Here is a 141,742-nt window from a genome sequence, read left to right as displayed (position 1 = left end):
CAATTTTTTGTTATACAAGCAATATGTGAATACATTTTCCTTGATTAAAAACAAAAATGAAACCATTGCAGTTCAGGCTCAAATTCCCTTTGACCGGTCCCCCACATCCGGACCCCTTTTCCTGAACAAAGGGGGACCACTGTGATCAGCCTGGCCATGTATTTACATAATATATCCTCAGAAAATCTAGCGTACTATCCTGTGGGCTTGGGTTTTGCTGTTAATTTTTACATAAATTATAACTACAAATATTCTGCAACTAAATTCACTTTTAAAAAAAAAAGATTTTATCTGTCTGAGTCGGTACATATAGATCCACAACAATCTTTTTAAATCCTACATAATATTCTGAGTATGGACACATAATGGTATACTTAGCTATTTCCCTATGGATAGACATTCAGGTTGTCTCTCTTTTTCTTCCATGACAAACATTGTGTCCCTCTCATAGGCTTGAGCTTTCTGTCATAGTCCTGCCTGATCCTATGTTCCCACCCCTTGTGGGCAAGAGAGTTTATCATTTACACTGTTTTCAGGATACACAACTAGCAAAAGTGACCTTAAGAGCATTTTCCTACCAATTTGTTGTAATTCTTTTCAAAATCCTGGGTCCCACTAAGATGATTTCTTTCTTCTTCTCTTTTTTTTAATATAACTTATTGTTGATTTAGCTGACATACAGTGTATATACAGTGTGCTCTTGGCTTTGGGAGTAGATTCCCATGACTCATCGCTTACAGACAACACCCAGTGTTCATCCAAACAGGCGCCCTCTTCGATGTCCATCACCCATCTTCCCCTCCCCCCGCCTCCCCCATCAACCCTCAGTTTGTTCTCTGTAATTGAGTCTTCTATGGTTTGCCTCCTTCTCTGTTTGACTGTTGTTTTCCCCTTCCCTTCCCCCATGGTCCTCCGTTAAGTTTCTCAGATTCCACATATGAGTAAAAACATGTATCTGTCTTTCTCTGACCGACATATTTCACTTAGCGTAATACCCCCCCCCCATTCCATCCACGTTGTTGCAAATGGCAAGATTTCATTCTTTCTCATTGCCAAGTGGTATTCCAATTGTATATATAAACCACACCACTAAGATGATTTCTATATCCACTTGGGGGCAAATTACTGTTCTGGGAAAGAGAGCTGTGGTCAAGGAGGCAGAAGGAGACACAAGAGAGAGCAAAGAGAGGAGCAAGTGAACAGGGAGGAATAAGAAAAAGAAGTAAAAGAACCTGCATATTACAGCCCTCTCTGCAACAGGGAAAACCCGGAACTGTCTGGCAGAAGGGAAACAGTTAAGTGAAACTTGGCACATCTATTCTATGGAATATCATGCAGCCATTGAAATGATAATTACGAAGACCATGTAGGAGCACGGAAAATGCCTCTGATATGAAGTTAAAAAGTAGACTACAAAATTAAAACGGCCTCATGATTACAACCCTGCAACATGATGGGCGCATAGAAAGACGGGAAGGGAATCTAGACAAGCGAACACAGCCGGCTTTGTTGTGGCAGCAGAATTGGGGGTGCACTATTGTGTCATCACCTACTTCCATTACCATTGCCATAATGTTGTTTTGGGTAATAGATGACTGAGGCTACATAGCAATTGGAAGAAGGCAGGGAAGGAAAATGAATAAAAGAAAAGAAGAAGAGAGGGAGGGAGGAGGTCATGGATGAAGAGCTGAGGAAGGGAGGTTGGAGTAAAAGCTTGTGTTCTGGGGGTTAGACCATCTTTAGCCATCATGTTGGCCCCAGGGTTGACTCAGGCTGCTCCTCCAGGGTCTTCGGTCTGAAAACACTTTGCACCGTACACAGAAGATGTACACCCCCGCTCCTGTTGCCCTCCAGAATTTTTTAAAGCCTACCAAGGAGTTAGGGATACCACGTTCAGGATTTTAAGGGACTCGGTCTAGCGGGTAGGGAGATGTGAGGACATAGCTACGTAAGCAATGACAGATCATCAACCAATGCTCAACCAGAGGTCTCATCCTATGAAGCTGGAGGCTATAGGGTCCCAGAAGGCTTCACGAGCTGGGTCTCAAAGAGAGGCAGGAGATTGGCAGGTAGAGAAAAGGGGGTGGCATCTATCCTACGTAGAAGGCACACGTGCAAAGGCACTGGGACCTAAACACATACACACAGCGCACATACACCACCATGTAGCATGGCTAAACAGAGGGCTCAGGAAGAACAGACGTGTGTGATGAGGTCTTGAATTTATCCGAGAGCAAAGAGAAGCACTGAGGCGTCTGATCAGAGCAGTACCGCACTCTAAGTTGTGCCTTGGACAGATGACCCTTGAGACAATGAGGAGGGTGGGTGGGAGTAAGCCAAAGTGGAGAAAAGGAACATCATTTATGAGGCTATTTTAAGAGTTCTGGTGGGAAGGAACAGGACCCTAAACTGGAGCAGTTAATGGGATGGAGGCAGAGGGACTAACTCAAGAAATTCTTATGTAGAAATGATAGAACATTATTCTTTCATGCAGCGAACATCTTTGAGGGTCTGCTATGGCACTGAGCATTCAGAGACAGAAGACAGTCTCTGTCCTAAGAGGGGATGATGGACAGGGAGACAGATGGTTCGAGATAGCTGTGAAAAGTGCCACAGTAGGGATAAGCCGGTGAGGGGGGACCGGAGAGGGGGTCAGGGGCAGATGGGATGTGGGAAGGCAGGGAGGTGCTTCTAGGTCCCTGCCTCAGATGTTATATGGACAGTGGAGCCCATTGACTGGGTCAGGGAGTTCAGGACAAAGGCGTGTCTGCGGGCAGATGACGATCGTGACCTGGGCCTCTCACTCTCACTTTGCTCCTACCCCACTGAGAAGAGCCAAATGTGGCTTAGGCTGTCTGTTGCCATCCCAGTTGAATGAATCACATGGAAAGCACCTAGAATAGTTCCTGGCACAGAGTAAGTGCCCAACAAATGCTAACTTAAAGGAAACAAGTAAAACGTGCAGAAACTTAAAGCAAGATTCACACTTAACAGGCTGCCTTTCTCTCCATGAGACCAGGGGACAGACTCGTAGCCCTGTGGCCCAGAAAGGCAGTCCACCAGAGACTTTTGGCCAAACCAGACCTCAACCTCCCAAGAAGAGGTTGTTAAAAAGAGAGTGTGGCTAGGGGCGCCTGGGTGGCTCAGTCGGTTAAGCGTCCGACTCTTGATTCCGACTCAGGTCATGATCTCATGGTCATGATCTCATGGTTGTGAGATCGAGTTCCCCATGGGGCTCTGCACTGAGCACGGAGCCCGCTTGGGATTCTCTCTCTCCTTATCTCTCTGCCCCTCCTCTCTCTCTCCCTCTCTCCCTCTCTCTCTCTCAAAATAAATAAACTTAAAAAGAGAGAGAGAGAGTGGCTAGAAACACGCAAAAACAGAGTTCACTGCTGGTCTGGCTCCTGCAAAGAAAAGCAAAGATGGGGGCAGAAGGGTCTCAGCAGTTTAGTCCCATTGAAAGGAGTTTGAACGGCATCCATCATTTTACGACTACGGACCATGCACTTTGCAAATCACATTCATTGCCTGATACCATGGAGTAAGTCCCCGAAATTGTGAATTTTCTTTCTTCCTGGGCTTTCGTTCGAAGTTTGGAAGAAGATGAAGCAGGGTGTGGAGACACTGTTTATGTTGATGCTGTTGGGTGATGACATCATGGAAACGTGTCGGAAAGATTTACTGAACTGCTTTCCCACCACGTGGAATTAAAAGGCTTTGAAGGACCCAACTCATCAGACCTCAGGCGGCTCGCGTCTTACTGATGTGACAAGACTTGTAAACACTCTCGTCTTGAATGTAAAACACTGCTGATGCATTGGACGGAGGAAATGCTCATGTTGAACTTAAGCTGGGCCCATAGACACAGTGACTGACCACTGGAATCTGCTCTTGTTTCTTATTGCTTGACTACTCTGAGCACAATGAAGTCACTGGTGGTAAAGAAAGGCAGTGCTATCTCATGGGCATGAAATCACCTTTTAGGAGAAATTCTCAGGTTTTGACAAGTAGGAATTTCGCTTTAAGTTTCTGTATCTTTTACCTTGTTAAAGTTAACATCTGCTGAGTGTTTATACGTTCCAGGCACTATCCTTGGCCTCACAATAAATCTGTGGAGGAGTTTCTTCTCATCGCACAATAACAAAAAGGAGACACAGACAGGTTAAGAAGCAAACTTTTAAGTGGGAGACCTTGGACTCTGACCCCGGCAGTCTGATGTCAGTGCTCTTGGCCGCTTTTTATAAACTTGAGGATGGATCCAAATCATGGAGCCTCAGCCCTGTCAATGGGGCTTCGTCTCCACGGAACTTTCACGATGAAACTGAATTACACTCACCAAGTGGATTCACTTTTCCTAGAATTTCAGATCACACTGGATAACGCACCTGTTGTGTGGTCTCACTCGGGCAGTGTTTGGGTCCACTTCTTTCTTTTCATAAAACAACGGGGACAAACACTGCGAACTGTCACTGGTGATGTATATCTGGAGCCTGTGTCGACACGTGCCTGACCGAAGGACGCGCCACTGCTCCCTTTGTTAAACACCTGTCCTCTGGGACCTCACCGATATCCTCAAACCCACATCTAGCTCCGGCCCTTAGGAGTGTGTTTCTGTAGAAACTGTGTTAATTCGATTTGTACTGCGCTTGTGTTGCTGTTAAAGACCCGTGCATTTGATCGGCTAGCTTCACTATTATTAATTTTCAAAAGTGGTGGGCTTCAGGTTCTAAAGTATACCAGAGGAATTTACCGACTGATCCTGTCACTAAAGACAACCAAAACTACTGGGCAAAACAATGTTAAACACCTCTCTGTACGCTTTGGCTGCATCTACTGTGAGAATGAAGGCCATTCTCAGCAATCGGACTGTTGACGTTCCAGAAAACATCGACATCACTCGGAAGGGACGTGCCGTTACTGTGAGAGGCCCCAGAGGAACCCTGCAAAGGGGCTTCAATCACATCACTGCAAAACTCAGTCTCTTCGGAAGGAAAATGAAGAGGCTCCGAGCTGACAAATGGAGGGGAAATGGAAAAGAACCACTACCGTTCACAATATCTGTCGTCACGTACAGAGCATGATGAAGGGCATTACGCTGGGTTTCCGTTACAAAACGGGGTCTGGGAATGCTCACTTTCCCATCAACGTCATTGTTCAGGACAATGGTTCCCTTGTCGAAATCCGAAATTTTGTGGGTGAAAAATACATCCGCAGGGTTCAGATGAGGCCAAGCGTCGCTTATTCAGTATCTCAACCCCAGGAGGATGAGTTAACTCTTGAAGGAAATGACATTGAACTTGTATCAAACTAGCCGCTTTGATTCGGCAAGCCACAACAGTTAAAAAACAAGGATATCAGAAAATCTGGGGAGGGTATCTACATTTCTGAAAACGGAGCGGCTCAGCAGGCTGATGGATAAGATCTAAGTTGTCCAGCGACAGAAAGAGCAAGATGCCAAATGATTTTTCAGACTTATCTGTGAAATTTTAAAGATGGAATAAAAGCTGTATGGATTTGGGGATTTTCCTTAAGCCAAAACACACACACACACACACACACACACACACACACACAAATACCTCTTAAAAAAAATTTTTTTTTAATATTTAGTCGTTTTGGAGAGAGAAAGAGCGCACACATAAGGGGCAGATAGAGGGAGACAGAGGATCTGAAGCGGGCTCTGTGCTGACAGCAGAGAACCCCACGCGGGGCTCAAACTCAAGAACCACTAGACCACAACTTGAGCTGAAGTCGGACGCTTAGCCAACTGAGCCACCCAGGCACCCCAAAAACCCTCTTTTAAAATGCATCAGTCTGACTGGAAAAGAACGAAAGGTGAATTTGGAAGCCTAAAGTTGTGAAGGCAGGAGCCCAGAGAGAAGCCTCCCACTGACGTCAGCATTTACAAAAGCTTCCATTTTCACAAACCTCGCAAGGCATGGGAGGGCTGGTCAAAGGTGAGGAGTCCAACAGGAGCCTGCACCCCCCAGCATAAACTTGTAAGCCTAGAGCCCGTAGTAAATGAAAAACAGTCCTGGAGAAAAACACCTTCGACCCCAGGCATCGGAGAATCTCCACAGGCATGGCTCTAAGAAAACATGAGCTTAGTAAAAACGAATCACAAAACACAAAGAGACGGGATACCATAAGTGAGGTCCCACAAGGAAAAAAAGAGAGAGAGCATAGTGGCTCACCGCCCAGAGCAATTTTGCCCTGCAGGCATAATGGTTGTCATACTTGGAAAGAGAAAAATGTGGGCTACTGGAATCTAGTGTGTAGAGCCCAGGGAAGCTGTTGAACATCCTACAATGCACAGGACAGCTTCCCACAATATGGATTCGTGTCTCGCCCATAATGTCAACAGTGTCAAGGTCGAGAAGCCCTGAGATAGCAGAACCAAATCTGCAAAGCTTCTGCTGGGGAATTATCAGAAATAGTATAGGCGATAAGTAAAGGTGCAAACTTAAAGAAATATAAAAGAAGGAATTTGACATATGAGTAAAGAGCAAGGCAGTGTATTATCAAGCAGATGGGAAGAAGAACCAGAAAAAAATTCTAAAAATGAATTAAATAAGACAACTGGAATTAAAAATTAGTGGAAGAACGATTTTAGAAAACAGCTTTGAATTATCTAGCAAAATTGAAGGTATACATAGTCTGTGACCCAACAATTTCACTCCTAGTATATAACCTGGAGAAACTCACGCACATGTGCTCCCATATACATGTAAAATAATAAATACATACACAAATGCATATACGATATTCAGACCAGCATGGTTGAAAGTAGTTAGTTCCTCCTCAAAAAGGGGGAAGAACTAACCCAACAAGATAGAATGAAATATCCAACAAAAAAAGAATGAAAATGTATAATATACTCATACAACAGACTACCTCACAGCAGTGAAAGTAAGTGAACCACAGGTACAAACTTGGATTAACTTTCGAACAGCATGTTGAATGAAAGAAGCCTCCAAATATGTACAGATTATTAAGTTAAAAGAAAACATGGGGCGCCTGGGTGGCTCAGTCGGTTAAGCGTCCGACTTCACCCGGGTCACGATCTCGCGGTCCGTGAGTTCCAGCCCCGCGTCGGGCTCTGGGCTGATGGCTCAGAGCCTGGAGTCTGTTTCCGACTCTGTGTCTCCCTCTCTCTCTGCCCCTCCCCCGTTCATGCTCTGTCTCTCTCTGTCCCAAAAATAAATAAAGGTTGAAAAAAAAACAAAAAAAGAAAACAAACAAAAACGGACAGAGCGGATAAAACTATGAAGAGAAGCAGAGACTTTAATTACGTTGAAGTCAGGGTGGTGGTTACCTCTGGTGGAAGAAGAGGTTAGAGAGCAAGAGAGGACACACAAGGGGCTTCGGGACTATTGACAATGTTCTATTTGTAGGGTGATTACTTGGAATTTGTTTTATAATTAATTGTTAAGATGTGCATTTATTTTTTTCACACTTTTCTGAACCGTGTTGCCTTTTCCCAATTAAAAAAAATGTTTCTAGGGGCGCCTGGGTGGCTCAGTCGGTTGGGTGTCCGACTTCGGCTCAGGTCATGATCTCACGGTTTGTGAGTTTGAGCCCCGCGTCGGGCTCTGTGCTGACAGCTCAGAGCCTAGAGCCTGCTTTGGATTCTGTCTCCTTCTCTCTCTGCCCCTCCCCACTTGAGCTCTGTGTCTCTGTCTCTCAAAAATAAAATAAATGTAAAAAAAAAAAGTTTCTAAAATGAAGTGGGTAGGTTTAACAGCAAATAGGACAAAGCTGAAGTGAGAATTATCGTACTGGAAGACAAATCTGAAAAAATTATTCGGAACAGTTAATATAACAGTTAAAATAACACTTAAAATAACTGTTATTTTATAACAGTTAAAATAACTCGGAACAGCAGTTCGGAGACACAAAGAGATGAAAAGTATGACAGAAAAATTAAATTGGAATTCTGGAAGACATGAGAGAAAGAAGGTGCAGAGTAATATTTGAAGAGTTAGTGGCTGAAATTTTCTTGGAACCGAAGACTGAAAACTCTCCACTAACTGGGGAAGACCACCTAATCACAAACAGTATAAATAAAAAATAATCCACACCTACCTACACCACAGCACAGTGAAATTTTCAGAATGTCTTAATTTTTTTAATTCAAAAGAATGAAAATATATTAAAAGCAGTCAGAGAGAAAAGATATATCACCTTCAAGTAAAGGACAATTAGACTGCTTTTTTTCATCAATAGTGAAAGCCAGAGGACAGCAGACTTATATTTGTAATGTACAAAAAAAAAAAAACCCTGTCATCCTAGAATTATTATTCTTAGTGAAAGTATCATCCATGAAAGAAAGACACATAAAAATATGTAATAATTAATGGATTAAAGAGTAAATTATAACGGAAATTAGAAATAGTTAGAAAAGCTTAAAAACAAAAGCACTACATGTCAAATTTGTTAAATATAACTAAAGTGGTACTTTAGAGGGAAATCATAATCTTAAATGTTTCTGTCAGAAAATAAAAAGATTGCAAATTAATGTGTTAACCATTCAATTTCAGAAATTTAATAAAGAATAATAGATTAAGCTCAAAGAAAGAGGGAACAAGAAAATAAAGATGAGAACCAGAATTAATAAAATAGAAAATAGAATCCGTAATGCCCAAAGTTAGGGTTTTTTTTGAAAAGCCCAATAAAATTGATAAATTCTCTGCCAAGACTGATCATCCTACGGCACGAATAATCAAGTAGGAAAGGGAAGATACAATATACAAAAAAAATCAAGGAAAAAGGGGACAAAATTACATGGGCCACAAGGATTTTGAAAAGATAGTAAGATGATATTAAGAAAAATTTTATGTGCAAAATTTTGGAACTTTAGATGACATGGGAAAATTCCTAGGAAAATATAATTTACCAAAACTAACTCAAGGAAAACCATCTGAATAGTCTTTTACCCAATGAGGAAATCGAGTCAGGAGTTCTACAAAAATTCAAGAAATAAATAATTCCAGTCTTACAAAAACTCTTCTAGAAGTATCGAAAGGAGAAAACTCCCCACCTAATTTTACAAACGTAGCATGACTTTGATACCAAAACTGGATCAAAAAAAAGGTACAAGAACATCATTTTATAGGCCGTTTATTCCCATGAATACACATGCAAACTCTAAACCAAAATATTAGCAAACCACATATAACAACATATGGAAATATACTACATCTTGACCAACGGTTTGTTCTAGGAATGAAAGCTGCTCTCTCATTTTGTTTAAGAAAATCAATTAATGTAATTCACCACATTAACAGATTAAAGGAGATAGATCATCTCCCTTGCTACAAAAAAAAAAAGGAAAAAAAAGAAAAAAAAAAACCCAACCATTCGATTAAATATCTGTACCTGATAAAAAAAACTTTAGCAAACTAGAAGCAGAAGGAAATTGATAAAAGATAGCCTTTAAAAACTCCCAGGAAACACTATACATAATGGTGAATCTTTGAAAGAGTCCCTACAAGTTCAGGAACAAGAAGAGAGTATACACTATCATTCCCATTGACCTGGAACTTCTAAGCAAGACACAGAAGGTGGGAAAGGAGAAAAGGAAGGCAGGAAAAAAGTTACAAGAATTGATAAGAGTCAAAATTGTTATTTTTCATAGATGATAAGATTATCTGTGTGACAAACCCTAAAGAATCCACAGATAATTAGAATAAATGGAAGCATTTTGCAGGGTGACTGGCCAAAAAAATCAATATACAGAAATCAATTTCACTTCATTTTATTTCCATGAACCAGCAAAAACAGAGAATATAACTTTTAAAACCATAGCCATACACAATAAGATCAAAATATAAAGTAACTAGGAATATATCTAACACAAGATTGCAAGATTTTTATGAAGACATATTTAAAACTTTATTGGAAGACATTAAAGGGGAATTATTATTTCATGTAACAAACAGTTGTGCATAACCCATTACATGTCAAGTGGTTCTAATGCTTTATAATTATTAACCTACTAACTCCTATAATCAAATCAAAGAAAGACTTTATTATTATAATCATCCCATTTCTAGGCAAGGACACTAGAAACTATCACAGGGTCACAAAGCTACTGATTTTCAATGCAGGAGGCAAATCACATCACTAATGTGACCCGTGTAGAAGCCAAGGCCTGGGCTGCCCCATTTATTAAGCACCTTCTATTATTCTGGTCATTGCTCTAGAAACTAAGATACAGTGAAAAACAAGACAGATGTGGTCCCCACTTTCATTGAGTTTTTAGTCTAGGGAGGATTTTTGCTTCTACCTATAAAAACATAATTGGCATCAAATTATCCCACACACTGAGAACTTTAAAAGCTAGATAAAAGTGTTTGAAGGCACAAAGCCATGGCAGCCAAGACTTGAAGGACCAAGATCCAAAGAAAAGGGAAATGTACTCAGCTAATCCCAACATTGTAAAGACAATTTTTCATCAAGTAATTTGCCTAAATTGTGCACATGTAAGGCAATGCTTCAAGAAACCAGGTAGAAATTTTGGCAATGCTATGGTTCAGGAAAGACAAATTAGAGTTCAGGCTTTCAATTTAGCCAGTGGAAGAACTATATCCTAGAAGTAAGGGTCACATGGAAACAGACAAGTCTCAATTGAATCAAGTTAATTTGATCATAATCTATCTGCCTGCCAGAAGAAAATTAAATCCTTATCTGGAGGAAGTTAACATAATCTAGAGCTTCTACAATTTATCAGAAACGATATCTAACAATCAATCAAAAATTGTCAACACAAAAGATTGAAAGCCAAGAGGGAAAAATGAAAAGACCCTTATCCCCAAGAAGAAGAAAATCCAGACCCATAGGTGATTCAGATTTTTTATTTACCAGACACAGACTTTAAAATAACTATGATTAACGTATTCAAGAAAATACATTAAAGGATGGTATATTTCAGCAGAGGGCTACAATCTCAAAATGGAGGGCCCAGGACTGAAAAATACAATAACATAATTAACAACAAATAATTCATTTGATGGGTCTAACAGCAGATTAGAGTATTGATGAACTGGAAAATGAATCAATAGAAAAATTCAGATTAAAATTAAAATGACTCTCCCAAAAAGGTGGAAAACATGTTAGACACATAGCATACAGTTAAAATCCCAACATATGTGTAATTGGTGTGACGGGAGAAAAGAAAGATAAGACAGATGCAGTATTTGAAGATCCTTCAAATATAAGCATTCTAAATCCTATAATATCCCAAACTCATAGAGGAGGTGGGGAGGGGGGTGTTGAAATAGGTGAAGGGGATTAAGAATATACTTATTGTGATGAGCACTAATACACAGAATTGCTGAATCACTGTATTGTACACATAAAACCAATATAACACTATATGTTAATTATACTTGAATACACACACACACACACACACACACACACACACACACACAGAGGGAAAAAAGAAATGAAGAAACACAACAAAAGGGCAAAAACAACAACAGAAATGAAGCCATAGATTCAAGAATGTCCATACCCTACCCCAGAAAAAAAAAAAAACCCTATAATTACATCGTAGTAAAACTGGAGAGAACAAAAACAAAGAGAAAATGTTAAAAGTAGGTGCGCTAAAAAGATACAGTGTTGCAAAGAACAACTATAATACAACAAGCAAACTTTTCAACAGAAACAATGAAAGCAGAAGACAATGGAATAACATCTTTACAGTGCTAAAAACACATAACTTCAGATTTAGAGTTTATAAACAGCAAAAATAACCTTGGAGTGACATCGGCAAGATGGCGGAGTAGGGAACAGCAGGCTTTGTTCTCCCACAAAAAACAACAGACTTCTATCCACAAACAAAACTAGCCCTGGGAGGGCTTAGTCGTCCAATTAAGAATCTATAGCAATGCCACAGAGCAAAAATCGAGAAAAACCACAAAGAGATTGCTAGGGATGTTGACTTAGCTGAGCTGTCTGGAGATGGCTAGGAATAAAGGGTGGGAGCTGTCAGTATCAGCCCCATGGCAGTGCCATCAGGGTCCTTGATGGCCTGCTCCATGGGGACACCAGCAGCTTTTGCCAGCAGGGTAACCAACAGCCTCACACCACATACAAAACTCAGTTCAGATACAGAGACCTAAATGTGAACATTCAAACAAAACAATGTCTGGAAGAAAACAGAAAAAAAGTATCTTCATGACCTTGCGATAGGCAAAGATTTCCTAAACAGGAACAAAAATCCCTAACTCTAAAGGAAAGTAAGTGAAAAGACATCTTAAGAGAGTGAAAAGGAAACCAGAGAGGGAGAAGATATCTGTAATACTTCTCTCTGACAAAGGACTACTATCAAGAATATGAGGGGGGCGCCTGGGTGGTTCAGTCAGTGAAGCCTCTGACTTCGGTTCAGGTCATGATCTTAACGGTTCGTGAGTTCAAGCCCCATGTCCAGCTCTGTGCTGACAGCACAGAGCCTGCTTGGGATTCTCTGTCTGCCCCTCCCCCCCTCAAAATAAATAAACTTTAAAAATATAAACATGAGGAAGTCCTACAATCAATAAGAAAATGATAAAGAATCTAATAGAAAAATGGGCAAAGTACTTGAACAGGAAATTCACAAATGAAGAAATATGAATGGCCAATAAATATATGGAAAAAAAATGCTCAACTTTATTAGTCATCAGGGATACGCAAATTTTCACCACAGGAGATGCCATTCTGTTCCCTCCAGATAAACAAACAAAATTTTTAAGTTTGACAATATCACTATTAGCGGAAGTGCAAATTGATGTAGTCGCCTTGGAAAGCAGGATTTATGTTATCTAATGAAGATGTATATACTCTGTGAGGCAACAATTCTACTTCTACGTATACACCCTAGGGCAAGTCTTCCCTGCAGAAGAAGAATATTCGTGGCAGCCTAGCATCCAATACTCCCAAACTGGAATGACGGATACTTTTCATCAGCAATAGAATTGGGAAGTAATTCACACAATGAATTCTGCACTATAATTAAAAAACAATGAACGGCAACACGTGCAACACAGATGAAAGAAGCTAGTCACACGAGAAGATGTGTGTGTGCTTTGCTTCCACTGAGAAAATATTCAAAAATATATGAAATCAAACAGTATGTCATTTCGGAGTAGAAATGTGATAAAACCGTAAAGAGAAGCAAGGGAATCATGAGCACAGAATTAATGATGAAGGTTAACTCGGATCAAGGAGGGAATGGGTAAGATTAGGGAGGCATTCAAAGGCAATGTTGCCATGTTCTGTTCCTTAAAATAGATAGCAGGACCATGAGTGTTTGTTGAATTTTTATTGTTATACACACATTATAACTTACAAATGTTACTTCTTATTTAGTGATTTTTTAATGTTTATTTTTGAGGGAGAGAGAGAGAGCAGGGAGGGGCAGAGAGAGAGGGGTGGAGAGAATCCCAAGCAGGATCAAAGGCTAACAGTGCAGAGCTCGATACAGGGCTCAACCACACAAACTGTGCGATCATGACCAGAGCTGAAATCAAGAGTCAGACACTTAACCAACTGAGCCACGCAGGGCCCCTATTTAGTTAAATTTGATACGGCATTTAGAACTTTATGTATTTCACATACATATGGATTTCTGGTCAATTGGCTTGTGATGGAAAAAACATGGCTGCCCCTATACTAGGTTTCACCTAAGAAGCAGACCACAGTCATTTTCATTGTCTCCATGAAGGCCCTGTTGGAATGCTCTTCCTGAGAAGAGGGAATGTCCTGACCAATATGTTTATATAGCGTATCAGTCAGCTTGGGCTGCCATAATAAAATACCACAGGTAGGGTGGCTTAAACACTGTTCTGGAGGCTGGAAGACTAAGACCAGGGTGTCAGCACCGTCAGGTTCTGGTGAGGGCCCTCTTCCTGGCTTCCTTCCACTTCTTGCTCTGCTCACATGGCCTTTCCTCAGTGAATACACTTGGAGAGAGAGTAAGCTTTCTGGTGTCTCTTCTGAAAAGGGCACTTCCCTTTTAAGTGGGGATCCCACTGTGGGGGCCCCACCCTCATGACCTCATCCAATCCTAATTGCTTCCCAAAGATTCCATCTCCAAATGCCATCTCCCTGGGAGTTGGGGCTTCAACATCTGCATTTGCGGGGGAAATAAACATTCAGTCCATAGCATGTAGCCACCCAGATGAGCTAGTTATTATAATTAGCTAATATATTATTTTAACTAGCTAATTATTGCAGGTTGAGAGGGGCACGCAGGACTTATACGTGTTTTTAGTGAGTAGGAACGAGAAGAAAGGAAGGGACCAAGGATTCTCACCTCATCCCCCCCCAGCAAGGTTAAGGGTTTGCTTAGCTCTGGGGACTCAGAGAGCCACTGCTTCTGAGCCCCTTTGCTGTGGGTGGTGCCTGCCTCATAGTCCCCTCAGGTTTTCTGGGCACATTCCATCCGCCTTACAGCCGCTAGCCCTCCCCAACGGAGGGAGAACAGTGCTTCTGGGCAATTTCTTTAAACGGGCATTTCCTTCCAAAAGAACTGTTCCCCAGAGATTTCCTCGACATCTGCAATGATGGAGAGTCCACACAGAGGCTTGGGAAGAGCTTTACATTCTAAATTGGACAAAATAAAAATCCTGCCAGAAACAGAAGAAGATGGGGAAGGATGGAGACAAGGATCTAGGAAGCTTCTGCTTGTGGTCTCGGTATTGGGGTTTCATAGAACAGATGGCCAGGGGTTATTTATAACTTGCAACAGGCAGAGCTGAGATCCGTGAAATGCCAGGGGCTTGGCTGACAATGGATGGGGCCAGGGTAGGGACTGAAACTGCTAGAATGCTAGCTGCGTGTGCGTATGTGTGTGTGTGCATGTGTGTGTCTGTGCACATGCATGTGTGTGCATGCGCACGCGCGTGTGTGTGTGTGTATGTATGTGTGTGGTGGGGGATGGGGATACATCATGGAAAGGTTATGGAACCCAAGCCCCATCCTATGGGCTAGGTGGGAAATCCCCCAGAGAACCACTGCTTTCAAGAATAATAATAGTCCCACTAATAATAATAAATAGTAACTAACACATTGTTAGCTGGTGTGGTGCCAGGCATTAAGCTAAATGTATTATTATGCCCATTCTCCAAATGAGAAAACTGAGGCTTAGTGAGGATAAGTAACCGACCTAGGGCCTCATAACTCTAAGTGATGAAGCCCTCTGCCTGGCTCCCTGCCTTATATGGAAAGGAGGAAAGATCAAGGATCTAGACATCTTCCACTGTCACATCAGCCCTTAGCCACCTCAAGAGGCAAGATCACAAGGGGTAGAAATCCGGACCAGGAAATTTGAGGTGGTTAGAAGGGGACATGACCTGTCAGAGCCAGGGGAGGTACAGACGGAGGCTCTGGACAATGTGTGTGTATATGTGTGTGTACACGTGTGTGTGTGTGCATCCAGGTGATCACTCAGCTGAAGGCAATGTGATTATACATAGAAGACATTACATGTATATTAAATGAATATTTCCTGGCTCTCGAAGACAAGGCAGGCAGGCTGCTGAAGTCCAATATGGTTTACTCCAGTCTGCCATCTGTCACCTTAAGCAAGTCACTTCCTTCTCTCTACTTCTCAGTTTCTCCTCTTTAAAATGAGGCAGTTGGTCTAAGATTCTTTCCAGCTCTGATCATCTATGCATCTATGGCTTCACTGGAGTTAGCAGGTGGGGGGGAGGGGGAGGGTTGAGGTTGTCAGGGTCGGAAGTCAAGCTCTTGGCTACCAACCTCCCCAGCCAAGAACCAAGCCTTGGCAAGGACGGCCAGCAAGAGCAAAGCAAAAGAACACAAGTCAGGAGGCTTGTCTCTGTTGGCTCCATGTGGCAGGGAACAAGGCCATGATCATGCCAACACCCACTCCCAGGGCTATAGGCACTGGTGCCAGGCGTGCCCGCCAACGAGTGGATGGAATGTTCCTAAATTCACGCCTCTAGGAGCGAGGCTGTCTGCCTCAGAATCAGCAAACCACCAGACGGCTTGATGCAGCTCACCATTCCTGCAACAGCCCTTTTGAAGGTCAAGGTGTCCGGCCTCCTGTCTCAATTCGTTTACAATTCCGTTCCCCTCTGAATGACATCTTGACTCATCCCAGTGGGTACCACCAGCATCCAAAGGATCAGGAATTCACCCCAGGTCACAGAGCATGACATGGAGGCTATGATGTTCAGGTCAGCCCAGAGAAAGAAAAATGGCCTGAACACTCATTCTGTGCCATAGCAGGGACTTGCTTTGATGACATGGGCTCCATTGTTTAGCTCAGCTAATCAGCAAGTATGTAATGAACAGCTACGTGTGCACTTGCTGAATACCTACTATATACCCACTGTAAGGAAGAGTTGTTCACCAAGGTTTTCCAAGGCTTGAGTCTGAGGTAGTAGACATTAATGGAGGAGACCATCCACCAACTTTGGAGTTGGCCAGGCTAGGTTCTAATCCTGCCTCCACCTTCTATTAGTACTATTAACGAATTTCTTAACCATTCTTAACAAATTTCAGACTCCTGGTCTGAAAACTGAGGGAATACCTACTTCATAGCATTATCGTAGGGACCAAAGAGTTCATGTGTATAAAGCATTTATCACAGTGCCTGACAAACAGGAAAGTCCTAAATGGTGATGTAGTTGTTGATGATGACCTAGTAAGGATAGTCACGTTGTCCCCCTTGAGTCAATCCTACTTTGGACCCAGATGACTTCCCCTGACCAGCCAACGCCTACCAGGTGGCACTAGATGGAGAATGCAGCTGCCTCTGGGTTCAGGAATCCAAGAAAACACTGCCCCTCGCCCCTGGACCAGGAAGTACAAGAGCCTCACTAGCCAACAAAGGAAACAGTCTCTTTTGATAATCTGGTCACAGTCAAGAAATATGAAGAGCAGGCAACTGGAGACTTAGGAAGCCAGACACAGAGTTGGGAAAGCAGCCTTATTGAAAGACAGGGGTGGGGAGTCTAGCCCAGTCTGGGAAGAGCAGGTGCCTGAGTTCCTGTCCCAGTCTGGCCCTCTGACCCGTGTCCCAAGGCCTCCACTTCCCCATCTATGAATCATCTATAGACCAAGGGGAGCCGTGGCCAGCAATCTGAAGTCAGGGCTATGTCTCCGCTGTGGAGGGAGGACATGCAGCATGTGAGTTAGCCAATGTCTGGCTACAGGAACTCCATCAATGGTCTGAGAGGGTGCAAGGCCGGCACTTGAGGAATAAAAACAGCCTGCTGAGGAAAAGTCCCTGGGCCTGGGAACCAAGCCCACGCAACCCCACCCCTACCACCCGGAAGCCATCTGCTTTCAGCTGCAGAAAAGCAAACAGGTCCTGCCTTGGGCTGGCCCAAGCCCCCAAGGAGAGGGGAATGCAGACAGGCAATATGGCCCAGGGAAAACGCTCCAGGCACCAGGGCCAGAGGGCAGAACGCAGTGTTCCCACAGCCCGCAATTCAGGGAATGCAACAGATGGATCTGCCCCAACTCCAGGGAAACATTTGGTTCCTTGTCTCACACCGACTCGCTGGAGAGGATGGTGAGGAGGGCCTGGTGATAGACAAACAAAAAAAGAAGGTCGGGAAGGTCAGGGAAGCCAAGCCAGGAAGCTAAGCACAAACTTCCTAAGACCCTTCCAGAGGCTTTGAGCACGGGGTAACAAAATGCCAAAGCTGGAAGGGACCTTCCAGAACACTGAATCCATCCCTTTGTTTTACAGATCAGGAAACTGAGGCCCCCAGAGAAGTCAGCATAGCACAGTGGAAAGAAACTGCGGAGAGAGACAGGAACGAATTATTTAAAGACGGCGTGGTTTGATCCAGGTTCCTTAACACCTCTGAGCCTCAGAGAAGTTTCCCCTTTGTACAACAGGGATTCTGTCGCTACTCCATATACTTGGGAGAAATGAGTGGGGTAATGCACATAGGCCATTTAGCACTGTGGCCAGCACAGAGTAGAGACGCAGTAAATGTTGGCTTCCATTTTGCAAGGTCACATAGGAATCGACAGCAGAGCTAGGACTAGAATACAAATGTCCTGACTCTCCACTCGATGAGTTACACCACATTCCTCATCCCAGCTAAAGGAAAGAGTCAAAGACAAGATATGCCTATAATGTGCTATTAGGGTGGGGTAGGGTGGGGGTGAAGTGATGTTGGAAGGGATTTTCTCATGGCCAAAGCATGGGAATGTATTACCAAGGGTTCCATTTTGGGAGCTTATTTAAGTGTGTGCCTGGGACGGATTAAAGGCTGGGAGTGAACTAAATGTCATCTCAATGACCTGTTCAGCCCGCAGATGCTAGAATTCGACTTACCCAGAGCATGGCTGGTTGCACCCCTCCCTAACTCCCCGCCTCCAAAAGAAAAGAAACAAATATGCATTCACTCATTCATTCATTCATTCAACATCTATTGAGTATATGTCATGCCCAGAGTAACAGGTTTTCTAATTAGCATTTTGTTATGAGAAAACAGTTTCCAAGATATCAAATGAATAAAAGGTCACGCAATTAGCAAGCAGCAGAGTTAGGACTCAATGCCATTTCTGTCTGCTCTTTGCCCCATGCCATCCACATCTCCGGTCTTCCGATGAGGAGAAAAGAATTAAGATCGTGCCAAGGCCTGATAACCTCAGTGGTGGACATGGACAGAAAGAAGGTCTTGGGACAACTTCTGGCTGGCCCCTTCCTGAGGACAGAAGTAGCCCTTGGAGGCTGCTCTGTGACCTCAATCCTGGAGCTGCTCAGCATTCTCTGGGGGCCCCCCCTGGGTAGGAATCTCTCTCTAGGACTCCACAGCTCCCTCAACAGGGCCCCTCCCTGCAACATCCTCACCACCTGGGAGCTCTCCTGGGTCTGCCATATTCACATCTCTGTCCTGAGTACCGAGGGGCAAGCAAAGAAAGAAATTCAGAGCCTGAGGACAAAGACACAGTCCCTGTCTGATGGAGAGACATACTCTTGTGTCCTCAAGGAGCCCCCCACTCATTAGGGAAGATGCAGCCCTCTCCCCAGAGAACTCCCAGGATGACAGAGCAAAAGAAAAAAAACACTACTGCTGCTTCCAGGAAGCTCCCAGTCTGATGGGGGAGACATGGACAGAAGGCAGGTTCAACAGTGATAACGGAGCTAAAGTTTATTGAATATATACTAAGTGCCAAGCACTTTATAAATATGAACTCATTTAATCTATACAACAACCCTATGAGACAGGTCTTATTTTTATCCTTATTAAAAGATTTAAAAAGTAGAGGCACAGAAAGGTCAAGCCACTTACATAAGATCACCAAGCTAAAAAGTGACAATGCCAGAATTAAAACCCAGGTAGTCTGGCTCAGGGGTCTCTCAAGTAAAAGACCAAGAAAAAGCAAGCAGTCCAGTTGCCGTGGATTCCAGGTAACTGATGATAGTGGATCTGGTCTGAGAAGGCTGCCTGAGGAGCATAGTGTCTCAGGTCTTGCTTGGAACTGAGGACCCGGGGATAAGGTTCCAGAAAGCCCTGGAGCAGAGAGAGCAGGCCTACTGAGATCTGGGTGGGAGCAGTAGATGTAGAACCCCTGGAGGAGGAAGACCAGGAGCACTTGTGAAGAGTTTAGATGAAGCACCTGCAAAAGGCCAGTGAGCCTGCCATGGAGGGAGCTGGCTGGGACAGAGGAGCCCCAAAGCAGAGAGGAATTTGCTTGGGGAAGAGCACAAGGAAATATCTGATGTGAAACTTTCCATGGGAAGGTTCTTCAGCACCAAGCCTGGGGGTGAGACTGGGGATGGGGAGTTGGAGAGGAGGCAAGCAGCTTGTCAATGGCTCAGCCATACGCTCCCCCCGACCCCCAGGCCCAACAGGGCTCCCCAGCACAGCTCTCTTTAGTGCACCCATCTCAAATACTCTAACTAGTTGATTATTGACTAACATACTAATCATGAGTTGGGCTTTGGCATGAGACGGCTCTGTTTGTGGTCCTAGCTTTACAGTTTACCAACTGCCTACCCTCTCTGGGCTCTGGATGCTCATCTGCAAAATGCTGATGATAGTAATTACCTTACGGGGATTGTTGTGAGGGTTAAATGAGTTACAGTTATCTAGCACTTAGAACAGATCTTGGCAGAAAGGACTCAATAAGTAATGATCCATGGGTCATTTAAAAGTTTAATTGCCAATTACTTGGGGATTTTCTAGAAGTCTCTGTTATTGGTTTCCAGTTTGATTCCATGGTGGTCAGGGCACATGCTCTTTCTGGAATAAGTATTTTTAAATCTATTGAGACTTTTTTAGTAGCTCAGCATATGATCTACCTTGGTCAGTGTCCCATGTGCCACCTATTGTTGGGTGGAAAACCCTACAAACATCAGCTGGCAAACTGATGGAATGAGTCGTCTTCTGTTTCTTCATTGATTTTACCTACTTATTCTGTGAATTACCAAGAGAGGATTTGTGAAATCTCTAACTAAAATCTTGGATGTATTGGGGCGCCTGGGCGGCTCAGTCAGTTGGGCGTCCGGCTTCGGCTCAGGTCATGATCTTACAGTTTGTGGGTTCAAGCCGCTCATCAGGCTCTGTGCTGACAGCTCAGAGCCTGGAGCCTGCTTCGAATTCTGTGTCTCCCTCTCTCTCTGCTCTTCCCCTGCTCATGTTCTGTCTCTCTCTCTCTCTCTCTCCCCTTCAAAATTAATAAAAACATTACAATCTTGGATTTATCTGTTTCTCCTGAAGTTTTGTCATTTTTGCTTCATCTATTTTGAAGGTCTATTATTAGGCACATAGACATTCAAAAATGAACATGTCTTATTGATGAATTGACCCCTTTATCATGATGTAGTATCTCTCTTTATCCCTAGTAATATTCCTTGTTCTGAAATTTGTTTTCTGATACTAAGATAGCCACTCCACATTTTTTTTAAGATTTTTTTATTTTTTAAGTAATCTCTACACCCAACATGGGGCTCAAACTCACAATCCCAAGATCGAGAGTCACATGCTCCACCAACTCAGCCAGCCAGGATCCCTCAAATTTCCTATGATTAGTGTCTGCATGGTACGTATGTTTCCATCATTTTACTCTCAACCTGTGTCTTTATGTGTCAAGTTAATTTCTTGCAGACAGCCTATAGTTGGATATTGCTGTTTATTCAGTCATACTATTTACATTTAATGCAGTGATACAGTTGGGAGTAAATCTACCATCTCATAAATTGTCTTCAATTTGTCCCATCTGCTCTTCGTTCCTCTTTGTCTCTTTTCCCGTCTTCTTTTAGATTAACCGAGTATTTTTTACCATTCCAATTTATCTCTAGCATTCGCTTATTAGCTTCATTTTAGTTTTTAGCAGCTCCTCTAGCGGTAACAATAGGCATCTTTAACCTTTCAGTCTCCTCTCAAATAATATTATGCTATTTCACATATAATGCAGAAACCTTATAACAGTATATTTCCCACCTCCCCTCCTCTGTACTGTTGTTCTCATAACTCTATTTTTATATTATATACCCTACAACACATTGTTACTATTTTTGCCTTAAATAGGCAACTATCTTTTAAATAAAATTTTAAATGGGGGAGGGGGGCATTTGGAATCCTTTTTATATTGCCCACATGTTCAGCACTTCTGATACTCTTCATTCCTTTATGCAGATTCAAGTTTCCATCTTGTATTGTTTTCCTTCTGCCTAAAGAACTTCCTTTCACATTTATTATAGTGACTATCTCCTGGTGATAAACTCTGCTAGCTATTCCCTGTCTGAAAAAGTCTTTACTTCACCTTCATTCTTGAAAGGTATTTTTGCTGGATATAGAAATCTTGGTTTATAGTTTTTCTTTCAGCACTTTAAAGATGTTGTTCTATTGTCTTCTGGTCTTCATAGTATCTGATGATAAATCAGTACTTTTTTTTTTTTTTTTTAACTTGGTTCCCCTATATATAGCATGCCACTTTTTCTCTGGCTGCTTTTAAATTTTTCTCTTTACCACTGGTTTTTGGAAATTGGATTATGATATGCCTTGGTGTGGTTTTTTTGTGTTTATTCTTGGGGGGGTTATTAAGTGATTTATATTTATGAGTTTATAGTTTTCATCAAATTTGGAAATCTCTTTTTTTTTTTTTTTTTGAGAGAGAAACAGAGTACACAGGGGGAGGGGCAGAGAGAGAAGGAGACAGAATCCAAAGCAGGCTCCAGGCTCTGAGCTGTCAGCACAGAGCCCGATGTGGGGCTCAAACTCACAAATCATGAGATCATGACCTGAGCCAAAGTCGGACGCTTAACCAACTGAGCCCACCCAGGCGCCCCTGGAAATCTCTTTTTAAGTAGGCTCCACACCTAGCCCAATGCAGGGCTTGAACTCACAGCTATGAGATCAAGACCTGTGCTGAGATCAAGAGTCGGGTGCTTAACCAACTGAGCCACCCAGGTGCCCCAAATTTGGAGATGTCTAGCCATTATTTCTTCCAACATTTTTCTGCCCCTTCCTGGGACTTCAATTACATATATGTTAGTCCACTTGATGTTCTCCCACAGGTCAGTGAAATGTGGTTCACGTTATTTTCTCTGTGTTTCATTCTGGATATTTTTATTGCTTTGTATTCAGATTCAGTGAACTTTTTTCTGCAGTGTCTAATCTGTTATTGATATGCAATGGACTGAATGTTTGTATTCCCACCAAAATTCATATATTGAAGTCCTTGCGCCCAGTGTGGTGGTATTTGGAGATGGGGCTTTGGGGAGGCAATTAAGTCATGAGGGTGAGAGGCTGGTCTGATGAGATTAGGAGCCCTTATAAAAAGAGCTTGACATCTCTCTCTCTCTGTACACAATCACTGAAGAAAGGCCACGTGAACACACAGAAAGAAGGCAGCCATTTCCAAGCCAAGAAGAGAGCTCTCACCAGAACCCAACTGTGCTGGTCGGTACCCTGACCTCAGACTTGCAGCCTTCAGAATTGTGAGAAAATAAATGTCTGCTGTTTAAGCCCTCCTATCTATGGTATTTTGTCATGGCAACAAAGCAGACTAATATATAATCCCATCCAGTGGAACCATAATCCTTTTTTATATCTTCTAATTCTCTCTTCATTATGTTCATGTTTTTCTTTAAATCCTTAAACATATTGAGCATATCTATGATAGCTCTTTTAATGGCCCTGCCTGCTAATTCTATCTTCCCTATCATTCCTGAATCTATTTCAATTGACTGATTTCTGTTTGTGGGTCACACTGAAATAAAACCTTCAGAGAAGACAAGAGTAATGGGATCAATAGGACGGGGAGAGTTCCCAAGTCCCCACAGTCAACAGGTGGCAAAACAACTTGCTGTTGGCAGGGAAGACATTATTCATGGCCCCCATCTTAAAAGATAGAAAAACGAACCCTAGGGCAGGGAAGAGACTTGCCTCAAACCACACAGCTTGGGACTTGGCAGAAGAGATCCTATCCCCCACACCCAGCCACCTGACTTTTCTATCCCAGAAGACTCCCTTTCTATCAGTCTAGAGCCTGGGCCACTCCTGCGGGAACCTAGGAAAAGCTGGATGTCTCTGAGTTCCAGAGAGGGGAATTCAGGGAGGGTCTTCTAGCACATTCTGGGAAGGGGTGGCTGTTGGGAGAGGTATTGGGGAGGAGAAGACAGAGCCAGAAGAAAAGCAAAGGCATCTCCACCCAGGCAGCAGCTGCTCCCAAATATGTCACAACTTGTCAAAGAGGCAGAAATAGAAGCTGTCTATGGAGTGGAAGGGGGTGGGGCAGCTTCTGAACCCACAGTGAGGGCAGAAGCTTCTGAATCCACAGGGAAGACAGAATGGGGTGGGGTTAGAAAGGAAGGGGACCGGGTGGGGGGCTAAGTCCGGGGGCGAGTATGACAAATACATGCCAGGCGGTTCTAGGTGGGCCGAAATGAGTCCCGAGAACCATCTGGTTGCACTTCAGTGAGACTGAGTATGGGAGCAGAAGTGGAGATGGGAAAAGGACAAAACATCCAAAGAAACCTGCCCTCTCTGATCCTACAGGTCCATTCTTTAGGGCCAGGCCCGCTTCAAACGAGTCTCCAAACAGTCCGACTCTGACCCTATGAGCACTTCCTCCAGACCCACGTGCCGAGTCAGAAAAAGAATGTTACCTCTCAAAGGGCTACTTGGATCATTCATATCAGCATCTTGATTTGCAAACAGGGAAAATGAGACCCAGAGAGGAGAAACAACACCAACGTGCCCCGACTCCTTATCCGGGGTTCCTTCTTCCACAGGCCCTTCGTTTCCTCACAGTATTTGTCTTAATCCAGAGCCAAGGCCCAGCTCACACAGGAACACGGAATACGCATAAGAAATCCTCAGCCGTATTTCCAAAGGCGCCCAGGTTCACACTGGCACGCACTCTGCTGAAATCTGGTCTGGTTATTTTTAAACCTAGCTCTGTGCTTTGTGTCCACCAATCACCTCTCCATGACCCCCACTCCCTGGGGACCCATTCCCTTCCGCCTCCAGGCCCACACCTTCCCCCACCCCAAGGCCAGAGATTCTTGATGAATGAGCCTGGCTCTGAGCTCCAGATTCCAGGCAGGGACGGATTTCCCAGTGGTTATCTGATGCTCAGTCCTCAATGGAAACAATGTGTGGCCTCCGGAGGCCTAGCGCCCCCCCCCACACCCCTCACCCCTCAGCTGGGGCTCCCATCTGCCTCGAGACCTCTCCTTTTGTCTCAAACCCTCAGGCTTCCTTCGGTCTCTCCAGCCTAGTGCCTCTCACCCGTCTCTCCTATCTTCTGTTCATCTCTCCACATCTCCCTGACTCTCCATTCGAAGCCTAAAGCAGCTCCGGTCCCTTCACTGCCTCCTACCGGGAAAGCAGGTACTCACTTGAAGCATGTTCCTCACCTGTCAGGCTCAGGGAGGGAGACGAGGCACTGGGATTCAGCCCCAAGGCCTAAGATCAGGCCCCCTTCACACTTCTGACACTAGTGCTCTGTGCACCCTTGGCAAGTCACATCCCCACCTCTGGGCCTCAGTTTCCCAGTGTGTAGAAGGAAGAAGGTGGACTAACTAATCCTTAGGTTACCTCCCAGCTCTGATATTCTATGATTCTGTGATCGGTTCTCACCCTGCTTGCAAGGCTACTGCTCCCCCAATAATCAAGCTGATTTGGATGCCACGTTCATGCATCTAGGTCCTTGAAATGTACACACATTTCTGCCACCCAAGCCCTACCTAGTTCCCATCCATAACACCCAGAGACCCAGGCTACGAAAACAAAAGCGGGGGGGGGGGGGGGGGGCTTGTACGGAGAAGCCAGAGGCTCCTGCCCTTCCAGACCCTTCTCCTTCTTGCTCCTCTACTTCCAGAATCGAGGCTCCAGAATGGGAAACTTGCTTTGATGTTGGCCAAACAACATGGCAGCCCAGGTCAGCCCACCTGCGAGGTCAGCAGGGACTGGAAGAGGCTAGGAGCCAGAGAGTAAGGCTGAGTATGTAGAGCAGGGTGGGGAGGAAGGGCCCGCAAGGCAGGTGAAGGGGATTTCTGGGCATTTTGAAATCCAACCACTACCATGCAAATGAGATCAGCCCAGCAGGCAAACAGACAGAATCGAGTTGAGACAGACAGGGTGGGGACACAAACAGCTTGGCCCTGGAGCCCCCACCAGGGATAAGGGCTTCCTCCGGAGGGAGCAGGGGACGGCTAGAGGAGGCTACAGTCGGGGCAGGGGGCCCTGAGTGCCCAAGCCAGCAGGGATGGGGATTAGGGCCCGACGCCCTGCTGTCAGGTTAGAGCTGATGGATCACCGCTGGTGGTGGAGCACAAAGGCTGTTCTGTGCTTGGCACCAATGTGTTCCCATCCATCAGAGGGCAGCCTGCATGGGGTGGGTGAGTGTGCAGGGGAGGAAGGCCAAGCCCCTAGATGCGGCTGTTCCACAGCTCGGCTAGGAAAGAGGAGCAGGGTGGATAGAGGGCCAACCCCCCATCAGGGTTTTGAGGCCAGAGATACCCGGGCCACCCTATCTTCTCGGGCCTGGGAGGGTCTGTGCCCCACAGCTGGGCCCTGACGTGGTCCTCGGCACTTACTTGGGCAGACGTACGCAAGCACAGCTACAGACAGGGATGCACTGAGACCCGGACGCACAAGATCACTCTAGCCCTGCAGCCCCACCCTCACATTTGGTTAGAAGCAAACGTTACACACACAAAGCCACACTCCCATCAGTCCCACAGGTGCTCCCATAGGCTCCTATTCAGTGCCCTCACCCAGGTCCCGTCCCAGCCCCAGGGACTGACACAAGAGTGGGCTCCTAGGGAACTGGGTTCAGCCGATGAAGGGGGGAATTAATAAATTCGTTCTCTGGATTACAGGATAGTACTCCTTTACCACCTACCGCTTCCCACCTTGGTTAGGTAACTTTGTGCTCTCGTCTTACCCAGCTGTGACTATTTGCAGGCACAAAGACCACATCGTCTTCACATCAGTGACCCCAACACCCAGCGCGAGACGTGCAATACAGGTTTCTGGATCAAAAGAGTTGAGCGAATAAATATATAGGCACCTGGGGTGAGACCAGGTTTTCCCTCCCCCATTCCTGCTCTTCTGGTCCCCTGGAGGCAATAATGGCCAAGGCAATAGACTGAGAGAGAGAGGGGGGGGCCAGGAGTGGAGCACAGGACAAAGCAAGGAAAGGGACTAACATTTATTGGGTGTTGCCATGTACCGGGTGCCCTTTCATTAATACAACCATCATCCTCCTACCACACACACACACACACACACACATCCCTTGGCCAGCCGAAACATGCATCCTCTCTTGGTGGAATCCATCCTCCTGCCTGAGTGGATTGCTCAGGCCTCCAGCACCCCACTCCTGGGTCACTGCCATGGTTTTCTATGTGGTCTCTTTGCCTCAGCTTTCCAGTCCCTCCACGCTCAGCTGGGCCTCCTCTCATCTCTACATGCTCGTCCAGTCGCCCACTTACTGGACCCCGCGTGCCATACAAACCCTCCACCCAGTGCCCCCTTCCTCTCTTCTCATTTAATTCTCACCTGTTCCCCAAGACCCAGCACAAACCCTCCTCCTCCTCAAGCCTTCCACAGAGACCCAGACTTGGTGATTCTGACTTTCTATAAACTCCTGAAACACTCAGTTGATGAGCCCACTCACTGGCAATCGATCACGGCCCCTGTGTTTACTGCTGAATTAAAATAGCTCTCTCTCACATTATAATTTAACATTCACGTTTCAGTGTCCATGTTTGCCAACCAGATAGTAAGATCCTGGAAATCAGAACAAGCCCAGCTCTCCTGCTTCCATTTTTAGAGGACGCGAACACACTGTTTAGGGGCAAGGCAGATTGGATCCCAAAAGGACAAAATGATGCAATTTTTTGGTTTCCACGGTAACTTCAACATCCTTCTTTTCCCAAGGCTCATGGGACTGGAGTGTAAACTGAGGCCAGGTTTTTCTTTGCTTGGAAGGATGTGGGTTAGAAATAGCAATTCTTCCTCAACCCAGCTGGTCGGGGTCAAAACCAGGGTTTAGAACCCATAGCCCCCAGGCTGCCACACTGGGAAGGCCAAGAACCCAGTTAAGACCCCATCGCTTTCCTCAACATGTGTGGGGTTTTTTCTTGTCTAGCTACGACCCCTCCTCATCTCTGTTCCCTACCCCAGACAGACACCGGCATTTTCCCGGCTCCTCACCATAGGCCAAGAGCGACAGGACATCCAGGTCCGTCAAGCTCCAGTTGGATCTCACCTCCCCTGAGAAACCCTCTCTGAGTCCCAGCACCACACTTCCTCCTTTTACTGTCCTTGCCACTGATTGAAACTTATAACACCAATCTCAAATGTCAAGTGGAGGATGGATCAGACTTAGTCCACGGGTTCCTAGAGGGAAAATGGGGACCAAAGAATAAAAGAGGGAACCGATGGCAGTTCAAAACCCAGAAGGCCTCCCTGTGGCCAGAGCTGCACCTCAGTGGGACGGGTTGCCTTGTGAGGTCAGTAGCAGCTGGACAATGGCCACCTGTGAAGGGGACTGAGGCATCATGGGTTGGGTGGAACTAGACGACCACAGGGGTCTACGAATGGTAAGGTCCTCAAGGGCAGAGACCCTGCCTAGGGCTTCCCTGTGACCAACCCCTCAGCCCGAAGACTGAGCTTGTTCTCTGCTGGTCTCTCGGGCCTGCCCACAGCATTGGGAGCATTGGTCCTCTCAGGCCCCAAACTCTGCTGAGGGGTGACCATGGACTGAGAAGCTGGAAGGTTAAGTAGTCCCTCCTCCCCCTGACATTTGAGACCTACATGCTACGTGTAGAACTGATGGCTTAGACAGGAAGGTGCAGAACAACCGAGCCAGGTGGTCAAGGAGAAGGGAGAGTCAAAGTGAGTCTGGAGGGTTCTGCTTTCTCTCCCTCCCACTCCACCCACTCAGGAAAAGCTTGGGGTCCCAAGGGGGCAGGAAACAGAGTTGAAGAGGCAACACAGAAGGACAGATGGAGAGAGAGGGAAGAGACCGAGGGTTTAATAGATCTTGACCTTGCCACGGAGGGAAAGGTGTAGCCTATTAGTTCTAATTCTTGCTCTGCCCCGACCAACTGAGTTAAAAGGAAAACCTCTACTGACCCCTGCCAAAAAGACCAAAAAATTCCTCTCGCCTCAACTGCCCCCGTCACAGGAGACCTAAGCGACAGAAGATGTCAAGGCTGCTTTGAAAACCCAGAAGTTGAAGCCATTTGACCCTCCAGGTTTCAATCCTTCTTACCCCTGGACACTGAGCCCACACACATGCCCCAAATTTGAAGCAGTCTCATGCTTCTGACTGATGGAGCCTGGTTAAGGTGCTGTCAGGAAGCCAGGGGATGGATACTTGGATTTCTTAAGGCCTCTTCCAGCCTGAACCCTGCCTTTCCTTGTTCCCTCCCCTCAACACCCCCCCCCCCAACACACACACACACACACATCTTTGGGACTAGCAAGGAGACAGCAGGCAGGCCGCCCGGCTAGGAGTAATTGAAAGGAGCAGATGAGAGGAGAATGTGTGTCCTCCCCCACCTCCCCTGCCCCACGGGGGCTGCTGAGAAATGAAAACTAATCAAATTACACCGACGGCCTCCCTCCCCGGGCACAGGAGCCGGCCCAGGCTGGGGCAAGCGGGCTGGGTGGGGTGGGGGCTGGGGGGGAGAGGGAAGGGGAATCACATCTAATCCAGTGTAAACGTCTTGATGTGCAGCGACAGCTTAGGGGGGGGCTCAGGTTTCTGCGGCATTGGCTATATTTATCTCTGGTTCCATGCCAGCGGGGAGGGTTTAAATGGCACCCAGCAGTTGGCGTGAGGGGCTGCAGGAGCTTGGGGGCCAGTGGCAGGAACAAGTCTCTTCCGACCCCATGGAGCTATATGAGACATCCCCCCACTTCTACCAGGAACCCCACTTCTATGACGGGGAGAACTACCTGCCCGTCCACCTCCAGGCCTTCGAGCCGCCAGGCTACGAGCGGACTGAGCTCAGCCTGAGCCCTGAGGCCCGAGGGCCCCTCGAAGACAAGGGGCTGGGGACCCCCGAGCACTGCCTGGGCCAGTGCCTGCCGTGGGCCTGCAAGGTGTGTAAGAGGAAGTCGGTGTCCGTGGACCGGCGGCGTGCGGCCACACTGAGGGAGAAGCGCAGGCTCAAGAAGGTGAATGAGGCCTTTGAGGCTCTGAAGAGGAGCACCCTGCTCAACCCCAACCAGCGGCTGCCCAAGGTGGAGATCCTGCGCAGCGCCATCCAGTACATCGAGCGCCTACAGGCCCTGCTCAGCTCCCTCAACCAGGAAGAGCGTGACCTCCGGTACCGGGGCGGGGGCGGGCCCCAGCCAGGGGTAAGTGAGCGTCTCCCCCCCAGCCGCCCCGGGGGGAGGGGGCGCAGGAGGCCCCTGGACGGCTTCGGGACCCCGGTGTGGGGTTCGGTCAGAGGGTTGGAGCAGGTGGGGTCTTGGGGGCTGCGGCACCCCCTCCTTCCTCACAGCTGGGCGGTCAAGTTGACCTCCTGTGTCCCTCTGTCCTTTCAGGCCAAGCTAAAGGCCACAGGGAGAAGCAGAGGTGGAGGGGGGTGGCAGAGAACAGAAGGACGGGCGGATCCAAGAGCAAGTCCAGAGTCAGCCTGGGTGGGAGTGAGAATTAATCCCAGCGCCTAGGGATGGGGTCCAAAAGGCAAGGCCAAGCGTCGCTTTGCCCCACCACCCCATCTTGAGTGTGGCTGAGCAGAGGCAACACCTACCCAGGGTCTCTCAAGAACCCCAGCGGGCCTGCACCTGCTTCCTTCACCTTATCCTTCACCCTTATCGTAAGGTCAGGAAAACCAGGAACCCTTTTAAACCGGGTGTCCTGTGAGGACAGAATCGCCACCCAGAATGGAGGACAAGAAAGGCCCGGAAGTAGGGGCTCTGTGGCCAGGCAGGGAGCCGGGGCATGAAAGTTGCTGATGGGGAAGATCCTGAGGCCAGGGGTGCCCCAGGCTGGAGGGCTGCAGCCTGTGGCCCACCCTCCAGCCCCACAAGGAGAGCTTTTGCCCATTGGAACTGGACAGAGAGACACCATCAAGAATGGCTGTGCGCTGACCTTGGGCCTTCACCCCGTCTTGCAGGTGCCCAGTGAATGCAGCTCCCACAGCGCCTCCTGCAGTCCAGAGTGGGGCAGCACATTGGAGTTTGGTCCCAACACAGGGGGTAAGTGAGACCCGGACCCTCATAACCTTGGCTTGACCCCATCAGCCTGTCTCTAGGCCCAGTTGTCTCCTTTTACCTTGCTTCTTGCTCTAGTCCTCTTGCCTTTGGCTTCTCCAGGGAACTGCTGAACCCGGGGTTCCAAATGGTGGGCCGCGAGGCCCTGTGCCTCCCTGAGACCTTGACCAGCTAAGGAGTGGTCTAGGCCTCCTGCAGCTCCCCGACCAAAGCCTGGTGCCTGACCTTCTCCACGGAGAGGGGAATGTCCCTGCCCCAGGGGTCCCTGGGAATTGCCGAGTCAGTGCTGCAAAACTGGGCCAGCAAAGGACAGTTCCAGTCTCCCGGGATACACCGTCCTGGCTCTGTCTCAGAGTAGCTGCTTTCAAATCCGAACCCCACTAGGGGAGCTCAGAGAGAAGGCACACGCGTTCAGTGTTCACACACCCATGCACACGCGTGCACACACACACGCGCACACACACATAGGCTTGGCACTGGGAAAGGCATGGGCTAGCGGGTAGGATTCTTGAGTTTTGCGCACTCATCTGTCCTGGGAAACCTGTGCCACCCCCAAAGACCTTGTTCCCTGTCCTGGGTCTTGAAACCCCCTTCATCACACAGGTGACATCCTCCCCCCTTCTGCTTACAGATCACCTGCTCACGGCCGACCCCACGGACGCCCACAACCTGCACTCTCTCACCTCCATTGTGGACAGCATCACAGTGGAAGACGTCTCTGTGGCCTTCCCAGATGAAACCATGCCCAACTGAGATTGTCTGCCAGGCCGGGCGTCCATGAGAACCCCCACGCTGGCCACAGATGCCACCGCCCCCGCAGCAGGGGCTTCCTCAGCCAGGCTGTCCTGATGCCAGAGGGCCAGTGCTGGGGCTATCAAATGCCAGCCTATCCCCTTCCTCATCCATGTAAGGTTAACTCACCACCCAGAGAGGGAACGGATGCTCTCGTGTAGCTGACTCCTTACAGCAAGGAGCATGCCGTTTCCCGGGAAATAGAGCAGGGGACCAGAGTGCCCCTCGTGTATGCCCTGTCTCGGGGCAAACTCAGGAGCTCCCCTTTGTTCATAGTGCAGCCTCCAATTCCACCCCCTCAAAAGAAACGGTCTGAGAGACGATGACAGTGTCCTGACCAGGACAGGCTGTGTGCATCTTCTGTTCTTGTCTTTTCCTGATGCCAGGGGCTGGGCTGGGCCTGCCCTGAATCGAGGGAGAGGAAAGGGAGAGGAACAATCCTCTGTTCCCAAGTCCCTGGGGGGCCAAGCTTTTGCAGTGAATATCGGGAACCTTCCAGTGGTTTTATGTTTTGTGTTGTTTGTAAAGCCACCATCTGACCAAGGTCTCCTGTGCACAAGTGGCCAGGGGCAGGCAGGGAGGGGGGCAGGGGCTCTTGGGGGTGATTTCTTTTCTTAACTAAGCATTGTGTGGTTTTGCCATTGTTTTGTATTTTTTTTTTTTTTTGCTAACTTATTTGGATTTCTTTTTTAAAAAAACGAATAAAGACTGGGTGCTAGAAGAATGTCTGTGATGATGTGGAGGGAGGGGGTGCCCGCCGCTCCTGCCCCTCCCCCTCCAGTGGTGCAGACACACCTCAGGGGGCAGGCCTGCTAAGGATCGGAGCTGATGGGGCTCCAAAAGCAGCTGGGGCACTACCTTGCTGCTGGTCACCAGGTACTGGGAGCCCCACTCTTTTTACCATTCTGAAGGGAGCGGGGTGTGGTCCACAGGCTGGGTGAGAGCCAGATCCACAAACACCTTGTGGGACAAAGAGGACACCCTGGCAAACATTCTGTGTCACTCTTTCTTACTCACGGACACCGCAACGGTCTGTGTGCTCCATCTCAAACCCCAAGGGGTCCATCCCAACTAATGAGCATGCTCTGTGCCCAGCGCTCAGCCCACAGCCCGCAGGCAGGGTTGTAGGGTGGGAATTTGCAGGTTTTCCCCTCTCCCGGCTCCCTGCCTCTCCTCTGGTGCGAGCCCTGCAGGAAAGTGGGAGGGGATTAAATCAGCACGATTGGGGTCAGACACTGCCACTTCCTCGCAGGCAGGCCAACTAGCATGTCCCCTTACCAAACCCTTCCGTTCCTCCAGGCCAAAGAGGATTCTGGCCCATGCCCACAGCTCAGAGGATGACGGCAGTTCCGCTGGGGGTGAGGGGAGGGCCTCACCAACAATCACAGGAAGAGAAGCTGGGGTTTTCTTCATATGGGATGCTATCTTCCAACTGCCAGCTGAGGGGAGAAGGTGGGTGGAGAATAGAGAAGATTCTGGACAGAAATTACATAAGGACTAGCTGGGGAGATAGCAGGAGCTAGAATCTGAATGGCTCGTGAACATCTACTAAAATTTTGATTAATTCCAACTGCTTGAGGCTAAACTCGTCCGATGTATTGCAAATTATAAATTTCAGAATCATTACAGAAGTCTGGGGATTCACAGCGTGGTACACTGTAGCCCCCACCCAATTCTTCAGGGCCCTTGACAATGGACGTAACCCTGTTTTACCTACCAGGCTCTGTGACCCATCCTGCAGTGTACCCCTGGGTTCAGCTGGGCCATCTCCCCCACATCTGCCCCTCCTGACTTGCTCCTGAAGAGGGCGGTCAACTCTTGGCTCCCAGAGTTTCTCCAGAAACTCTGCCTAAGGAAGAGAAGAAGGAAACCTCAGAGCAGGCTCCCAGACCGAGGTGAGGGTGCAGAAGGGAGCAGCCCCCCACCCGGGGTGTATCTGTCCCAAACAACCAGTCAGGGCCGGGCCAACTGAGAGTCACAAACTGGCCTAATCTGCCCCACTGTGGGATTTTCTTCTTGAGTTGTGTCACTGTGTTTATAGTCGTACCACCTTGAAAGGGCCGGAGAGGAATACCGATGTCATTTCTAAGGCTCTTAGCTCCCCCTGACTCACCGCCCTTGGAGATGAGGAGAGCCACAAGCCTGATTGCCACACCTTGGTTCTCAAATTTACATTCACTCCCTTACGAACCACTGAACATGCTGAGCTACACATTCAAGGGGGATCTGCTCCCCTCGAGTTCATTTCCCCTGCCCCTGGCACCTCCCCAGCTCCCAAGTGGATACGATCCCACCACCTTCAGTTGACTTGCTTCTCACTGGGGGCTTGGGGGGGCCATGAAGAAGGGGGCTCATCTCTACAGAGCTGATAGGCTCTGGAGTGGTTGCACGTATTTGGTAAGTTTATTCTTTACCTATCATGTCAGTTGGAAACTGAGGTTCACGTTCACGACCTGGTAAGAATGAACAGTCCTCAGCAAAAGCCATCAGGGTTAATAGTTCCTGAAGGTTGTCAGGGGTGGTGGCCATTGTCTACTTAATCCTTAAGCCCTCCACCAGAGAAAGAGAAACGAGCTGCTGGAATCTCACAGGTGTGAATAGCAGACATGGCCAAATGGAAGCCAGCCTCACTCGTTATTTGCACAGAATGAGCAATTGTCATCAATGCACTGGGTCTTTCTTAAACTAAATGCTTAGCCTTCACAATTAAAGTACAGATAAGACTCCAATTCATGAATAATGAGTGGTAGTTCTTTAGGGAAATTAGCTTCAATCCGGTCTCCAGTGGAAGTACCTGCAATAAATCAAGCCAGGTTAATCAAATGTTACCTAACAATGGGCTTCAGGGAATGTGCTAGAACGAAAAGAAGAATTACTTGGAATCGGCATATCAGTTGTTGAGAGTGTAGATAGGAACTTCTTAGGGTGTTTAGATAATTAGTGTGACATTCAAGTACCATTTGTTGCTTCAAGTACTATTGGTGGCTTAGATCTCTAACTTCTCAAGGTAATCGATCTCGCAAAGTGGAAAACATTTTAAATGCTGCACCTGGAGGGGCGCCTGGGTGGCTCAGTCAGTTGGGCGGCCGACTATGGCTCAGGTCATGATCTCGCGGTCTGTGAGTTCCAGCCCCGCATCGGGCTCTATGCTGACAGCTCAGAGCCTGGAGCCTGCTTGGGATTCTGTGTCTCCCTCTCTCTCTGCCCCTTCCCTGCTTGGTCTCTCTCTCCCTCTCTCAAAAATAATGAACATTAAAAAAAAATTTAATGCTGCACCTGGAGAGGGAGGTGGGGGGGGGGGCAGACAATGGAGGGTGAAAGGAAAGGAGTCCCCTCAGTTCATGTTCTGTCATGGATAAAACCCTACCCCCAAGATGTCACCCCCCCCCACCCCCCTTGGACTTGTCTCACTGCCTGGCTTCTGGGCTCCAGGCTCGGGCAGATGTGCCTAAAGGTGTGCCGAAACTCAGGAAAGACTGAAGGTTCCAGGTGAGGCTGGGGTCTTGGCTAAGGACCTATAGTCCAGGCCCATATGGGAACCCCAAATCTCCACCCCACGGCAATCTGGGCTGTGCCTCACCTCTCAGCCACGGGCAACAACCAGACCCAGGCTCTGCTTAGAACATCCCTAGGGGAGGCATGTTCTTTCTGGGAAAGAAACCTAGAATCTTCTTTCCTACAAATGCTGACGGAAACATGATGTTGGGATCTCATCTCAAGCTCAGCAGGTCTACAACGAAACTCACATTTCCACATAAGCCTGATCCTTCCACATTCCCCATCCCAGTGGATGGCAACACTGGGAAACAGTTTCCCATCCCAAAAAATTTTTTCTGAGTTCCTTCGGATCTCATCCTGTAGCCAGCTGGCCACCAAGGCTGGTCGATTCTACCTTTGGTCATGGAGGGAGTGAGGGGGGACCCCAGAGGTGTGTAAACACAAGGCCAGCACCTTCCCTCACCTGTGTGCCCTCTCCGGGTCACAGGTGGCTTTGTCCGGGGCGCACCCTGTCACGGGTGCTGGTGGACTCTGCCTTCCTGTACCATCAGTGTTTGGGACGGCATTAGCCTTGGGAAGGATATGGCGTATTGTGCTGTCCTCAGGGTGTTCACAATTTAGGTGAGAAGAAACGCAGTCCAAAGACGAACATAAGCCAAGGACCACAGGAGGGTGGGTTCGGAAACTGAGCCACCCAGGCGCTCCAGCATGAGTGTGGGTTTGGGACAGGGAACTGGGGGAGGCTTAGCCAAGGGACAGAGGCTTGAGCTCACTTAAAAGAGAAGTAGAAAAAAAAAGTAAAAAAGAGAGAAGCAAGTAACATTTAGTAAGTGGTAAGCGCTCTTGGCAGACGGTCAGAACTTTTCACATACGTGTCGCAGTTAAGGACGGGGCCCCGCGCTAGCTTTGGGACCTACGTCTGTCTCTCACCAGCTTAGCCTTACAATTAACCACACTTAAGAAGTGTGGTTCTTAGCCTTACAATTTCCTGTTCTGCAAGATGGCGAAGATAACACCACACAGAGTTGTGAGGGCTAAGTGAGCTAATACATTGAGCATGCTTAGAACAGCATCTGGCACACAATAGTTCCCGGTAGTGTTGAGCTTTATTTAATACTCATCCTCATAAGAACCCTCTGAGATAAGGTCGGTTCATTTATTCTCTCGAGCGTGTCTATCGAGGGGATACGGAGATCAAGAAGACAGACCCGAGGGGCTCCCTCACAGCGCCGTGTGGGAAGAGACAAGGAGAGGCACCACACGGCACGGTGGCTTCCAGAGTGCCAGCGAGCAAAGGGTTGTCGCTTCTCCAATTCTGCCGGGGAGGGGCTGGTCCTGCCTTCCAGGTGATGCTCCAGGTGGGTCTGGAAGGTTCACGCTGCAAAGGCAAGAGGCGCTCTTGCTGCCTTCTGCTGATGGGGCTGGCGGACACAGGTTTCGGAGGTCGGCGGACTCAGACTGGTGAGAGGAGGGGCGGGAGCCTGGAGCCAAGTCGCAGGCAGCCTGTCACGCCATGTGGAGGGAGCAGGCCTCTGACCTACAGGCTGCGGGGGCTGCTGCAGTGATCCCGAGCAGGGGGCCTATAGCAGCGGCAGCCCTGGGGGCCGTGGGAAAGGCCACGAGGCAGTGGAGCATGACCAGGTGAGTAGAGAGGGAGAAGGAATAAATCAGGTCCAGCATCGGCGCTCCTCAACTCCCCTGGCACAGGCAACCTGCACATTAACCTCTAGCAACCCCATGGTTATGTAAGTAAACAGAAGGTTACTGACTGTATGTTTTTAAAACTCTGATGTTGACTTCCCAGAGGAGCACAGCCGTAGGACGGTGGAAGAAGCTGGACACGTCAGCTGAACGCTAAGTTAAAAAAAAGACCAGAGCCATGTGTAGGTTGTCTTAAAACCATCGGGTTGTTTATTGGTACGTACACAATCACACTCATACACCCCCGCACATCCACTCCTGACGCACTGGGCCAGTACAGTACTGAGAAGGGAACTGACAAGATACAGCAGGCTGGTGAGGGGGCTTCGGGTCACTGGTGACTCTCCAAATAAAAAATACGCGGACTGTGAGGCAAGGGATACACCAAGACAACAGCCTTCCATCACTGAATGGACAAGCTCTCCTGTCCATCACCTCCCTGCAATACCTCCCCAGATGCCCTGAAGAGACCCAGGTACATGGCCAACCATGACAGGGTCAAGTTGTAGAGGAGAAGATGGGGCTGAATCTCCCACTGAGCTAGTCCGTCAAAAGTCCCCTGACACAGTCAGATGGCTTTGCGATCCCCAACTCCACCAACCTTAGGAACCTGGGGTTTCTCCATAATCTTAACATCCATTACCCAAGGATAGGGGCTTTTTTTCTCCACCCAACTCATTTTCTGCTCAAGAACACGTCCAGCTCCATTTGCAGCAGCCTGACGGACAGGGAGGGCGAGGAACAACCAGGGAGAACAAGGACAGGTGGGGGGCCTTGCCCACACCTAGGGGAGCCCACCCAGCCCCGCCCCTGGCAGACCTCTGCTCTGCCGAAAAACAGAAGGCTCTGAGCCCTGGCCTCATCCCAGGCTCCATCACTCCTGCGGGCCAGGGTGCTCTGACCCACTATCCCACCTGTTAGCCGAGCCCCTGCTCAGAACCCAAGTCGATCAGGTTGCAAACCAGCTGCTCGGCCACCTGTAGGTGACGAACTGGCGCCTCTCCAGGAAACATGCTCCAGACACGTGTCCTCTCCTCTCACTTGGATGAAGCCCTGGGTTCCATCAACTCCCCGTGAACTTGGGCCCCAAACACGTCCAGGCATTTTGGCAGGACGAGGAAGTGGATTAAGACGGGTTTCTTGGGAATGACATTCCGACCAAACTAGGACCTGTATCCCCCAGCCCCGGTTGCCACCGTGCTGCGTGAGGGAAGCAATTAAAATGGTGGAAGCTGGGTGGGGCTCAGGAATTTCTGGAGGAGGCAGTCCCTGCCCACTGAGAGAGCCCTGAACAAGGACTGGCTGATTTAGGGGCAAGCAGGAGAGTGAAGACCTTCATCGACACTGGATTTCCTGGACCTGGAATATGCTCACTAAAGCGGAAGCTTTATTTTCTTCCTAAGAGATCAGGGGAAGAGAACCCCGGACTACCTTTTTCCCACATCTGATTTGAAGGTCAGTGTATCTTCAATCCACCCCACTGGGTATATTCTTAGGGGCTGGATTACTAAAGTGGGACAGAGGAGGACAGCAAGGGAGGGGATGCTGAGCAGAATAGACAGCTCATGGGTAGGTCTCTTCTGTCCCCAGAGCCAGGACCCCACACAACCCCCAGCCCTGCCCCAGCAGCAACTCCACCCTACCGCTGGGGTAGGAGGCGTTCCCACCACTCTTTGGACTTAAGGCTACTGCAGGCCATTGGCTCTCTGTCCAGCTGACCTGCCTGCACTTCTTACTGGGTATGAGGGCTGAGAGTTTCCCCACCCTTACCCTTGGCCCAAAGCTCAGAGGCCCATTTTTCTCAGATTCTTCCCCAACTCACATTTGGGATTCATCTTAAGCAAGAGCCTGGAATCACCACCTTAGCCTTCCTCCTCCCCAGCCTCACCATCTGAGGGAGAATGGGGCTTTCTGCAGCCCCTCCCAGCCCCCAAAGAAGTTCTGGAGGCAGGAGCTGCCATTGTGGAGATAAGGTGGGAAAAGGGGCTAGTGCTGGGGGGTGCCCAAACCAGATATCAGACAAGCAGGATGTGCACGGGGACCAGAAGGCCCAATAGCCTGAGCAAGGCAGAGTCCGAAGTGCCGTTTTCTTCGAAGGGCCATCCTCAGCCCTTGGCACGGCATCCTGGTATCTGGTGGAGGTCGCAGTCCAGAACAGGCTGGCTAGGCCCAGAAGAGGGAGGGTGAAGTCACAACCCCGCCTGGGCTACTGCTGTCCTGTCCCTTCTGCAGAATCCCAAGCATGGACAACCTCGAGTCCCAGCCACAGCCACAAGAGACTTACAAAGGACACACGGTGGGACTCAGAGTAGTGGGATGCCGAAGGGGGTGGACGAGTATATTCTGAGATCCAGGGCAACCGGAAAGTCACGACGAGACTAGGAGCCGTGAGAGGACCAGGGAACGAGCAGGAGAGGCCAGGGCCAGCTGAGCCTGTGAAACCCAGCGGGAGGACGCTGGCCCTGGGGGCCGTGGCTAGTCCCGGAAGGCGGAGAGCATGTGTCCATAGAGATAGTGGGAGCGAGCTGAAAGAGAGAGAGAGGGAAAGAAAGAGAGAAAGAGAGAGAGAAGGAGAGAGAGAGAGAGATAGAAAGAGAGATGCATTGCACGGTGAGCTGGGAGTCGTCCCTGGGGGTCTGGGCGCATGCATGCGCAGCGAGCTTGCAAGCGCCAAGCGCCCGGGCGGCGGCGGCGGCGGCGGCGGCGGCGGCGGCGGCGGCGGCAGCGGGCAGGGCAAGCCGGACGAGTGCGGGCCTGGCAGGTGTACAGCGCGCGAGCGGGGGCCGCCGGCGGCGGGGGCGGGGGGGGGGGTGTCCGGCCCGGGCCCGGCCCACTTACCCCGCGCCACGGGCACACCCCCGCGAGAGCCGGGGCGGGAGGGGGGTCAGCAGGAGTAGGTCCGAACCGTGGAGGGCTCCAGTCTCTGCGCCCCCGCCGTCCCGGCTGGGAGGAGTCGGCGGCCGCGGGAGAACACAGAGCGGCGGTTAGTGCGCGCGCTCCGGGGGCCCGCCCGCCCGCCGGCCCGGCGGCAGCGTTAGTGCAGCGGCGCCCGCAGGCCCCTCCGGCGGCCCGGCACTCACCCTCCGGCGTGATCTTCTTCGGCGGCGCGGGCGGCGGCTGCAGCGGCCCCAGCGTGGCCACGCGGAAGGCGGCCGGGAGCGTCTCGGCCGAGGCGCCGAGCAGGCCGCCGTGCGGGTCCCGCGGCCGGAAGCGCTTCCTCCAGGACGGCGCGCGCCGGAACACCTTGTCCTCGCCCTGCATGGGACACGCGGAGGCCCTCACTCCCTGCCCGCGGGAAGCGCGCTCGCGGCTGCTTCTAGGGGTGCCACTCCCGTCCCACTGGAAGGCGGGGTACGGAGGGGGGGGCAAGGTCACCTCCTCTCTCTGGCCCTGTTTTTCCGTCGGTAAAATGAATGGGGGCGAAGTAGAGGACTCCCAGGGGCCCCGGGGGATTCAGATTCCTTGTCGCCAGGTAGGGTGGGGTCCCCTCTTGTCAGACCTGGCACCATCCTGCAGTTGAACCGTTTCCCTGCCCAGCCCCGTCATCTCACACTGGGCTGGGGATGCCCACTGACCTTTCACGTTCTCCTAGCCTCGTCCCAGGGGCACCGAGCAGCCCCCACCCAACCCCTCCTGCCTTCCCTCTGGCTGCAGCCCAGGGTGTGCCGGAAACGCACCGGGCCAAGAGTCAGGAGACCGGACTACCATTTTACTAGTTATGTGTCCCTGGGCAAGTTAAGTGACCTCTCTGAGCTTCCATTTCTGTGTCCATAAAATAGGAAGAACATCATCTGCCCTCTTTTTCAGGCTGCCTATCCCTAATGGGATCAAGTGAGAGCATTCTGTGACAGCGATGGGTCAGGTGGATGGCAGATCAGAGGCAGGCTCCCCCAAAGGAAGTGGTGGGCCATCTGTCAGCGGAGTCTCCAGACTATCTCTGCCAAAGGGCACCCAGAGCCAAAACTCTACAGGATGCCCCTCTGCACAGGCCTCCCCATCCTCCCCGGAAGAGCTCACTTCCACCCTGCTTGGCAGCCATGTCTAATCTCCCCAGCACCACCCCCCCCCCCCCCACTCCACCCCGACCAAGCCAATCGGTGTTCTGAGAACGGGTATAGGCAGAGAGCTGCAGGAGGAACAAGAGACATTAACCCACCAGTTCTTGCCTCAACCCCTCCCGGCCCCAAGCCCCTTGTCGCTTGTGCTCTGAGGAGGCCAAACCCTATCACTTCTTGGCACAATGTACCTCTGTCCCAGTACCCACGCTGGTATCAGTTTTTCGTGTACTTATGGGATTACAGTAAAACCTTGGATTGAGAGTAACTTGTTCTGCGAGTGTTCTGCAGGATGAGCAAACGTTTGTAATAAATGTTCACTTGATAAACGAGCGATGTCTTGTGATCTAGTTCGTGACACTGAAGGTCACACGATCACAACCGAGCCAATGGTTCTTGAAATTTGCTTTGGTATACAAGTGCTTTGAATTACAAGCATGTTTCCAGAACAAATTCTGCCTCAAAACCAAGGTTTTACTGTATTTCATTAACCACCCCCCTCTCTCTCTCCTTCTTCCACTCCCCTCCCTCAACTCTCTCCCTCTCACTTTCAAATTCTGTCCTCCATGGGACAGACACCATCATCTTTTTAGTTCCAACCAATGTATCCCCAGCCCCAGAGTAGTGCTCAGGAACACTGTAGGCACTCAATAAATATTTGTTAAATGAATGGATGGCAGCTGGCTTCCTATGTAGGCATCCTATCCCTGAATTCATCAGGAACTTTCCTCATTATTTCTGTCTGGCCCATGATCCTACCCTTAATCTAGCCCAGGGTGGTTTCCCTTTCTCTCTCTCTTTCTCTCTCTCGATTTCTACCTTCAGCCAGCGCTAAGACTTGTTTCTGTATCACTTGTCCCCTAGAAGATGTTCTTCCTGTTCCTCTCCTCTTTTTCCTTAAGTCCTGCTCTCCATGTAGGGGGAGACTTGGATGCAGCCCTCCAGGGCCTTGAAGCTTGAGAGGGGAAACTGAGAACCAGAACTGACAGAGGAAACAAGAGACAGCTCAAGGTTGCTGATGCCGTGCTAGATGCCCAGACAGAAAGCAGTCTCCCTGGATCTCTGACCTCCCCTGTGCCCACCACCACCAAATCCCACCTCAAGCTTCATTCCTCATCAGTCAGAGGGGGATGATAACCTGCCCCACATGATGATTGTTAGCATAAAATGAGTTGTCTGTCACCAGTATACCCCTATGCCTGGGCCAATGCCTGGCCCAGAGGAGGCCTTCAGAGAATACTTTTATAAGGATTGAAGGAATACACAGCTTTCTAATTAGGAAGCACCGCGCTAAGATATACAGGAGTCATTTTTCTAAACAGCATCAAAGAAAGCTAAGATCCTCGGCGGGTGGGGAATAAAAGAAGGGTCCACATGGCAGGGGCCCTGGAAAAATTAAGATCTCTGAGGGTGGGGACAGCTGGTGGGGTCTGGCAATTTATCTCCTTGACAGGAATACACACACACGTACACACACATATGTGTACGTGTGTGTATGATTATATATATATGTGTGTGTGTGTGTGTGTGTGTGTGTGTATAAATAACACACTCCGTATTTCAAGGCACCTCCGTGAAGAACACACCCCTCCACAAATTCCGTGTATGTATGATTATATATATATGTGTGTGTGTGTGTGTGTGTGTGTGTGTGTGTGTATAAATAACACACTCCGTATTTCAAGGCACCTCCGTGAAGAACACACCCCTCCACAAATTCCGTGTATGCCTGAGCGTGTCCCATCTACCGAACCAGAGCTGTCATTCCACAAAGGTGGATTTTAGCCCTGGCCACCCCAACTAAGAAAGACTCACTGATAAGGAGGTGACACTAAGGGTGTCCCAAAAAAGGGGGTCCACTAGTCCAAACAGAGGCATTGGTCGGGGAAGGGATGTGTAGAAAGGGAAGCTACACAGACAACGGAGATCAGAAGAACTCGATTTGACTGAAGATGGAGAAGCTAAAAATAAATAATCTGGGCTCCTTTTTAACTTGTTTGGAGCCAGGGCAGCCAAGCCTCACCCGACAGGCAACAGCAGGGAAGGTTGGTGATCAAAAGTAAGTAGGGAAGAAGGCGGGAAGGGGGAAGGGGGAAGAAGAGAGGAGGGCCGAGGAGGGGGCTGCACCCTCAGGAAACAGGTAACCCTTTGGTAGGCATCTCCAGTGGGGGCATTAGAGCTCAGGACATGCAGGTCTTCCTGGACACAGTCCAGCCTGAACGCAAGGGAAAGGCTTGACAAAACCCAGGGGGAAAGGCTGTGTTTTCATCGAACATGGGGGCCAAGAAAAGAGAACCTTAACTTTACATGAAGGTAACTCAAGAGTAAAACTGGAGAGGAAGCAGTGATGATATACGTCTGAGCCAGTGTGTCAAACTGCCCTGTGGAACAAGCGAGCAAGCCTGTCGTTTAAGGACCTCAGCATAACGCCTGCCTCCAAACAACCACACTATGACAGAATGGGAATCCTAATAAGCAGGCTGGAATCATGCTCTGCCAATAGCACTCAGAGATGGTATCTGAGAAATGGAAGAAAAAGGTATGATCCCAAGGAGATGGCCTTTGGGGGAACCTCTGATCCTGTGTGGTTAGGACAGCGGCAGGGCACAGAGTGGGAAGATGCTAGAAGTATAACCTATAGGAGCCTTTAGTTTTTGTACAAGGAGTTTCCTGGAGACTTCTCCAGGCCTACTGCTAGGCCTCGCTCTTTTGCCCCCCTCCCCCAATTCCCTGACATCATCGCCATCCCCTCTGGCTCTTCTCCCTTAGACCACCCCACCAATTATCGGCCCAAGGAAAGCACAACTCATGAACTCCAACCCAACCAACCAACAATGGCCAAATCCCAAAGGCCCCTGATTCACAGCCAAGTACTCACATCATCCAGTTTCCGGTCTGTGCCCAAGGCCAACAGGTTGTTGAACTCTCTTTCCATCACCTGGCGAGCCTGGAGTCCACAGGGTGAAAGAGGAAGAGGTGGGAGGGGTATAGTCAATGACTTCTATGTCATCTTGCTTCTGTTTCATAGGGGCCCATAGACAGAGATAGGGCTTTCAGTGCATTTAACCCGTGAGCCCTGATGCTGTTTCAAGCAAACTTCAGGGTCCTCTCGGAAGTGAAACTGTACACCTTAGGATTCTTTCATATGGAGCACATTAGAAAACTGTAATTTTGTACAAAGTAGGACCACAGAACAGGTGGATCACAGGGTTCCCTTAAGTGGGGTGGGGGGGAACCCCATATTGTGTCTGTAAAGGAAAATCAGGCCTTACCACCTTTCTGAAGGGATAAATGAGCATGTAGACCATGGATAACAAGGATTTAATTTAGATTAAAGAAACGTATTTCATAAGGCTCCACATCAAAACTTTAAATTAGGACGACGGCTGAGTCACAGATCTCCACGGCCCTTGGGCTGACGGTGCATACAGGCCTTGACTAAGCCTCCCAGGAGCCTAACTCAGCAGGAGATTTGGGAAACGCCAGAAACAACAAAGTTTTCAGAACTGCCACCAGATATTTTTAACCATCGTTGAGGAAGAATTCCGTGTCGGGTCAGCCCCCACTTCCTCTCATAGCTGAGCTAAATGGAAGAGTCGGGAAAACCAGAAAGGTTAGCACGCACCAGAGATGTCTCCGGCCGCTCTTTACAAATGCATTGCGAGCCACAAAACCCGGACACATTTAGAGACAGGAGACAAACAAACGATAGAGAAGAACAAGCCCATTTCCGGGTGAGAAATGCTAACCACGGAGGTTCATAAGGACTGTCTCTGTCAGTATTGAGAAGGTAATATTCTCATAAGTGACAGCAAAGAAGAAGCCTAATACACTTCCAAGTATCCAGACGACACTGCTCCTCTGGGTAGGGAAAGGGACGATGACACTTACAAACTTCAGAAACCTGTCCCAGAGCTGTGAGAGCAGGTGAGAACGCACATGAGGTTGGAGGTGGGCACGTACAGAAGAACTGCGTAGGGGGGTAGGGGAATCCCAGCTCTTCTTAGAGAACAGGGATCTGTCCTCTCCGTTCTGACCGGTCGGGGGTGGGGGGGGAGGGGGGAGAGGGGGTCACTGCCGAGAGCCTATGGGACACACTGGCCCTGTGTGCTGCCAACATCCCCAAGAGGCCAACACGCCACCCGGCATTACGAGACCACACAGCCCCACCCTCGCACGAGCCAAAACGCATCTGCTCCCGGAATAGCTTGTGCGACTCCAGTGGCTGAATTTCAAGAGGCCTGACAGCTGCAACCAGTCCAGACAGGGGCAGCTAAAACGATCAGGGCACGGAGGCGAGTCTATATGAGGAAAGCCTAAAAGAATTAAGATCACTCCGTCTGGAGAGACAAAGGCCTGAGCCCCGAGGCAACACAATCAGAGTTTATGAAATCACAAAAGGTGAGCACGGGCCAAATACACATAGCCTCACCAAACCTAGTAAATGAGGATGAGGCCGTTCCCTTCCCCAGGGGGAGCCTGACTGGGGCACAATTTGGGACAAATAAAATCAGGAAGTACTAAACACAACAGGTAGTACTTCTGGAGTCCTTTACCCACAGGAAGCTAGAAAGGCCAAACATATAAATAGGTCCAAGAGAGTTTAGATATCGTCTTGGATGAGAGCTCCATAACAATTGTGAAATGTAATTTAAGGAGATGTCTCATCATTTGAGCTGCTGACAGGGAGACAACGGCCTGGTGCAGAGAGGCTCTGGGCTGTGTTATTTGGTATATTTAGCTTTCTCAAGCCTGGGAGCCCAAGGCAGATCTCTGGGGTAGGAGACAAAGGAGATGGGGGGTTTTCTGATCCCTTCAGGCCCCCAGGCCTTTTCTCCTCTAAGAAGAGTCAGGTCAGAAAAGCAGAGTGAGGAAAAACAAATCGTCACTGGGTGTTGTACGTGAGCGATCAATCAACGGGAATCTAACCCCAAAACCAAGAGCATACCGTATATACACTGTATGTTCGCCAACTTGACGATAAATTATATGAAAAATAAATAAATAATTAAGTAAACAAACAGTTTAATTAATTAGTTAATTAATTAAATAAAAAACAGAGTGTCAAACGCAAAGATGGGGTTGGGAGAGGATTAACACCGTGTTCTGGGCCTGGGCTAGATGTGCCCTGTATGTGAAGGAAGTTTGCTCCCTAGGTGGCCTGGTTATGCACAGGGACCACTTGGAGGTGTGAGGACGTTGTGATCCCCTCTGAGACAGGCCCCAGAACAGTCCCCCAACAAATCTGTAAACCTGTGTGTGTGAGCAGGAGAGTGGGCGGAGGGGGAGCCTGAGATTAAGACTGACTGATGACAAGGATGCCCACCTGGGTGTTCTGTGTGGGAATCTGGAGGACCAGGGCCAGCGTGTTGTGGTCAAAGTTCTCATCCAGGGCCAGCAGGGCACCATGCACACCGCTCTCCTGTAGATTTCCTGCATAATCCCGGAGCCCAATGGACTGGACCCAGTGAACCACCTGGTCGTTGGTCCAGACCAGCACATCTGGAGGGCGGGGCAAGAAAACGGGTTAGGAAGAGACAGGTTTGGCCACACCCCCTCCAGGGACGGAAACCGGCTTCCCTGGACCCAGAGCTCCAGTCTACCCTGCTTTCTGTCTGTCCTCTTCTGTCTGTCCTCCCTGGCACCTGGGCTCCTAGAGAACCAGCACCACCTCCCTCCATCCCTGCCAGCCTGTAGGACTCAAGGGTCAGGCCAGCAGGCTCCTGACTTTCTCCCCAGAGCCCTTGGCCAGGCCATCCCCTACCCCCAGGCTGGAATGGTCCTCTTAGAATCTAAGACTTGTCTCTCTTTCCTGCCCAATGCCACCCAGATCAACACAGTCCGTGAGCATTTTCCCAGGCCAGTCCATAGCACTGTCCGAGGGGATTCACTGCATGTGTCCAGTCGGTGGCCATTGTCAGGGGGTAGGGTGGGGTTACAGGTGACCGGCCAGGGCTATTGCTTCTCCACCAGATGACAACGTCCTTTGGGCATGGACTAGGTCTCCCTCATCACCTGAGCTTCCCTCAGGTTTGGAGGCTCCCTAAGGTACAGAATGCCTCTTCTACCCCCACTCGCCCAGGGCAGGGGACAGGAGGCAGGCATCTGCTCCCCCAAGGCTGCTCCCATGCCTTTCAGAGGAGGCACGCTGAGCCTGCTAAGCTTACCCTTGATCTCATGCTGGCTTTCCTCCCGTCTTTTCTCCAGCTCCTTTCGGTCATAATTCAGCCTCTTCAGACACATGATGCCATACTGAAGACTGGTTCTGCAGGTACATAGCCCCCCCCTGAGCCAGAGCCTCAGGGGGGCCACATTCCTGCCACATCTGTCCTACATCCAGCACTGGCCCTAGCGTGTTCAGGCCCGTGTCTTCCAGCACAAAGAGCACCCCGGCCCACTCATGCTCCTCCTTTTCCCAGGGCTTGTGTGTGATCCAGCCCAAGACTACTTTCCCTCCTCTGCCTACCCTATGTCCTCCCTCTTGGCCAGGGTGTGGGCCTGATGGAAGGAAAGTTCTCTCAAAGAAGCAACATTCCCCGCCCCCTCCCGCTCCCACCCCAGGCACTGGAATGACCCTACAGATATCTGACCCATAAACATAGGACCCTACAGAAAGATCCCTACAAATATTTCTTTGTATCCCCATTTCGCTCAGAGTCCTTACAATGACCTACACGTGCTACATGACGTGCCCCTGTACAGTGACATCTCTGTCCTTCCTCAAACACAGCAGGCACGCTTGGCCTCTGTGCCTCAGGGCCTTTGCCCTGGCTGTTCCCTCTGCCTGGAACACTCTTGCCCCGATCTGCTGCGTGGCTCACCCTGTCTCCTGAAGTCTTTGCTCAAGTGTCATCCTCTCAATTCAACGGTCACCCTGTCCCCCTGATTTAAAACTGCACCACTACCATCACTACCCCCAGCCCGTATTCCCAACACCCGCCCCCCCTTATCCTGGTCTAACCTTGGTCTATTTTTTTTCCTAGCAGTTTTTATCTATTAACGTACTTTATATACAATACACGTACGGTTCTTTGTCTGTCCCTCCCAGTTAGCATGTAAACTCCACGAGGGCAACCCTGTTTTGTTCACTGATATTTCTCAAACCCCTAGAATAGCATCTGGCACTAAGTAAACACCACAAATGCTTAACGAATGGAATGAAATGGTTCACGGAAAGTACTAAAAGTACTTAAACAGTACCAGGTGCATAGTAAGCATTCAATAAATAATAACTAAACCAGACCAAGAACCATCGAGTCTGCACGTTAGAAGGGACCCTCCAGGCCACTGGTCCAAGCTCCTGTATCATGCAGGTGTCACCTGTGTACCATCCTTCTGCATAGTATGAACACCTGGGCCCAACACCTCTGACGACAGGGAAGTCACTACCTCCTGAGGCAGCTCCTTCCACCGTGGGCAGCTTCTATCATAAGGTCCCTCCTTAACTTGAACACTGCTTGTCATGCAGCCTCTCTGGGTTTTGTCGCCTATCAAACGGAGGAACAGACGTTCCCTCCAAACTCCATTTTGTGGCCATTGCTTTGTGAAATTAAACTATGCTGCTGGCTCCTTTCTTCTCTCCCCCTTCAGCTATACCCAGGCAGCCCTGGGGCCTCGAACAATCCCTCACAGCTCCGAAGACACCACTTCTAGGACTTCTTTTCTGGCCCAAGGCACTCAGTCATTGCTCAAGCCTGGGTCCACTGGAGGGGGCAGGAGCACACACACGTCCTAACTAGAAATGCCTTTTGTCGGGGCGCCTGGGTGGCGCAGTCGGTTAAGCGTCCGACTTCAGTCAGGTCACGATCTCGCGGTCCGTGAGTTCGAGCCCCGCGTCAGGCTCTGGGCTGATGGCTCGGAGCCTGGAGCCTGTTTCCGATTCTGTGTCTCCCTCTCTCTCTGCCCCTTCCCCGTTCATGCTCTGTCTCTCTCTGTCCCAAAAATAAATAAAAAAACGTTGAAAAAAAAATTTAAAAAAAAAAAAAAAAAAAAGAAATGCCTTTTGTCTCCTTCCAGTCCCACTTGCTATAATTTTCAGTCCAGTTCCGAGGACTTTCAAAGTTGTTTCACCGAAGAGCAAAAATCTAAAGTCAGATCAGCCTGGGTTTGAATGCCAGCTCTGCCACTCCCCGGCCTGGTGGCCCTCAGCACACGTGAGATGAGGTCACGCCTCTCCGGCCAGGCTGCCGTGAGCCTCACAGGTGATCGTGCGTGGAAGGGCTTAGCCCAGCCCCTGGAACGTCCAGGCACTCAGCAAAGGTACCACCACTGGGAGAACATTACTGATGCCGTGTGGGCCGGTTCTCCTCAGGACAGCCGCTCCTCTAGAAAAGCTGCTCACTAGGACACCATGCTTCCAGGGAAAAGCGCTCAGAGTTAGGTGTCAAGAAGGAAGGATATTGGCCCCATCCTGTATCCACCTGGCTGAGTGACCTGGTGATACTCCACCTCTATTGGGCTTGTTTTCCTCATTAAAAGGAGGGTTTTTAAATATCTTTTTCTCATCATAATAAGGATGATTCAAAATAATTTCTTAAAGATGTAAGAACACGCTTTATGGAAGGTTAAGTGGAATAAAAGCAGGTATACACAAAGTTGAAGTAAAGGGCGTGGAAATGCTTTAGGAACCCTTGAAGTACTCGAGATGTGGAGCTGAATCTGGAAGGATGAATGCAGGCCAAGGCTCTCCTGGGGCCTGGGCAGAGGGTCCCCAGGAGGACCTCCATAGTGCTGGGTGGGGCCGAGCAGACTGATCCTCCAGCAGCCCAGGGACATCCCAGCTGGCAGGCCAGTGGCCCTTCTGTCTGCAGCCCTGTCAGTCATTGACAAGAGGACAGGTGCAGCCAGGCCTGGCAGCCTCCCGGACCCACTGAGACAGAAGATTCCCTTTCAGCCCTGAGAAGGGGTGGGGGGATGGTGAGAGAGGTCACAGTAGAGAGTTCTAGCATCAAAGGCTCTGCAGCATGGTGGCAAGAAGGCTGGACTCAGTGTCAGGAGACATGCACTCAGCTGTCATGCCTGATGCTCCTTCCTGTGCCTCAGTTTCCTCACCCACAAAATAGGGAGGCTAACTAGATCCCTTATGCATTTAACCTTCCATGGTTTATGAGTCAGAGAGACCAAGGGACATCCAAGGAGCCCCATGAGAAGCTAGTAAAGCCACACGCCCCCAGCTCCAGCGTTCGTCCCATTACCCTCTCATTCGCCTGGGTTGGAACACCAGCTGAGCCACTTTCCAGCTGCGTGGCACTCAGAACATGTGAGATGGGGTCACACCTCTCCTGCGGGGTGGCATAGGCATTAATTAATGGTAAAAGACCAAGAACCTGGCTCAAACAGCGACCTGTGTGATTTGAAGCTAGACGTTAAAAGGACTCCCTAACTACCGTCGACCCCTGGAACATCAGCATCCACCTTGCTCCCCACCCCAAGTGCCTACTGGGGTCAAGCACGCATCACTATGCGATGAGTGAAGCAGGACCTGGAGACTACGCCTACCTGTCTCAGAAGGGCTGTCCCCATGCTGGAATGTGTCAACACATCTTCCAATTTTTTTTTTAAGAGAAGCCAGACATCCAGAATTTTGTGCAAAATCTCCCAGTGTTTGAATACTGGCAACTAAACTCATAATCTTTAAAATACCGTGTCAGCCAAACAAAACACATCTGTGGGCCAAATGCTGCCCACGGGCTGCCAGTTGGAGACCTCCACCGCAGACACTTTTGAACAGAAGACCTTGTCCGCGAGGAGGAGGAGAGAACTGGATGGCATCCTGTACAAAAGGGCGTGGGCTGAGCTGAGAAGCTCAGACCTGGGAGGCAGGCAGGACAAGGGCTCAGAAAGACCCTTCCTCTTAGACACCCAAGCTGGACACTGGTTTCGGCTGGAGCCTCCCCAGGGTAAACAGAGAGAACTCGGCAAGCCCGAAGAAATGAAATTCAGACCTCGGAGGGGAAATCTCCCCGAAAGTGAAGCGAAGGAAAAATGACTTTCTGTGTCTTAAGGGCGGGAGGTGAGAGGGCAGAACCCTCCCTCAAGCTGCAGGACGAGACAAGGACCCGGCTTTCGCAAGGGGGAGACCTGCAGGCGCCCGGACAGGCGGCTTGGAGGCACGTGCGTTGCGGGAGACAGACCCCCGGGGCCGGGGGAGACCCGTGCGGGGCTCCAGCCTTGCTCACCGGTGGAAGCTGTCCACCATCTTCAGGTGGACCCGCAGGTCCTTCTTGGTGAGGTGGTCCAGCATGCGAGCATCCACCAGGCACTCCATGAAGTAGCTGCGGTACTGGGGGAGCCCCAGGCTGGGGAGCCATTCGTTCCCAATCCACTCGTGGTTCATGTCCCCATAGGCCAGGGTCTGGGGGAACAAGGTAGAGGAGCTATAGGGGAGGAAGGCAGTGCTAGCGAACCGCAGCTGGCGTATCTGCTCGAGAGGAACGTCACTCCATCTTCCACAGCGGGTTATTTTCGCTAAGAAGCTGGACGTGGTAGGAGGTGGGGGGTTTAAATGGAACTTCGTAAGATCTCAGAATGATACGGTTCCCTTCGTGGATCACTTATCTACACTAATGAACAGAAGCAACTCTCCAGGCAGCAGATAATATGAAGTCCTTCCTGTCGACCCAGGAATGCATTTGCGGTATTGTGTGGCAGACCTGCCTTCCTGCTGCTCGGTCAGCCTCAAGCCCACTGCGCCCAGGGGACAGGCCAAGTTACAGAGGACCCGCAGAACAGCAAGAAAAGAGCCAATGTCACTTGGGAAACTGGCTCACGCATCTACAGGGGAGTTACGTACTGACTCGCGACGTCAAAAGCTACAGGCTGATGAATAGCGTCTGAACAGCCAGCCCTCAGTTCTCTGAGGTCTGATGTCCCCTCCAGGAATTCTCCAGAACCCCTGTTTCCCAAGCACCCTCCACGCCCCCGTGACCCTCCCCACCTGCTCTGGTTGTCACCTCCCGCCGACAGCAGGGACTTCCCTGACCACCTATCCTTAGAAAGACTGGGTGAACAGCAATCCTCCATCATGGTTTCCTAACCCTACTCGATTTTTTTTAGGCTGAAAAACTTATCTTTGAAAATGAAACCATTATACACACAAAAATAAATGTAGCAAACGTTCGCCGTTAAGCATAAATAAGTGAAGTTAACGTTGATGGACAACACCAACCGGTTGTGTCCACCTTACGCTCTCCTTCCCCGTCCTGTCCCCTGCCGCCCGTCTAGAGTTTTCTATCATTCCCTTGCTTGAAAAACATTTTTTACAGTCCTTATAATCAGCAATGCATATTTCTCTAACAAACGTATTATTAAGTTTGCTTGGTTTTGAGTTTTAGTATAAAATTCTATGACTCTTTGGGGACTTAGACCTTTCACTTGACGTTGTATTTCTAAAATTCATCCATCTCCCCTGCTGTTTTACTGGGTGAATGTACACGACGATCTGTCCAGGCCCTGGTTTCTGGCTTTCCCTGTGCTGTTTCACGGCCCGTGAATCCGTGTGACACGGTGCTCACTGATGGGTTTACGCGCTTAGGGTCTATCTCTCTCCTAGAATATAAGGTCTGTGGGGCTTAGTTTGTCCACTTCTGTATCCAGAGAGCTTAGAAAGGCCCCTGATACCTAGAGGCTGCTCAATAAATATTTGCCCACTGAGTGAATGAGTAAAAGGCCTTGGCCCAGCTCACGGCTGTGCCCTCTGAAAGCGATGGGGTGAGGAAAAGGGTTGGTACCAATCTCAGTCTCATGGTTCCTGGGAAGAGAGGGGAAGATGCAGGCATGCTGGGGGCCTCCAAGGCTCCCCACCTGCCATCCTGAGAAACCAGAAGCTAGAGGGCAATGAGGAGGGAGGGTGCTTTAGCGGCAGGAGAAAACCTGTCCAGGGCTTTTCATGCGAAGAGGGACATAAATAGACTGGGACTCAGGGCGTCCTGTCGGGCAGACAGCCTGTTGGGAAAAAATCTGTCCTCAACGAACTCCTGGGAGGTGGCTCTGGACAGGGAAGGGGGTCTTACCTGAGCCCAGCTGCCCTCCTCACTGTCCTAGCGGGAACGATGTGCAGCGTGTCAGGGGAAACAGGCAAAGTCAAGAAACCTGGAAGCGTCCACCCCAGGCCCCATCGAGAAGAGGGAGCAGACGCCCCAGTGGCTAGGAGGGTGACTAGGGAGAGCTTGTTGGGAGGACCAAGCGAGAACACAAGGCTGGCACATGTGCCTGTGTTTGCAGTGAGGGGGGAGCGAATGTGTGTGTGGCAAAAACACGTTTCCACACCTCCCCAGCTTGGCTCGCAGCCCCGCAAGGGGCCAGGCTCTCCCACTCCCCGTCCCTCCACCAAGGATCAGCACAAGGGAAAGGACTCCGGCTTCAGGCCCACAGCAGGGCAGACCGCTCCCATGGCCAGCTCTTCCCCACTGGCCTTGGAGACCCCCCCAGAGATGGATCCCCACACACACGCTAACTGTTCCCATTTCCCACCTCTTTCTCCCAACCCGCCACCCTGAGAACAGAACCCGACATACATCAGGGATACCAATCTCGTATTAGATAGACCGCAACCCCCTCTGACTCCCTAAACCTTCCCCTCATCCTCATGGGGGTCATCAGCCCTCAGCCCAGGCCCAGGGCCCAGGGCCAGACTCACTGTTTTAGTGGGTGTTGCCAGAGTTTCCATCTCTTCATGGGTGACCCAGACATTTCCGGAAGACTGCAGGCAGAGAGGAAACCTAGCTGGTCCCACGTGTGGGTCTCCGAAATCCCCCTGAGGCCGGGAACCCCAAGGGCAAGGACACACATCCCTTCCCCTGAGTCCTCCCACAGGCCCAGCCCCGAGCCCTGCATACTGTGTGGCTCAGAGCAACTCCCTCTATGACTGTATCCGCACTGCTCAACACAGTGTCTGGGACCAAGAAATGCTCAACGGATGTTTCCTGAAGGAATATGAATGAATGGGGCAGATCTGGAAAGCCGGCTGATGCCAATCGAAGAGACAGCTAGTATTAGCCTGAGGGTCCATGGAATAGTCTGTGTTCTTGTGGAGAGGTTGGAGGACCAGGAAAGAATTCACAAATGCCCTATCCCCTCTGCCTCCCTGAATCTGGCAACAACACAGAACCCCAGAAGCCCCGTCCTGGAAACTCTGCCCGGAGATGTGTGGTTGTTGGCACAGTAGGGCAGAGAACCAGGCTGCTGGGATCCTCCTGGAATCAACGTCAGCCCCTCCTGGAGACCAGGTGGAGCCCCGAGGGGACCGGAAGGGCCAGGAATCAAGTTACTAGCTTCCCAAAGACCAACGGGAAACTTTCCAAATACTACTCCAGGGCTGTCCAAAAACATCCTGGGTGAGGGAGAGGCCACTCACAGTCCTGGAGGTGGGCGGGGCGGAGGGACTGGTCAGCGACACCATCTCCTGGATGGCCAGCCGGAGCTTGAGCCGGTGCAGGGCGTTGCTGATGCCAATCTCCCGTTGGATCTCTGTGTCCGACAGGGCCGACATGATGGCACCGCTCTTGACGTTGGCCCGGCAGGCGGCCACGTACCAAGCAGGCATCCCCACCCAGAGCTGCAGATACGGGCACAGGGGGTAAATTCAGCTCCTTCCCCCAAGATCTGAGCCCTGCTGCCGCGAGCTTGACCATACCAAGGGGGTAGGGCCAGGCCTCCTCCGCGGACTCAAAAGAGCAAACACAGAGCAGAAGAACTTAGAAACGTGGAGATGACCATCCCCAAATGCCTCTCTTCCCCATTTTACAGATGGAAAATCTGAGGCCTGAGAATGTGAGATTTTCCCAACATCGTATGGGTGATTAGCCCCTGGGGACGGCCTATGGTAAGAGTCAAATTGCCTGTGGAAGCCTATGGCTCGGTGACCCTTAGCGCCCCTTGTCCAAACCCACCTACCTGCGAGGCAACAGCAGTTAAGTGGCATCAGTTCTGCCCTCCAAGGTAACTGGAAGGGAGCGGGGCTAAATTCTAGGTGTGGCACATGTGCACTTGGCAGGGGAGAGACGGGATGGGAAAATTCTAGGGACACCACCCCTCTACCTACAGAGGAATCCTTGTCCCACCCCACGTACCCTTCCCACCGGTCCTCTGAGTAGACTTCCTTTGCCCAGACTTACCTCCAGCCAGGAGACCACAGTAGGGCCATCCCACTGGGCAAAGGGCATTCCTTTCCTGCGGGCATCTTCAAGCAGCTGGTGTCTTGTGGGAAGAGGAACAACAGACTCACTAGTCTTTCCCTGTCTCTCAACCATGCTTACTCCTGAGACCATGGCTGTGCTGAGTGGGACTCCCACAACCCTACTCCCCGCCACTGGACTGTCATCCCTGCTCCATGCCTGAAGCAGTACGATGCCAAGACGTGGGGGGAGGAAGTCCCCTCCATCCCCACATGGCAAGGGGAGGCTCTTCCTTGTTTGCACAGGGCCTGACCCATAGGCATTGCGGTCCGCTCTGCGAGAGACCCACAGGGCCAGGGTCACTCTCCCGCTGCCCCCCCCTCCCCCCGCCCCCAGCCTCCTTCTCCGGGCATGTTGTCCTAAGAACCACCTCCCAGCCCCTGATGTGCCCGTGTGGACCAGGCCAACTCAGTTCAGAAAGGGCCTTGCCACGCTCTGGCTGTCTGGGCTCAATCCCATGACAGGCCAAGTGGGTGAAGGGTTGGGTGCCATCCTGGCAGAACCCGGCCTGTGGCTCTTACTTCTTCTTCAGCCGCCGGTCCTTCTCTGCCTGGGTCCCCAGCTTGGCAGGCACCATGGGCTCCTGCAGACCAAGCTCGGAGTCTGTCAGCATAACTGGAAGGGAAGATGTGGCATGTCAGCCAGTCCCCCTCCTTCTCCTCCCTTGGCCTGGGCCAGGATTGGGGAGCAGACCAGCAGATGTGTAACAACCTCAGTGTACAACAACCCCGGAGGCCCGACGGGACCATCCACTATTCCTGGAGCCTCTGCCCAATGTCCCTACCTCCAGGCAGCCCCACAGTGGCCATCAAATGGGTCACCCAGCCCAGACTGTCTGCCCTGGGAGCCTCAGCCCTGGAGGCGTTTTCCAGCCCAATGGACCAAAGTTGCCACACCCTTACACCAGCAAAATCCTAGACAGAACTTGTCCCTCCTCCAAACCGAGGTGCAAAGGAAACCCCGAGAGCCACCCATGAGGCGGGCTACGGGCTCAGAGGATTAGCCTCATCTAGTTGGGGCGGGGAAATGGGCACACTAAGAGATGTGCCTCTCGGCCTCTTTCTCAGGGGCACACTTGCACAAACCACAAAGGGGAACATTCCAGCTCTGTCTTCTTCTATAAGGATCTCCTGAACAGATGCCAAAACCCACAGAGTTCACGGCGGGGGCAACATCTTAGAATTCATGAAGTTCTGGTCACTCCATACAGCACAGATAGCAGTAGGTGTGGATAATCCAGAAAACGAGGTGAGATGCTGTCTTAGATGCCACGGGGGCGCGGGGAGCGTAGAAAACCATGAGACTTCGCACAGATCAGACTTTCTCGGCTCCCTCGCAGCCCCATCTGTGGTCAGCTCCACGATTCCCTGCACCCCTGTGGGCTGGGGGCAGGGTGCTCCATCCACCTCAATCCCCTCCCAGGGGACAGGTGCCCACCTTTCTTCCTCCTCCTCCTCCTCCTCCTCCTCACCCAGCTAGCTATGTTCTGATTCACACCATGTTCTGATTCACACCTTCCCTAAGGTGCAAGGTCTAATTATGCCTTTGGGTTCAAAGGTTCCTTTCTTCTAGTTGATCAGGTCCCCCTGCAGGCAATTGTCAATGCTCCCGTGGTCTTGGGGGAACTTCTCAAGACCCTTATGAGCTGGCCCCAGCCTAGGATCCAAAGCCATCTCCTCCACTCCTCCCACCCCCTTCTTCCCACTTTGAAAAGACTCCTTTGCAAACAAAGCTCTTGCACCCAGAAGCTGCCTTTCCCAGATCCCCGGTTCCCTCACATACAACTCTTCTTAGCTGGGCTAATTCCTACTCCGCCTTCAAGCTTCAGCCCAGCTGTTACCTAGCAGAGGAAGCCACTGCTGGCGTCCCTACCACTCCATGGCTGCGTTCTGAGTTCCAGAAGCACCCTAAGCATATCGCTATCATTACACTATTTTGGAATCATCTCTTTATTATTTCCTTTCCACTAGGCACTGAGCTCCTTGAAGGAATGGCCTCCTGCTCCAACACCCAACACTAAGCCTTGTATATAGCAGTTAATAAATGTCTGTTGAAAAAAATGATTGAAAAGATGACAGAAAGGAGAGGGGGCGGGAAGAAGCAAAGGAAGATAGCTGACATTTATCGTGTACCTACCATGTGCCAAGCATGTACGAGAACTTTTTATATTAGCACAGAGGTAGTAATGCTCTTTCCCAAGCGTTTACGCAAATATAAGGTCTACGAAGCCATAATGAGGCATTACGATACGTTGCGTCCGAGGGGCAGGTATACTAGAAATAAGTTCTAATCACGAACTGACTCTCCTAAAGAAAGAACCAAGAAATTCTTCCCGAAGGCCCTGAGAACACCCGAAAACCTCCAAACTGAAAGAAACCTCAGAGGGCCAATCTCTCGCTCCAGACAGGAATCCCTTCCACATGGCTCCAAATAAATACCTCCCTCCCTGCAGCCTGGAGCTTCTGTGGCAGGAGCTAGCACCTCCCGAGGCAGCCCGGGGCTCTCACGGAACAGATCTCACGGAAAACCGCTGCTCTCTGGAGCCGAAATCTGCCTGGCTGTGCCTTCCACCCACTGGCCCCCGGGAGGCAGGGGGAGAAGGCTGGATCTGAGTACACCCTCCTGCTCTGGCCCCCCTACTTGCACCCGTTCGCTAGGAAGTGGACAGAAACCATGGCCCGTGGCTCCATCTCGGCTCAGCTGGATTAGCCGGCCCTTCTCCTTCTTCCCGAACAGGCGGCCGATGGACGACTTGATGCCCTTGCGCTTGGCACCCTTGTGCAACGAGTCCTGGCTGCTGTTGCTGCTGCTGGGGTTGCTGCCCTGATCCTCCAAAGCACTACAGGATGACAGCCAGGAGCGGGTGGAATGAAAAGAAACATACTTTAATTATAGCAGGCGTCAGGGACGTTAGACCTCAGGAAGAACTTAACAGGAGGTTGGAGGTGGGGGGCGGGTATGATCAGAGCAGGTGACCAAAGGAGATGTGGGAGTGTCCTTCCGTGATGGCATTTCAAAGAGAAGTGAGATGTTCTCTTGAAACAGGGAGGACATGACCATGGCGGTAGAGAGACTCAAGGTGGGGCCCGTGCCACTTACCTTTTGCCTTCTTCCTGGCTCAGGGCTGGGTGGCCAAGCTTCTCTAGCCGCAGCGTCCTGGGTGAGGAAGGAGGAGAAGTCTCACATTTTATGGTGGCTTTATCCTCCCGGTTCTCTTCCCGAGACACTGGCGACTGAACAGACAGTGAAGCCGTCAGGGGATAGAGGGAGAGATCTGGGGCCTGCCTACCCAGCCCGGACAAGGCAGAGGAGCTTGGAGAAACGCAATGGGAAGGCCTGGGGCCTCTCTGAGCCCAGACTCAGACTCAGGGGCCCAGGGGAGAGAGGCCGAAAGGGAAGGGCCTGGGAGAATTAACCCGTTAGTACCTGGGTCCTCAGCCAGCACTCACCAGCAGCTTCCTCCTATGCTTTCTTAAGTCACTGGGCTGGAAGAGAGAGTGAAGGGTGAGCTCAGAATCACCCTCTGGATGCCTGAAAGTCAACCCCAAGGGGAACCTGGTGGTCTTAGGATGAGAAGATAGGATTCAGTGCCTCACACAGGCCTTGAGAGAATACGAGAGCAGAAAAAAAGCTGGCCTGATGAAATAAGTCAGGGCCACCTCTGGAGGAAAGGGAGAGGTATGGGCAGGGGGTGAGTTTCTTACGCATTCTGTGCTTATCCAAGAGAGAGGGCTCAGGAAGACATGACAGGCCCTTTCCAAACCCAGAAGGACATGTTGATGGCCTGACATGCCGGGGTCTGCACACATCATGGGAAGAAGATGCCAGCCCCAACTGAGAGGGAGGGAGCCCTCCCCTGCCTTAGCAGCTCCCCTCGGCCAGCCCCCACCGCAGAGCCCGGCCATGACAGGGCCACTCATCAACTGCCCCAAGACTCTCACCAGGGTCATGACCCCCATGCGGTCCAGGTCCTGGGCTGCACTGCGGGAGGTGAGCTTGGGTGTGGAGCGGCCGCTGAGCGGAGGGGACGCGCTGGCCAGGGACAGGGCGGTCAGAGAGGTGGGGATAGAACCGCGTTTGCGCAGCTGGGTCAGGTTTAGGGCCTCCATGCTGCCGCTGGTTACTCGAGTCTCAATCTCCTCGGCACGGAGCTCTGTGGACTCCTTCTCTTCCTGGATCATCCTGGGGAAACCAGACCCTGAGTTGGCCCCTCCGAGGCCCAGCAGGAGGCCGGTGGCGGCAGCACCCACGCTCACCACCCTGGGACCCCGGGCAGAAGGCCATGCCTGGGGTTGGGGAGCCACGCTGTGTCTGGCATGGCCTCGCCGACACAGCTGGCCCTGCCCACCGCATCTCAGAAACATCGCTCTCTCTCTCCCTCTCTCTGCGTCTCTCGTCAGCTGGCCTCACATAACAAAACTCCCCAGTCTACCAAAAGAAGTTGCGGGAAAAGGAGGCATGTAGTTAGTGGCATACGAGCCATCCTGGGAGGCAGAATTCTTGACCTACCACTAACTATGCGGGCAACCCTGAGTCAGGCTCTCCGGCCTCAGTTTCCCCATATCCCCAATGCCAGGAGGGGTCCGAGCCAGCAGTTCCCAAACCCAGGTCCTTCCCCAAACCCATTGTCCTTTAACTGACAATGACCCCGAAGGAGTTTTCCCTGTTCTACAGAAAAATGAGAAAGCTGATGACCATGGGAGGGGGGAGGGCCGGAGGAGGGGGAGCGCGTGCGCACTCTCACACACGCGCGCTGACGTAACATGCCTTCTGTCCTCCGGGAGCAGGGCTTGTCTTTATCCTGAGAGTGTCTTCTGACACTAGGGAATGTTAAAACGCCCTTTCTTTTGTACAATGGTTGTGATAGGAAACAGCAGCTACCATTCCCGATTGCCTTTGCAGAATAAAAGTTGGCGGCCCTGTGTGTGTGTGTGTGTGTGTGTGTGTGTGTGTGTGTGTGATGATGTTTTCCTTTTAACTGGTCTGTGAAATCCAAAAGTGTGGGAACCACGGAACCAGATGCCCCCGATAGCCCTCTAAAGCTCTGATGCACTCGGGCTCAGATTCTCCCTTGCCGTTGGTGATAAACATTAATAGCCCCCCTACAAAGGCAGGGTAAAGTACAGGGCTTGGTAACTTTCCCCGCCACTGGTTTCCGCTTGATGTCTTGTTAGGGATGGAAGACATGCTACAGTGCACTGAGTGTAGACCTGAGTTTGAATCCTGGTTCTGCCACTTACTCTGTGGCTTTGGGCAAATCACTTAACCTGTCTGGTTTCCGTTCCCTTGTCTGTAACATGGAAATAATGCTGCTTCCCCCGGAGGCTAGTGAGACTGACAGCAGCATTTATACAAAGCTCTCACCCTGAGGTGACCTCAGTAAGTGCGAGCTAGGCTCTTAGCGATGACTTTTAGCTGCAGGAACACAGCCTCCCAAGCCCTAGGAGGGGAAATGAAGTCTGAGAAGTCAGTCTGAGACCCCACCCCTCTCCGTCCAGTAGTGGGCCTGAGACCACCCCCCCCCACACACACACACACACAGAGAGTCCCTAGACCAAGCACTCGAAGGTGCAGCTGTTGGAGACAAGCAAATACATGAAGAATTTTTCCTGCAGTGCCCAAACCCAAAGGGGCCCCTGTCCTTCAAGGTACCTCCCAGACCCTCCACCCCCGCCCTAACCTGATCTCCTCGTTGATGGCATCCAGCTGCTCCTGGAGCATCATGGCCAGGGTCTGGGCGTCCGAGTGGCCGCTGGGAGAGACAACATCCACGGAGCCCACCAGACCCCCTGGCTCATCCTCATCCACGTCGGAGATCTCAGGGTCGCTGTCAAAGGCAGGGGTGGCTGTGGGCGCCAGCACCCCAGGCAGTGGAGAGGGCTCCCAGCCCTTAGCAAAGGAGGGGAGAAGGGTAGTAATAAGACACAACAGATGGGCTGAGGAGCAGGACCCTCCCCACCTGTACCAGCAGCACTGGCATCTCCGGGGAACTTGTTAGAAGTGCAAAATCTCGGGCCCCGGCCCCGGCCTTCATGATTCAGAGTCTGCATTTTAACCAGATTCCCAGGTGATTTATGTGCCTGTTAAAGTCTAAGACGTAATACTCCAATTCAAGGAGCCAGAGTGGCAGAGTGGTTAGGCACAGATTCCAGAGAGAGACTGCCTTGCTTTGAAACCTGCCGGGCAACTGTGGTAAAGCTGTGTCACCTCTCTGTGCCTCAGTTTCTTCGTCTGTACAACAGGGATAGTAGTAGAACCTACTTTGCAAGTAATTATGAGAACTGAGTGAGGAAATGCATGTGAGGCACTTAGCACGGTGTCTGAGACAAAGTAAGCACCGTACGTAGGCTATCCCTTTCTATTAACACAAACTCTCCACGAGTAACCAGACCCAGGCGACAAGAGAAACCAAGCAGTCCTGACTGCCTTGTGTCTCCCAGAGTTTCGGCACATCACGGGGCCCTGTAGTCAACCCTGGGAGGTGGTGGCTTCTCAGAAGTCACCTGCAAACCTCGTCGGTGGACAAAGGCGTGGAAGAAAGAAGAGCACAGAACTGAATGAGCCAGAAGAGCAGGGGAAGAAAAGGAAAGGGACCAGAGACAGAGAGGTGCCCTAACCCCATCCTCTGGGACCCAACCCCCCAAGGTTCCCTTAGGGTTCCTTTCTAGCTCCTGGGCACCTGCTGTGTTCTTAAAAACAGAAAGAGCAAAGGGTGAGGGGAGAGGGAATGAGAAGCCTTCGTTCAGGCTGCGATTCCATCAGACTAGGGCTTTCCTAAGGGCAGAGATGAACCTTCCCCTATCAGGCTAGGAGTTCCCCCCTTCTCTACATGTATGTTGTAGTGCCTCGGCGCATGTAGAGGGCCCGGGCTCAAGACAAAGCATGCTTAACCATTATGGGGTTAAGACAGAATCACATTGCCCCCCAAAAAAGAGGAAGTTGGTCCTTTTCTGCCCCTATCTTTCTTGTTCCCTCCTCCCGCCCCAGTTCCCCAGGCAGCCTCAGCATGAACTTGAAGGTGCTCCTCAGAAAACTTCAGGTGCCATCCCCAGGGCCAGTTAACCTGCCATCCCTCCCTCAACTCCCCCACAAACCACAGCTTTTGTTCCAGAAAGCTTGCCAATTCCGTCTCGCCCCTGCATCTCCCACCCCGACCACTAGAAACACACGCCTGCACGCCCAGGCACACGTGCACACACTTCAGTGGGGCCTCAGGGACTGGCTGGCCGCCCGCCAGCCCCTACCGCTTGCCCACCAGGAGGCCAGAGTGAGGGGGCACAGCTGTTGCAGCTGACAGTGGCCCCAACCCCGGCTGCAGCTGTTGTCCACACGGGGGGACGGGAGGGGGAGGATTTGCACCGCACGCCAGCCGTCTGTGAAACTGGAGCCAGGCACGCGGCTGAACTGACCCCAAGCTCCCTGGGGAGACCCCTCCACACTCACCCCTCCACCCCTCACCTTGGCAGACTCCTCCCGCAGTGCCGAGTAGCGGCGATGCAGACCTGAGGGCGCGTGGGTGGCTGTGCTCAGGGAGAACCGCACGTCCGCTGCACTGCCCATATGCGACCTTGAGTGTTCAGGGGGAGAAAAGGCCAGCCCTGAAGACTGAGTGCCCCGGCTCACACCCGCTAGGTCCAAAGGGTTAAAGGATCTTCAGTTTGGCGAAGAGAAGTCTTAGCAGGCATAGAGCTATTGTAAATGGTTTAAGGACTGCCATGTAAACAAGATTCGATTTATTCTCTGGTGCCCCAGGGATCAGAATGGTCCAGGGGAGAAAGTTCTGGGGAGGCAACTTTCCATTTAACATAAGAAGCATCTTGGGTGCACCTGGGTGGCTCAGTCAGTTAAGCGTCCGACTTAGGCTCAGGTCATGATCTCACAGTTTGTGAGTTCGAGCCCCACGTCGGGCTCTGTGCTGACAGCTCAGAGCCTGGAGCCTGCTTCGGATTCTGTGTCTCCCACTCTCTGTGCCCCTCCCTGGCTCACGCTCTGCCTCTCTCTCTCAAAAATAAATGAACATTCAAAAAAAATTTTTTAAAGAAAACATAAGAAGCACCTACGAATGGTAAAATTTGGCTTGGGATGCATCTGGTGGCTTTAGAAAAGATGTCTGTCTGTCTCTCTCTCTCAAAAATTAACATTTTTTAAAAAAATGTTTAAGGTGGAGTGGGGTGGGGCACCTGGGTGGCTCCGTTGGTTAAGCGTCTGACTTCAGCTCAGGTCACAATATCACAGTTTGTTCAAGCCCTGCATCGGGCTCTGTGCTATCAGTGCAGAGCCCTCTTGGGATCCTCTGTCTCCCTCTCTCTCTGCCCCTCCCCCGCTCATTCGCACACAGGCTATCTCTCAAACATAAATAAACATTAAACAAAAATTTAAAAAGCTGAGCTCTCCATCAACGAGTTAGTCAAGCAGCAGCTCTCGGGCCCTGACAAGAATGGTGTGGGAGAGCTCCCGGCATTGAGAGACTTTGGAAGGAAGGATCTCTAAAAGTCCTTTTAATCCTGAGGGCCTTTGCTTCTTCGCTTTCTCCTAAGCAACATTCCTTGGGTTTCCCCATAATCTGGAAGAGTCCCTAGCCAAAATTCAACCCAGGCATATTTCCTACCCCCAGGAAACTTCAGGACACCCTGATACCGTATCAGAGACATGGGCTAGAGATGCCCCCAAAGGTCTATTTCAACTCTGAGATGTTAGAATCCCAGTTATGATGCTCTGGAATGTCTGGAAGCCTCCCCTAGTGACACTTCTTCCCTATGTCTTCCCAATTTGGAAGCCTTGAGGGGGCCCAGGGCCAAGGGACAGGGCAAGCCTACAGCGGGTTGTACAAGGTAGCTGCAGGGAAAAGGGAGTTTCTGCTTATCTCCCTCTCCTCCCCTGCAGTTCAGTCCCAATTCCATGATGGGTCCTGTATTTCTACGGTCAAAGCCAAGAATTCCCAACCATTAAGGAAAGCAAGCAGTGGCAAATGGCTTGATATACTCTAAGTCATGTCTTATTTATTGGGGGGGGGGGAGGTCTCTTCTGAGAAACCTATGGGAAGGAAGAGGTCAGAGGAATCCCACCTACTATTTCCTGTTTCCACTCCCTGCTTCTCTCCATACTCCTCTCCTATACAACAATTTCTGATGAACTTGAAGATGGTACTTACATCTCCACTATTCCAGACAGCCACAGGCTTCTCTTCTTCAAATTCAACGTCCCTTTCCCTAACTCAAACCCTACCCCTCCACACATATAGATGCATGTACCCATTTCCTTCAGGGAAGCTGATCCCCATCTCCCTGATATGGCAAGAGCACGACCGAAGGGAACCTGTGAGACTCTCTTCTGTGACACTTTGGTTTGGAAAGAAAACAGCCAGGAGCCATGAACCTCAAGTGGCATCACTTACTAGTATCTTCAGTCTTCACCTTGCCTCTCTGGGCAGAGAAGTAGGGGCAGGATTGAGGTCTGAGTTCAATGTCAATGACTTCGCAAAATGTGGGGGGAAATCCAGTAGTTCCCTAAAACATGGACCTAATTCAAACACTAGGTAGAAAGCTCCACTCACCATCTCTTCAAATGTTTTTGGAAAAAGGGATATCACCAACCATGGACATGGCATCTCAACTTCCAACAGTAAGGAAGTCCTTAATGCCTCATTTCAGTCTCTCATGCTGCCTTTCTGCCCCCTGCCTGCTACCTGAACCTAGGCGGTCCTTAACTCTCAAACAACAATCCTCCAGAGCCCTAAAGATGGTGACTCAAAAGAACTAGAATGAACCAGACATTCGCCATGAGCAAGTCCTGTGGGACATGGGTGAGCATGTAACTCAGCAGACCCCTTGCAAGGGCATCATGCCCTCTGTCAAGGAAAACAGCATGGCCTGTGTCCCATGGCACTGGGGAAGGAGCATCCTGTCTTTACTTGCCTCTCAGCATCCCTCAGCTCAGAGGACAGGTGCTCCTTCTAAGCTGCCCAAGTGAGCTAGGTGACTTTGACCAAGTTCTTGGAGCCTCAGTGTCCCACCCTGGATAGGAGGAGGACCCCTGAGGTCCTGGGCGGTCTTTTGGTGGGAGGAAGTCTCCTTCCTCAGGGTCCATCCAGGACCCCATCCCAGCACGCCCAGCCTCCCGCGCTCCAGTACCTGGAGTGGATGCCATCCACAAACGGCCCCCCTCGACCCTTCAGCTGGTCCACCTCTTGGCGCAGCTTCTCAATCTCTTCAGACAGGCGGCCCTGTGCCAGGCAGACCCGGGGTGGGGGTGGGACCAGGGAGGGGCGGAGAGGGGAGAGAGGGACAGAGAGGACAGCAGAGTTGGGGAGAAGCAGACGAATGTACTGCAAAGTCCAAAGCCAGGGGCCCCCGGCCAGGCTCACAGATGACACCAAGAGAAGAGGTCCAACTGGAAAGGGAGCAGAAAGGTCGGCAGTGGGCAGGCAGAGGGGCAGGGCCGGAAGAGGGTCTGTCTTGGGTAAGGATTCTACCGGAATAGGCCTGCTGAGCCCTCACCGCCACACAAAGGCGTGGCAATGGAGGCTGGGCAGCAGAGGGGCGCCCGGTGCCCGCCCAGAGCTCACAGACATTGCTGAGGCAGGCACAGTGCCTAATCCTCCCAGAATCACCAGACTCCTGCCTTACCAGGTTTGAGGGCCCCACCAAATCTTTCCCTGGGCCCTGCCTCTCTGCTGCCCACCCTATGCCCTATGCTTATGGCCTCCGTTTCTTCTTTACATGTGGGTGGTGATGCACCCACCGTGACGGGCTCTAGCGAGGATCAGTGAAATAGTCTGTGCCCGGACTAGCGTGGTGCTGGGTGTCAGAGCAGCTGCATGAAACACAGGCGTGTTCCTCACCGCAAGCCCGGCCCTCCCAGACTGGCGGGGCTGGCCGGCAGCTGGGTACCTTGTGATGGTGCTGCTCCTCGATCTGCCGCTGGGAGCTCTCCAGCTCCTGGATCAGCGTGTTCTGGGGGAGAAGAGCTGCGAGCTAGGGACTCCGCCCCGCACCTTCCCCCTCCCCGCCCCACCTCCCCAGGCCAGCCCGCACCTCCCCCCCCCCCCCCCTTCCCGCTCCTCCTTTCCTCCTTTCTCCAGCCTCCCAGGGGTCCACATGCCCCGCCCCTAACCCTCTCACCTCCCGATTCTTCCCCTCGGGGCCCGCCCGGCTCCACCCACACCCACCCCTCGCCCCGCCCCGGCAGCCCCCCCCACCCGGTCCAGGGTCCCACCGCACCTTCTCCTCCAGGGCCGCCATTCGCTCCTTGAGGTGCAGCTGCAGTCGCTCATTGGACTCGCTGAGCAGCCGGTCCACGGTGTCTGACAGCCGCTTGTTGTGGTCCTCGTTCATCTTCTCCCGCTGGCGCACCTGCATAGCCAGCACACCTGGCACCAGGTCACCCCAGGCCCTTCCCGGGGAGCCATCCATTCCCCCCCAGTTCCAGCCCACTCACCTGACCACCTCCTCTGCCCCTCTATGGCTCTGTCCCTGGCCAGGCCCCTCCCAGCTCCCACCATCCTGGGAGGCTGCCCTGGGGACAGGGAGGGGGACCGAGAGCCCCGGCCCGGTGCCCTCACCCTTGCCAGCTCCTGGTTCTTCTCCTCCAGCTGCCCCTCCAGCTGCCGCAGGTGTTCCTCAATGTTGCCATGCCTTTCTTCAGCCTGGAAGCAGGGATGGGTCAGTGCAGCCTGCTGAGGCCCCCACATCCCCCAGTGCCAGGGTGCCCTTGGGGGATCAGGGCCTCAGTACCAACGAAGCCTAGCCCTCGACCTCTCACCTCGGAGCAGAACTGCCATCACCACTGCCTTTCTCCCCAAGTACTCTCTACCCTCTGCCAGGTGTTTTCCCCACCCCATTCTTCCTGCTCAGGGCCTGCCTTAAAACATCCCAGGGGCACCTGGGTGGCTCAGTCGGTTAAACGTCCGACTCTCGGTTTTGGCTCAGGTCATGATCTCATGGTTTGGGCCCCACATCAGGCTCTGCACTGACAGTGAGGAGCCTGCTTGGGATTCTCTCTCTCTCTCTCTCTCTCTCTCTCTCTCTCTCTCTCTCTCTCTTGCTCTCTCTCTCTGCCCCTCCCACATTCATATTCACTGTCTCACCCGCTCTCTCTCAAAATAAATAAATAAACTTAAAAATCCCAGAGCTGGCAGCCCAATGGACTGTAACTTCTCTCCAGGCTCCCAGAGAAAACTCCACAGGAAAACATGAGCTACCATAAATCTGTACGCCTCCGGGAAGATGCACCTGCACTTAAGAGTATGGACTCAAGCCAGACTGCCTGGGTCCGAATCCCGGCTCCCTCTCTTCTCAGCTGTGTGGCCTCGGGCAAGTCATTGAACCTCTATGTGCCTTAGCTTCCTCAACTGTAAAACACGGATAACAACAGCACCTGTGCCCATTGGACCACTGCAAGGACTAAATGAGATAATCCATGGCAAACACTTAGGACGCAATCAACACTCAGTAAACGCCAGCCATGGTTGTCATCTTTGTAATTAAACGAGCCAAAGTAGAGTGGTCTCCCTTCCACTCATGTGTCTCCAGAGATGGAGACCCCACTGTCTCTGCTGACTAGATATTCCAGACTATCACACATCTCACAGTCAGGAAATCCTTCCTTAAATCCACCCCCCCCCCTCCCCGCCGCCACTGAGTCATTTGAACATATTATTCAGTTCAGCCCATCCTTCCTGGCAGTTTTGGGAGATACTCAAGCTGACGGCTCAGCATCCCACATGTGACATCTTCTGCTGCACTTTAAACCCAGCACTTCATCCCTAGGAGCTAGAAAGGTCTTAGACACCACCAAGTCCAACCCCATCATCATGGAGATGATGGCATCATCAAAGAGGTAACGACACTGACACCTGATTGGGGAGGGGGTGACTTTTCTCAGGTCACGGAGCCAGTTGGTGGCAGAAGCAGACTTGGTCCTGGGTTTCCCCGAGGACAGCCAGGCTGCAGGTTCTCGCCGCAGCGCCCCCAAGCTGCCACCCTGCCACGCTGGCCAGCCTGTGTCCTCCCAGGCTCCGGGGGCCTGATGCTTACTTGATTTCCTTCTCTCAGTGGGCCGGAGGGAGGATAGCGAAGGTGATCCCAAGTGAGGCCACCCCTGAAGGCATCCAGCCTGCTGCAGACACCCCTAAATTCTCTTGATTAACCCACCCCATGCCTATGTCTGTGCATTTACCCAGCTCTTCCAGATCCTGTGATGTTCCAGCCTGCACGCCTCTTAAGAATGATTACTCCACAAAGTTTACTACCCATCAGGTACAACTCTATTGCCTTGTATTAATCCTAAAGCCGCCACCTTCAAGCAACCAGAGTTGGTCCCAGAATGCTTCAACTTGATAAACAGAGGTATACTCAGCGGCACCTGGGTGGCTGAGTCAGTTAAGCATCTGTCTTTGACTCAGGTCATAATCTCGTGGTTCGTGAGTTCAAGCCCCACATCGGGCTCTGTGTTGTCAGTACAGGGCCTGCTGCAGATCCTCTGTGCCCCCCTCTCTCTCTGCCCCTCCCCTGCTTGCACTCTCTTTCTGTCTCTCGCAAAATAAACAAATAAACTTTAAAAAAAAAAAGAAAGAAAAAAGAAAAATCATCGAGTATAAAATAAAATGTTAAAAAAAAAAAAAAAAAAAGCTCGGCCTAAACTCCCACCCTCCACCCCCTCTGATCCTATCTCCTCTCGGAACTCATCTTTCCAGAGATGAAAGTCCTAATTTTTCGACTCCAGCCCCACACAAAAAGAAATATTAACACAAGAGTGTAAGTGATAAACACTCTGCATCCACGCAGTCTCATCTACTTCTCCCAGGGCTTCTCCACCCCTTCTCAGGGGACTGTCCCCTCCCTGCGGGGTGATGAGGGCAGGGATTGGTCTTCCAACCGACAGACACGGACAGCGAAGTCATGCCGTGGGAAGCTGTCTCCTGGCTCCCGGTGCCGCGTGCCTCCCGCTGTCTCCACTCACTGCCTGGCTCCATAAGAGCTCCGGGAGCGGAAAGGGAAGCAGGGGCAGACCCCCGGGTCCCGGGCCCACTCGCCTTGGTGAGGGCCGCAATTCTCTGAGCCAGCTCGGCCTCCACCTCCGGCAGCGTCTCGGCCTTGCGCATGGTCTGCTGCAGCTTCTGTTCCGCCACCTCCAGCAGCTCCTGCAGGTGTCGGGCCTTCTCCTCACACTGGCACGGGGTGGGGTGGGGCGGGGCGGGGCGGGGGAGAGTTAAGAGGGGACACCGAAGCCTCCCGACCCTCTGCCCCAGCCTCAGGAGAGAGCAGGTGCCAGGCCAGAGAAGCAAAGGACAACCTTGGTTCTTGGCTGCCCAAGAGGCCTGGCTTCCCCTTTCCCAAGGTGACCGGCAGGACCCCCAAGGGCTCCTGGGCCACCAAGGGGAGGTTCCGGCATGACCACCAGGGCCTCCAGGGTCAAGTACGAGGCCTGCCCCCACCCCATCGGGAGGAGTTACCTGGCGGTGCAAGGACTCCTTATTGGCCAGCTCGTTCTCCAGTTTGTCGTTGAGGTCATGGATGGAGGTGGCCTCACGCTGAGCAGCCAGGTAGCGCTTCTCTAGTGTCGTGATTCTCTCCTCCATGTCCTCCTTCTGGGCCAGAGCCTGGGCAGGAGAGGAGGGGACAGGACGGAACGTCATCAGCTTCACCCCACCCCCATCCTGTCTGCACCTCCCCGCCAATACCTGGCTGGCTGTATCTTCCCCACATCGCCCTGCCAGTTTCTGACCTTGACCCATCCCTCCCGCCACTCCTCCCCACAGTGGAGACCACCCAGTATTTAGTCTTAAACCCCCCAGCCCCGGTCTGGCCCTCCCTCCACCCCCAGGGCATCCAAGCAGCTCCCCTCCCGGGTGCCGAATGCCCCCAGGCAACCAGATGGGGGGGGGGGCGGCGGGGGGGCCTTGCTCACCTCCCGGAGGTCCCGCTGGTGCTTGCTGCTCAGTTCCTCCGACTTGATGAGGTCCCGGCGGGCCGTGCCCAGGTCCTCCTCAAGCTCGGCCACGGTTGCTGTCAGGGTGACCAGTCGCTCCCGGGCCTGGCTCAACTCAAAGTTCTGCTTCTCCAGGAGCTCCTGCAGCTCCTCTACCCGGCCCGTGTCATCCTCCAGGGACAGTGAGCCACCAGTCAGTCCTCAGGGCCCAGGGTATCCCACTCCCCTGGCCCACCCCAGGGATAGCACAACCAGAGCAGACCACAGCTCTGCCTCCAATTTCAGTGCGCACCACCTCCTGCTGTCTCAGACTCTTGTAACCTAGGAAGGGGCCTGACTAGGGGAACAAAGGCTCAGAGAGAGAAGGGATCTCGCCTGACACCGACACACCAGGTAGACGGCACCTAGCGATTCAAGTGGACAACATTATTATGAGCCAGCAGCACGTTGGGCGCACACACACGCTCAAGATCTATAGATTTCATTGCAGGCAGGGTGGGGGAAAGAAGGAGACAGAGGTGGCAATATTGGAGAAAGTCCCAAATTTAATTCGAGCATTTGCTCTGCTGAACTAAAGCGGGGTAGGGCCCTCACCTCCCATCTGGCGGAAGACCTGCCCCTGCCACACAGTTTCCCATGACCCACCTTCCGCAGGCGCTTCGGTCCCAGCTCCACGGCCCCCTCCTCTTCTGCCGCTCCATCCCGCGCCCCTGCCCCCTGCTGCAGGGCAGATACCTGTAGGGCACAGCCCCCAGGGCAGTGAGTCAAAGAGGAGAGAACTTCCTGTATGTTCCAGACCCTTCGGAGTCCCCTGCCTCCCAGCCTCGCCTTGGCTAGCGGTCTCCAGCCTTGACGGTGGGAGAAATCCAGTGCAGAAGAGGTTGGGGCGGATCAGTAAACCTGCCGTGGCTTCCAGGAGCCGTCTGCAGGTGGCCGGTGGGCAGGCAGCTTACCTGCTGGTGGGCACCCGCCAGCTGCTCTTCCAAGGTGGTAACGCGCTCCAGGGCCGCTCGGAGCCGCTCCCGCACCTGCCCGCGGAAAGGGGAGATGAAGGAAGAGACAGGGACCCCACTGGACTCAGGCTGGAGGAGCCTGGGCTTGATCCACCAGCTTTGGGCATGAGGCAAAGCGAGGGACCTGCCAAGAGGCAAATTTCTGAGAAGGAACCTAAGAGGAGGACCTGGAGATCAGGCCGGTGGTAGTGGTGGGCGGGGCCAGTTATGAAGCGAGAAGGCTGTTTTCCCCAAGCACAGGATGCAGAAATCGCAGAGAAGGGTCTCACAGAGGCCCCAGGGAAGTGGGCCACGCGGTGGGCCAGGCTGGGTACCTTCTCATCCAGGGCCTTGTGGTGCTCAAACAGCGACTTGAGGGCCTTCAGCACCTCCACCTCACTGGAGACCCCCGAAGGTGACTGGGCCTGGCGCTTGACCACAGTCATCCGTAGCGACCGCTCATGGCGGGACACCAGGCACTCCAGATGTTCCAGAAGCAACTGGCAGGGAGCAGGGGAGGGCAAGAGGGAGGGCTGTGAGCATATGCCCCAGGGGCTATGAGCAGGGTCCACATGACCACCGAGTGGACAGGAGTACAGCCATGTGCACTGCTGTTAAAACACCGAAATACTTCATGTTGGTAAATACCTGCTGCCCCAGTAGAACACCTGCCCCGAGCCAGCTGGCCTGGCCTCTCTCCCAGGACCCCGACCTTCCTATGACCACCCCCATCTACAGGTGAAAAGCCTAGCACCGACGGCTGAATCATTTGATCCCAGAACACAAGACAAAAAGACGTTAGGAAGGGGCGGGGGGTATGCCTGGCCCTGGCCATGCCAGCTCCCTTGGTCAAGGGGTCCACACACACATACACACACCAGGTCACCCACTTACCCTTGTGTTATTCCGCTCTGCTTTCAGCTCTGATATCTCTTCCTCCCTTTCTAGAAGTTGCTCCCGACACATGCTCAGCTCCCGGGTTAAGGTGGCAAATTCCTGAAAACCCCCAAGGCCTCTGAGTGCTTGGGGATTTGCCCCCTAACCGGTGTCCTGCACACCCACATCAATGGTGGGATCATCTCACCCGTCCCTTACTTCCAGCACCTGCCCCCAGAAAAGTCCCCATCCATCTGTATCGCGGGGCTGTAAACCGCAGCCAGCATGTGCATCCCTAGAGGGGTCCACATCTCTGCGCCCTCCATGCATTCCAAGTATGTGTGAGGGTACCAGGGACCGAGGTGGAAACAAGAGTGAGAAAGTCACCGAATCTGCTTTGCAGCCCCCTGCCCCTCCAGCCAACAGTATAACCTGATTATATCCTTCCTATTTTGTATTTCTATTTCCCCAACAACCCGATGACATCATCCTTTAGAAACAGACGGAGGGGAGTCTCCCCTTATGGTAAGGTCCCAAGATATTAGTCAAGGAAGAGAGGGGGCTTTGAAGAGAGTACCCCGGGGAGCTCCCTCCCGCCCGCTCCCCAGGGCTTTGGAAGCTGCAGGTGGCTGGTGAAATAAGGATCCATGGACAGGGGAGCAAGACAGCCTGCAGACCTGCCCAGTCCGCCACTTGGCTTTAGCACACATCCTAGGGATCCCCACTCACTTACTCCAGGGCTGCATCCCGGGGCTTGATGGCAGGGCACTTGCACTGGCCTTACTGGGTAACCATGCTCAAAGTATCCCTTTGAGGGGCCCTGTTCCCACGCTGTCAGACCCACACACCGTGAGACACCTTTTCAACCCACCCATCTGGGTCAGGACAAGCACACAGGGGTGAGAAGCTGGCCTCACATTTCCAGGTCCATCATATCCTATTAAATTAGACATAGGGGTGCCTCGGTGGCTCGGTTGATTAAGCATCCGATTCTTGGCTTAGGCTCAGGTCATGATCTTCTGGTTCTTGAGTTCGAGCCCCGCATCAGGCTCCACTCTGATAGCACGGAGCCTGCTCGGGATTCTTTCTCTCTCCCTCTCTCTCTGCCCCTCCCTTGCTCATGCTCTCTCTCTCAAAAAATAAATAAATAAATACTAATAAAAACTAAAGTAGACATCACCTTATTCCAGAAAAGTTTTCAGAGAGGTGGTGCAAATTCTGTGGCTGCCCAGCGTCTGGGAGTGACTGAACGATAGCTGCAGCCCTGTCCTAACCTAAAGCTTCCTTCACACACCAAGGACTCATGACGGAAGGAAAAATTCCAAAGCAGTCCCCACTGATCACTTCAGATCAGGCAACAGGGGATAAGAAGGGCTGTGGGAAGGGCACAGAGACCCAGGGATGCCAGAGCTTGAGAAGTCTCAGACTTCTAACCCTGTTCCTGGATTAGGGCCCTTCTGTTAAGGCCATGGCCAAAGGTGGAAAGCCAGGCCTGGTGCCAGTGCTGGTCCACTCCTTAGTTTACACACACACACACACACACACACACACACACTTGTACCCAGAGGCAGGACTCGGCACGCCCCCAGCCCCCATGCCCTGACACCACCACCAGGGCTCTCTCCTCTCCCTTCCTGGGCTCCCCACCCCAGAACACCTGCCTCCTCCCCAACTCTAGCCCATCTGACACACTGCTGCCAGGATAATCTCCCAAAGCACGGCATTGTCTACAACGCTGAACATAAACTTCTTACCCTGGTTTTCAAGTTTCTTTCTCATGGTTTCTTTTCATATTACCCTAAGATCTGGTCAACCTGGGTCTCCTGCTACATCCAATCACCAGCAAACCATCCTAATTCCACACCTTTGCTCAATGGGCTCCCTCCCCATGGGAAGCCCGACCCTCTGTCACCACCTGATGAAATCACATGTAGCTTTCAAAGCCCGTCTCAATGGATATACCTTCTTGCAACCCTCCAGACTCCCCCGTGGAAGATTCTCTCCCTCCTCTGAAAACTGTCTGGAACGGTGGTTAAGAGCACCATCTTAGAAGCCCATGGTTTAACCACAAATACTGTGGGCACCTACCGTGTACCAGGTCCCTGGGTACATACACAAGAGACACATAATCCCTGCCCTCCTGAAGTTCCCAGTGTGCGGCTGGAATCAGATCTCAGCTCTGCCCCATTAGCTGTGTGACCCTGGACAAGTCATCTAGCCTGTTTGAACCTCCATCTCTATCTGTAAGACACAAGTAGAGGCCACCCTCATGTGTTGCTACAATGACCAAATGAGCCAACGCATGGAAAGCACTTAGCACAAGTCCACCAAAGGCGGCTACTTTTACCACCGTCTCAACAACCCTTTGGAGCCCCTCTTCTCTTCCCCTGCTTGGTCTTCCGGTCATTTGGGTTTTTTAATCCATCTCCTTTATAGCCTGTGGGCTCCAGGGCCAGGGACTGGCTCCTTCATTCTAGGGCTTGTTTGGGGCCTCATGCACAGTCAGCGAGGACCTCTCATGCCATTTCTTCACCAGGGCTCCATATCCCTCTTGATGAAGCATCACAAGACTCTGCCCCCCACCACTTCTGAGCTCCCAGTAGATTTCTGCAGCCCTCCTGGGTTCACCTCAGTTCTCCTCCCCACATGTGGGGAAAGAGCCTGGGGCTGAGTCGGGAGCCGTGTGGCTCCTCAGAGCTTCCTCCCCGGTCCCAGCAGCACCCTCACAGGCTGCGCAACTGACTAACCTCCTCGAGCTTCACCTCCATCGTTTGTAAAACAGAGACGATGGCGGTAACAGTACCAGCTTCATAGATATGAGCATTTAGTGGGGCAAACCGCACACACAGTGCTTAGTACACGGAAAACAGAAATGATGACCATCGTTGCTAGTGGTAGTGGTGTTGAATTAGGAGCATGAGACAGGTGTCAAGACCCCTGGCGTGTAGGTTCAGCTCTGCCTAGAATTTTCTATGTGATACCCGTTGTTTTTTCCATCTGTGCATTAAGAGGACTAGATGCTCTCTAAGGCTTCTCCATTTCCACCCTCTGTGATTCCCCACCCACCACCTCCGAGAATAGGGCACTGGTGAGGATCAGGCAAGGCGGAAGTGTCTTTCCAGTCTAGGGTGCCACCTGGTGGCCGCATGGGCTCACTGCAGTTGGCAGCTATGGCTGGGTTTTTCTCCCGCATCAAATTCCATCCATTTCTCCAGGTGAAGCCAATGCCAGGCTGAGGCGCTTGGGAGTGACAGGGAAAGGATTTATGTAGGGAGATGAAGGAAAGTTAAATGCTCTGTGAATTCCATTTGTCGATACGCAAACAGATGCAGATAAGCTGAGGGCCCAGAGTGTGCAGGGCTCAGCAGGGCTCAGCAGGGCCGGGTGGGGGGGTGGAGAGGGGGGCAGAATGTGGGGAGGTGCAGACAATCAGGCCTTACCTGGGGGAGGGCGGAGTTAAGGTGGCGCTGGAGCTGGTCCCGCTCATGCAGGGCATCTTGGAGCCGGCTCTGCGTGGCTGCCAAGGTCTCCTGACTCTCCCGAAGGGACTCCAGCAACTTCTCCCGCTCATCCAGCATGTTCACCATCAGCTGCTCAAAGTTGGCGTCAGCATCGGCGCCATGGGGGGGCCCCAGGGGGTCCCCCTCGTTGATTGTGGGCATCACCTCACACATGGTGGGGGTGGACAGGGCCTTCTCAGCGTCGGGGGACAGGGGAGGGGTTCACAGGGTTGGCACCTCCAGGGGGACCCGGTGCATGGGTCTCAGAGCAGGCAGCGCCAGGTGAGTGGGCAGGTGGGCAGGGGCTTCTCCCATGGCATCAGTCGCTCTTGCTCTGAAAGGGGCCTGGTGCCCGGAGTGCCCCTGTGGAATGGAGCCAGAGGGCCTGGCTTAACCTCTCAGGGCTGGGGCTGGGTGCCCTATGTCCCCAGACAAGCGGGCAGCAGCCGAGTGTGGCCATGACAGGCAGGGAGAGCAGGGCTGGAAGAGGGCCCTTCCTTAGGCTGAGTGCTGGAGCCTGGCAGAGTCCCAGCTGGGTCTAGCGACGCCCATCGTTTCTGGAGGGCAGTGGTCTGTGGGAGAAGAGGCTGTGGTGAGGACCAGCTGAGGAAAGAAGGGCATCCAGGGGAGGGGATGGCGGCGGGGTTGGGGGGTGGGGGGGAAACAGGACCTGGACCAGAACGTGGGGGAGGAGAAGGAGATGTCAGCGCACGCCCCTCCTCCAGGCTTACTCACTCCCTTGGATGGCGCCTTCCTTAGTTCTCCCAAGGAACGCACATGCCCGCTGCCGTAGCCTCTGCCTCCAGCTCTCCCCACCCCCCAGCTGTCAGAAGTGCAGCCGCAGTGGAGTGGTTCCCCACCCACGTGGCTCACTGGCCAAATATAGAAATGATTCAGTCAGTGGCAGGGGAGCAGCCAGCAGACTGCCCAGAGTCCTCCTGAGACCCAGGGGTGGGAAAGTGAAAGGGGGGTAAATAGGGTCTCTGCCCCCACCATAGCCTTCCCCCCTGCACTCAGGCCGAGGTAAGCACAGAAGGGGTTAAAGGGCTCTAAGCGGGTGTGAACCCACACAGGGTGCACTATTAGGGTCACAGGAGACAAGGCCAGGGTACCTCCTACCCTGACCACTGACCCAGTACGGTTCCCTGGAAAGGCACGGGCTGGGCACTGGGTGGCAGAGAGCCCTGACCTGCTCCATGCCCATCATTTGGAAAAGAGGCTCCAGGGGCGCCTGAGTGGCTCAGTCGGTTGAGCGGCCGACTTCAGCTCAGGTCATGATCTCGCGGTCCGTGAGTTCGAGCCCCGCGTCGGGCTCTGTGCTGACAGCTCAGAGCCTGGAGCCTGTTTCAGATTCTGTGTCTCCCTCTCTCTGACCCTCCCCCGTTCATGCTCTGTCTCTCTCTGTCTCAAAAATAAATAAACGTTACCCAAAAAAATTAAAAAAAAAAAAAAAAAAGGAAAAGAGGCTCCAGCTCAAGTCGCCCCTCCTCCTGAAACCTGGCAGAGAGCAGGCTTCCGTTCTGAAGTCGTGGCCCGCGACTTCCGTGTCGGAGCAGGAACTGAATGATGCAAAGGAACCCACGGTCAGGTGGGGGTAAAGGGTGTCAGTCTCCCGAGGCGTGCGGGCCCCTGCGCGTGGCCGGGAGTCTTCTCCCACCGTGTAAAGGCCCATCGCGGCCACTGCCAGCAGGCTGGTTTCCCTTCTGGGGAACGTGTGCCCAGCCTAGCCTTGAGAACACCCTGAGCCCGGCGCGAGGAAGCCCGGTGGTCAGAGCAAAGAATGGTGTACCAAGGAAGGCAGCGTGCAGCTGGGGATTCCTCTGCCTGCCATTGCCTTCCAACCCCCCTGCCCACTGCCAGGAGGCCACTACTTTAATCCGTTTCAGAAGAGCTCTTGCTGCATGAGAAACAGGATGTGAGGCAGTCAGCACGGCAATGGGCACACACAGGAGATGCTCTCTAAATGATGCTTTCCTTCCTTTCCCTCCTCTTACCATCTGGGGGACACAGGGACTGCGTCTTGTCCACCCCCCGCCCCCGGTGGCAGACTGGGCAACAGGCAGACTGGGACGATCAGGGGAAAGACAGGAGGTATGAGGACCCGATGCGAGGAAAGAAGTTGGACGTTGGGCAGCCCCCAGCCTGTGGCAGGGCTGAACCCAGCAGGGAAACCAGAGAAGGACCAAGCCTCTTCTACCTGAACCCTCCTATCATCCCCCGCTTGCCCCCCCCCCAAAGTACTCATGATCCAGGCAGAAATGGGAGCAGCAAGAGGGAGGCTGGGGAGGAATGTGGGCCTAGATCAGACACAAGCTAGAGCACCAGCTTGAGAACTCCTGAGCTCACCCCCACAGTCCTTCCCAGGGGGGGCCCAGGAGTTCAGGCAGGCATGTGGGTACACCCACATACACACACGCGTGCACGCACACATGCATACAAGCAGACGCGGAACCATGGGGACCTGGAACATACACGTGTGGCCACACACATGCTCCCAGACCCAAACTGGACACAGACTCTGATCCAGGGGATCCTTTCCCCAAGCTGGGAGCCACCGTGGAGGGCTGGGTCCCTAGCAGCTACAGAGGTCAAAAGTAGCACCCCGGTCTGCACCCTCCCAGCCCAACGTCCCTGCCCCACAGAGCAGATGGGAGTAGACAGGAGGGGCTGCTACCCCAGTCTTGCCAGAAGTGCCAACTCACTAATGCCAATAATAGCGATTCCTCCAATTCTCCCTCCCACTGTGCCCACGACCCTCACCCCGAATGCTCTAATCTGTGAGGCTGAAAGACCACAACCTCTCCAAACTCACCAGCTGCCAGGCCCTCGTCCCCTCCCACTCCCCCATCCCACTCCAAGAAGAAATGAGAGAGAAGTGAGGGTCCGGGTGGGGAAGAGCCTCCTTGTGACAGAACCTGTCCTCGGAAGAAGAGTGTAGTGCACTCAGGAGCTCAGGGTCCTGGGAACAGCCTCAGTCCAACAGATCCCCAGGCACCCTGCAGTGTAGTAAGACAGGAAGGAGCCCAGAGCCGGGACTCTGGACACCTCGGGTGCAGTTCTGCCACAGACCAGCCGGATGACCTTGGGCTTGTCGCCACCTACTGAGAGCTCTGCTGTAAGATGGAACCCACGACCCTTGCTCTGCCCACCTTCGAGGGATGAGATCACAGATAACACAGAGCTGGGAAAAGCAGAAAGCACCCCATGATTGCAGGGGCGTGTGAATTACCTTAGTAGAGGGCAAAGGCAGGCCTGTGGGAGGGCTTGTCCTAGCTCCTACGGAAAAGGGGCTGGGAGGTTCTCAGGAAGGAAGAACAGACCTCAGGCTGCCCGCCGGGATGTGCTGGCTATTTGGTCCAGCTTGGCCTCCCCCAGTCCTCCTGGTCTTTCTGGCAACTGAGAAGCTGGCTGCCCCCAGCCTTTCCCAGCCTCCCTCCCAACCAGGTGCCAGGTAACCACTCCACTTCCGCTAGTGAAATGGCATCACGTAGAGCAGGTTGAGGATGAGCCCAGAGGGCGATGCCAGGCAGATGCCCCGAGATGGCTGGCCAGGACCCCCCTACCCTGCCCCCACTTGTGCAGCACGGTGAACAATAGCCAGGAGCTCTAGGGCAACCGGGTCGGGACACCTGGCTCCTTCTGGCTCCAGGGCCGGCTTTAAATAGCGCAATTATCATCTCAGCCTAACAGAAGCCTTTTCAACTCCTGCACAATTTCTAAGTAACACTCACAGGTCCTGATTCAGAGGCGACAGCTACCAGCCCCCAAAGTGAGCATTTGAGGGGCTTTGCCAGTGAGGAGTACGGGCAGGCTGTGACACCGAGGAAGAGGGCTCCAGAGAGAGCAGGCAGTGTGAGTGCAAGTGTGTGAGTGTGTATGGAGGGGTCGGACCCACACCAGGTGTCTGGACTCATAAACACAGAAGAGGCAAATCTGAGGCCTCTCTGGCTTTCCAAGAGTCACACACACACCCCCCCCCCCCATCTCTTCCCAACAAACAGAAGGGCTGTGCACTTGACTTGGGTCTGATGCTCTGGCTGGACACACACACACACACACACACACACACACACACACACACGGGCTGGCTCCCTACTGCCCTACCAGATGGCAGGCCCCACCATGGCGAGGGAGCTCATCGAGGGCAAAGCTGGTGGCCCTGTAGAGGCCAAAGGGTTAGGGCAAAGCTGGCTGGAGCTGTGCCTAAATGTGAGTGGGCCACGAGCTTGGCCAAGAGGGGGCCTCAGGGTGAAGCCCCTCAGAGCAAGGAGGCAAAAGAGGAGGGCCGTGCTCCCTTCCTTCCCATGCTCCCACTCAACTGGAGGAAGGGGAGGGAGGTGGTCCTCTAGGAAAATAATACTGATTATGATAGCAGCTCTGACGTATTCGATACCAGGCACTGGGCTGTCGGTTAACATCTATTAACTTACTTCCATCCTCACAATTCCTCACGAGGAAGACCCAATTCTTCCAATTCTTCCCAGTGAGAACTGGGTCTCAGAGTCATGTAATGAAGTCTACGCATCTGGTAAGAGGAAGAACTAGGATTCGATCCCGGTCTGTCTGACTCCAAGGAGGAGGGGAAGGCAGTTGCGAAAGGGAAGACAGGCCATGACTCCTTTGCCATTTCTCGCCCTTGTCCAGGGACAAGGCAGCCTAGGGACATATCGCCTTGGCTTCCCCCACCCCCGTGCCCCCTGGGGAAGGCCTCTGCACAGCAGCCACCATGGTCACTTGCCCATTGGAAGTGACTCATTTCCAAGGCCTCATCCGCCACCCACCTGAAGCCCTCCCCCGACCCCAGATGCCCTAAGGACTCCAAACCGAGCTGTCAACAGTCCCCTGAGCCCCGCACCCCACACCACACTCCCGCAAGAACTACAGAAACAGCCCTCAGCTCCCCTCACCCTGCGGGGTTTTCAGATACAATCCTCTGAATGAAGTCCAGCTGCCCACCTCTCCTTCCCTCTAACCCAGAAGCTTCTCCTCCCTCCCCCCTCTCCCTGTTCAGCCCACCACCCCAAAAAGCCTCACCCTCACTCTTCCTCTCCCCCAAGAGCCCAGTGAGTCTCCTCCCCTGCTACTCCCTACCCTGGGGTCATGCTCCCAGACCCACCAGCTGGGTCAGCTGATGTCAGCTTCTAGCATCTCACCCAGCCTGCCTCAGTGGCCCCTTCCATGTCAGTCTAAGGCACTTCCGCTCACCCTTCCAAGCCCATCTCAAACACTGTTTCCTCCATGGAGCCCTTTCTGATTCTCCTACAGGTCAGACTGGCCCTTCGACGGGCCCGGCGCGGCCCTTTCTTTATACCTGTCTCTGTGACGCATCATCGCACCTGAATACTCTGGGGTGAGAACCATTTCCCACTTGTCTTTGGATGCTCCAGCCAGGGGCCTAACATACATGGAACTGAACAGATACGTGTGGCAGAGTCATTTCTGGGCAGACCATCGCTGACCAAGTTCAAAGAAGAGGAATTCCAAAAGAGTGAACACTGGCCCAAGGCCTGGGAGCAGGTTCCTTTCTCTTGCCCTCTGAAAAGTAAAGCTTCTTGAGAGCAAGACAGGCGCCCCTCCTCCCTTGCAAGACTCTGGAGCAGGCTGATGGGCCTGATTGCGGGCTCCCCCACTGACCACACATGCGACTCTGGAAAGAGACTTCATCTGTCTGAGCCTCAGTTCCTCATCTGTGAAGTGGGGAGGATAGCCAGGCCCTCCTCGGACAGCCGATATGTAGATCACCGGCGTTAATGCACCCAGAGTGCTGAGGTCATTGTCCAGCACATAGTCGGTGTTAACTCTTAGCACCCCAGGCCGCTAAAGCACCTCAAGGCAGGGCTCACTCTAAGCACAGTAAGAAAACTAAAAATCCATACCAGCCACAGGAAGCCATCCCCAGAGGAAAACCCTTAGAAAAGCTCTCCTGACAGTTTCTCACTGCTGGCTGGCTACACGTCCCTTCAAAAGCATCCAGTTCTCCGGGCCCCCGAAAAGACCGGCAGTGAGACTATCTCTCTGGGCTTCCAGTTTCCAAATCTGGAAAATGAAGGCCAGAACACAATACACTCTACTGATCTTATAGGTTGTCATGAGGGTCCAAGGAGATAAGAGACAGAAACTGTTACGAGGAATAAAAAACCCTACCCAAGTGTCAGTTAGCACCCACTGCCAGACCCAGGCACCCTCCTTCCTAATGCTGGGTGCACTCAGATAGACGCAGGGAGCGATGTCTCTATCCGGCAGGTTCCCCAAGCCTGTATCTGTGAAGCCCATCTCCCCAGCGGCTCCCCAGCAGCCAGGTATGGGCCACCTTCTTCCCAAGACATGGCCTATCGCTTAGGTGAACATACAACTTACCATCCAAACCAGGACCTTCTTTTTTTTTTTTTATTTTTATTTTTTAACATTTATTTATTTTTGAGAGAGAGAGAGGCAGAGAGACAGAGAATGAGTGAGAGGAGGGGCAGAGAGAGAAGGAGACAGAATCCGAAGCGGGCTCCAGGCTCTGAGCTGTCAGCACAGAGCCCAACGTGGGGCTCGAACCCATGAACTGCAATATCATGACCTGAGCTGAAGTCGGATGCTTAACCGACTGAGCCACCCAGGCGCCCCAAACCAGGACTTTCTTGAGAATGGATGGAGGCGCTGCTAACAATCACACCAGGACATGGGTGTGAACCAGGCTACCCTGGACATACCTGGCTACATGGTCACCCTCACTGTCACCACCCCAGGAAGACTAACGTCAAAGGCTAGTGGGGAAAGAAAGACTGTGAGTCTCCCCTTCTAAATACTTCCTCTTCTAAAATACCCAAAAGTATAGCCATCACAACTACCTCTTTAAATGAAGACAGGATTTAGAGACTATGAGAGAGTACCTTTAGGGGCAGCCCAGGAGGAAAAAGGGCACAGAGGTGGGGCACCCGAGTGGCTGTCAGTTAAGCGTCCAACCTCAGTTCAGGTCATGATCTGGCGGTTTGTGAGTTCAAGCCCCACATTGGGCTCTGTGCTGACAGCTCAGAGCCTGGAGCCTGCTTCGGATTCTGTCTCCTTCTCTCTCTGCCCCTCCCCACTTGTGCTCTGTCTCTCTGTCTCTCAAAAATAAAATAAATGTAAAAAAAAAATGTAAATGTAAAAAAAAAATGTTTCTAAAAGCGTGAGCAGGGAAGGGGCAGAGAGAGGGAGAAAAAGAATCCCAAGCAGGCTCTTCGCTGTTAGAGCAAAAGCCCCACATAGGGCTCGATCTCGTGAACCCTGAGATCATGACCTGAGCTGAAATCAAGAGTGAGGTCTGATGGAGCCACTCAGGCGCCCCCGAGCTCCCTTTTCTTAATTTAATCTCGTCAGCTCCAAATCTGTCACTGTGGCCGACCACCTGATTAAGGTTTCGTGTGCATAAGAGGGTTCCAAGTCTAAAAAGAGGTTAGAAAAACCCTGGGCTAAGCACTGTCTACAGGAGACCCCTGCCAAAATAAACACATGTTCCCTCAGAGAGTCAGCACGTCAATGGCACACAGCAGTAAAGCTGAGAAGGCTACCCAGGTGGCACTGGGGGCCCACCAACTCTTTCCCACATTCTGAATGTCTCACAGATCATATGCTTGCATAAAGCAAAACGTAAGGCTGGGCCACTGCACACAGCACATACGTGGCTTTGGCTGAACTTCCATCATCAGGTTCGGTAACCCGGGCCAAGTTCTGCTAAGCAGAGCCAGTGTTTAACACTCACAGATGTCCTTAAATAAGGTTTGCAGAAGAAGAAACAAAGTAGCAAGTGTGGCATATCTGGGGAATAAGAGATCTCTCAGAACTAGGGTCTCTGTAGGACACATAGGGTTCTTCTGGTGTTGAAAAAAAAAAAAATACTCAGAAGCCTCTGTATTGGTAGATCAGCCCATCAGATTAGGGAGCTGTCACACCGCAGAAAACAGAACTTCCCGGGGGGGGGGGGGGGGGGGGGGGGGGGGATCAGGGACACAAGATGGAAGTGCTGTCAGGCACCAGGGCACGAAAGGCCCAGAGCGCTCAGAACAGCATCCTAAAGTGCGCGTGTGTGCGCGGGCACAAAAGGGTGTGAGAGGTTATGAGACAGAGGACGTGTATGGGGACCCGTGTATCTGTGCAATGCTGTGTAACGGTCATGAGAACGTGTGCTGTGTATGTATGGCCATGAGAGAGTGCCCACGTGTAAGAGCACGGTCGTGAGGACAGGGTCCTCTCTGAGAGCACGTGCGTGAGACAGTGCATAGGTATGTGTAATGGTGAGACAGATTGTGCGTGGTCATACGCCAAGGGCTCATGACACACATGACTATGAGTCTGATCATCACAATGTGTTGTGAGTGTGTGTATAGTCATGGGAGTGAAGGTGTGTGTGGTTATATAAGCCCGGGCATCTGGGAGTCAAGAAATCACGTGTGCTCCTAAGAGCATGCGGGCGCCACGAGAGCCTATGCATGGCTGTGTGTGTCTGATCACGAAAGCATACATCGCTGGTCATGACAGACTGTCAGTGCACGAAGGGCACGCATGGCCTTGAACCCGTGTGAGAGGGAGAAGAGGGAGGGACGGGGATGACAGTGAAAGAATGACAACTCCATTTGTTCCAGGCACTCTGCCCCAAACAAAAGCCAAACATTTTGGGGGTGCTCCACAGTTAGTCTCGTGTGAGCGGAGTTCAAGGAACTGGGTCCAGCCCACCCTTCTATACTGCCACCCATCAGAGCTGCCCTGCAGGTCTCCCAGGCCCAGGGCTCCAGGTGCATCAGAGATGGCGGTGGACACCCCCTGGATCTCCCAGAACATCGTTCGTCATAAAACAGCCCAGGCCGAGGTCCTAGCCTGGCCCCCACCCCCCAAGCCTTCCACTCTCAGCATCCTCCTCCAAGCCAAAGGAGAGTCCTCTTCTGTGGCATGTGCCAAGGACCCCTGCCATCCACTGCCCACCCTACCCTGTCCCTTACCTAGAACTGCACATTCCTACTTGGAAGGGTTCTCCGAGGTCACGTAGACCAACCTCCCACACAAGGTGGGAGTTCCTTCTACACACCCCTGACAGCTCAGTCTTCATTTGATGATCCTTCGGGAATGGGAGCTCACCGCTAAATGAGGTAGCCCTCGTTGTCCTAAGGAAACTTTTCCTTGCACCGAATGCAAACCTGTCTCCCCTCTGAAATGACAGTTATCCGTCTGAAGACAGTGGCCATGAAGTCACATCAGCCACATATTTTAGTTACGAGACTTCAACTCTATTGGCCAAGCAAAATATGCAATAAAAGCCTCTAATGCAAAGCAGCTACTTCATCTGACACTTAACCACAAAATTATACTGTACATACGCTCTTAAAAAATCACTGCACATATTATACAATTAATATACCATGAATACTATTAACATAATGTATTTGTTGATCTACAGTAACGCCACTGTTCAGCATTAGAGACCTAAACCCATACACCATGCCTCATGGGAGATCTGGGGATTTTCACTTTACCTACTGCCTATAGAATCTAATTCTCCCACTGAGATGTAAGACCACACTGTACGGGGTCCCCAGGGGCTTCTCTGCTCTAGTTAAATATTTCTAGTTGCAAGGCAGCCCTGCTTCTTTGAACCCAGGGAATCAGAAGACAGACCTCTTTGATTCAATCCAACAACTACATATTGAGCTGATTTCCATGAATCCAATACTGGATTCTAAGAGTTGTTATAGAGTCAAAAGGCGTGTGAGATATGCCGTCAACCCTCCAGAAGTTCACAGTCTACTTGAGAGGACACAGATAGAGTGGTTCCCCCCTGCCCCTTCGTCGATCCACAGTCTCATTTTCTGGGATCTCAGCTACCTGTGGTCAACCACAGAGGATCCTCCTTCTGATGTATCATCAGAAGGTCAACAGCAGCCTAAGGCGGCATCACAGTGCCTACGTCATTCATCTCGCTTCATCTCATCTTGTGGCCCTTTGTCATTTCACGTCGTCACAAGAACAAAGGCGAGTTCAGTAAGATGTTTAGGGAGAGAGACCACATTCACACGTAACTTTCATTACAGTCTGTTGTTACAATTGTTCTATTTTGTTATCAGTTATTGTTGCCGATCTCTCACTGTGCCTAACTTATAAACTATCATAGGTGTGTAGCATAAGAAAAAAAATACACCATACCTAGGATTTGGTACTATCCACGGTTTCAGGCATCCACGGAGGGTGCTGGAATGCCGCGGGTCCCCCTGCAACAAGGGGGACTACCGTATACAAGAAATGGCTCGAAAGCAACAGAGGGTAGCACATCACCAAACAACCCGTCTCTGACACAGCCTTGGGGTCAGCCCCGAGCACCACTTGGGAGTATGTCCAATTGAATTAACCAGTGGCAGTTTCTCCTCCAGCTCTCTCAGAATGAAGCAGCCCTAGCCAAGCCCTCTCAGCCCAACAGGCAAGAAGCTGTTCCGTGCTGGAGCTGGCCTCGCCTGGCGGAACAGAAGACACCTGACGGGAGAGGGGTCTGTAGGACCCAAGGCTCTCGGAGACCAGAGCAATGCACTGGGCAGCAATGTTTCCTGTGGGATTGGAAAGCCATTGCTAAGGAGAAGAGGGCAGTCCTCAAGCCCCGCCCAGCCCTGGAGTTTCACACCATCCAAGCTCAGGGCTCCTTCTCCCACGGCTACTTCCCCCCCACCGGCCCTGCCCCGTGGCATTCTGAGTTCCCACAGGCCCCTCCCTGCACAGCAAAGACTGAGGGTCCCCTAGAAGCTGCCCCTCTCAGATTTGGCCAGGCACCACGGTCCATCAGAGTACTTTTTACCCCACTAGCCATCCACAGTGCCACGCTCCTGTGAGCCAGCACCGTATGCCCTCCAGAGCTAATTATAGGTCAGTGAGCTAGCAGGCCAGAGGGGGGACAGATGGTGACTTCATGTGGCTGCAATACACACCACCCCTCCCTGTGACCTCCCCTCCATTCCTCCTGATTCCATACCTGGGACCTAGACTCTGAGGCAGCTTTTACTCTTGTGGTCCTCTCTGCTCCTTACCACCTCCTCTCCAGGACACACATGCCACGCACAACCCCATGCCAATCGGAAGCCACACCTTTGCTCCTACAGCAACCCATCCAAGGGCCTAAGGCCCCAGGGGAGAGTCCCCCCGGCATAAAAAGGCCTCAGCTAGTGTCTCCATATCCTAAAGCCCCCTTGGTCTCCGGCTCCCTGGCCCTACCGAGCCTTCACACTTGACTCCTCCTCCCCTCCCCAGCTCGCACCCTGCTAGCCTCATAGGCTCTGAAAGATCCACTGAAATCCCTGACAACTCTTGGCAACTCTAAGATTCCAGCAGTCAACTCAGAGAAGAGACCTAGGAGCCTGGTTGCCTGCCCTGCCCTGCCCCTCCAATCCCTCCTTATCACCCAACTGCCAGACCTCATATACTCCACGGTTCTGACATCATGACATGCTCATCCGCACATGCCCAGGTACCACTAAATGAGATTTCTCACACCCCGTTCCCCACACTCTTCTATCTTCCACAAGAGGGCATCTCCCACTGTGCCGAGTGTCTCGTGCATTCTTGGCCTCTAATAATCATTGTGCGATTCATCATCTCATTATTTTGAGATGCTATTTATCTCAGGCAGCCTCCTCGGGCCTCAGGACAAAGTCCTAGAAAATAGCCAAGAAAAATCGTTCAAACTGTCCCTTTTGCTAAGGCAGGTTCTCTTGGGACTACCTGTCCAGTTAATAGTGGTAGTGGGTGGATGGGTTGGAATCCAGTTCAGACAGCTGTTTGAAAGCATGTAGACAGGGCTCTGCTTTTTCCTAATCCAACAGCAGTGCAACAAAATGGGAGCGGGGGAGTTGTTAACAGTGTGTACCTTTCAGCTGCTCCATTGCTGTAAATTGCCTTCAAAAGACCCAGCACATAGCATCGTGCTTGGCACACAGTAGGTACCAAATAAATGTTTGCTGGGTGTTGAACAAAAGTACTAGGTATCAGTTCCAACAGCTCTGGAAAGACAGGGAAGTCCCTGAAACCTGGCTACTGGAGGGGCCTGTTCAGCTCCCACCAGGAGGGGATCTCCATGCTAACTAAGCAAAGCCTCCTCCTTAACCACTCGCTCACCACATAGAACAGCAGAATAGCAGCCCCAACAAACATATCCCTCTAAATGGATACTGCCAGCAGAACTCTCCTCAAAGGTGACATCAGCTCCTAGTGGCACCTTGTCCTGGATCCCTCCCTCCTTCTCAAAGAAAACCACCCACACCACATTTCCAAGTCCTCCAACCTGACCTCTCTCTTCTCACCCACCATCAAAACCTGCAGGATCTATACTGGAAAACACTCCTACTGCGTGGTTCAAAGTCAACTCCCCACTCCCATCCTCCCAGTTCAGGAATCTATTCCAGCCCTCTTTTCCGGTTGCGCCCACTCTCACCCCCACCCCCACCAGACCTCGGGTTGGCCGCTCCTTCCATCCCAGCCCCGGCACTGCGGAGATGGGGGCATTTCTGGCACAGCCTGAGACTGGCAGTTCAAGGAAATGAGAGCTAGCGATATTAAGAAGGGGTGTTAGGAGCAACGCGGGAAGGATTAAGACCCCCGGCAAGCTCGAAGACCTCAGTACCTCCTGTGCCCAAAGCAGCGGAGCCGGCCCAAGAGCTAAGAGGTGCTTTTTCTCTGACTCTCCTGGATGGGAAATGGGGGCGCAGTCCATCTAGCTCCCACCGGGAGACTTGCCAACTCAGCCCCCCTCCTCCGAGGATGGTGGAGATGAGGGAGAACTCCACGCCCTCCCGCAAACCGGGCATCGCCCCCCATTCTCACCCCCAAGGGCACAGGGCACTGCAAAAGCCGGCGAGAGGCGGCGGAGAGAGCAATATCTATGCCAGCCAGAGACGACACATCCGGAGTAAAACGGGGCTGTTTTCCAAGGCGCGCTAGACAGAGACCCCTCCCCAAACTGGAGGGGAGCTGGAGGTGGGAAGAAGAGGCATCCTTTTCCCAGCCCGGGTTCTGGGCGCTCACCTGCCTGCAGTCGTCGAGAGCCAGGCAGCTCAGCTCCGAGGCGGAAGGGAGCCGCCCCCGACTCGGGGGAGCCAGACACGTCCTAGGGAGCGGAGCGAGCGCGGAGGTAGCTGCAGCCTCCGCCAGCGCCTAAGCGCCTCGCCTCTAGGCCCCGCCCCTCCCTCCCCTAAAGGCCCCTGGCCCCACCCCGAAAGGCGGGGCCTGGCCGGCTCCCCCGAGGCCACGCCCCTGCCCCAGCACGTGACGAGAGCCGCTGTGCTACTGCGCGCCATCTTGGCTTGGCCCGGAGAGCCCTTCTGAGGAGGTGGGAGAATCAGGGTTTTACCCAACACCACTGAAGTGTCAGGGTCCAGCAGTCCCCTGCCTCCTTCCCAGGAGCACACGTCCTGCCCCTCCATTTGTACTCTGCCCTTATTCCTAATCCAACCACCAGCTCCCTAAATTGGCCTGTCCTGGCCTTTGAATGGCTGGTTGCCAATGGTTTGTCACCTTTCACACCTGCTCTCATACCACTTTATTACTTTTCTTTTGGTTGCATCTATTTCCTAAGTGGGGAACCTTGAAATCCGAATACATTTCCGAATACAGTTGCGATACTTCAATGAACTGTATCGCTGGCCTGAATTCAGGCAGCCGTCCGTGCTAACACTGTTACTAGAATATGAAATGTCTGTTACATACGCATAGTATGAAGACAGTCTCCATGCCAGATTCCTGACTGACAAGTTTTACTTAAAACTCTCCATTTTCCTGAATTGCTCCATACCCTGTCCCGTGTGGCTATTAATTGCATCTTTCCCATCTGGTTTGTGAAGTCTCATCACAGTGCCTACTCAATTCTTTAGGATACCCGGTGCGCACTGCTACAAGTGTGAAGAATTTTTATATACATGCAATGTGTACATATTTATAGATTTACACACAACATGTTCCCGATCTTCTGCAACTAATGCTGTATGTAGTTGAAATCAGAACGACACATAATACCGTTCTTTTTTTTTTTTTTCTTTCTCCCAGTATATTCACCAAGTGGCTTAGTTTCCTTAGATCTTTGGTGGAAGACAGGAAAATCTGAGTAATTCTGATTATGGGGGTGAGAAACACAGCTAAATTTGTGTAATTTTGTTTGTCTGACCCTGAGAGCAAAATCAAGAGATATACTTTTAAGAAGTGAAAATTACAAAGCAGTTTTTACAAAAGTAGTCCAGAAAGTTCCAACTCTTCTCCAGGTGGCTTGGGGTTCTTCGAAAGGAAATCCCTGGGACACTTCACACATCCTTTCACTAAAACATGAATCATCCTAGAAAAGGCAACTTGGCCAATGCAGAAGGAAGGCTGAAACCATAACCAAGTGTTTGTCAATATCATGCTAAGAAAACAGCTCAGGAGGTATCTAATATTGTATCAATCATCACCACAAAGTTTAATACCAAAACTTAGAAGTTGAGTCAGAAGACAATTATTAAGCCAAATTAGTTTCACTCCCCTTTTAAAGGTACCTCCTAAATGGGGTATACACGATCCATCAGAATAATTCCCTGCTGCTTCATGGCATCATTAGTCCAGGGAACCAGAGCTCTGTGCTTCTTCCCTTCTGCCTCAAAAAAGCGACTTTTGATTGTAGACCTTTGCAAGGTGTTACTGTCCTTGGAGGGGGGCGGGGGTTGTTTATTTTTATCATTCACATACTCAAATTCTGATTTTCACTGACCCAGGCTCACTTTCCATGTGAACAGCTTTTAGTACCACCCTCGGTGTGGGGTAAGGTTTAGCTATTAGCAGCCGTCTTAAACAGATGCTTCCTAAGAATATTCTTTAACTAGTAGGGGTTAGGGAGGATAGTTCAGGAAAAAAACCACACGCTAATTTAACAGTTTGGTTTGTGGTAATAATTACCCCCATAAGATTTACATGGCTTGAGACTACTATCTGAATCTCATGGCACCATCCAGCTACTATCCAGCTCACACCAGCTAATTTGGGGGTCTGGGGAGGGAGGACAAGTAGCAAGGTTATCTTGTTAGGAAAGACAAAATAAAACCAAAAATCCCACCCACGAACCTCTTCTCAGAGTACACCAGCTACAGCAAGTCCTCTAACAGGACATTAGCATTTCTGCAGGGATGTAAGGCCAGGTTCCTGTAGGCACACAGAATGATAGGCAGCATAGGGCAGGCCAGGGCAGAGGCAGATCACAAAGTGCTTATAGTTCAGGAGGCTGGTTTCAACACAGAATGCATTTTTTTTAAAATGACCTTCAGCATAATAAATGCCTAACAATTCAATGAAAATATCATTATTCTTCTGCCTTTCTTGGTCTGTTTTGCAATTTACTTAGAAACACATATTCCAGGGGTGTCTGGGTGGCTCAGTCGGTTGAGCGTCCGACTTCGGCTCAGGTCACGATCTCACAGTCCGTGAGTTCGAGCCCCGCGTCAGGCTCTGTGCTGACAGCTCAGAGCCTGGAGCCTGCTTCGGATTCTGTGTCTCCCTCTCTCTCTGCCCCTTCCCTGCTCATGCTCTGTCTCTCTGTCTCTCAAAAATGAATAAACATTAAAAAAATAAAATAAAATAAAATAAAATAAAATAAAATAAAATAAAATAAAATAAATAAAATAAAAATAAATAAAATAAAAAATAAAATAAAATAAAATAAAATAAAATAAAATAAAATAAAATAAAATAAAATAAAACACATATTCCAAAGACTCTTTCATATATACCTTTTAGGCTGATTACGGATAAGGTATACCACAATCAAATTTTTACTTACCCTCTTACTTTCTTATCTATGTACAATCTGCCTCCTCCCTTTTGCCACCATCTACCAGAGGGAATGAAACGGAACTTTTTAACTGTGGGACAGCAAAAAGACCTGGGTCAGAATCCTCCGCCATTTATTGGCTGCATGGCCTTGGGTAAGTCACGGATTCAGTTTTCTCAACCACAGAATGGGACCAGTATCACCTACCTTGCAGGATCATGAGAATTAGTGTTGTCGTGTAAAGTTCCTAGTATAGTACCAAGGGCACAAAGTCATCATCACCACCACTATCAAGCCTCGTGCAAAAATCTAAATTGGCAAAAAAATATTTATGCAAATATCCAAAAGTGATTTTTAAAGAAAGATACACAAGTCAATCTTCTAAGATTCTGAAAACCCTGTCACCTGCTTTATTTCTGGAGGAGGGTAAAGGGAGAAGAGAAAATATTCACTTGAATTTGAGGGGGAGCTTAATGGGAAGCAATAGTAGCAACAATTTTAGGCCTCTAAGGCTCCTCTCTGATCACAAGGGAAGGCTGAAACTTCCTTGTTTGGAGATTCAAGAGTTTAATTTTTCCCTAGAGCAAGATCATCCATTTTTGCTGGGATAAAAGAATAAAGAACAACAAACTCAATAGCACCAAATGGGGTTTAACACAGAAAACGGGGCCATTTCTCCTTTCAAATGCACATTTTTTACATTAAAATATGTTTATAAATCATAGTTGTTTTTCCTCTCGATTCAATCCTTCTCCTTCCCCTACCAGGAGCCCGGGGAACTGGAAGAGCACGTGCGTTACTGACCAGATATACAATCCGGACGCCCCTTCCAAACCGGAATCTGATTACTAATGGACTGGCCCAGCTCAGGGCTGCCCTCAGCGACGAGAAGCAGTAACTATGCTCTCAGGGAGAATGGGTACTGAGGATGCCACCAGTCAAAGAGTCGAACGCTGTGCACTGGGTCCAGGATGATTTGCACGCCCTGTTCGCTGCGCAGTTTCCGGCCGCCACGGACAGGAGAGTCCTGGAACACCAGTCTCACGCGATGATGCCGCATGTCCGTGCTCACATTGATAGTAAACTAGCAGAGAAAAAGCAAATTCAGTCCCCAAATCCAACAACCTTGTTTTCCTACGGCTTACTCTGAAATAAGACAGTCTAGACAAAATTTACACTGGCTGGGCCACAAAATGAAATTTCTTCATATTTAAACTCTGCTAAAGAAAGCTTCTCAAATAGCTGAGTAAATCAGGATATACACACACAGACTACCACTGAAGTCAATTTTTAAAAACTGGGTGGGAGCTATACGAAATGACTTGAAGGCATCCTGATGAGATATTTTCAGCAAGTCAAACAAGATGCATGAAACATACATCTGATCACATGTTTGGTAAAATAAACCACACAATCTCTAAATATGTTTATGTATATGTTGGTCTGTACAGAACTGTAGGAGCACGAAGTACAGGGAATCTAAATATATAACTAGGTCATTAATGTGACTTAACCTTGAGGGAGGGGAGAGGTGCCTAACAACCAACACAGCATGTATGATATAATCTCAGTTATACAAAATTATTTAAGAGAGTGGACGTATGCATGTACATAATAATGGACACAATAAAGAACAACTCCCAAAAAGTTAATAGTTATAGGACAGTCAACGTCTAGGTCACCTTTCCTTTCTCGATGTATTTATGTATTATTTAAGTCCTTTCCATGAAGTATGCATTATTTATTTTACCATTAAAAAAAGAATAAAACTATTTTCAGTGTGGAGGTTGGAACCCCACGCAGCTCTGAACATAAGCCTAAAGGACAGCGAAGATAAATCGCATGAACTCTCAAGTTCCCAATCCAGTCAAAATTTTTAAAAACTTGGAAAACAGGCCAGAGAGATATTTGTTGTTTACTAATCTAATTCTTGGCTAAGGCTTGAATAGTCACCATCACACAGGGGACCGAGTGGTCACCCTACATTTTAGTATTCCATTTATGACACCACAAGCACGCCTCAAGGTCCTGACATACAGTGCTCATATATAAGCCTCCATATTATCCCTGAAAGGATGATGTTTCTCCAATATTAACGATAACTATACAAAGATGCAAAAAACACATGAGATAAGATATTCTCAGATATGACTGACTCCTCCATAAATCTGTTCCTAATATATAAATCTGCATTCAGAATTTTTTTTAAAAAAAAATTATTGTTCAAAGATTTCTTCCTCGATGATTAAATTTATAAATTTCTGTCCAGCCCTCCGTATAGTGAGAGTAAGTAAAAGAGCTAAGAATGACACGCTGTCCCCACTTACCAGGGTAAATATCATTCCCATGACAATTGGAATAAAGATGAAGTTGAGGGTAGTGACCTGTAGTAGGCAGCAGTCCTGGTCTGGGTTGGTATGAACATCTTCGTACTGAATGGGAGGCTGCAACCCTCCCATACACTTGCTCTTTAATCTAGGGGACTGAAGAGAACTGAGAATTACTCTCATAGCTTAGAGGAAATGTTCATGGCTCTAAGACTCCACCCGTGAAAGTCCTATGGCTCAACAAAAGGATGAGATCCCTCTTCTGTCACCTCCTCTCTTTATAGACATATTGGTTTCTATACAGATCAAGGAAAACCTGCCTTTTGAAAGAAGAGGAAACACATTAGGATAAGCAATGTGGCAATGGGTATATGCTTCATTTAGGCGGGATTTCCGGCCTTCTGGCAAGAAATGGAAACTTATAGCTCTATCAGAAGCTCTCCAATGTTTGAAAGATTGCAAATTCCTTGCGACTTGTTGGACTCCAAAGAACGTCTGCTGCACAAATGGGACAGAAGCAGAAGTGGCCGTCTAATTCCAGTCACCATAAATAAAAGAGTCGTGAGTCTCAGAACTAAAGGAAGTCTCAGCATTCACCTTTCTGCAGTTAATTCCGGTCTCAGCTGGAACACTGCTGAGACTGCCCTGCAGCTCCTTCCCAGAAACATCCCATGGTGGACCTTCTATCAACATCTAATGGGTATCACAGATTGAGGACCTATTATTAACATCAAATGATTAGAGCCAAAATTCTTCCTTAAAACCACGTTTAAAAAAAAAAAAAAATCAAATGGAAAAATATGATTTACTTTCATTATAAACCTATCTGTAACTCACCTACCATCAAGTGCAGGATAACTAATCGCATTTATAATGCATCTCCCTATAAGATACTAAGTAGGGGAGACAGAAGGAAGAAATGAGCCTGCTGAGGACAAGAAGTAAAGACAAGCAAAGCAGACCCTCACAGAGGCCAAGATCTCAGGTATAGTCCAAGCAAAAGGCAGAGACAGAGTAGAATACTATCTCCTCTTCTTATACATAGCCTCTTGGCAGCCCCTTTCCTCAGGGCCTCCCCACACGGCCTCAGGTGTAAAACCATACAAATCACTGTTGTTTGCAAATACATTTGCTTTGAAAAACAAAAAGTGATAGGCAAACAACCCCAGTACATTGTTATAACAAGTTTTCCCCTTTTTCCCATGTTTAGAAAGTCTTCAACTATACAGAAAAGGTAATAAAAGAGTGCAATAAACTCCTGTATACCCTCTATCATTAGATATTCCATTTTCTCTCCTCCCACCTCTCTCTCATGTTATGTATACACACATATACAAATCACACGCACGTTGGGGGCAGAAGGGGCAAAGCCATCTGAAAGCAGCACTGATGCACCACCTTATTCAGCATGGATGAAGACACATAAAACCAGAGTGTCACCGTCATACCTAAGAAATTAACAACAATTGCCTATCATCTCATATTCACAGCATCCTCAAATTTCTTGAATTGTCCCCATGTGTCTTTTATAGCTCTTTGTTCCCCGATTCAGTGCCCACTTTGCATTACACTATTGTACCATGAGGTCTCTTTCGTATAGGGTAATTCCTCCTTCCTTTTCTTCTCATGGCATTTCTGTAAGTTTTGATGTGTACTATTTGATTTTAATAAGGCAATTTTATGCCTAGTGAAATTTATTAGAACAGCATAGTGCCTGAAAAACAACAAGAAGATACGACTACATACCTGTTTTTTGAACTTAAAGTTGAATTCCCACATTGGTTCCTGTCTGTTCCCAACAATCTTTCTGCACCAGAAAAGTAAGCACTGTAAGAAAAAGAAAAATAAAGTAAACCAAAAATAAATAAATATAAGACAGAAAAGGAAAAAAATCAAAATAAGGTCACAAAAAATAACCAGCAAAAACCTGTTTGACAGCTCTAAAGCCAGCCACAGTCCCAATGCTGAGATTTTACTTTGGCACAGATAGAGACCCCTCCCCGCCAATTTGACACTGGTGCAACATGAAAAGACACAGTCCCAGGGTTATTCAGTAAAGAGAAGAGGGACCAATATAAGTCAACCTCAGATGCTGTTGAGGTCAACCCCCACTGTTCTCATCTTTAAAGACAGAAACATGGTCTCTAGAGACTGGGACATTCTCTGATTCAGCAAGCCACTCCTCTATATGAAAATATAAGGGCAGCCAGTAGCCACCAGGCAAGATGATAACAAAGCCATAAGGCAGGCAGAGATGGCCGGTCCTGTAACAGGAGCAAGCCACTCAGGACCTTCTGGGAGCAGACAGCCGATGTGAAAACTACAGAGCTGGGCTGAATTCAGTCTCAAGTAAGCCCCTCAGTGAAAGTCAGGCTACAGCTAGGGTTAACACAAGAAGTTAAGTACCTCCCAGGGGATAAGGGGTGGGTCGTCCGCCGTGCCAGCTGTCCTGCCCTTCAGACATGCCCTGTACGTCCTGCTGTTCCATCAAAAATAATGGGCTTGGCTTTAAGGGGCAGACACTTCTGCTGCCATCACAACGGCTCCAGTGTCCCATACAAGCTATGCTATTGAAAAGAGAGAGAGGGAGAATCAAATACGAAAAGCTGGAGTCCAGGAACGTGGGACAACTTCCTTTAGGCATGCTGCCAACTCCCTGAATGCCATGCGATTGTGGTTATACAAGTGGCAAGGCCATGCATGGGACACCTGCCACTGCAGGTCCCACATCCTCTTAAGAGATCTCTAACAACAAGGCACAAAAGAAGCAGCCAAGAGGCCTGGGCTTACTATCTGGAATAAGACCTTAGGTTTCACCACCTTGGCTTTTTATAATCTACTTTTAAAAAATTAATATAAGTGATAAGACTATGAAGCCAGAGGTATTTTCGATTTAGGCAGTAGCACTTGCATTGTGCACTGGAGCCGCTAGGATGTGTCAGGCATGAGGAGTTCGCCCAGTGCTGCTCTACTCCCAGCAAATGACTCACACCTGGCACGATGTGTAGCTTTGGGATGATCCCCACCTCCTCATACTTGGTCTGATACTATCAAATGTTTCTGGGGGAGGCAAACTGCAAGTGTGAGATGATATACCGTCCACTCATATTACTAGCGGAAGCAGCTGCTGGGTGAAATTCTACTCGCCCCGCATTCTACTCTTGCCCTAAAGCCACCAGCGAGTGTGGTATTAAATTGAGCTCAGCCCATAACCCTGATCATCTCAGTTTGCAATCCTGGAAGGAACCTCGATAATCCTGAAACCAACAGTACCCTTTCAACCAACATGTAGCAGGTAGAATAGTATCACACTGGAGCTAAACTAGGCGAGAAGAATCAGAACACCCAAAGCGCAGAAACAAAATAGAAGAGAACGGAAAGGGCTATAGAACACCAGAGCTGGGGTAGGAACAGACTAATAAAATTTACCCACAACTCATAAGAGACAGAATGTAGACAACGGTATTAGTTGAAGGAGAAACAGGCTGAGGCATCAACTTGCCTAAGTGATCGTGTCTGTTGTACTGGTCTAGCTCGGCAAAAGTGGGTTCGCTGGGTATTTCAATATGGCGAAAAGGAGAGAAAGGACCAAAGGCTGATAGACCTATTTACAAATCAGAAGAATGCCAGATACTTGAATACAACGTATGAATAAAAACTACTGGGGAAATCCCAAGATATAAGAAATAGCCTAGGACACAGCAAGAATTTGAGAGAGCTAAAATCTACGAGCGTGAGTACCTTATACTCTCTGAAATGACCTAGCCCAGAGCTTGGCAACAGTGGGCACTTAGCATATGCTAAAGTCTGTACCAAAACCTTTTAACGAGGTCAACAAGAAACAAGAAGCCTAGACATCAAGGTCACATTCAGAAAAGAAAATTACTAAGGTGTTCGTGTTGTATCTTTGCATCGTGATTTAAAGCACCTTGTTAAGAATTACAGTTTACATTTACCGTTTGAGTTGTGCTCTTCCTAACCCAAACCATCAAAACCATCTAAAGTGATCCAATGTACAATGCATGAGAATAAAGTAAAGAGAATAAAGAATATGCTAGAAGCACAAGAAAGCTTTAAGGTAAAGGTAAGAAAAGCCAGCCCAGCAGAGCAGGAATGTCTTAGAGAAGTGAAACCCTTGAGTCCTGAAAGCTTCCATTAGTCCCCTAGCAGCCTGGAACCTATAGCCCTAGCCCTCCCCATCAAGAAAGCTGGAGATAAGCCATATTAATAGGCCCACCATACAAGAGTCCACTAGTTAGGCACCAACAATAATTCTCACTTACTTTGGAATTCTTTAATGTGCTGGGAGTGCTTTCTGGAATGGCTGGATTCTTGGAGATTCGAGCAGCAAATGGCTCATACATATGGTACAGAGATCGGATCACACATGCCCGGAGACAGCGCAGCTTCTCCATGGACTCTGGTCGCAGGCGCAAAGGCAGAGAGGCATCCAGCGTGTAGTGCCTGAAACAGGACACATTACTCCTACCAATATGTGGCCTATCTGTCCTGCTCTGGGTCCCCTAGGATTCCTATTCTCCATATGAACCTAACTGTATGATTCTACTGGCCAGTAGTTAGCTTGTCCCCAGTGTTCTCCCAGGCACACACGTGTACACACACCACCACCACCACCACCACTTCTTCATTTCTTAGCTATTTTTACTTCTTTGCTATGCAAAAACCAATTCACATATATCTTGTAATCCTGCAGTCCACTCATGTGTTTCATGTCTCAACAAGTTCTCTACATACTTCCACCTCAACATCTCTCCCCATAACATCCTTACTGAGAGTTTATAATCTTCGTTACATTTCTGCATCTGGTAGCAAAAGCTAGCCGTCTTACTAATTATATCATTCACTTGCTCCTCACTCTCACCTCTACAACTATACACAGGGCAACATGAGTACAAAAACTCTACGATACTTCATGATAATTAGCAAACTAAGAAACAATGAACCCAGTTAGAAAGGTAAGCAGATAGACATCTGTAGCTTTTGAAAATTCTAGTTAAAATAAACTTATGAAGAAAAGTCAAAGACCACTCTTTGTGAGACCCGAAGCAAGACTTTTTGTTAAAAGTGGATACTGGATGGGGGAGGGGGCAACCATAGGGAAGACAATTACCTGGATGAATTAATAACACCAATTTTAAATTAAAGAGGGGCTCAATTTGGGATGAGCACTGGGTGTTGCATGGAAACCAATTTGACAATAAATTTCATATTTAAAAAAAAAAAAAAAAAAAAGAGGGGCTCAAGGAGTCCAAAGCTAGGCTCACGCCCGGCATGGAGCAGAGAAAGTGAAAACAGTCACTAGCCAGGGAGTAGCTCCAAATCATAATCAGCAATGAAATCAGCTACAAAGACAACAGAGTGAGCTCTCTGTGGTCGCACCTTCGGTACAACCTGGTCCAAAAGGCAGCAGTGCAAGTGACAGTCCAGGCATTCTTACAAATCAGGGAAAAATTCACAATGTCCTCAGGACGGATATAGGAGGCCAGCAATAGCCAAATATCCATGGGATACTCTTCTCCTCCCGCCCCGTCCAGGTCTTCTGAAACAGAAAAGAGAATATAACCTTTGACCTTCTATTACACACATACCTAAAGATCCCCAATCATTTCAATTCTCCCAGGGCTTGCACTGTTAAAAAAACGGTTTTAAACAGGTCCAAGAAAGCCTGTCAGGCTCATCATTTCCTGCTTATTCTAGCTGCTAGAAACTTTTGCTTCCTGTAGCCCAAGTGACTAGGCCATATATTTAACAACTATTCAAACACTATTTTGAAGTTTGCCAAAGTACTTCTGCATACATTATACCATTCCACTCCAATAATTCTTCAACAGAAATAAGGAAAATATTACTGCGCCCATTTTATTAGTAATAAGACACAACCTTGGCACTAGGTTAAGGTAAACAGAACCCAGGTTTTACTCCAAATTCTAGCTTTGCACCACGAACTCTGCCTCTGGGTGGCTCAGTTGGTTGAGAATCAGATTCTTGATCTCAGGGGTGCCTGAGTGGCTCAGTCAGTTGAGCGTCCAACTTCAGCTCAGGTCATGATCTCACAGTTCCCAAGTTCAAGTCCCCCATCAGGCTCTGTGCTGACAGCCTAGAGCTTGTTTCGGATTCTGTCTCCCTCTCTCTCTGCCCCTCTCCTGCTCATGTTCTCTCTCTCATTCTCTCTCTCGTTCTCTCTCTCTCTCAAAAATAAACTTTAAAAAAATGTTAAAAAAAAAAAGATTCTTGATCTCAGCTCAGGTCTTGATATCAGGGTAATGAGTTCAGGCCTCATGTTGGGCTCCACGCTGGGCATGAAGCCTACTTAAAAAAACAAAACAAAACACTCTGCCTTGATTTCCCTCACAGTCCCCATCCACTAAACATTTTCTTCAATTCAGTCATTCTAAAAAAAAAAAAAAACAACTGATTTTAAAATGGTATGATGAAACCTCAAAGTGTAAACTAAGTAAAACAGCAGGTAAGTTACAGCATATCTTCATCACTCAATAAATGCCTGTAGACATGTTTCTTTCCTTCCAGTTCCTCGTTTCATTGCCAGTTTGACCTATGATCCTGGTCAGGAGCATTCAGTATTCAAAGATGCCCTGTGACAACATATCCCCACCTCCTCCTCCTTCAGACCTCATCAGGGTTCATTCTCTTAACTCTGAGGTCCATCAGATGTCTCAAGTTCAAACAAAAACTCACACTCTATAAAGATATCTGCACCTGGACAAACCCTAACCCTAACCTGTAATTCAGACCTAGTCACACAACTATCCAAAAAGAACTTTTCTTCTTTCTCTTTCCTGGGCAAAAGTACCCTACACTACCTCCCCAAAGCTGCCTCTACTTTTTTAGCTAACAGCTTCCTGCAGCTATATGACTCAATCAGGTTGTTGCATTAGATTCTTCGTTACACGGACCAACGACTCCAAAACAACATCCTCTTCTCTGGTTGCCAATTCTTCCTTATAATTTCTGGTAACCATTTAAGGTTAAGTGTGCCATGTTTGGGCCCCACCTTCTCCCACATTAAATCTCTCCCTAAAGAAGAATGAAAAGGACTATCAGAATTTCTCCCACTGAGTCCCATAAGGAGCTGTACAAAGCAGAGTGCGGTTTAAAAATGTTCATCTTGGGGCGCCTGGGTGGCTCAGTCGGTTAAGCCTCCGACTTCAGCTCAGGTCACGATCTCACGGTCCGTGAGTTCGAGCCCCGCGTCGGGCTCTGTGCTGATGGCTCAGAGCCTGGAGCCTGCTTCCGATTCTGTGTCTCCCTCTCTCTCTGCCCCTTCCCCATTCATGCTCTGTCTCTCTCTGTCTCAAAAATAAATAAACGTTAAAAAAAAAAAATTTGAAAAAGAAAAAAAAAATAAAAATGTTCATCTTTAGGGACAAAACTTGGTAACTACTGAAGAACTGTCAGTGTTTGAAACATCATTATTAAGAAATTTCAAGATGCAGGAAATGGAATCAGTAAAAGAAAGCCTCTTGGAGATAAGCCATGAAGGACATAAAGAACTTTGATAGATATAGCTTAAGAGAAAAGTACTCCAAGTGAAATAAACAGTAAACATAAAACCCAGAGACCTAGAAAAACAAAACACATGTGACAGCAATAAAGAGACAAGCCTAACAAGATTCTGATACTATTAAGAAATTACTATTAACCTTTTTAGACAGGATTAATTTTGTTGTTGTTGTTAAAGAGTATTTGTCTTTTGGAGGGAACTACCAAAATATTTACAGATAATAACAGGATACCCGGAAATTGTTTCAGAATAATCCAGTGTGTGTGTTGAGGTGGGGGAGTAGTGGTTGAAATAAAAATGGCCATAAGTTGATAAGTGTTAATGCTCGGTAACAGCTATGGGACTCATTATACTATTTTCTCTTCTTCTGTATTTGTTTCATTAAAAAGAAGCTAAAGGGGCGCCTGGGTGGCGCAGTCGGTTAAGCGTCCGACTTCAGCCAGGTCACGATCTTGCGGTCCGTGAGTTCGAGCCCCGCGTCAGGCTCTGGGCTGATGGCTCGGAGCCTGGAGCCTGCTTCCGATTCTGTGTCTCCCTCTCTCTCTGCCCCTCCCCCGTTCATGCTCTGTCTCTCTCTGTCCCAAAAATAAATAAACGTTGAAAAAAAAAAATTTAAAAAAAAAAAAAAAAAGAAGCTAAAAAGAGAAGGTAAAAAAAAACAGACCGGTCTGACTAGAATGAAGGAACCTAATGAAAGTAAAGCAGAGCAGAGAACTAAAAGATGAATTATAGTTAAACCTGAAAGCCACAAATTATGTATCTGGTAAGTGACTTGTATCCTGAATACACAAAGAATTCTCACAACTCAGTAATAAAAAGATAACCCAACTTAAAAATGGGCAAAGGATGGGGTGCCTGGGTGGCTGTTGGTTAAGCATCCACCTTCGGTTCAGGTCATGATCTCACGGTCTGTGAGTTCGAGCCCCACATCAGGCTCTGTGATGACAGCTCAGAGCCTGGAGCCTGCTTCGGATTCTGTGTCTCCCTTTCTCTCTGCCCCACCCCCACTTGCGTTCTGTCTCTGTCTCTCAAAAATGAATAAATGTTAAAAAAAAATTTTTTTTAAATGGGCAAAAGATTTGAGTAGACATTTCTCTAAAGAAGACATACAAATGGGCACTAAGCACACATGAAAAGATGCTCAACATCATTAGCCATCAGAGAAACACAAATCTAAACCATGACATACACCTGACATCCACTATGATGGCTTTAATTTAAAAAGTCAGACAATAACAAGTGTTGGTGAGAATGCAGAGAAACTGGAACTCTTTACATTACTGGTGGGAATGTAAAATGGAAACTACAAAAAACACACTGGCAATTACTCAAAAAGTTAAACCAGAGTTACCATGTGATTCAGCACTTTCACTCCTACCCAACAGAAATGAAAATATGCGTCCATACAAAAACTTGTACAAGAGCATTCACAGCAGCATTATTCAAAATACCAACAGGGGCGCCTGGGTGGCTCAGTTGGTTAAGCATCCGCGACTTCAGCTCAGGTCATGATCTTGCATTCCGTGGGTTCAAGCCCCGCGTCAGGCTCTGTGCTAACAGCTCAAAGCCTGGAGCCTGCCTCAGGTTCTGTGTTTCCCTCTCTCTCTACCCCTACCCTGCTCACACTCTGTGTGTCTCTCTCTCAAAAATAAACACTAAAAAAAAAAAACTTTTTTAATGTTTTTTTAAAAAATAGCCAAATAAACTGAAGTACTGTTATATCCTACAAAATGGATGAACTTGAAAACATGCTAAATGAAAACAGCTAGACACAAAAGACCACATATCGTATGATTCCATTTATATGAAATGTCCAGAACAGGCAAATCTAGAGACAGAAGGTAAATCAGTGGTTGGGGGTAGGCTAGGGGGACCAGGAGGATTAGGAGGAAATGAGGAATAATGCTAAGAGGTTTGGGGTGATAGAAATGTTCTCAACTCAGATCATGTTCATGGTTGCACAACTCTGTAAACATACTAAAGCCATTGAATTGTACACATTAAAGGAGCGAATTTTATGTCAGTAAAGAGATTTTAAAAATCTGTAAGCTGTTCTCTGGAGTGTGCCCAGAAACAAAGCAAAGCAAGATAAACCTTTAAAAGCATGGTGATGATGAGTAGGGATTTCAAGCAAAAAATTAAGGAACAAAGAAACGTGAGGAATGTCAGTATTAACTTTGGCCTTCTGGAAAACAGTGGTATCACTGACAATAACTGGCATAATTGCAAAGCGATGTCAGTCCACCAATTATTGATTGTTCCAATATATTTTAACAAATACAAATATCTGTTATCTGACTCTCAAGTACAGGTCAAAGTTCTGGCACATCTGACACCAAAAATACACATATCATTTATACATTAGCTTCCCCTAACTCTAGCTGATCACTGGAACCACTTTAGCTTTAAGAATAGCTATTCTGGGTGCTACCCCAGGAAAGTCTGATTCATTAAGTCTAGGGCAAACCACCGCACGACAGTCTGGCACATTATATACTGTTAGTTTATTTTTCTTTGTTTCATTTGTGTGAGTTTTATTGGCACTAAAGTATAAAATCACATAATTTTCTATTTCCCACAGTATCTATTAGACATAAGCAGACATTAACAATTGCAGAGCACTTAACAGTCCGTAGTAATATCTAACCTCAGCTGAAATGAAACTGGTTATATACAATCCACATATTTAGGAAAACGTTTTTGGTCACATCTTTGCTTCCTCACCTGTTCAGAAATCCCGAAATGCAAAGGTTTTTTGTGTTCATGTCACCATATGGGTTTTTACCTACCAGTGACATGTTCTCAATGAATGGCTAGTACAGTCGAATTTACAACTCCAGAAACCTACTGACTCTTACCAATCTCCTTTCCTCTCAAATGTAGACAAAAGTAGAAAGCGCTAGTATATTAAACCTGTCCCACTACTAAGATCCAAACCCTGGTTCTCCACTGGCTTCATCTCTTGTGCTACTCAGAAAGCGAACAGCTTCAAGTGATCATGACAGACAGGACTAAACCAAAAGCGAACAAGCCCTATACCTTTGTGCCTCTTGCTCTTTTTTTTTCTGGAGACGGTTCTCTCATGGATGCTCTCCTCCTGAGCATCCATCTCATCACTGCTGTCAATGATGTCACAGGGCTCACCAACCCCAGAAAGAGCTTCCACTGCAGGAACCTGGGAGGCTTCCAAGCCACAAAGAGATTTTACTAGAAGAAAATAAGGGGAGAATGAGATGGCAGAGTCCCATCCAGAAATACAAATGACACGACTTAGGCAGGATATCAGCATCCAAGAGGAAAAGAAAAAGGGGGGAGGGGGGAGCAAGAGTGTGAGAGAGCCTGCTGAAGAAAGCTGAGAACCAAAAAGAAAGAAATTGTAGCATTTAAATACAAAAAAAACTGAAAGCAAATGAGCAATCTGACTCCAAAGTTGCAGAGATTGACTCCTTAAAAGTGTCAACTTCAGACCTGAAGAAAAAGGGAGTGCATTATTATTCTTCCACTATAAACCCTGTAGGATAAAAAACAAAAGGTTAATGCTATTCTCGTTTGCATAAATTCTGAGAAGCAATGAGAGAAAATGAATCCAATTTAACCCTGTTCCTAAGCTAGAGTCAGTGGGTGCCATAAAAGCACAAGTCGCAGGGACCTGTGAGTTAAAGGCTTGTAAGAGAAGCGTGAGAAAAGGAAAAGCACACTTCAAGGTTATCACACAAAGAAGCAAACTGCAGAATAACTGAGAGTACATATGAACCACAGGAAAAAGACGAATAACCAAGAAGGAGGCAGTGAAAATTACAGAAAAGTACACAAAGATATATATATATATATATTTTTTTTTTTTGGATGCAAAAACAGAAATAAAATATTTCTGCTACAGGAACTGCTACTGCTCTTGGCTAATCCTCCCTTTCCCCTCCTCCGAATACATAAATGACCACTCAGGACGGCAAACACGTTTATGGGAAGATGCCCAAAGGATTCCAAGAAAAACACTGAGGCAGGATCCCAGGAAAATGAAACACCTAGTTCTGTCTTCACGGCCTGAGTCTGAAAAGACTTGTCGGCAGCCTACCTTCCTGCTGAACAGCATTGGCGACGGCTTTCTTGACCCGTCCAGACCTCACGACCGCCGGATCCGAGTTGGCATAATCCGCCACGGTCACTGAAATACAGCATCAACCCTCAAAGGAGGAGGCCTTCTCTCGTCAGCGTCCTCCCCGCCTAGACCTCCTGCTCACTGCAGGTCCCCGGCCCCAGCCGCTCTCCCATTACAGGCAAGCGAGCGCTCGCCCCGGCGCCGTCCAGCCCCCCTCCCTGCCGCCAGCAATGAGCCTTTCAACGCCCCCACCCCCTCGCCCACCTCGTCCAGAGCAGGCGTCGTGGGCCCGGAACTTGAGGCGCTTCCCTCTCTTGGGCATGGCGACCGTATCGGGGCGAGGCCGGCCTAGCGGGCCGGGACCCCGGGCCATGCCTCGGGCCGGAGAGCCGGCTCCGGGAGCCGCGAGCCAGCTCCGCCCGGCTCAGCGGCCATCCCGCACCGGAGTCCGCCGCTCTCGCGAGGACTTAGGCCAGGGCTCCGCGTCGCTTTGGCGGTCGACGCCCCGTTCGGAAACCAATCACCGCCTGGTCTGCGGAGTACGTCATCATCCAGCGCCCACGGATCACCTGCGTCTGGGTTCCGTACCGAATCGACTTGAGTCTGGGTTGCCGTTGTTCTGGGCTGTGTGGGATTTCGCCGCACCTCTTGAGAGGTAATTGGTGTCGCAGACCTGGAACCCACGCCGGCGTGGACTAGAACTGCGTTTACACCCTGGTATCAACGATTTTTCTGCTACCGCCTGTGTCCACACTCCAGGCTCACTTCAGACCCAAATATCCGTACGTGGTCAGCTTTGTGCTTGCTAGTCCAACCTGGGTCTTTAAGAGTCTTCACTCTGATTGCTTATCCAAAAGTTATAAAGTTCTGAACTCTCAAAATGGATAAGGAGGTTCTTAAAAGTTTTTCAATGTACCACCGTCCCCCAAACAAAATACTAGAAGGATCGATGAGGAGAGAAAATTGTCTTTGTATTGAGAGAAAAAAGTCACCGAGTGAAGGTTACAGCAGGACCCTGGACTAAGCGCTAGTACGAATAAGAAGTTAGTGTTCTGAGTTATGTTCTTTGTCCTTCTGACTTCCTTGCAGCTCCCAAAAGATGCTGGTACTGGTCTTGACATCCAAACTGCAGGACCCACTAGCGAATGCCACCCTAAGGTATTTAGGAGACTCCGGTTTTTAATGTGATTACGTAATACATAAAAGTTCATTAGGAGCAAACCACCGGCCTTTTATTAACATTGTGCTAATAGGCTTGAATCAATTAGAAGTTATAATTGAAGCTGAATATACTTGATTATAATTGAGCTATTCAAATTTAATTTATCTAAAGTATAACATAAAACAAGGGTCTAATAGACTGTTACGTAAAAGAGAATTGTTCCAAATTTTTACATGTGTACACAATTCATGTTTGTCGTCAAGCTCAAAATGCAGCCAGCAGAGTGTAATCAATAAAAAAAAAAATTAACAAGACCAGCGTTCATGTTGATTTCTAATGATGTGGCACTTTGTTGAAAACACTTGGGCATTGGGATTCTGGAGGAAATCAAAGGTGCAAAAAAATAAGGTTTTAACTGAGGTGTTCTCATTTTCAACAGTATGATTACTCCTCCAATGCTTTGGAATGAAAGAAGTCTAATCCCGAAACTGTTTATTTCATCTTTTGAAATTTCAAGAGTAGAAGTAAGGCCACTCAGACTGTTAAGTCCTATGGCCACTTTAGTGGAACAAAACACATATAGATCTTTTATTCCACTTTCTATTAAAAAGCAACAATTTTTAATTAATGGCACTCTTGGCTTCCAGATCCAAAGACACAGGTTCTTTCTAGAAAGACAAGTTGTAAAGTTACTAAAAGAGTTGTTGTATCTAAATGCAAGCAGCATGTAGCTATTAACCTGGTATTAAGAAGGAAGGAGTATATTGTCCTAAAATCTTTGTTCTCACCAAAGTGGAAGTTCTAGGTTATATCTATCCTACTTTTTTGGTATTAAATCATCCTTTATTTTAAGCTAATAGTAAATGATAGTGGTGGTGGTTTGTTTTGTTTTGTTTTGTTTTGAGGTCCTTTCTTGTCAAAACTTAAATATGGCAAATCTATGGTGTTTTCAGAATCTTTAAAATTTTAATAGCATGTGAAACCCTAAAGCGTAGTAACCATTGCCTTGGAGACACTGGAAAATTATTCCTTCTAATTTGAAGAAATACATAACAGTAAAATTTTCTGTTGGAGACAGTATAAAGCAAAAGAGAAAAGTAATAAAGAGTATGGATTCTGAAGTCAGACTTACCTGGGTTCAAAAAAATATCTCTGCCACTTATTATCCACGTGACCTTGGAAAAGTTATTTAATCTCCCTGGACTTCAGTTTCCTGTCTATGAAGATAATGATAATACCTGCTTCATAGGGTTATTGAAATAGTAAAATTAATTCATGGAAAGTATTTAATGCACAATGGAATATTACTCAGCCATCAAAAAGAATGAAATCTTGCCATTTGCAATGATGTGGATGGAACTAGAGTGTATTATGCTAAGTGAAATAAGTCAGAAAAAGATAACATACCATATGATTTCACTCATATGTGGAATTTAAGAAACAAAACCGATAAAGGAGAAGGGAAGGGAAAATAAAATAAGATAGAAAGAGAGAGGGAGGCAAACCATAAGAGGCTCTTAACTAGAGAGAACGAACTGAGGGTTGCTGGATTGGCTAGATGGGTGATGGGCATTAAGGAGGGCACTTGTTATAATGAGCGCTGGGTGTTGTACGTAAGTGATGAATCACTGAATTCTACTCCTGAAACTAATATTGCACTGTATATTAACTAACTTGAATTTAAAGAAAATTTTGGAAAAAATAATAAATAATACATAGTAATCACTCAGTAAATGTCAGCTACTATTATGGTGATGATAGTTAAAATTGTGGTGGTGGTGGTTATTTAAAGGGACCTAAGATGACTAAGGTCCTTTTTGCTTCTGCATGAGGAGAGAAAACATGGGGAAATTGAACGAAGGCATACATTCTAGTTGATTGAATAGACTAGCTGATGTTTACTGAGTACTTACCATGCAGTGACAAGTGCCAGAATTCAGACTGAGGACTGTCTTCAAAGCTCATATGTAAAACCACTGCACTATACTACCTCTAAAATGAAGAAAATCATGTGAAAATTTTGGCTTTGAATAATATTAATAGCCTAAACAGACGTGGAGTCAAACTGTGGCTAAAAGGGGGAAAATCTACAAGAGAGAAAACAAACCAAAAGGTACTTAATGAATTTCTATCATGTGCCCAAGCTGTAGACAAGGTGTGTGAAGAACCTGATTCAAAGTAAGATTCAGTAGCACTCAAAAAAGTACATTAATCTGGAGAAAAGTGCCTGTGACTAACTTTTTATACCTTATTTAAAATATAGTGCACGGTAGGGGCCCCTACCTGACTCAATATCAGCTCAAGTCATGATCTCACAGTTCCTGAGTTCAAACCCTAAGTTGGGCTCTGTGCTGACAGTGCGGAGCCTGCTTGTGATCCTCTCTCTCCCTCTCTTTCTCTCTCTCTCTCAAAATAAATACACATTTAAAAATAAAATAAAATATAGTGTATGGTAAAAATTGTGTTAAGATGGAGTCTCAGTTAAAAATAATAATATATAGAGTAGCTTAGTAAGGGGGAGCTCAGTTTCTAGAAGCAGATATCTGGGTTTAAATCCCTTTTCCTCCACTTAATAGCTACCTGACCTTGGAGGTGAAGAAAAACACTTTTCTTCTGCCATCTTATATTCTGTGGCTGGAGTCTTGCAAATTAAACTGACAAAAGACAAATGAACAGGAGGGGGAAAAACACTTTATTTACATGTGCCGCATGCACACACGTGGGAGACGTCCGTGATAAAGAAGATAGGATTTCCTATCTGTATACCACCTTACTAGGTAAAGGAGAGGAGGAGAAAGGCACTTACAGGAAAACAAATGACTTTTTGGAAAGAAATTATTTTCAGGAGAACAAACAGGAAATGAAAAGTTTGTGATAATGCTTTCATCTTCTTCAGGGCCATAACATTTCCCTAAATAAGGGATTTGAGGTAGATTTTATTCTCATTCTTCCTTCTGGGAGTAGATCTGCCCTCGGGGAGAATTTATGGTAGTCTTATTTCCCAGAAGTTGTTACTTTTAGTCAGAAAATGAAAGCTCTAAGAAGCCTTTTCTTTTTTTTTTTTTTTTTTTTCTTTTTTTTTTTTTTTTTTTTTCTTTTTTTTGCATCTGTTGAATCTCAGATGCTCTCAGCTTAAAGTAACCTTTATGCCAAAGTGGCATATCTGGGGGTGCCATATTCTGATCCCCTCAACCTTGAGCAAATTACTTAAAGTTTTAGTGGAACATGGTCACACCTGTTGGTTTACGTATTATCTGTGGTTACTTTCCCTCAAAACTAAAATAGTTACTGTTTACAGCAAGTTTGTCAATTCCTAGTTTAGAATGAAGTTGCTGGGCAGCCTACACCACATGGGGGCAATAGAGCTTCATTACAGGATCACCATTTTACGGACAACAAAACTCGAAAACTGATTCTGCTAAACTAAACATATCAGCAATTATAGAAATGAATATATTTTTCCTATCTATAAGCTCCTTTCTCCAAGGTTCCAATCACGCACGAATCTTTTCTGTCTTGAAAACATCTAACCCGGGGTATCCAGCTGGCTTAGCCAGTACAACGTATGAGTCTTGATCTCCGGGTTTTGAGTTTGAGCCCTATGTTGGGTGTGGAGATTACTTAAAAATAGGATGTTTTTCAAAAACATATATGCTGGGGCGCCTGGGTGGCGCAGTCGGTTAAGCGTCCTACTTCAGCCAGGTCACGATCTTGCAGTCCGTGGGTTCGAGCCCCGCATCGGGCTCTGGGCTGATGGCTCAGAGCCTGGAGCCTGTTTCCGATTCTGTGTCTCCCTCTCTCTCTGCCCCTCCCCCGTTCATGCTCTGTCTCTCTCTGTCCCAAAAATAAATAAAAAACGTTGAAAAAAAAATTAAAAAAAAAAAACATATATGCCAAACACGTATCCCCATATCCCTCCCAATAGAGAGCTTTTACCCGTGGCCTTTGTTTCTTCAGCACCTGGTCATTTCTGGTGTCTTTGAACTCTGGCTTCAAAACTCATTTGTTTATTGAAAGGTTGCTCTCTAGGGTCACCAATAACCTCCTCACCGCATTTTCTGAATTCTCATTCTAGTATTTCTATTGAGATCCTATCCTCCTTGAAACCCTCTATTCCATGACACGTCACATACTTAGTTCTCTCGCTATCTGGCCGCTCTCTATGAAAAAGCTGTTTGTTCTTCTCCTTTAACCAGTATTCTCTTAATATGCTCTGTTTAGGATGGGTATCAGTCCAAGTAGGTGCACTGATTTGCTTTTGTAAATTGTTACTAGCCCTACAAAGTTTGGGAATCAGGTTGTTAACTGACGAGGGGCAGCCGTGGTTTAGTTTGAAATGGGACCAGATAAGAAGGAATTGATATTAATTGAAGAGGTTTGATCAACTATCATGTCCAAAGGGCAGACCATAATAAGTTAGGGGGTAGAACTTCCTTAGCCTCATAAGCCCACGCTTCGTGAGTCAGTCAGCTTTGAGGGCTAGACTGAAATCTAACGTTAGAGACCTTTATACTGTATCCTCTGTTAGGGGACACCTGTTTGTTCCTTTCTTCTGGATAACATAGGAGCTCTGTGTTATGCAAAAAAAGAAGAAGAGAAGAAGCAGAAGAAAAGGAGAAGAGAAGAAGAAAAGAAGAGCACCTGGGCACCTGGGTACGCAGTTGTTCTACCTCTCAGTGAACGCTAACATAAACTGAGCTACATGAAATGGCTTTGGGGACCAAGTCTTAGCCACATGGGACGAGTTGACAGCTCCCACTGTGCATGTGGAAGAACTTTGAAATGCTGGCCACATTTCCCCCTAGACCCTCAGACTCTGGCTCAAACTGACAACCATATTATTACCTAAAATACCTAAACCTTCTACTTTACCTCACACACCAGCTTACATACTGTGCAAATCAAAAACAACCTCCCTATCCTGCCTTGTTATCAGAAGCGTGGATAAATAAATCACACGCCAGGAGATGTTTCTTCACCTGCCGTAAAAGAAACTGATCCTGTCTTAAGTATGACTGGATATACCTGGTTCTAATGGACTGCTTCCTGGTCAAGTGGATAAGGTTTGTATAGGAAAGCATATCTGGCAAGAAAGACGGAAGCATACTCCCCAAGAAACACAGCACATGAGGTGAAGATGGTATTTCTCCTGACTTCTGACTCAAACTAGGTTTTCTGTGTCATTACAATTCCTCTTGAGATCCAGGTGCATTCCTTTCCTTGTTTTCGTGAGACACCCCTGAGATCTTAAAAAAAATTTCTTTAATGTTTATTTATTTTTGAGAGAGAGCGAGAAAGGCAGAGCATGAGAAGGGGAGGAGCAGAGAGAGGGAGACACAGAACAAGAAGCAGGCTCCAGGCTCCAAGCTGTCAGCACAGAGCCTGATGCGGGGCTCGAACTCACGGACCATGAGATCATGACCTGAGCCAAAGCCAGACACTCAACCAACTGAGCCACCCAGGCACCCCAAGACACCCCTGAGATCTTAAGCGACTTTGAGTTGGTTCTTTCTGTTTTTAACTAAAGAACCCTGATTGCTTTGTTCTCTAAGCCTGAAACCTACCTGTACCAACTTGCAGTGCAGATTCAGCAAGCCACTGGCTCCCCCTGGGGGACAGAGGGCAGCACATTTTGTGAACAAGAAAAACATCCCATTTTTAAGATGGCTGCAGCTTCAACAGGATGGCAAACAACTTAAACAGATGACCAACATACTGGGCCATCTCCATAAACCTTAGATTTTAATGAATTTCCATTTTTTGGCATTAACCCAAAGAGTATGTTGGGCTCTTATGACAGATGACCTTGTGTTCTTCCTTGGAATAATGAATGGGTTTCTCATAGCCTCATAGAATAGTTGTCATCTGTTTATATGACATCTTGACTTATATACCCATTTAACCTCTCATGATTCCCTGATCTGGGCCACAGCACCTCTGAGATAATCTTGAGAAATTCATAGTGGAAGTTCTAAAGGGAGAATTCTTGAACAACATTCTGTCCTTCCAAGACATCTATATGAAGCTGGACAAGTTATCAGTGGTCCTGGAGTAGCAAGCCTCTGGATAATCAAGGCTGTCCAATAATTTCCAGGGAATACTGGATAAGAACAGCAGTTCAGTACCTATTCTTTGCTTACGGAATCCAAAGACCAGTAGATAAGAAAGAGAAAGGGTGGGACGCCTGGGTGGCTCAGTTAGTTAAGCATCCAACTTTGGCTCAGGTCTATGAGTTAGAGCCCCGCATTGAGCTCTGTGCTGACAGCTTAGAGCCTGGATCCTACTTCAGATTCTTTGCCTCCCTCTCTTTGCCCCTCCTCCGACCCCCCCCCAAAAATAAACATTAAAAAAATAATTTAAAAAAGAAAGAAAGAGAAGGGATTTATCTGGTATTTATCTGTAGCAAAGACTATCTCACTCCTTTGCTCCAATCTTGATCTAGTTTGACCGAGCTCAGCCTAACAAGATACTTCCAACATAAGGTACAGTCATAAAGTGATCTCTGGGCCTGCTTCTCCAGTATCTTTGTGCTTGAGGCCAGAACCACAGAATTTATCTCAGAAGCTAGAACACCAAGAGCCATCAGAAGTAACTCCACTAAGAAATATCCCTGACTAAGGCTTCTTATTTTTGTATATTTCAGTAAATGTATTTTTAGTTTTAATTTATGATTAGTTCTTTTTAAAAATCTATTTGTTTATTTTTGAGAGAGAGAGCACAAGCAGGGGAGGGGTCAGAGAGAGGGAGAGAGAGAATCCCCAGGAGGCTCCACACTGTCAGCACAAAGCCCGACATGGGGCTCCATCCCACGAATGTGAGATCATGACCTGACCCAAGATCAAGAGTGGGATGCTTAACTAGGCACCCCTAGTTAGTTATTTTTCATAGCTACACAATCCTAATTAATATCTGACTCTTTTGTTTTATAGCCTTTTGTTCTAGCTTTAAGGATAGTATTCTTTTATTTATCTCCTTGAGGGATCTTGATCATACTCATTTAAAGCCCTCCTTTAGCACCTGTTGGGATGAGCACTGGGTGTTGTATGGAAACCAATTTGACAATAAATTTCATATTAAAAAAATAAAATAAAGCCCTCCTTTAATCAGTTGCTGAATTGTTTACCTTTTCTCAGGAGTCAATGCTTCTATTCATTGAGTTTATTGGCTATCTTTGACTTTATGCTTTGAACTTAAGGTCTGCAAATTTATTTCTTTTAAACATTAGTGTTTCATTAAATGCCTGGGTACCACAGCCTAGCCAAGTTGATACATAAAATTAACCATTACCCCTAATGATAAGATTTACTATAGAATTACAGTAATCAAGATAGTGTGATACTGGCAAAGGTATAGACACATCGATTAATGAAACAGAAGAGAACGTCCTGAAATAATCTCACACAAATGTGGCCCATTGATTTCTTACAGAGGTGCAAAAGCAATTTCAGTGGGAAAAAAGGTAGTCTTGTTGACAAAGGTGTTAAAACAACATCAGTAGGCAAAAAATAAGCATCGACCAAATATTTTTTAATGCTTATTTATTTTTGAGAGAGAGACAGAATGCAGGCAGGAGAGGGGCAGAGAGAGGGAGACAAAGAATTGGAAGTAGGCTCTAGGCTCTGAGCTGTCAGCACATAGCCTGGCATGGGGCTCAAATTCATGAGGTTAGAGATCATGACCTAAGCTGAAGTCAGCCACCCAGGTGCCCCAAAATAAGCATTGATCTAAACCTCATACTTTATATAAAAATTGACTCAAAAACTATCATATATGAATGTAAAATGTAAGACTAGAAAATACTTAGAAGAGAACATGGGAGAAAGCCTTTAAGACCTGGGGATAGGCCAAGAGTTCTTAAATATGACACCAAAACCAAAACCACAAAACAAAAATTGATAAATTGGTCTTCAACTTGGTTTTCAAAATGAGAATTTTTGCTCTGCAAAAGGCACTGTTAAAAGAATGAAAAGACAAGCTTTAGATTGGGAGAAAATATTTGTAAATCACATATCTGACCAAGGACTTGAATGAAGTCCTTTAAAGAACTCTCAAGACTTAACAGGAATAATACAAATAACCCAGTTTTTTAAATGGACTAAAACACTTTAACAAAAAGGATATGCAGACAGCAGGTAAGCACACAAAAAGATTTTCAAAAGATGCCATTAGAGAAATTTAAATTAAAATCATAACGAGATACAATTATACAACTGTTAGAATGGCCAAAACTAAAAATACTGGCAATACCAAGTGCCGACAAGGATGCAGAACAGCTGGAACTTTCATACATTGCTAGTAGGGATGCAAAATGGTACAATTTAGCCTCAATTTAGCATTTTCTTGTAAACTTAAACATACACTTACCATATTATTCAGAAATCATATTCCTGGATATTTACCCAGGAGAAATTAAAATCTGTGTTCATATAAACCCCTGTATACAAATGAATCTCAAAGATACGCTGAATGAAAGAAGTCTCAAAAAGCTAATATGATTCCTATTCTATAGAAATCTCAAAAAAAAATACAGTGATGGAGAACAGTTAAGGAGAGGTTGCCAGGGATTAGGAATGGGGGGGGGGGTGATAATAAAAGGATACCACAAAAGAATTTTAGTAGAAGGCTGGGACTGTTCTGTATGTTGATTATGGTGGTTGTCATATAGCTATGCATGTGTTAACATTTATAAAGTTGTATACCAAAAAGGTTTCACAAGGGTGAGAGTGGATCTCTTCACTCACTCTACTGAATCAAATTCAAATCTTTTGTTCTCTGTCTTTAAGAGTCTCTTAGGGCTTGCTTCCCTCTCTGTTTTTCTCTTATTTTTCCTTCCTCTCCCCTATGTTCATCTGTTTTGTTTCTTAAATACCACATGTGTGTGAAATCATATGATATTTCTCTTTCTCTGACTTATTTCTCTTAGCATAATACACTTTAGTTCCATCCACGTTGTTGCAAATGGCAAGATTTCATTCTTTCTGATCGTTAAGTCGTATTCCATTGTATATATATACCACATCTTCTTTACCCATTCATCAGTCGATGGATATTTGGGCTCTTTCCATAATTTGGCTATTGTTGATAGTGCTACTATAACAGTGGTATGCATGTGCCCCTTTGAATCCGCATTTTTGCATCCTTTGGATAAGTACCTAGTCGTGCAGTTGCTGGATTGTAGGGCAATTCTATTTTTAATTTTTTGAGGAACCTCCATACTGTTTTCCAGAGTGGCGCACCAGTTTGCATTCCCACCAACAGTGCAAAAGAGTTTCCCGTTCTCTGCATCCTCGTCCAACTCAGTCTGTTGTTTCCTGAGTTGTTAGTTTTAGTCATTCTGGCTGGTATAAGATGGTATCTCATTATGGTTTGATTTGTATTTCTCTGATGATGAGTGATGTTGAGCATGTCTTCATGTGTCTGTTAGCCATCTGGATGTCTTCTTTGGAAAAGTGTCTATTCTTGTCTTCCACCCATTTGTTAACTGGATTGTTTTTTGGGTGTTGAGTTTGGTTAAGTTCTTATAGGTTTTGGTACTAACCCTTTATCTGATATGTCATTTGCAAAGATCTTCTCCCATTGTGTCGGTTGCCTTCTAGTTTTTTTGATTGTTTCCTTCACTGTGCAGAAGCTTTTTATTTTGATGAAGTCCCAATAGTTCATTTTTATTATTATTTCCATTACCTCTGGAGGCATGTTTAGTAAGAAGTTGCTGTGGCTGAGGTCAAAGAGGTTGCTATCTGTGTTCTCCTCTAGGATTTTGATGGTCTCCTGTCTCACATTTAGGTCATTCATCCATTTATATTTATTTTTGTGTGTGATGTAAGAAAGTGGTTTAGTTTCATTCTTCTGCATGTTGCTCTTTTCCCAGCACCATTTGCTGAAAAGACTGTCTTTTTTTTTCCATTGGATCTTCTTTCCTTTGTCAAAGATTAGTTGGCCATATAGTTGTGGGTCCCTTTCTGGGTTCTCTATTCTGCTCCATTGATCTATGTGTCTGTTTTTGTGCCAGTACCATACTGTCTTGATGATTACAGCTTTGTAATACAGCTTGAAGTCTGGAATTGTGATGCCTCCAGCTTTGGTTTTCTTTTTCAGGATTGCTTTTGGCTATTCAGGGTCTTTGGTGGTTCCATACAGATTTTAGGATTGTTTGTTCTAGTTCTGTGAAGAATGCTGGTGTTATTTTGATAGGGATACCATTGAATGTGTAGATTGTTTTGGGTAGTATAGACATTTTAACAATATTTGTTATCCATGAGCATAGAATGTTTTTCCTTTTCTTTGTGTTGTCTTCAATCTCTTTCATAAGCTTTCTGTAGTTTTCAGAGTACAGATCTTTTACCTCTTTGGTTAGATTTATTCCTAGGTATCTTACGGTTTTTGGTGCCGTTGAATGGGATCAATTCCTTGATTTTCTGCTGCTTCATTATTGATGTTTAGAAATGCAACCAATTTCTGCACATTGGTCTTATATCCTGTGACTTTGCTGAATTCACGTATTAGTTCTAACAGCTTTTTGGTGGAGTCTTTCAGGTTTTACCTGTAGACTCTCATGTCATCTGTGAAGAATGAAAATTTGACTTCTTTGCTAGTTTGTATGCCTTTTATTTCTTTTTGTTGTATGATTGCTGAGGCTAGAACTTCCAGTACTATGTTGAACAACAGTAATGAGAGTGGACATCCCTGTCATGTTCCGGATCTTAGGGGGAAAGCTCTCAGTTTTTCCCCATTGAGGATATTAACTGTGGGTTTTTCATATATGGCCTTTATGATGTTGAGGAACGTTCCTTCTATCCCTACTTTCTTAAGGGCTTTTATCAAGAAAGGATGCTGGATTTTGTCAAATGATTTTTCTACATCTGTTGAGAGGATCATATGGTTCTTATCCTTTCTTTTATTAATGTGATATATGACATTTATTGATTTGTGAATAGTGAACCAGTCCTGCAGCCCAGGAATAAATCCCATTGGATCATGGTGAATAATTGTTTGAATATAGTGTTGAATTAAATTTGCTAGTATTTTGTTGAGAATTTTTGCATAGGATTGATATTTTCTGATGCTATTATAAATAATATCATTTGGAATCTTTATTTTCTGATTATTTGTGTTTAGTATATAGAAAATACAATTGGTATTTATATATAGACCTTGTATTCAGTGACCTTGCTAAATTCACATATTAATTCTAATAGTTTGTAAATTCTTTGTTATTTTTTTTATATAATCACATTAAACTTTTATCTCTTTCTTTCCAAGCCATATGCCTTTTCTTACTTTTTCCCCTTATTGAACTGGCTGGACCTTCATTACAATGTTGAATAGAAGTTATGACAGAGGGCATCCTTGTTTATTCTCATTCTCAGAGGTGGGAAAGCTTTCAATAATTTACCATCACATACACACACACACACACACACACACACACACACGCGCACGCGCACAAGATATTATTCAGCCTGAAAAATGAAGGAAATCCTGCCATTTGCAATAAAATGGATAAACCTAGAGGACATTACCCTAAGTGAAATAAGCCAGACTGAGAAAGACAAATAATTACTTACATGCAAAATCTTTTTTTTTTAATGGCAAATTCATAGAAATAGAGTAGAATGGTGGTTGCCAGGGTCTTAAGGGGTGGGGGAAAAGGGTGGGGCTGATAAAAAAAAAAAGAGTACCAACTTCCAATTATAAGATGAATAAGGTCTTAGGGCACCTGGGTAGCTGAGTCAGCTAGGCATCCTACTCTTGATTTTGGTTCAGGTCATGATCCCAGGGTCATGGGATTGAGCCCCGTGTTGGGCTCCGCACTGAGTGTGGAGCCTGCTTAAAATGTTCTCTCTCTTCCTCTGCCCCTCTCCCCTGCTTGTGCTCTCTTTCTCTCTCTAAAGAAAAGGGGAAAAAAAGATGAATGAGGTGCCTGGGTGGCTCAGTCAGTTAAATATCCAGCTTCAGCTCAAGTCATGATCTCGAAGTTCATGGGTTCAAGCCCCAGGTAGGGCTCTGTGGTGGCAGCAGGGGAGCCTGCTTCAGATCCTGTCTCCCTCTCTCTCTGCCCCTCCTCCATTCTCTCTCTCTCTCTGTCTCTCAAAAATAAATATAAAGATGAATAAGGTCTGAAGCTATGATGTATAACATGGTGACTACAGTTGATAATACTGTATTGTGTAACTGAAGTTTGCTAAAAGAGTAGAACTTAAGTGTTCTCACACACACACAAAAAAGGTAAATGTGTGAGGTGATTAATGTGTTAATTAACTTGATGATGGGAATCTTTTCACAATGCATATGTGTATCAAATCAAAATGTTGTACACTTTAAAAATAAATAAATATAAGTAAATAATAATTCACCATTAAGAATTTTGGGGAAGAGGAGTAAATAGTCCAATTAGATTAAGGTAATCTCCCCACTATTCCTACTTGCTAAGAGTTTTTACCGTGAGTGAATGTTGAATTTTACCCGGTGGTTTTTCTTCATCTATCAAGATGATAATTCCTGGAAAATTTATCATCTAGTTATGATGTATTATACTCTTTATATATTGCTGGATTCAGCTTGCTAATATTTGCTTAGGATTTTTACATCTACGTTCTCATGAGATTGGTTGTAATTTTCCCTTTTATGATATCTTTGTTAGATTTTGGTATTAAAATATGCTGGCCTCGTAAAAACCAGTTGGGAAGTAGTACCTCCTCTAGTTTTTGAGAGAATTTATTTAAGGAGAATTCACCTTAATATTTAGGAGAATTCACCCATGAAGGTATCTGGGCCTGTACTTTTTTGTGTGGGGGAAATTAATCATGAATTCAATTTCATTAGTAGATCAAGAACCAGTAGGGCTTTCTTTCTTCCTGTGTTAATTTTTATAAGTTGTTTTTCGAGAATTGTGTCCATTTCATCTAAAATATTGTCAAATTTATGGTTTATTATCTTGCTAGTAGTTTAATATCTGTGGAGATTTGTTTATACTTTTTTCCTGATCAGTCTTGCCTAGAGGTTTATCAGTGTTACTGCTTTTTAAAAGTACCAACCTTTAACTTTGTTCATTTTCTCTATTGTACTTTCTCCCCCCTGTTTCACTTATTTTGGATCTTCTCTTCATTACAGCATGTGTAGAGACACTGTGTGTGTGTGTGTGTGTGTGTGTGTGTGTGTGTGTGTGTAAATACAGTGGTATGGAAACAAAAGTGCTAGCCATAGTATGGTGGGAGATGAGGCCTAGAGAGTGTGCAGTGAGAAATGCAGAGGCCTAACAATGACCGTCCCTGAGGAAACTGTTATGTAAAGAGCAGATGAAAGGAGGGAGAGGGAACCAAAAAGGAAAGCGAAGATATGAGAACCAGAAGAGTGCCATCTCACCAAAGCAAAGGGAGTCTAAGCGTTCTAGGAAAGAAGGGGCAGCCGACAGTGCCAAGCATCAGAGTATGCACACTAGTTAAAACTCCTTGAGGGGCGCCTGGGTGGCTCAGTCGGTTAAGCGGCCGACTTTGGCTCAGGACATGATCTCGCGGTCCGTGAGTTCGAGCCCCGCGTCGGGCTCTGTGCTGACAGCTCAGAGCCTGGAGCCTGTTTCAGATTCTGTGTCTCCCTCTCTCTGACCCTCCCCTGTTGACGCTCTGTCTGTCCCTGTCTCAAAAATAAATAAAACGTTAAAAAAAAATTTAAAAAAAAAAAACTCCTTGAAAATAACATTAGTCAACTCAACTAGCACCAAACTAAGCAGGACATTTGTTTATAATAAGTAGTACAGCACAGTGGTTAAAAGGACAGACTCTGGCATCCCCTGGGTTCATATATCTGCTCTCCTACTATCCCAGCTGTGTGATTGGGGGCAGATTATTTAACCTCATCTGATTACCCTTTCATCTGTTCAATGGGAAAAGCAATGGTACCACTGCTAGCTTTGAGTAGGACCTAGAGCAATAAACAGTTTTGTAACCAGTAAGCTTGTAGAGCCAACTACCCTGCCACTTGGGCCTCAGGATCCAGCAGACCCAATGGTATTGCTAGTATGTCTGGCAGACCGAGATGCTGTCAGTGATGCCCCAGAGATTCTGATTCATTTCCTTTGGACTCAACTTGGGCATGCCACATCACCCTCTCGTACCCACATTCAATCCATCAGTACTGCTGGTCAAATCAATTTCCAAAATATCACAAACCCAACTATATTTCTGTTTCCATTATAAAACTACCATCTTCTCTTACCTGAACACCTGTAATACGTAAGTCTTTTCTTGCTTCTACTGTTTGCCCACTCTCAAATTCTCTCTCTATACTGAAGCCTAAGCAGTTTTTAAAAATGTAAATAAAATCATATGATTTCCTTGCGTAAAGGCCTTCCGTATTTTCCGATTACATTAAATTTAAGCCCAAATTTCTTACCATGGTTATAAGGTCTTAAATTAGTGGTTCCTAACCTTGGCTACATTTTAGAATCACTTGGAGATCTTTTAAAATATTAATATATTCATAGCTAACATACATACACTGCTTAGCATGAGCCAGAACTCTATTATACTCTCTATATAAAATATAGTATATAATTATACAATGGCAATATATATATAATTTTATATATGTAGTATATATATAAATATATATACTATATTCTCTATGTATAACATGCCATATAGTTTATACATATACATATATGTTTATCCATATAGCTATAGGACATCAAACCCAATGAAGTAGGTATTATTATCATCCTCATTTTATAAATGTAAGTTTTTTTCACCTCAGTGAGATCTCATACATGTCCATCTAAATACAGAAATCTAAATCTAAATCTAAATCATATTGGAACATTACCTACTAAGGAATCTGAGAAATGTAGGTTTTAGCTTGCCAGCCTCTGCAGAACAAGGAAGCATATTTAGAAAAACATTGAACTGGCTGCTGAGCAAACAAACCCACCATATTCACCAAAGTGTGTACATGCTGGGTATCAGAGCTTCCTTCCTTCAAGTAACCCCCACCCTTGGAATAAAGGTGAAGGTTCTACTCATCCCCCACCCCCATTCAGAGCAATGACTGTCAGAAGGGTGTTCCCTGGCAGGGGCAACCAACTTTGACTTTCAAGCCCTATTGGATTTTATTCCGTTTCATCTTGCTTTCATTTGTCTGGATGAAGCCCCAGTGGAAGCCCCAAATTCTGTCTCCTCTAGGACTGGCACAGGAGAGAAAATCACATGGGGAGAGGGATAGCTAAACTTTGTAGCTCAACTCTGCCTCCCCAAGAGTCACCATCACCTGGAGGGGAAACTGTCATTAACTCCTACTCTACCCATAGCAGAGAGGCACTCTTCTCCAGTTACTGCTCCAACACTGGACAACTGCATAAATTCTTCTTGGTTCAGTAATGCAAGTTGGGGTGTGGGATGGGAAATGAACATGGAGAGCCTAAGAATGGACAGCTGGATTACTAGGTCTTGTTCATCATCCATGTCCTATGACCTCCAACTGTAACTCCTGGAGTATGAGATTCTTTCTTCTGCTCATTCCCCACCCAATTCCATAACAAGTGCTCTCAAAAGGATGTTTTACATTAAAGGATGTGTTTTTCCTTCCTTTTACCCTTAACCTTCCCCCTATCATTCAAGCAGTCCAAGGGCTCTCTACATATACATTCTGGTATTTTCAAAGGTAAAGTCAGGATAGCTCAAAAACACCATGCCTGTGAGAATGAGCAAAGCAAGTAGGAACTAAATTCTGGAACTTGCTTCCCTATACCTTCTTCTAAATCCCGGGGGATTAATGAATTACAATTGGAGGAATGTCTCCCCCTAATGCTGTTTGTCCTGGGGTGAGATGGGTGGCAACAAGGAGTTGTTTTGTGAGGTGGGTGCAGTTGCCTGTGGTTTTCTGGTGCCAGCAGCTCTCCACCCCTGGGTTCATCCACCTCCCGTGACCTGAGCTCACTGGGATTGCCTGGTCTAGCCTCAAAGGTTTGACATATATATTTCTGGTAATATTATACCAAACATTTTACTAAACCAAAGCCAAATAGGCAACTAGAAAAGCTGTTTGCTACCTCCTCTTACTCATGCCAAACAAGACCGTAGAATAGCATGATGGGAGGACAGATTTTGACGGAAGAAGGATTTAGGTGGAATTTCGTAGCTTACAGAGTCAGTTGCCTTCTTACCAAACTTGCTCCCACACCAAAAGAAAACCTAATGAACTCATTTATGCAGAAAGGATTTTAAGCAAACCTGTACAAACACACCTAACATGCCATAAGAAAAGGATGCCTGTTTAGTTTGCTTCCAGCACGCAGCATCCATTTATGGGTGCCCAGGAAACTAGGAACTCCAATACATATACTATCCTTTTCTTCACCGTACTAACAACTAGAGAGCACACGACATGTAATATTTTGTCCTTAAGTAAGTGATCATTTAAAATTCCAAGATTAAACCCACTAAGTTAACGTGAATATTTATCAAAAATACTTTTCAAAAATAGTGCTTTTTTAAGAAAGAGGTTTCTCGTACAAACAGTGGAACTACATCAGGATCAGCAGAAGATATGGTCCTTTTAGGAAAAAGGACTGCACACATAAGCCTAGGAGTTGAGTTTTACATCTATCTTTTAGGCAAAGAACATCTCTTTCAAATGATTCCTACAGCCAAAACCAGCTGTGACTGTCTTAGAATGGTGGGCAGAAAATAGGATCTTCATAAAACTTAAGAAGGGGCAGCTAGTTTGAGTAACACCTTAGAGAAACACTCCCAAACACTCAAAATCACCGCATAGCTGAGCCTCTGGGGCGGAAAAACGGAAATGCTTGCCCAAGTGAAAGAGCTGTGAACACACAAAAGATTTGTGCAAATCCTGTCTCTGGTATTTGGAAGAGAGGGTTCAGTATGTGTGCTGAGGGAAGGGGGTCCCAGGTGGAATGTTCAACATCAACGTACTCTGGAGTAGCTTGACTCAGAAACACCTGGGACAGGTATTTACTCTGGGAGGAATACTAGAGTTACTGAATATAAGAATATATTTTAGAAGAAACAGCAGTCCCTGAAGAGTCAGGTAATTTTGTTTTCAGGCCCTTAGGGTTTTTTTTTTAATTTAGATACAATTCATACACCATAAAAATCACCCTTTTAAAGTGTACAATTCAGTATTTTTTAGCATATTCACAAAGTTGTGCAACCATCACCAGTATCTAATTCCAGAACATTTTAATCACCCCCCAAAAGAAACTGTTCTGTGAGAAGGGAGATGATTCGTTTTCAGAAATACCAAATAAAAGCTGCACTGTCTAGTTAACAGTAGGTTTACAATCTATTGGAAATATATATGAACCACCCCCCATAATGGAGTCCCAAACTCTTAGACACTTCACTTCCTGGTCTTCCTCCCCTCTCCATTTCACGGGCTTATTTTCATGGGCTTTGCAATGAGCATGCACCAAAGGAGGGACTGAAAGTCTCTGCCTCACCCCAGAAAATGTACATTTGTACCAGTCAAACCGCTTTTGCCTTACATGGGCATAGGCGATGTCTGGGTAAGGCTGTAACCTCTGTATTACTCAGCCAATGAGGAATCAGGGGAGGGACTTGCACACTAGGAGATAAATTGTCTGCTGTAACTGCCCCGAGTGTGCCTTTCCCGTCAGACACCCACTCTTGCAAGAAAGTTGATCAAAGCCTTGCTTCACTGTGTGCCTAATCTCCACGTCCCTCCTTTGGTTGAGTCAGTGGGTTTATGCCATTTTCTTCAGGGCGTTTGGGAGAAGAATGAGGTATAAAGAAGTCAGCTGCAAGAGAAAGGGAGCAGGGGACGACAGTTTGGAAAGACGGTCGCCCCGAGCAACTCCTCATTCTCATATTAATTGAGAAAACCACATCAATCATCAATAGACATCACAATTTATTATACTGTTTAAAGAGTATTCTTAGGAGGAAAACAGAACTTGTTTAAGCACGTAGCGGGAGTAATCTATGGTTGAGCAAGCACAAAGAATCTGATTAGACCCATAGCAGGTGGTCATGGTCTCTGAGAAAGCGGAGAAGTACCAGCAAAAGAAGCAGGTGGCTGTCCACCCTGAGCGGGCCAGGCATTCCCAGCTGCTTGGCTTCAGCAACATAAATCAACCGCCTCCCCAGAGAGACATTTCAATAGAGGTTTTTCTTAGAGCTGTATTGTTTATTGTACAGTTCTAGTTAATCTTTTCCTCCAATATTATGTTTGAAGCATCACATCGATCCGAGGGACCACTACAGGCTTATTTCTCCCAGTTTTCATTATCAAGTTTCCCTATTCCCCCTCTCCCAAATTGCTAGCAACCTGTAATCTACTTTCTGTCTCCATAGATCTGCTATTCTGGATGTTTCATATAAATGAAATCATACAATATGTGGCCTTTTATGTCTGCCTTCTTTCACCTAGCATGATGTTTTCAAGGTTCATACATGCTATAGCATGTGTAAGCACTCCATTCCTTTCAATGTCTGACTAACATTCCATAGTATGGAATATCATGTTTTATTTATCTGTTTATCAATTGACGGACATTTGGATTGGTTCCACTTTTAGGCTATTTCGAATAATGCTTATTTGAATATTCATGTACAAATTTTTGTGTGGACATATATTTCCATTTCTCTTAGGTACACACCTTGGAGTGGAATTGCCATGTCATATAATAACTTTATATTTAACTTTTTGAGGAACTGTAAAACTGTTTTCCAAAACAGTCATACCAGTTTACATTCCCACCAACAATGTATGAGGGTTCCAACTTCTCCACATCCTCACCAACACTTGTCATTGTCTGTCTTTTTTATTATGGCCATTCTAGTAGGTATGACATAGTATGTCATTGTGGTTTTGATTTTCATTTCCCTATTGACTAATGATATTGAGCATATTTTCATGTGCTTATTAGCCATTTGTATATCTACTTTGGTAAAATGTCTATTCAAATACTTTGCCCGTTCATAAATGGGTTGTTTGTCATTTTATTGTAACAATTTTATATATAGGCATTTTATTGTAACAATTTTTTATTGTAACAATTTATACTAGTCCTTTATCAGATATATGATTTGCAGATATTCTCTCATTCTGTGGCTTGTCTTTTTCACTTTCTCCTTAGTATCCATTGAAGCACAAAGGTTTTTAATTTTGAAGAAGTCCAATTCATTACTTTTCTTTGATTGCTTATATTTTTGTTGTCATGTCTCAGACACTATTGCCTAATTCAAGATTATGAAGATTTATATCTATGTTTTCTTCCAAGAGTCTTATAAACTTAGTTCTTTATCTATTTTGAGTCAGTCTTTGTGGAGTAGTAGTCTAACTTCATTCTTTTGCATATGGATATTCAGTTTCAACACGCTTTGTTGAAAAAAAAAACTATTCTTTCTCCCATTTTATTATCTTGGCAATTTCTGAACTTTCTTCTATTCCATTGATCTGTGTGTCATTAATGCCACGATCACACTGTCTTAATTACTGTAGCTTTGTAGTTAAATTTTGAAATCAGGAAATGTGAGTCCCCTAACTTTGTCTGATGGTGTTTTATGGGTTTTTTCCAGATTGTTTTGGTTATTCTGGGTCCTTTACATTTCCATGTAAATTTTAGGATCAGCTCATCAATTTCTTGAAGAAGAAAAAAAACAGTTGGAATTGTGAAATCATATAGATATAGATATGGGTATATAGTAATAGATATGATATAGATAGATATAGATATAGACATAGACATAGACATAGACATAGATATGCCCCCAATTCCTGACACAGAGCTCCCAAAACATTTATAATCTCCTGAGTGATAGGAGTATCTTTTGTTCTAATGAGCCAACTCTTGATGGGCTCCTGGATGGGGGCTAGTCACCAGAAAGACCAAGCCATGATTAGAAGCTTGGAACTTTCAGTCTTACACCCTCTCCATCCTCCAGGGAGGGAGGTGGGGCTAGAGATGGAGTTAATAATTGATCATGCCTACATGATGAAGCCTCCATAAAAATCACTAAAGTAAGGGGTTTGGAGAGCTTCCATGTTGGTGAATACATCCACATGCCAGGAGAGTGGCACACTCCAACTTTATAAGAACTGAAGCTCCTACCTTTGGGACCCTTCCAGATCATGCCTTATGTACCTCTTCATCTGGGTATTCATTTGTATTCTTTATGATATAAGAAACTGACAAATGTGTTTCCCTGAATTCTGTGAGCCACTCTAGCAAATTACCAAATCCAAAGATGGGATTGTGAGAATCCCCAATTTATAGCCTATTGGTCAGAAATACCAGAGGCCCAAACTTGCAGTTGGCATCTGAAGTGGGAAGCAGTCTTGTGGAACTGAGCCCTTAACCTGCAGGATCTGATATTAACTCCAAGTAGATAGTATCAGAATTGAGTTAAATTGCTTGTTGTGGAAAAACCCATACATCTGGTGTCAGAAGTGAAATGTTGTGAGTAGCCTAGAGAGAGAAACGGAGTTGTTTTATCTTGGAATTTTGATGGGGACTGTATTAAATCTGCCTATCAATTTGGGAGTATTGTCTTAATAACATGAAATCTTCTGGATTTGTTTTATTATTCATTGATACTTAACATTAATGAGCAGGCACAAACAAATTCAGGTTTCCTAAGACCTATTCTTCTGTCATTGTTAGCCTCTCCCAACCTATTGGGCTGTAGTGTCCAAAGCAATCCCATTGGCTGGAGGTGAAAGCTAGTGTTGCAGTGCTCTGGATGACAGAAAGATAATGTTCACCATGAAGTAGCCACTAACCCACTGGTTGTTTCCTGTACCTCCCTTTTCTGCTTTGTAGTTCAGAAACATTTCTTTGAAAGACAGAGAATCCATAAACGGGAGCAGCCTGTCAAATGCGTTACCAATCATTTCATCTTTGTGGGCTGTAATGTGAAAGTCACCAAGTTAAATCCAGGAAAGCTCCAGCAGCTGTTCTTTCATATGCTTTTCTACTAAGTAAATATGTTTTGTTAAAATATAAGCAGCATAAGCAATTTTATAATTCCTGTATTCAAATTCCTGATAGTATTTGTCCATGGAATTTCCCTGCGACTCGTAGAACTCTTGGTCGATGATAATGTCCTCTAAATATCCAACCACAGCATCAGTCCTGCAACAGAGCAGATAGATGTGTTTTGCTTCTTCTAAGGAAGACAGTGGTACCTACCAGTCTCCTACCTTGCCCTTGGCCTGAGCCCTTGCTAGGCCCCATAAAGCCCCACCAGCATTGAGGGCATGTTGAAGAGGCTTCCAGGGGTGCCACCCATGAGCCTGCATTGTGGGCCCAGGCCACAGCCATGCCTAGTCTGTACCTACACAGCAGGCCTTGGCCACAGCCTCCTCCTGCTGAGATAACACTCTGCCTGTGGCTCCTTATGCCCATTATTCTTAACATAATCTTTTCTTTCTTTTTTTTTTTTTTAAGTAGTCTATATACCCAGCATGTGGCTCAAGCACATGACCCTGAGATCAAGAGTTGCATGCTGTATAGACTGAGCAAACCAGGTGCCCCTCAACATCATTCTTTTAAAATGGTCTTTGGCTAGGGAGAAGAAACAAAAGAATATAAAGGGGATAACATAGATTAAGAAGCCAAGAGAATGGGGAGGCTGAATCAAAAAAAAAAAAAGAGGGGAAGGAAGAATGGGGATGCTGAATAAAAAAGAAGAAGAGGGGAAGGAAAGAGGGAATCCCATTTTTAAGCAAATGGCTTTATCAAAGCAACATCATCACAAAATAAAAGCTGGTTCTTAATGCAGACCTAGTTCTTTTGGAGAGATATTCTTAAAAGAGAACACTGTAATCCTGGACTTATAAAAGTGATAGTATTCTATTGGCATTAATTTTTCTTAGATAGTGACTAAGTGTATGTTTTATTCAGAGCAATCCAAAAATGGGGGGGGGGGGAGCTGGAGGTTGGAAAGACAGACTTGGGACATTAATTCTTAATGATGACAAGGAAGATGACAAGATAAAGTGGAAGGAGATTTTCAGGGAAACAGACAGCATGTCTGGAATAAGTGGGAATTGAAAATCACCCAAGGAAACTGAAATTGGTAAATTTGTGGAGATAGATTTACTTCTTCCCTAAACTCTCTACGAGATTGCCACACTTGGTAAGTCATGTTGCCCAAAGGACTTTCTTGGGGAGCTTCCGAGTGACTTGACCTCTGTTGCCATAAAGCCAGATTCCAATCTGCTCTTCTCATTTTGATTCCAGATGTTCACCAGGTGCTAACCAAAGATTATCTCCTGCCATTGGGATTTTGAGTAATTTTTATTCTTTTTTTTTGTAATTGATCCAATGTTTTACATGAAACATATATTGATTTGAATTTGGAGAAAATATCAATAAAAAATGATTCCTATTTGGAGAAAAATGTGGCCCAGTCCACAGTCCTGGATCTAGGTCAGAATCCCAGGACACTGATGTCAAAACTTCCTTACCATTTCCCTGCAACCCTTACCAAGGAGCTGGTGTTTCGTGTGAAGTTGGAAAGGTAAACAGGTCCCATTCAGAGAAGACAATAGTTGTAGGTAGAATGTCACCTGAAAGCAGTGACCAACTTTGCCTTGCCTTAGAGGATGCACATTCTGGCCTCATCTAGCTCCCACAAATATTGTATTTCCTTCTTGACTTTGGAGAAAACCTTGAAGTCTCAGGAGTTGTGAAGCTGAGTTCTTCTGCACCACCCCCCCAAAAAAAGCCTCAGAACTACACATCCAGTAAAGGTGAGGACTTTGACGTGTTGTGGTTGAAACTTTTATATATATGAAAATGTGTGTATGTGTTGTCAAAAGCCTTGAGGGAATGGAAGTCAGAAAGGTCAGAAAGGGAGATTATCTCCTGGATCTGACTTGATTGCATTAATAACCTTAGATCCATAATAAGTGCCTGTGTTAGTCTGGGTTCTCCAGAGAAACAAAGTCAATAAGAGAAGAGAGAGAGAGAGGGAGAGAGAGAGAGAGAGAAGAGAGAGAGAGAGAGAGAGAGAGAGAGAGAGAGAGAGATTATTATGAGAGATTAGCTCATACAGTTATGGAGTGGAGGTTGAGAATTCAATAACTTGCTGTCTACAAACTGGAGGGTCAGGAAAGCTAGTGGTGTGGTTCCAGTCCAAACTCGAAGGCCCAGGAACCAGAGTAGTTGATGATGTAATCACAGTCTGAGTCCAAAGGCCTGAGAACCAGGCATGTCGATGTCTGAGGGCAGCAAATGGATATCTCAGCTCAGAAAGCAGACCAACATAAGCACTGTGGGAGACTCAGAAGAAGAGACAGAAAAGAGCAGAGAGGATATTTGAAGAAATAATGGCTGAAATCATCTCAAGCTTGATGGCTATAAACATCCAAGAAGTTCGAAACTCCAAGTAAGATGACCTCAAAAAGACTCACACCAAAACACATTATAATCAAACTTTCAAAAGTCAAAACCAGAGAGAGAATCTTGAAAGCAGCAAGAGAGAAGCAAATCACCACATACATGCAATCCTCAATAAAATTATTAACACCTTTCTAATCAGAATCTTTTGGGGGCAAGAAGACAGTGGGCCAACATGTTCAAAGTACTAAAAGGAAAACAATTGTCAATGAAGAATCCATTATCCAGCAAAACTGTCCAAAAAGGAGGGAGGAATTAAGATATTACTAGATAAAAGCCAAAGGAATCTATAACCAATGGACCTGCCCCACAGGAAATGCTCAAGGAAGCATTGAGCCTGAAATGAAAGAACATGAGACAGTAACTCAAAGCCATATGGAGAAATAAAGATCTCAATAAAGGTAAATATACAGGCAATTATGAAAGCTAGTATTATTGTAACAATGGTTTTTCATTATACTTTTTGTCTTCTACACGACTTAAGAGACTAATATATTTAAAGAAAAACTATTAGTGTAAAAGCTAGTATGACTTTAACTTTGGTTTGTAGCTCTAAATCTTATCTTCTACTAGATAACTAGTAGGTAACTAGAAGTAGCTAACTTCTATTAGAGAGTAGTGCATTTAAAAAGAAGTATTAGGGGGGCGCCTGGGTGGCGCAGTCGGTTAAGCGTCCGACTTCAGCCAGGTCACGATCTTGCGGTCCGTGAGTTTGAGCCCCGCGTCGGGCTCTGGGCTGATGGCTCAGAGCCTGGAGCCTGTTTCCGATTCTGTGTCTCCCTCTCTCTCTGCCCCTCCCCCGTTCATGCTCTGTCTCTCTCTGTCCCAAAAATAAATAAACGTTGAAAAAAAATTAAAAAAAAAATAAATAAATAAACATTAAAAAAAAATTTTTTTAAAAGAAGTCTTAGTTCACGGCACACAATGTATAAAGATGTAATTTTGTGACAAAAACAACCAAAAGCGGGGAGAGTGGAACTGTAAAGGAGCAGTTTCTGTGTTACTGAAGTTAAACGAGTATAAATTCAAATTAAAGAGTTATAAGTTTAGGGTGTTAAGTATAATCCCCCATGGCAACCACAAAGAAAAGACCTATCAAATATACACAAAAGGAAATGAGAAGCTAATTAAAACATTTTGCTATTAAAAAAATCCAACTGGACACAAAAGTAGATGGTAATACAGGAAATAAGGGACAAAAATACCATAAAAAACACACAGCAAAATGTCAGAAGTAAGAGTCTCCTTAGGAGTAATTACTTTAAATGCAAACTGATTAAGCTCTCCAATCCAGAGATTGGCAGAATTGACTTATAAATCGGATCCAACTATGTGCTGTCTATGGAAGATTCACTTTAAATCCGAAGAAACTAACAGATTGCAAGTGAAAAGATGGGGGAAAAATTCCATGCGTATAGTAAGCAAAAGAGAAGGGGTAGCTGAACTAATAACAAACAAAGTAGACATTAAATCAAAAAAGTTTACAAGGGACAAAGAAGGACACTATAAGTGTTCGTTAATAAGTGTTCAACACAGCAAAGAGATACAACAGTCATGAACACTTACATACCTAATAGCAAGTCTCAAAATATAAGCAGCAAAAACGGATGGAATTAAAGGGAGAAATACAATAATATTTAAACAATTCAGTACGCTACTGACAATGATGAACAGGACAACCAAACATAAAATAAATAAGGAAATAGAGGACTTAAACTGCACAATAAACCAACTAGATTTAGCAGGCATTTCAGAGCACTTTACCCAACAAGAGAATACACATTCTTCTCAAGTGCATATATCGCAGGATATGCCATATGTCAGGCCACAGATTAAGCTTCAATGCATTTTGTAAAAAAAAAAAAAAAAAAAAAAAAAAATAGATATCGTTCAAAGTATGTTCTTTTACCAAAATAGGATAAAGTTAGCAATCAATAATAAAAGGAAAACTGGACATTTCACAAAATTGGGGGAATTAAATAGCACACTTAAAAAAACTTTTTTTTTTTTTTTTTTTTTTTGAGAGAGACCACATGTGAGGAGGGAGAAGGGCAAAGAGAGGAGAGAGAGGGGCACCTGGGTGGCTCAGTCGGTTAAGTGTCCGACCTCAGCTCAGGTCATGATCTCATGGTTCATGAGTTCAAGCCCCACATCTGTCTCTGTGCTGACAGCTCAGAGCCTGGATCCTGCTTCGGATTCTGTGTCTCCTTCTCTCTCTGCCCCTCCCCCGCTCACACTCTGTCTCTGTCTCTCAAAAATAAATAAACATTGAAAATAAATTTTTTTAAAAAAGAGAGAGAGAAGGAGAGAGAGAATCCCAAGCAGGCTCTGCGCTGTCAGCACAAGGCCAACAAGGGGGTTGATCCCAAGAACCACGAGACCATGACCTGAGCTGAAATCAAGAGTCACATGCTTAACCGACTGAGCCATCCAGGGTCCCCTAAATAACACACTTTTAATCTATGGATCAAAAAAGAAATCACAAAGGAAATTAGAAAATATTTAAATGAATGAAAATTTAAAAAAACAATATACCAAAATTTATGGGACACATTGAAAGTGACTCTAAGGGGAAAGTTTATAGCTAAAAATGCTTACACCTCATCACTTCTACTCAACATACTATTGGAAGTTCTAGCAAGAGCACTTAGGCAAGAGAAAGAAATAAAAGACATCCAAAATTGGAAAGGGAGAAGTAAAATTTTCTGTTTGCAGGTGATATTTCTTACAGGTAGAAAATACTAAAGATTCCTCACAAGTAAACAAAATCTGTCGGAACTAATAAACTATTTCAGTTAAAAAGCAGGATACAAAGTCAACACACAAAAATCAGTTGCATTTGGGAGCACCTGGATGGCTGTCGGCTAAATGTCTGACTTTGGCTCAGTTCATGATCTCATGGTTCATGAGTTCAAGCCCCGCGTTTGGCCCTGGGCTGAGAGCTCGGAGCCTGGACCCTGCTTCTGATTCTGTGTCTCCCTCTCTCTCTCTCTGCCCCTCCCCTGCTCATGCTCTGTCTCTCTCTCTCTGTCTCTCTGAAATGAATAAATGTTAAAAAAAATTTTTTTTTATCTTCAGCCTCACCTTATCCAGAAACAGGTGCTCAATGTGAGGCTGGAGTGGTAACCAGCCCCCCATTCAGGGTGGACAATGGTTGTCAAGCAGGGTTTCCTGGGAGGGGTGACTAGTTTCTGCTACCTCAGAAGAGCCACTCTGGGACCCTATCCTGCATGCATAAAAATATTAAAGTTTTTTCTCTTTGATTTCAGAGAAATTCCAGCCCTCATCTTCTGTTAAACAAAAGACTCTGAAGGACATAGCACTCCAAACATGGTAAAGACTTTCACGTGATTAGAAATTTCCGGTCACTTTTAGTTTCCAACCTACTTACCAGTCCAGGATGGGGGGGAAGATATACCAACAAGAGTTTCTCTTGGTCCCTCTGAGTTGACCAACATCATAATCTGCCTAACGTAATCCTGGAAATGATCAGGCACAAAAGTAAACAGGGACCTAACAGACAAGACAATAATAAAGTTATTTATTGATCAATAACATCCAAGTAGAGTCTTTGACTTGAATTCAGAGTTTAGGGAAAAATATGATTAATGCCTAACCCTTGATTTCCTCTTCTTGGCAACGCGTCCGCTGTGGTTGGGTCTCTACTCCAAGAGTGGATAAACAAAAGAAGCTCCTCCAATTTTACCTGGAAACCCAGACAGGAGGTGAAGATGGTAGAAGTGGAAGAGAATCAAACTCCTTGACCTTTGTCTCTCCATAGATGGCTACAAGTAGGAGGGAGGGTTGAAGTGCGTGGAGAAAAGACTATGGCAATAATTCGGCAGTGGTGTCCAGGCGGAGGGAAGGGGGAAAGGATGTGGGAGGCTTCCTGGTAGGAGGAGGACATCCTTCTGCTTCTGTAAGCTGGAAGCACTTAAGATTCATATCCCGCTCACATTTCTTTGCAGAGCTCCTCCAGGCCCCAGCACCATGCGTCATTGCCTGTGGAAATATATCATAGTTGTTGTGTCCTTAATCTTCCTGAGCTTCTTCCTCCAAGAGAATAATGAAGAGCATCTTACATATAACTTATCATTGGTAAGAACCAGAGGCTGAGACTGGACTGTTTGTCAATCCTTCGGTGGGAGGGGATGGGTTTCCAGTTATCCAAACTCTCTAGTTATCATCATAGAAGTTCTAAGAAGAGGGCACTTGAAGAATCAGGAGAGTGTCAGAGAAAAGATAAATATTGAGCCAGCCTTGAAAGATGGAGAAGACTTGAATAAAGGCAAGGAGGAAGAGAGGGCAGTTTAAGTGCAGAGAGAGCAATGCACAGATACTTCTAGAAAACCAGGCTGACTGGCAGGACCTGCATGTGATGAGGACTGCCTGGGTGCTGGCCACTTTCCTCACCAGAGTCTCGCGTGAGAGATGTTATTCGTCCCATTTCTCTTACGAAGCGATTGAGACACAAAGCCCTAAAATAACTTCTCCCACATGTACAACAGCTGCAAGCAGAGAAAACCAAATGCTCAGGTTTTGGAAGTCTACGTTTTTCCTTAATGCCTCAAACCATCTAGAGAAAAACATAAGTGATGTGGGGAAATGGTTCAGAAATGTGTGCATTGTCAGAGTGGAGTTGAGGCACTGTGGATAACTTCGTGAAGGACAGGACCAGGCATTGGTCTTCAGCACCTGCCACAGTCTAAGCCAAGTTAGAGGACTTTTTGCCAGCCTGATAATGGTAGGAGAAATTAGATGTGGGGCAGGGTAGGGCAGGCAAGTCCTTACTCTGCATAAGCCTATGATCTTCCTATAGGCATTCTTACTTCCTATCTGACTCCAGGGCCCACCACTCCTTCTGGAAAGTCCTGTGTGTTCACATGGCGAGGTAGGGATAACAGTCAGCTGAGTCCTAACACTTGGGCTCCCGGTGACCAGATCCTGGGGCTTGCCCCGCCTGTCCTAAAAGGGGGATCTGCCCCCTTATTTGCCTCCAGGAGTCTAGGGATGAATATCAGGGCTGATGCTCATCTTATCCTCAGCAGGAGGAAAAGAAGAAAATACTGTGGCAGCTCAATCAGGACCAAATGATCTCTAAGAGCAGAAACCATCTAGAGAACTTCAAGGACATGCAGAAAGCCTCCCCTTTACTCCAACAGGCCAAGTACAAATTGCTGGCTGGGTCCCCTCCCCAGGAAAAGAGTGAGTATAGGGGAGGGAGTGGTGAGACTAGGAGAAAGTCAGACAAGGTATTCCAACAAGAAAAAGGAAGATTGCCGGGGGGGGGGGGGGGGGGGGGGGGGGCAGGGGACGGGAGGGGCGCCTGGGTGGCTTAGTCAGTTGTGCTTCCAACTCTTGATTTCGGCTCAGGTCACGATCTCACAGTTCATGGGATTGAGTCCTGCATCAGGCTCTGCACTGACAGTGCAGAGCCTGCTTGGGATGCTCTCTGTCTCTCTGTCTCTCTCTGTCTCTCTCTCTCTCCCTCTCTCCCTGTCTGTCTGTCTCTCTCTCAAAATAAATAAACTTAAAAAAAAAAAAAGAAAAGAAAAGAAAAAGGAAGGTGGGTAAAAAGGGAACGTGAGCTCGTGTCTGGTGGAGAAGCAGGTTGCTCTGAGGGAGGACCAAGCTCTGAAATGTGCTGTAGATCATAATTCTGAGTGTACTTTCTTCCCACTGGCCACCCCCTTGAATGACTAACAAGTTGAGAAGTCCATAGTGACCCGTTAAGGAGCCACCCCATAGCGAAGCTCATTCATAGCTCCCCAGGGAGGGGAAGACATGATGAGAGAGGACCCGGAGGGAGCTATGGTCAAAAGCACTGAGCAGAGGGGCACCTGGGTGGCGCAGTCGGTTAAGCATCCGACTTCAGCCAGGTCACGATCTCACGGTCCGTGAGTTCGAGCCCCGCGTCGGGCTCTGGGCTGATGGCTCAGAGCCTGGAGCCTGTTTCCGATTCTGTGTCTCCCTCTCTCTCTGCCCCTCCCCCGTTCATGCTCTGTCTCTCTCTGTCCCAAAAATAAATAAACGTTGAAAAAAATAAAAAAAAAAAAAAGCACTGAGCAGAGGGAGAAAGGGGAGGGTGAATGTTGACTAGCTGCGCACTAGGGTGCCAGAACCCTTGGGTTTACATGAGTCCCTGGAGATCCTCCAATCGGGGTCTGGTTGATCCAAGGTAGCTGAGATAACTCCGAGGTCAAGGCCTGGCCAACTGGCCAAGCCAGCAAATTTACCTTTGGTACATGGCAGCCTCCCCCATCAGAGAGAAGCTTGTTTTTCATAAAGTTTCCACCGATAGCCTTTTAAAGTTGTGATCAAATAAAACCACTTGGCAACTTCCAACCAGAGATTATCCTCACCTCTGGACCACACTCTCCCAAGGAAGGGAAATATGAATTTGTCACAGGTGTGGCATTAAGGGGAGACCTGAGAGGAAGTCCTAGGAACCTTTCCCCCATCTTGAAGAGCTAAAGTCTCCCTTGTCTCCCTCCACCCCTAGAACTGCTGACCATAGGGATTTCCTCAGAGCAACACCCTAATGGGAGCTACCTCTTGGACACTCTGTGGTCCCTGTTCCAAGCTTCCTCAGAACACGAGCTGAATTGTATCGTGGTGCTGGTCCACCTGTCAGATCCCGACCCCGAATGGCTCAGACGAACAGTTGCCAATATTTCAGACCTCTTCAAACCACATATTGAGGCCCAGAAGCTGCTCGTGATCCACGGTCGTCTCGGTGACTCTCCTCTCCCAGGAGATAGGAATAATGTTAGTCGCACCTCACGCTGTGAAGCGCATTATTCCAGGCAGAAAGTCCATTATGCCCTCCTCATGAACTTTGCTGTCAACCTCTCTGAATACTTTCTGATGATGGAAGATTATGTTTACTGCACTGCCAAATTTATTTCCACCATCTATTGGGCATTATCAGCCTGGAAAGAACTACCTTGGGCGATCCTGGAGTTCTCCAGCCTAAGCCTCTCTGGGAAAGTTTTCCACACCAGTGACCTCTCCCGCCTGGCCTCTCTCTTTCTCCTTTTCCATAAGGATATTCCCATTTACTTGTTTCTCTCTGAATTCCGCCTTCTCTTGGCCCAGAGTGTTCCAATTCGTTTCAGTCCCTCAGTCTTCTTCCACATAGGCAAGTATCCTGCGTGTGAGGACACATGCTTTCCTGTGGAGAAGGAGAAGGTGTTTGGTGAACCAGACAACCCCGTTGCCAGCGTCCTCACTGACATGATGGCAGAAATGAATGGTATTCCACAATACGCTTATACTCTGAACAAAGAGTGCTACTCTACTCTCAATCCTGTAAGAGGCAACTACCTGACAGTGATTTTGGAGAAGCCACAAAAAGTCATCCGGATAGAGGTCCTGACAGGTTCTGACAAAAAAGGGCTATATTGGCTACGGCAGGGGCAAGTGGAGCTGGGCTATGATCCCTTGGAGAATTCCAGAGGCTGCACCCGCTATACCCTTCTAGGTCCACTGGTGGAAGGAAATTTAGACCAGAGGGTATTTTATGAAGAAGATTCTGTGGAAGAGTTGAGTTGTATACGACTGCTTGTGCTAGCCTCTCAAGAGTCTTGGCTCCTGATCAGGCAGATCAAAGTCTGGACTCAGCATGAGGAAGAGGAGAGTTATTACAATGGGAATTCTGGAAAGGTGGGGTTTGGGAATGGAATCGACATGGCCGATCAGAAATAAAGCCGAAATTGATCAAGGCCTGCTCCTTCTGAGTAGGATGAGCATGTAACTTATTATCCAAACTGGGACACTTTTAAGAATGAAAGGAAACACTATTAAAAATTACACTAGAAGGGCGGGGGGGGGGGGGGGAGGGGGTTGGTGCCTGAGTGACTCAGTTGGTTAAGTGTCAAACTTAGGTTCAGGTCATGATCTCACGGTTCAGTTCATGAGTTTGACCCTGTGCCAGGCTCTCTGCTGTCAGCACGGCACCCACTTCGGATTCTCTGTCCTCCTCTCTCTCTCTCTCTCTCTGCCCCACACCCTCCCTCTCTCTCAAAAATAAAAATAGACATTAAAAAAATTACACTAGAGGGGTGCCTGGGTGGCTCAGTCAGTTGAGCATCTAACTTTTTTTTTTTTTAGTTTTTTTTCCCCATCTTTTCACTTGCAATCTGTCTCTACCCTCACTGTATATGTACCTTCTTCCCAGCCTCCCTGAATTCCATTGTTCTCTGACCCTCTCTACAACCGTGGTCCTCCACCTGGAGGGATTTGGCCTCACCCCCCCCCTCCAAGGGGGGACATTTGGCAATGTCTGGAGATATTCCCGGTTGTCACAACGGGGGGACGCGACTGACATCTCGTACAAAGAGGCCGAGGATGCTGCTAAGCAAACCGCAACAGACAGAACAGCCCCGACCACACAGACATATCCCACCCAAAATGTCAATAGCGCCGATGTTGAGAAACCAGCTTTTCAATGAATCAGCAGCAGCATACATGACAGGATGTCACAACTTTTAAATAGTTTTTCAAAATTTTTGGACGAAATTGTCCAAATCACGTAAGGAGAAAATAGAATTATCACATAGCAGAAGGAGCAAACAAAAAATGTTTTATCCACGAAAGGCAAAACCACTAGTTCAGTAAGTAAGTCACGACATGCGTAAAATCTATCTAGAAAAATGTGTATAAAAAACAAAATTTATGAGTGTGAGGTTTTAAGGAATTTCTGCTAGGATTTCTTGTAACTTTTTACGATTCTTTACATTTGAACTGCGTGTCTTTTGTTAAATATCAGGCTTTACTTGGGATTTGTAATAGAAAGATCCATTCTTTATAAATCTGTGAATTTCTCAAACCCTCTCCAGTCAGGATTTTGTGCCTACACCCAACCAAAGGTGCTCTTTGTCAAGATTGCTAATGACCTCCTCGTTGCAAATTTTGAAATTTGTCAGCATATAAAGCCACGAGGTTTCCAAGGACGGAGCCCTGGATCATTTCAACACGAAGACGTGGAGTCGATGAAGGGGAGGCACCAAGGGTCAGTGGGAAAGGGTCGCTATAGAGGTAGGAGGGAAACCAAGCAAGTGCAATGTGACATAACTACTTTCAGCTCTCTTAAGTGTTCTTCCGGTGTTTGTTTGAGTCCGTATCACCATATACTTACACTACCATTTTTTGACTAGTTTTGTATACAATTCCTTGCCATAACAGCCAAGGGATTAGCCCTTTTATGCTACTCCACAAATAGGCCCTTCTCCTTCCCCCATTCTTCCAATAGAGTTTTCTTGATGATCACATTCTCATGCTTTTGTCAAGTATTCACTGCTGAACAAGTCGGTGGCAGGCAATTGTCCAAGGCATTTCTACACAACCCTGGCTCTCTTTTCAAGGATGTTTGTACAGCAAACAGGCTTAGAACCTAGAGCTAGTGTCTTCTACCACCGCAGAGGGCAGATTTGTTTTAAAAGACAGTAACTCTCTCTCTCTCTCTCTCTCTCTCTCTCTCTCTCTGGAGAGATTTAGAGATGTAGTACTCCAGAGACACTGCAGAGACCTTCTGTCCTCCGAGAAGATGTTTCCTCAGCAGGATAATAAAGATAACCTCTCCCTGAGGGGCAAAGTTTGGTCAGGTTTGCTAGCAGTCCCCTTATAAGATTGAGAGTTTCCTAAGATTAGCATTTCTCAGGTGTGACACAGATCCACTGTTCTTCCCAAGAAGAACTGGGGGCAGGGAGCAAAGAGAATTATCGCAGCATGAAGTCCAGGCTACCTGCCGTGTCATGGGTAATAACGGCGTCTTTGTTTCCTTAGCAACTGGATTTATGGAAGTGTGGCAAGACAGCCTAGCAGCTACACTGTGCTCAGGGATTGCTTGATGGCTTGATTTTACAGTAGCGATCCGTGATTATATTTTCTTTCATGTGTAAGTTTTCCCTGGAGCTAGCCGTTATCTCTTGTATTGCTTGCACTGTTGTAGGCACTCAGGACGCGTCGGTAAGCAGACCAAGATGGCTCCGCCGTTGGGGCACATATACTAAAGTGGGAGAGGCAATGAACAGAATAAATAAGTGTGAGGCAGAAGAGATTGCGGCGGTTTGAGTAAAAGAGTGACATGATCTGACCGAAGTTGTAAAAATTACTCTGGCTGCTATGTAGCAAATAGATTATAGAGAAACAAGAGTGGAGACTGGGTTCATTAGGATGCTTCTGCAGGCACAAGATGGTTTAGACCAGAGTGGTGGCAGTGGAAGTGGTCATATTTTTTTTTTTTTAACGTTTATTTATTTTTGGGACAGAAAGAGACAGAGCATGAACGGGGGAGGGGCAGAGAGAGAGGGAGACACAGAATCGGAAACAGGTATATTTTTAACGTACAGTAAAACCTTGGACTGCGAGTGACTTGTTCTGCGAGTGTTCCGCAAGATGAGCAAACATTTCTAATAAATTTTAACTTGATAAACTGAGCGATGCCTTGCCATACGAGTCGTACGTGATGCCAAAGGTCACATGATCACAACTGAGCCAATGGTTCTTAAAATTCGCTTTGATGCACAAGTGCTTTGGATTACGAGCGTGTTTTCCGGACGAATTATGCTCACAAACCAAGTTTTTACTGTATTTTGAAAATTGATCCAAGAGAATTTCCTGAATGATTGGTTTTAGGGTTTGAGAAAACAGTAAGAATAACTCCAAAGTGTTTGACCAAATGACTGGAAAGATGGAGCTGCCCTCCACTGAAATGGGAAAGAATTTTTTATATGCCTTTTTAGGAAGTTTGGAAATTTTCTCATCAGGGCCTTGCACCTCCTTCATTACATTTATTCCTACATAGTCCATATTTTCTGTTGCTATTAATATATTAATATTATATTAATATAGTATATGTTATATATTAATGATATTATATATAATATAATATATATTATGGTATATTATTATATTGTTATATCATAATATTATAATAATATTACTATTATTATATTATATGATAATTATTATAATAATATAATACTTATGTTTAATATATTATATATATATCATTAATATATATTATATTATATGTTATATAATATTATATATAATATAGTGTATATATAACATATATACTATATAGTATATTATAGTATTGTATAATATATAATATAATATATTATATTATAATTGATATATTATACAATATATTTTATATATGTTATATATACTATATTATATATAACATATATTATATATTATTATATGTAATATAATATGTAATATATATTATATATTACATATTATAATGATATTAATATATTAAACTATTACTATAATATTTTATTTTATATTCATCAATTATAATGTAGTGGACAATTTAATATTTTAGTTTGATCTTGTATCCAGAAATCATCTTGAATTTTCTTGTTATTTATAATAGTGAGCTCATTGATTCTCTTGAACTCTCGTGCACTATATGCCAGTAATGACTATTTTGTCACTTTCTGTTCTTATTCCTCACCTGTTCTTCTTACCTTGTTGCACTGGCTGGAACAGAGATTAGCAAACTATGGCCTACATGCCAAATATTTCCTATTACCTGTTTCTGTAAATAAAGTTTTTCTTTTTGTTTTGGTTATTTATTTGTTATTTAGAGAGAGAGAGAGAGAGACAGAGACAGAGAGTGCTCAAGCTGGGGGGAGAAGGGCAGAGGGAGTAAGAGAGAGAGAGAGAGAGAGAGAGAGAGAGACTCTTTTTTTTTTTTTTTTTTCAACGTTTATTTATTTTTGGGACAGAGAGAGACAGAGCATGAACGGGGGAGGGGCAGAGAGAGAGGGAGACACAGAATCGGAAACAGGCTCCAGGCTCCGAGCCATCAGCCCAGAGCCCGACGCAGGGCTCAAACTCCCGGACCGCGAGATCGTGACCTGGCTGAAGTCGGACGCTTAACCAACTGCGCCACCCAGGCGCCCCGAGAGAGAGACTCCTAAGCAGGCTTCACGTTCAGTCAGCACAAAGCCCGACACAAGGCTCAATCCCACGACCCTGGGATCACCACCTGGGCTGAAATCAAGAGTCAGACACTTAACTGACCGAACCACCCAGGCACCCCAGCCAGTTTTTGTAAATAAAGTTTTAATGGAACATAGTCACTTTCATTCATTCATGCATTACCTATGACTGCTTTCATGCTACAACAGCACAGTAGAATAATTGCAACACAGACTGTATGTCCTAAAATAGTTATTATTCAACCCAAACCGAAAAAGGTTGCCAACTGCTGGGCAAGGATTTCCAATACCATGTTAAATAAT

At 47.6% G+C, this 141,742-nt stretch overlaps 4 protein-coding genes and 1 pseudogene across 15 annotated transcripts; 3 read left to right on the top strand and 2 right to left on the bottom strand.

Annotated features, from left to right (window-relative positions):
• The first annotated feature begins 3,860 nt into the window (after positions 1 to 3,860).
• LOC122475812 lies at positions 3,861 to 5,519 on the top strand (annotated as a pseudogene).
• A 23,670-nt stretch (positions 5,520 to 29,189) lies between these two features.
• On the top strand, positions 29,190 to 31,958 carry MYOG (myogenin). The gene is made up of 3 exons (XM_043567976.1): positions 29,190 to 29,807; positions 30,572 to 30,653; positions 31,300 to 31,958. Exons 1-3 carry the CDS (start codon positions 29,262 to 29,264, stop codon positions 31,419 to 31,421), a joined length of 750 nt encoding a protein of 249 aa, XP_043423911.1. The 5' UTR covers positions 29,190 to 29,261; the 3' UTR covers positions 31,422 to 31,958.
• Positions 31,959 to 36,842: 4,884 nt separating this feature from the next.
• On the bottom strand, positions 36,843 to 88,342 carry PPFIA4 (PTPRF interacting protein alpha 4). Of its 7 annotated transcripts, none has more exons than XM_043569104.1 (31): positions 88,205 to 88,342; positions 75,125 to 75,756; positions 71,703 to 71,804; positions 71,144 to 71,308; positions 70,770 to 70,844; positions 70,462 to 70,551; positions 69,796 to 69,987; positions 69,341 to 69,487; positions 68,921 to 69,055; positions 66,449 to 66,532; positions 66,108 to 66,239; positions 65,778 to 65,840; positions 65,019 to 65,110; positions 62,347 to 62,455; positions 60,569 to 60,777; positions 58,830 to 59,070; positions 58,338 to 58,373; positions 57,988 to 58,121; positions 57,561 to 57,727; positions 55,410 to 55,503; positions 54,829 to 54,910; positions 54,069 to 54,269; positions 53,352 to 53,414; positions 52,726 to 52,752; positions 50,893 to 51,068; positions 46,882 to 46,979; positions 46,041 to 46,216; positions 43,593 to 43,661; positions 39,740 to 39,914; positions 39,498 to 39,602; positions 36,843 to 39,184 (listed from the first exon to the last, which is right to left on the bottom strand). In XM_043569104.1, the coding sequence occupies exons 2-30, from the start codon at positions 75,356 to 75,358 to the stop codon at positions 39,544 to 39,546; spliced, it is 3,627 nt and encodes a 1,208-aa protein (XP_043425039.1). In that variant the 5' UTR covers positions 75,359 to 75,756; positions 88,205 to 88,342; the 3' UTR covers positions 36,843 to 39,184; positions 39,498 to 39,543. The 7 variants fall into 7 exon arrangements, with proteins under 7 accessions (XP_043425039.1, XP_043425043.1, XP_043425040.1 ...); XM_043569108.1 differs by having other exon boundaries at positions 68,921 to 69,028; XM_043569105.1 differs by lacking the exon at positions 39,498 to 39,602.
• A 3,008-nt stretch (positions 88,343 to 91,350) lies between these two features.
• TMEM183A (transmembrane protein 183A) lies at positions 91,351 to 105,430 on the bottom strand. 3 transcript variants are annotated; one of them, XM_043569378.1, is made up of 8 exons: positions 105,202 to 105,430; positions 104,914 to 105,003; positions 103,878 to 104,045; positions 98,696 to 98,855; positions 97,579 to 97,759; positions 95,042 to 95,122; positions 93,296 to 93,451; positions 91,351 to 92,052 (listed from the first exon to the last, which is right to left on the bottom strand). In XM_043569378.1, the coding sequence occupies exons 1-8, from the start codon at positions 105,308 to 105,310 to the stop codon at positions 91,867 to 91,869; spliced, it is 1,131 nt and encodes a 376-aa protein (XP_043425313.1). In that variant the 5' UTR covers positions 105,311 to 105,430; the 3' UTR covers positions 91,351 to 91,866. The 3 variants fall into 3 exon arrangements, with proteins under 3 accessions (XP_043425313.1, XP_043425314.1, XP_043425315.1); XM_043569379.1 differs by having other exon boundaries at positions 98,696 to 98,852; positions 105,202 to 105,402; XM_043569380.1 differs by lacking the exon at positions 103,878 to 104,045 and having other exon boundaries at positions 105,202 to 105,401.
• Positions 105,431 to 105,475: 45 nt separating this feature from the next.
• On the top strand, positions 105,476 to 137,215 carry LOC122476545 (alpha-1,3-mannosyl-glycoprotein 4-beta-N-acetylglucosaminyltransferase-like protein MGAT4E). Of its 4 annotated transcripts, none has more exons than XM_043569373.1 (6): positions 105,476 to 105,592; positions 106,027 to 106,095; positions 132,749 to 132,812; positions 133,448 to 133,577; positions 134,525 to 134,684; positions 135,982 to 137,215. In XM_043569373.1, the coding sequence occupies exons 4-6, from the start codon at positions 133,470 to 133,472 to the stop codon at positions 137,184 to 137,186; spliced, it is 1,473 nt and encodes a 490-aa protein (XP_043425308.1). In that variant the 5' UTR covers positions 105,476 to 105,592; positions 106,027 to 106,095; positions 132,749 to 132,812; positions 133,448 to 133,469; the 3' UTR covers positions 137,187 to 137,215. The 4 variants fall into 4 exon arrangements, with proteins under 4 accessions (XP_043425308.1, XP_043425311.1, XP_043425310.1 ...); XM_043569375.1 differs by having other exon boundaries at positions 105,481 to 105,654; XM_043569374.1 differs by having other exon boundaries at positions 105,481 to 105,719.
• The last annotated feature ends 4,527 nt before the right edge of the window (positions 137,216 to 141,742 follow it).

The sequence above is a fragment of the Prionailurus bengalensis genome, chromosome E4 (genome assembly GCF_016509475.1).
Source record: "Prionailurus bengalensis isolate Pbe53 chromosome E4, Fcat_Pben_1.1_paternal_pri, whole genome shotgun sequence".
Lineage (NCBI taxonomy): Eukaryota > Metazoa > Chordata > Mammalia > Carnivora > Felidae > Prionailurus > Prionailurus bengalensis.
The sequence above is the reverse complement of the archived record's forward strand: the minus strand, read 5'-3'. Positions and strand labels throughout refer to the sequence as shown.

Excerpts from the sequence above, each read along its gene's own strand:
- TMEM183A (XM_043569378.1), bottom strand. The coding sequence starts at position 105,310 with ATGGCCCGGGGTCCCGGCCCGCTAGGCCGGCCTCGCCCCGATACGGTC. Across the intron at positions 98,856-103,877 it reads AAAGAGCAAGAGGCACAAAG|AAGACCTGGACGGGGCGGGA; the intron begins GTATAGGGCTTG and ends TTTCTGTTTCAG. Across the intron at positions 95,123-97,578 it reads GCACATTAAAGAATTCCAAA|TGCTTACTTTTCTGGTGCAG; the intron begins GTAAGTGAGAAT and ends TTTTTCTTACAG.
- LOC122476545 (XM_043569373.1), top strand. The coding sequence starts at position 133,470 with ATGCGTCATTGCCTGTGGAAATATATCATAGTTGTTGTGTCCTTAATC. Across the intron at positions 133,578-134,524 it reads TTACATATAACTTATCATTG|CAGGAGGAAAAGAAGAAAAT; the intron begins GTAAGAACCAGA and ends TCTTATCCTCAG. Across the intron at positions 134,685-135,981 it reads GTCCCCTCCCCAGGAAAAGA|AACTGCTGACCATAGGGATT; the intron begins GTGAGTATAGGG and ends CTCCACCCCTAG.
- PPFIA4 (XM_043569104.1), bottom strand. The coding sequence starts at position 75,358 with ATGTGTGAGGTGATGCCCACAATCAACGAGGGGGACCCCCTGGGGCCC. Across the intron at positions 70,552-70,769 it reads TGGCGGGTGCCCACCAGCAG|GTATCTGCCCTGCAGCAGGG; the intron begins GTAAGCTGCCTG and ends TGTGCCCTACAG. Across the intron at positions 58,374-58,829 it reads GCATGGGGGTCATGACCCTG|CCCAGTGACTTAAGAAAGCA; the intron begins GTGAGAGTCTTG and ends TCTCTCTTCCAG.
- MYOG (XM_043567976.1), top strand. The coding sequence starts at position 29,262 with ATGGCACCCAGCAGTTGGCGTGAGGGGCTGCAGGAGCTTGGGGGCCAG. Across the intron at positions 29,808-30,571 it reads GGGGCGGGCCCCAGCCAGGG|GTGCCCAGTGAATGCAGCTC; the intron begins GTAAGTGAGCGT and ends CCCGTCTTGCAG. Across the intron at positions 30,654-31,299 it reads GTTTGGTCCCAACACAGGGG|ATCACCTGCTCACGGCCGAC; the intron begins GTAAGTGAGACC and ends TTCTGCTTACAG.